The 144179-nt window shown below is 40.5% G+C and overlaps 1 protein-coding gene, 1 long non-coding RNA gene and 2 pseudogenes across 7 annotated transcripts; 3 read left to right on the forward strand and 1 right to left on the reverse strand.

The window, feature by feature from the left end:
* The first annotated feature begins 15908 nt into the window (after positions 1–15908).
* On the forward strand, positions 15909–18632 carry LOC311087029 (small ribosomal subunit protein bS1m-like; annotated as a pseudogene). Its single transcript has 2 exons — positions 15909–16041; positions 18471–18632. The product of its transcript is annotated as a small ribosomal subunit protein bS1m-like (transcript).
* A 7260-nt stretch (positions 18633–25892) lies between these two features.
* Positions 25893–75534, forward strand: LOC311087385. The gene is made up of 3 exons (XR_014607254.1): positions 25893–26127; positions 46959–47087; positions 75475–75534. It is a non-coding gene; the product is annotated as an uncharacterized lncRNA (long non-coding RNA).
* LOC311087326 (uncharacterized protein) lies at positions 33413–40252 on the reverse strand. Of its 4 annotated transcripts, XM_084120652.1 has the most exons (11): positions 39692–40252; positions 38716–38788; positions 37274–37389; positions 36958–37047; positions 36672–36814; positions 36474–36558; positions 36168–36339; positions 35708–35901; positions 35290–35437; positions 34603–34730; positions 33413–34518 (listed from the first exon to the last, which is right to left on the reverse strand). In XM_084120652.1, exons 2-11 carry the CDS (start codon positions 38780–38782, stop codon positions 34213–34215), a joined length of 1449 nt encoding a protein of 482 aa, XP_083976778.1. In that variant the 5' UTR covers positions 38783–38788; positions 39692–40252; the 3' UTR covers positions 33413–34212. The 4 variants fall into 4 exon arrangements, with proteins under 4 accessions (XP_083976778.1, XP_083976779.1, XP_083976777.1 ...); XM_084120653.1 differs by having other exon boundaries at positions 38716–40252; XM_084120651.1 differs by lacking the exons at positions 38716–38788; positions 39692–40252 and having other exon boundaries at positions 37274–37900.
* Positions 75535–79482: 3948 nt separating the features above from the next.
* Positions 79483–115043, forward strand: LOC311087554 (NACHT, LRR and PYD domains-containing protein 3-like; annotated as a pseudogene). The gene is made up of 12 exons (XR_014609613.1): positions 79483–79497; positions 80102–80297; positions 80392–82220; positions 83908–84081; positions 85177–85208; positions 85260–85353; positions 88322–88597; positions 88693–88861; positions 111000–111093; positions 111416–111468; positions 114394–114927; positions 115035–115043. The product of XR_014609613.1 is annotated as an NACHT, LRR and PYD domains-containing protein 3-like (transcript).
* The last annotated feature ends 29136 nt before the right edge of the window (positions 115044–144179 follow it).

Genomic DNA, 144179 nt, shown 5'->3' on the forward strand with positions numbered 1-144179 from the left:
CAGTAGTCAACACTGGACCCGAGTCTGCGCAGTAGTGAACGCAGGACCTGAGTCTGCGCAGTAGTGAACGTGGGACCTGAGTCTGCGCAGTAGTGAACGCGGGACCTCAGTCTGTGCAGTAGTGAACGCGGGACCTGACTCTACGCATTAGTGACCTCTGGACCCGAGTCTGCGCAGTAGTGAACGCTGGACCCGAGTCTGCACATTAGTGACCTCTGGACCCGATTCTGCGCATTAGTGACCTCTGGACCAGAGTCTGCGCAGTAGTGACCGCTGGACCCGAGTCTGCGCAGTAGTGACTTCTGGACCCGAGTCCGCGCAGTAGTGAACGCTGGACCCGAGTCCGCGCAGTAGTGAACGCTTGACCCGAGTCTGCGCAGTAGTGAATGCTGGATCCGAGTCTGTGCAGTAGTGAACGCTGGACCCGAGTCTGCGCAGTAGTGAACGCTGGACCCGAGTCTGCGCAGTAGTCAACACTGGACCAGAGTCTGCGCAGTAGTCAACACTGGACCCAAGTCTGCGCAGTAGTGAACGCTGGACCCGAGTCTGCACAGTAGTCAACACTGGACCCAAGTCTGCGCAGTAGTGAACGCAAGACCCAAGTCTGCGCAGTAGTGACCTCTGGACCCAACTCTGTGCAGTAGTGAACGTGGGACCCGAGTCTGCGCAGTAGTCAACACTGGACCCGAGTCTGCGCAGTAGTGAACGCAGGACCTGAGTCTGCGCAGTAGTGAACGTGGGACCTGAGTCTGCGCAGTAGTGAACGCGGGACCTCAGTCTGTGCAGTAGTGAACGCGGGACCTGACTCTACGCATTAGTGACCTCTGGACCCGAGTCTGCGCAGTAGTGAACGCTGGACCCGAGTCTGCACATTAGTGACCTCTGGACCCGATTCTGTGCATTAGTGACCTCTGGACCAGAGTCTGCGCAGTAGTGACCGCTGGACCCGAGTCTGCGCAGTAGTCAACACTGGACCCAAGTCTGCGCAGTAGTGAACGCAAGACCCAAGTCTGCGCAGTAGTGACCTCTGGACCCGACTCTGTGCAGTAGTGAACGTGGGACCCGAGTCTGCGCAGTAGTCAACACTGGACCCGAGTCTGCGCAGTAGTGAACGCAGGACCTGAGTCTGCGCAGTAGTGAACGTGGGACCTGAGTCTGCGCAGTAGTGAACGCGGGACCTCAGTCTGTGCAGTAGTGAACGCGGGACCTGACTCTACGCATTAGTGACCTCTGGACCCGAGTCTGCGCAGTAGTGAACGCTGGACCCGAGTCTGCACATTAGTGACCTCTGGACCCGATTCTGCGCATTAGTGACCTCTGGACCAGAGTCTGCGCAGTAGTGACCGCTGGACCCGAGTCCGCGCAGTAGTGACCTCTGGACCCGAGTCCGCGCAGTAGTGAACGCTGGACCCGAGTCCGCGCAGTAGTGAACGCTGGACCCGAGTCTGCGCAGTAGTGAATGCTGGATCCGAGTCTGCGCAGTAGTGAACGCTGGACCCGAGTCTGCGCAGTAGTGAACGCTGGACCCGAGTCTGCGCAGTAGTCAACACTGGACCAGAGTCTGCGCAGTAGTGACCTCTGGACCCGACTCTGCGCATTAGTGACCTCTGGACCCGAGTCTGCGCAGTAGTGAACGTAGGACCCAAGTCTGTGCAGTAGTGAACACTGGACCCGAGTCTGCGCAGTAGTGAATGTGGGACCCGAGTCTGCGCAGTAGTGAACGCGGGACCCGAGTCTGTGCAGTAGTCAACACTGGACCCAAGTCTGCGCAGTAGTGAACAGGGGACCCAAGTCTGTGCAGTATTGAATGCTGGACCTGAGTCTGCACAGTAGTCAACACTGGACCCAAGTCTGCGCAGTAGTGAACGCTGGACCCGAGTCTGCACAGTAGTCAACACTGGACCCAAGTCTGCGCAGTAGTGAACGCAAGACCCAAGTCTGCGCAGTAGTGACCTCTGGACCCGACTCTGTGCAGTAGTGAACGTGGGACCCGAGTCTGCGCAGTAGTCAACACTGGACCCGAGTCTGCGCAGTAGTGAACGCAGGACCTGAGTCTGCGCAGTAGTGAACGTGGGACCTGAGTCTGCGCAGTAGTGAACGCGGGACCTCAGTCTATGCAGTAGTAAACGCGGGACCTGACTCTACGCATTAGTGACCTCTGGACCCGAGTCTGCGCAGTAGTGAACGCTGGACCCGAGTCTGCACATTAGTGACCTCTGGACCCGATTCTGTGCATTAGTGACCTCTGGACCAGAGTCTGCGCAGTAGTGACCGCTGGACCCGAGTCTGCGCAGTAGTGACCTCTGGACCCGAGTCCGCGCAGTAGTGAACGCTGGACCCGAGTCCGCGCAGTAGTGAACGCTGGACCCGAGTCTGCGCAGTAGTGAATGCTGGATCCGAGTCTGTGCAGTAGTGAACACTGGACCCGAGTCTGCGCAGTAGTGAACGCTGGACCCGAGTCTGCGCAGTAGTCAACACTGGACCAGAGTCCGCGCAGTAGTGACCTCTGGACCCGACTCTGCGCATTAGTGACCTCTGGACCCGAGTCTGCGCAGTAGTGAATGCTGGATCTGAGTCTGTGCAGTAGTGAATGCTGGATCCGAGTCTGCGCAGTAGTGAACGCTGGACCTGAGTTTGCGCAGTAGTCAACACTGGACCAGAGTCTGCGCAGTAGTGACCTCTGGACCCGACTCTGCGCATTAGTGACCTCTGGACCCGAGTCTGCGCATTAGTGACCTCTGGACCCGAGTCTGCGCAGTAGTGAACGCTGGACCCGAGTCTGTGCATTAGTGACCTCTGGACCAATTCTGCGCATTAGTGAACTCTGGACCAGAGTCTGCGCAGTAGTGAACGCTGGACCCGAGTCTGCGCAGTAGTGAACGTAGGACCCAAGTCTGTGCATTAGTGAACACTGGACCCGAGTCTGCGCAGTATTGAATGCTGGACCTGAGTCTGCGCAGTAGTCAACACTGGACCCAAGTCTGCGCAGTAGTGAACGCTGGACCCGAGTCTGCACAGTAGTCAACACTGGACCCAAGTCTGCGCAGTAGTGAACGCAAGACCCAAGTCTGCGCAGTAGTGACCTCTGGACCCGACTCTGTGCAGTAGTGAACGTGGGACCCGAGTCTGCGCAGTAGTCAACACTGGACCCGAGTCTGCGCAGTAGTGAACGCAGGACCTGAGTCTGCGCAGTAGTGAACGTGGGACCTGAGTCTGCGCAGTAGTGAACGCGGGACCTCAGTCTGTGCAGTAGTGAACGCGGGACCTGACTCTACGCATTAGTGACCTCTGGACCCGAGTCTGCACAGTAGTGAACGCTGGACCCGAGTCTGCACATTAGTGACCTCTGGACCCGATTCTGCGCATTAGTGACCTCTGGACCAGAGTCTGCGCAGTAGTGACCGCTGGACCCGAGTCTGCGCAGTAGTGACCTCTGGACCCGAGTCCGCGCAGTAGTGAACGCTGGACCCGAGTCCGCGCAGTAGTGAACGCTGGACCCGAGTCTGCGCAGTAGTGAATGCTGGATCCGAGTCTGTGCAGTAGTGAACGCTGGACCCGAGTCTGCGCAGTAGTGAACGCTGGACCCGAGTCTGCGCAGTAGTCAACACTGGACCAGAGTCTACGCAGTACTGACCTCTGGACCCGACTCTGCGCATTAGTGACCTCTGGACCCGAGTCTGCGCAGTAGTGAACGTAGGACCCAAGTCTGTGCAGTAGTGAACACTGGACCCGAGTCTGCGCAGTAGTGAATGTGGGACCCGAGTCTGCGCAGTAGTGAACGCGGGACCCGAGTCTGTGCAGTAGTCAACACCGGACCCAAGTCTGCGCAGTAGTGAACAGGGGACCCAAGTCTGTGCAGTATTGAATGCTGGACCTGAGTCTGCGCAGTAGTCAACACTGGACCCAAGTCTGCGCAGTAGTGAACGCTGGACCCGAGTCTGCACAGTAGTCAACACTGGACCCAAGTCTGCGCAGTAGTGAACGCAAGACCCAAGTCTGCGCAGTAGTGACCTCTGGACCCGACTCTGTGCAGTAGTGAACGTGGGACCCGAGTCTGCGCAGTAGTCAACACTGGACCCGAGTCTGCGCAGTAGTGAACGCAGTACCTGAGTCTGCGCAGTAGTGAACGTGGGACCTGAGTCTGCGCAGTAGTGAACGCGGGACCTCAGTCTGTGCAGTAGTGAACGCGGGACCTGACTCTACGCATTAGTGACCTCTGGACCAGAGTCTGCGCAGTAGTGAACGCTGGACCCGAGTCTGCACATTAGTGACCTCTGGACCCGATTCTGTGCATTAGTGACCTCTGGACCAGAGTCTGCGCAGTAGTGACCGCTGGACCCGAGTCTGCGCAGTAGTGAACGCTGGACCCGAGTCCGCGCAGTAGTGAACGCTGGACCCGAGTCTGCGCAGTAGTGAATGCTGGATCCGAGTCTGTGCAGTAGTGAACGCTGGACCCGAGTCTGCGCAGTAGTGAACGCTGGACCCGAGTCTGCGCAGTAGTCAACACTGGACCAGAGTCTGCGCAGTAGTGACCTCTGGACCCGACTCTGCGCATTAGTAACCTCTGGACCCGAGTCTGCGCAGTAGTGAATGCTGGATCCGAGTCTGTGCAGTAGTGAATGCTGGATCCGAGTCTGCGCAGTAGTGAATGCTGGATCCGAGTCTGCGCAGTAGTGAACGCTGGACCCGAGTCTGCGCAGTAGTCAACACTGGACCAGAGTCTGCGCAGTAGTGACCTCTGGACCCGACTCTGCGCATTAGTGACCTCTGGACCCGAGTCTGCGCATTAGTGACCTCTGGACCCGAGTCTGCACATTAGTGACCTCTGGACCCGAGTCTGTGCATTAGTGACCTCTGGACCGATTCTGCGCAGTAGTGAACTCTGGACCAGAGTCTGCGCAGTATTGAACGTGGGACCCGAGTCTGCGCAGTAGTGACCTCTGGACCCGACTCTGCGCATTAGTGACCTCTGTACCCGAGTCTGCGCAGTAGTGAACGTGGGACCCGACTCTGCGCATTAGTGACCTCTGGACCCGACTCTGCGCATTAGTGACCTCTGGACCCGAGTCTGCTCAGTAGTGACCTCTGGACCCGAGTCTGCGCAGTAGTGAACATGGGACCCGAGTCTGCGCAGTAGTGAACGTGGGACCCGACTCTGCGCAGTAGTGACCTCTGGACCCGACTCTGCGCATTAGTGACCTCTGGACCCGAGTCTGCACAGTAGTCAACGCTGGACCCGAGTCTGTGCAGTAGTAAACGCGGGACCCAAGTCTGCGCAGTAGTGACCTCTGGACCCGAGTCTGTGCAGTAGTGACCGTTGGACCCGAGTCTGCGCAGTAGTGACCTCTGGACCAGAGTCTGTGCAGTAGTGAATGCTGGACCCGAGTCTGCGCAGTGGTGAACACTGGACCCGAGTCTGCGCAGTAGTGAACGCGGGACCCGAGTCTGCGCAGTAGTGATCTCTGGACCTGAGTCTGTGCAGTAGTGACCTCTGGACCCGTGTCTGTGCAGTAGTGAGCGATCAAGGTGATTTGGCTTCACTTTTCAGTAAGGACTTGTGCTGCACGCTTGATTTGCATATTCACATTCAATGGTTAATTTTTACTCGTACATTTTAAACATTCGAAGGATTTTATGCACAGTTGTATATTTTTGAATTGTGTTTTGCATTTGTGAAATGTATTTTATGAATATATAATTTTATTTTGCGCATCTGAATTGTTCTTTGTGAATATATAATTTTTAATTCCTGAATTGTTTTTTTATGACCGTGAATTTGGTTTCATGCATGTGAAATTGTCTACGCATGTGTGAATAAAGTTTTTTGCGTGAATTTTTGAGGCTGATCTGGCTTCATACTCCAGAGAGGAAACGGATCTGCTTGTGCGCGAGGTTAAAGCACGCAAGCAGAACATCTACGAGACAAGCCGGATCTTTATGTACACAATATTAATCTTTTACATTGTAATCCTTTTATTTTTAATATTTGGCTAGTTTGTGTGCTGCTGCGTGTAATAAGCAGAGTGTCTGCGCGTTGTGGACCCGATAGGCACACATTACTAACAAGCTCTTTAAATAACAAAAACAATATTGCTCCATTGACTTTAGTCCAGGTTTCAGTTGGTCAATGGCTCAGTCTATTTCAGTTCCTCAAAATAGCAACGGTCCAACAATGCACCTGAACACACCTTGTTCTCAGACCAGCAGCCCATGAACACAAAAATAGGCGCAAATGCATTTGCTATTTAAACAACGTGCCGCAGGACGTGAAAATGAAAACTGCATCCAGCTTAAACTAGCAACACTTGCGCCGCGCTGGCCTATAATATGATATATGATATAATATCAATGCTGTACTGCTCTCCTTGTGTGTTTCCATATGTGTGAACACAATTTAGCAGCAAGCCAAACTCCCTTCAAATAAAGACTGGAGCCAGGATGTAGTTTTCAAAACTCCTGATGTTTACTCCAATATGTGACAAAGGAGAGTGAAACTATCAAAAACAATACACAAATAAATTGCTTTTAGTAAAAATAATACAAAATATATACACAATATAAAGGCTAACAGAGCAGAGTTACCAGTTGAGCAATTGGTGTATAAAACAACACTTAATTATTACCAAAATAGCATAGGAAATAAAGGAAATATTCTCAATTTACACATTTTACAATAATTACTTACTGACAATGCTTTCGAAGGCATGAACATTAAAGAAAACTGGAGCGGCAGTCACATGGAACTTCATGCTAGAGAGAGCTGAGCAAACTGAAACTAAAATGGCTGCTCCCTTGCTTAGTCTGGTAATTTTCAAAATAAGAGTCCCAAATGTGAAACCTAAAACAATTAATCCAATGAACATAACACTCCCCGCCTGACATCTATAAAGATGTCATCTATACCAACTGTTTAAAGGAGTTTTCTTATTTTCTAAGCAGGAGAATGACTTCAGATATAGGCCTCAAGAAAGTTTTGCTGGACCCTTCTTTAGTTACTTTAAGTTCAACCTTTCGAACCTTTCCATCTTGACCAGGGAAAACACTTGTGACGAGTGCCATAGGCCATTCATTTCGGGCCACTTGATTGTCCCTTAGTAGTACTATGTCACCCTCCTGGATGTTTGGGTATGGCTCCTGCCATTTGTGACGAACCTGCAGTGTTTGCAGATATTCCCATTTCCAGCGACACCAAAATTGGTTGGCTAGGCTCTGTACTTGCCGCCATTGGCGTTTGTAGATGTCCTTTTCAGAGAAGTCTCCTGCTGCTTTTTGTGTCAAGAGCATTGCAGGGGTAAGAATCAAGGGTGAGTCTGCATCCATAGAAACAGGTACGAGAGGTCTACTGTTAATAATTGCTGTCACCTCCGCCATAAGTGTACAAAGCACTTCATCTGAGAGGTTAGAGTGTCCTTCCCGCATCAGCATTGAGTCAAGAATTCTATGAGCCAGACCAATCATTCGCTCCCATGCACCTCCCATATGGGAGGAGTGTGGTGGGTTGAAAACCCATGTGCATTCCTCGTTATTGATGTATCTTTGCACCTTTGTTTCTTTAATAACTTTGTGGAATTCAAGCTCGTTGCAAGCACCAACAAAGTTGGTTCCACAGTCTGAGTGCAGTTGTTTTGCAGGGCCAGGGATCGCGAAAAACCTGCGAAGTGCATTGATACAACTCGAAGAGTCCATAGACATAATGACTTCAATGTGAACTGCACGGGTGCTCATGCAGGTGAAAAGCACCGCCCAGCGTTTACTGAGAGCTTGACCTCCTCTTGTGCGGTGAGCTACCACTGTCCAAGGCCCAAAGACATCTAAGCCAATGTAAGTAAAGGGTGGTGACACGCTTAGTCGTTCTGGTGGCAAGTCTGACATTTTCTGCATTTCCAGTTTACAACGAAGTTTACGACAGGTTACACATCCATGAAGTATACTGCTTATGCATCTCTTGCCTCCAATAAGCCATAATCCAGCAGCACGAATGGCCCGTTCTGTGAATATGCGGCCTTGGTGCTCCACACGTTCATGGTAGTGCCTTATGAGTAACATAGAAACATGATGCTTGCCAGGTAAGATGACTGGGTTTTTCTCTGGGTAGCTTAAATCTGCCAGTTTTAATCTGCCTCCGACTCGGAGTAGGCCGTCCCCATCTAAGAAAGGATTGAGTTCTGAGAGTGGAACTTTGCTGCTCAAGTGTGCTCCCTTAGAGAGTGTTTCGATGTCCTTGCTGAATGATTCCTTTTGCACAGAGCGGATTATCACATTCTTGGCTTTTAACAGCTCACTTACAGTACGTGCTTGTGAACAAAGGTGCCAACCGCTGCATGTTTTGGATTCATTGATGGATCTAGAAGAGCAAGCTACATGGATGAGCGATGCAATGGCTCTTTGTAAGGATTTCCAAGAGGAGAACCTCTGAAACCTGTCAGAGGTGAGTTGTTTATCCTTCATTCCTGTGGTGCAAGTTGTCACGATTGGCCTGATTTCTGTATCTAAATCTGGGTCCACAAGCGCAAAGTTGTCTGTCATAATGAAGTCATCTTCATGTGGCTTATGCAGGAATGCCGGAACTGTAAACCAGTTAGATTTCACGAGTTGAGATGCATGGATGGACCTGGAAGCAATGTCAGCAGGATTGTGCTCTGTGGGTATGTATCGCCATTGCTTTGGTTCTGAAAATTGTCTGATTCTCTGCACCCTGTTGTGGACATAGACGTAGAAACGTTTAGTTTCGTTATAGATGTACCCAAGTACAACTTTGCTATCGCTGTAGAAGGTAATAGCATCCGGTTTGAAGTCAATCTCTTGAACAATGAGTTCTGCTACCTCCACTGCTAAGACTGCGGCACAAAGCTCTAATCGGGGTATGGTAGGCTGGTTTTTTGGCGTCAGTTTTGCTTTTCCTAAGATGAAGCCAATGCTGATCTGTCCATCTCCATCTACTGCCCTTAGATATGCTACAGCTCCTATGGCTTTTGTAGACGCATCAGAGAAAACACAAATTTCTTTGTGAATTGCCTTTGAATGAGAGATGGGTGTGTAAGGACGAGGAATGTGAAGGTGTTGCAAGTCTTTCAATGAATGTCTCCATGATTCCCACTCACCACATTTCTCCTGTGGCAGTGGTTCATCCCAGTCTGTTCCTTCAGTGGATAGCTCTCGAAGTAGAAACCTCCCCTGTATAGTGACAGGAGCCACAAGACCGAGAGGATCAAAGAGACTATTGATTATGGATAGGACACCACGGCGGGTGAATGGTTTGTCGTTGACTGATACTTTAAATGTAAATGTATCAGTCGCAGTTTCCCAATTTAGACCAAGGCTGCGTTGTGTAGGCATAGTTGTTCCACTGAGATCGAGGTCTTTGATGTCTTTTGCGTGATCTTCAGTTGGGAATGCTTTGAGTACTTGTAGACTGTTGGATACAATCTTGTGCAGCCGCAGGTTTGATTCAGAGAGGGATGCTTGTGTTCTCTTTAGTAGGTCTATTGCTTCCTCTTCAGTTGGCAAGGAAATTAGTGCATCATCCACATAGAATCCACGTTCCACAAAGTGCCTGGTGTCTGGACCGTGTTGCGGCGCACCCTTCTCTGCTGCTCGTCTTAAGCAGTAAATCGCTACTGCCGGGGAAGGGCTGTTGCCAAAGACATGGACTTTCATCTTGTATTCGACAATGTCCTTGTTAAGGTCGTTATCACGGTACCATAGGAAGCGTAGGTAATCTCTGTGATCTTCTCTCACCACAAAACAGTGAAACATTTGTTGTATGTCTGCCATCACTGCTACACACTCTTTCCTGAAGCGCATCAGGACACCAATGAGGCTGTTATTAAGGTCTGGTCCAGTGAGGAGCACATTATTGAGAGAGATACCTTCATGCTGTGCGCTGGAGTCAAATACTACCCTGATCTGATCTGTTTTTTTGGGATGATAGACTCCGAATAGTGGTAAGTACCAGCATCATTTCCCTTTGGTAGCGGAGCTGCAAGTTCTGCATGGTCACTGTCGAATAGTTTTTGCATGAAAGTTACAAACTGTTCTTTCATATCTGGCTTCCGTTCTAGGGTACGTCGTAAGGAAGAGAGGCGGCTCAAAGCTTGATCTCTGTTGTTTGAAAGAACTGGCCGTGGAGACCTAAAAGGAAGAGGTGCCACCCAACTGTTGGAATTATCTTGGAAAACGTCTTTCTCCATCATCTTTAGAAAGACTTCATCCTCGATGGAGAGTGCAGGCTTATTGTCATTCTCTGATCTCTTAAATAGAGTCTGGCCGAGATTGTCTTTGCTCATGTTCCAGTGGGTTTCGAAGTCATGAGCTGTATGCAGAGCTGTTAAGTTACTGGTGATCTTTTCTTTAATGTGTACGTGACTTGTACAAGGAATAAACAGTGAGGGTCTTCCATTCTCTAAGATATTTGTCTTGAAACTAGAAACACTGGGCTTGTGCACATCTCCTAGGCATACTTCACCAACCAGAACCCATCCTAGGTCAAGTTTTTGGCCAAAGGGTGTGTTATTTGGGCCATTAATTTGTTTCCTCACTTTATGAGCTCTGAGTATGTCGTGTCCAAGCAAAAGGAGGATGTGGGCTTCTGGATCCAGAGCTGGGATTTCAGCTGCAATATGCTTGAGGTGAAATTGATGGAAAGCAGCTTCAGGTGTTGGAATTTCATCACGGTTGTTGGGTATTTCATCACATTCAATTAATGTTGGAAGCGCAAGACTAATTCCACCATTTGCCGCTTCAATCTGATAGCCGTTTGCTTTTCTTCCTGAGCACTCAATCAACCCAGCACATGTCTTTAGGCTGTAAGGAGATGCTTTGCTATTGATGTTGAATATGTCGAAAAATCTTGACCTGGCCAGAGATCTGTTGCTCTGATCATCGAGCATAGCATACATCTTTACTGCATTCTCAGGATGTCCCACAGGATACACCTTGACAAGACATATTTTGAAGCAAGATTTTGTGGAAAGGCCATGACAAACTCCAGTGCAGAGGGAGCTCACCTCTTGTGTTGTTGGATTTTCTCCTGCATCCTCCCCGCCATGCTGTAATGGAGGACTTCGGATTTTGGGTGTCCATGAGGGTGGACCAGGATGTAGAGCTGAGTTGTGACTGTCACTGTTGCACTCATCACACTTTAGAGTGATTTTGCAATCGCAAGCAAGGTGTGACGATGATGAGCAGCACCTAAAGCAGATCCCATGCTCTTTTAGATATGCTTTTCGCTCATGGATAGTTTTCAACCTGAAGCCTCGACATTTCCTTAAAGGGTGGGGTTTGTTGTGTATGGGACAGTATTTGGCTAGATCATCTTTAGAAGGCGTTTTGTCTTGAAATGCACAATGAGAGATTTCAGTTTTGTGTACCAACACTGGCGTCTTGAAGTTAGAGCGGTTTACAGTGAGTCCTTCATACTGTGAGCGACAACTACTAGAAAAGGCGAAGCTGGGATCGTTACGTGTTTTAGCATGATTGCAAATGAACTGAGTAAAGAACGAGAAAGGAGGGTAAGTGACACCAAATTCTTCTTTGAACTTTGAGCCTTGAGAAATCCATTTCTCTTGTAAGGTATATGGCAGTTTTTCAACGATGGGCCTAATGCCGCGAGCAGTGTCTAAGTAGGCTAAACCTGGTAGATAGCCGTCTTCTTTGGCTGAGAGCAGCTCCATTAAAAGATCTCCAAGCTCTCTTAGTTTGAGGTTGTCTTTACCTGAAATCCTGGGAAAACTGTCTAACTTCTTAAACAACGCACTTTCGATTACTTCGGGTCAGCTGTAGCATTCATCAAGTCTGTTCCAGACCATTTTCAAGGCTGTGTCTGGGTTTCCTATGTGAACTGCCCTGAGACGTCTCACGTATTCTGAAGATTCTTTACCAAGCCACTTTGACAACAAGTCTAGCTCCTCACTGGCTGTAAGACCCAAGTCTTTGATTGTGTTGATAAAAGAGGACCTCCAGGCTCTGTAACTTTCAGGGCGATCATCAAAGCGTGTTAAACCACTGCTCACCAGCTCACGACATGCAAGATATTTCACTAGGTCCATCATGCCTGAAGTTTCTGAGTGTTGTGGCAAAGATCTGGATACACCACTACACTTAGCCTGTTGCTGCCATTTTTTGCTGACTGGTGTTTCTATCGACTCCTTTTTCATGTCATTTGGGAGTTTTACTTGTTGCAGTTTTGGTACTCTTAGAGATGAAGATGTAGAACATGCATCAAGTACGACATACTGGTTATCATTCACATGCACTATACTTGGTTCAGTTTGAAAGGTAAACTGGTTCTGATCCTTTACTTGGTCTGGTTCAGATTTGCAATCATGAGACTGATCAGCGGCTAAGTAGGCCTGCTCACTGAGATATGTAGCTTGGTCCCTGACATAATCACAAACACGTTTTTCTGTGCTTTGTGCTGATGAAGAGTGACATTTCCTTTCATATGGATCCTCATCCTCTAACTCTGCTGCTGCTTCTAATATATCTGCTTCTGCACTAGCAGCTGCAGCCTCTTTTTCCAGATGTAGGGCTTCCAAGTTAGCTTGTAGCCTGGCTGAGTCCACCTTAATTGCAATTTCTCTCTCTGAAAAGGTAACTCGTGCACGTGCTGCCTCTGCTTTAGCTCTAGCACGTGCTGCAGCAACACCAACTGAAGATCTTGAGGAACTTGAAGTTCTTATGGAACTTTTAGAGGATGTGTCAGATGTTCTGTTACCTTTACTTTGTATCTTTCCTAATGTGGTGTGTTCTGGATACCTTTCAGCCATGATGCTCACTACTTGCTGCTGTATGCTTCTGCCAAGATGTTCAGCCAGCTGAGTCTGTCATTTCACTGTACTGCTCTCCTTGTGTGTTTCCATATGTGTGAACACAATTTAGCAGCAAGCCAAACTCCCTTCAAATAAAGACTGGAGCCAGGATGTAGTTTTCAAAACTCCTGATGTTTACTCCAATATGTGACAAAGGAGAGTGAAACTATCAAAAACAATACACAAATAAATTGCTTTTAGTAAAAATAATACAAAATATATACACAATATAAAGGCTAACAGAGCAGAGTTACCAGTTGAGCAATTGGTGTATAAAACAACACTTAATTATTACCAAAATAGCATAGGAAATAAAGGAAATATTCTCAATTTACACATTTTACAATAATTACTTACTGACAATGCTTTCGAAGGCATGAACATTAAAGAAAACTGGAGCGGCAGTCACATGGAACTTCATGCTAGAGAGAGCTGAGCAAACTGAAACTAAAATGGCTGCTCCCTTGCTTAGTCTGGTAATTTTCAAAATAAGAGTCCCAAATGTGAAACCTAAAACAATTAATCCAATGAACATAACAAATGCGTTGCAAAAATACAATAATACCAGTGTATAAAAAGACTTCAATGCATGCACTATGATGCTGATATAATCATCATATTATCTTTATTGCAGACTCAAAGTCAAAACAGACAATAGATAAAAACAAACTTGTGTCTCCACAACTTGGACTGTGTTGAAAAGGCACAGTATTTTCGATAATATTTTCTGTTCTGATGACGACAGTCATTTGTATTTCTATACAGCTCTGTCAACTGCTCGCTATAGAGTTTCCTTTATTGTGTGTTCGTTCAAGAGAAGTAAGTGTGTTTGTTATATCTTATGCTTATATGATTCTAACATCTCGTTTCTTGTCTTTAGTGTGAGAATTTGAGTTTTAAGCTGTTACCGCTCCATTCTATTATAACTGCGTCATCTTCAGAAGCACACGTCCGAAACTAATCCAGCCAAGTTTGTGTATTGTATTATGTTTAGATTATATTAACTGTTTAATCAGCATATTGTTATTGCACGTATATAACCTTTTGAGGCAGTTTTCTTTGGTATGTTTATAACGGTCGTTTTTGCTTAAATAAGGTGTCTTTAGAAAGGGTCTAATTGTCTAATTGTAATATTTACTGCTGCTGATTGTATGTATAGTGCATGTATTTCAGTTGTAATTTATTATGTGTATGTCTTTATTTGTTTTAGACACCACACACGTGCCATACACTCTCAGAAAACAATTTTGTACCAAAGAAGGTACAAACCCTTGTCACTGGGGCGGTACCTTTTACTGGTACAAAATTGTACCTTAATATAGAGGAACAAATTTGTTCCATTCCAGTTTGTACCTTAAAGGACATGATTTGTACCATGGGCAAACCAAAATGTACCTTTTGTTTTTAAAAACTTGTTGGTACAATATTGTACCTTTTATCAAAGGTACAAATTTGATCTCTTAAGGTACCGCCCCAGTGACAAGCCCCTTTGTACCTTAACTGTGTCAAATTTGTTCCTACGAGAAAGGCTATTTTTCTATTGAATAACAAGCACATTCAACAACTGAATCAAAAAGGCATCAATTTAATAATTTCTGTAAATACATATCAAATTCATATGAACATTTGAATACTTTCATTCCAACTTACAGTAAAGTATATCTTTGTGTAAATACATCAAAGATTTCACAATACAATAAAGACTTAGCAAAATTAACAGAATATCACTTCTTTAAAAAGATTTGAAAGAATTTAAAATGCAAAAATGTTACAGTACATAAAATATATTTTCTTATCTACAACAAAGCTAGACTTGTTTTTTTTCCCCCACTTTTCACACAATACCCTTGCATTTATTTAACTTTTTAAAACACCATCATCCAACCGAACTGCTCGGCAATTTCAGATCCCTCCATTTTTACACTGCTGAAGATTCTCCTCTCACTGAAGACACGTCCAGTCAAGACATTCCCAAGATCTGCACAGTGAGTTGAGATAGCCGGTTCTTCCTGAACATAATGAAGAATCAATATTAGTAAAGACAGATGTAAATTTATTAAATTTATACTTCCAATGACAAGCTCAAATTTCACTTCTAGACTTAAAGGGATAGTTCACCTAGAACGGAAAATTCTGTCATTTACTCGCCCTCAAGTTTTTCCAAATCTGTTAACTTGAACAAAAAAGATATTTTGAGAATCGAAAATTAAACAGTTGATGGGGCCCCATTAACTTCCATAGAATATTTTTCATACTATGGAAGTCAATGGGGCCCCATTGACTGTTTCATTTTTTGGGTGAACTACACATCCTTCAACATCTCGTTTGGCATCCATGTAATGTGCTTCTATAACGGATTTCAGCTTAGCCAACCTCAAATTAACAACCTCAAAAACCTCAACCTGAAAATTATTTTGTTAATTACTCACCCTCATGTCATTTCACACCTGTAAGACCTTTGTTCATCTTCGGAACACAAATGAAGATATTTTTAATGAAATTCTGAGAGCTTTCTGTCCTTCCATTGGGAGCAATGCAACTAACACATTCAAGGCCCAGAACGATAGGAAAGACATCATTGAAGTAATCCTATGGGCTGAAATATGTGCCACCAGAAACTGAATTTGAATCATTTATATTTGAATTTGAATTGCTAAACTTGAATAATTGCATTGGAAAACTGAATTTGAATCACAAAATTTGAAATTGTATTGTTTATTTTGAATAATTGCATTGAAAAACTGAATCTGAATTGTATAATTTGAAATTGAATTTATTTGTTTGGAACTGAAGTCCAATACAATTTGGTCCTCACTGAAAATTCAACTCTATATATATCCTCACATTCAGTTCTCACAATTCAGATTCAGATCACCAAATTCAATTTCAAGTTTCTGTGACAGACATCTGGGTAGTTGGAGGATGAAGGAAGAGCAATCGAGCGCAGATCGATATCGATAGATAGAGTTCAGTGTCGCAGGATCATCACTCAGCACCAATATGCCAGACTTTTGTGCTGCTTATGGATGTTAGAACGAAAGAAATGGAAAAAAATAAAAATAAAAAATAACAGCAAGGGATAACATTTCACAGGTGAGAATGAAACCTGTGGCCTCTCTCTCTCTGTGGCCCGCGGCCTCTTCTCCCGGGCAGGAACACAGCTTCACCTCGCTGCTGCACCGGTCCCCACTGATCCAGATGGGACCGGCCAAAGACATAGTGGTGATCGGGAGTACGTATATTTCGGCGGGAAGTTCCACTGCCTTTGCCGGTAACAGGTGTTGTGCCGAATTTCGACTCCCTGCCAGAATCTGACTCCCCCTCTCGTGCACGCGCAATGACGTCACTACACTAGTCGCCGAATTTCGACTCCCTGCCAGAATCTGACTCCCCCTCTCGTGCACGCGCAATGACGTCACTACACTAGTCGCCGAATTTCGACTCCCTGACAGAATCTGACTCCCCCTCTCGTGCACGCGCAATGACGTCACTACACTAGTCGCCGAATTTCGACTCCCTGACAGAATCTGACTCTCCCTCGCGTGCACGCGCAATAACGTCGGTGCGACTGTTTTATTTTTCGTCTGTTTGTGTTACTTAAAAAAAGTTTGGTGCCTTTTTTTTTTCTTTTTTTTTTTTTACAGGTGTTTATTATCAGTGTTTTCCAGAAAGCGTTGCGAAAACTGATCACTGGCATACAGGACATTATGTTTAAGTGCACTAAACTTACCTAAGTCAAATATGAAATGTTAATATTTAACATTTATTCCCATTGTGCACTGTTTACTACTATAGACAGTCCAATAATACCATGTGCAATAAGTTCTACTTAATTCTGCACATAATATTATTCTTAGATATACTCTGCCAGTACATTTATTTAAATCAAACCCCAGAATTATTTTCCTGTCCAAAGCACAGGTGTAAGCAAATTATATAAATCATACTTCCCTCATTTTTCAGGTTTGCAAAATCAAAGACAAATGAAACTCATTCTGGTTACACCTCTTACTATGGATGCTAAAATAATTTCTCTGTTTTACACTTGATATTGTATTGTGATGGGCACTTTCAGTTCATTCTGGCTGATATTTGCCACTATAACTGGGTTTTTATAACTATAAATGTATTTTTTATGATGGTGCACACTTTCTGTTTGCAGGATGATTAACTGCATTTCGGTGATAAAAAAAAAACAGAAATACATGTAAAACGCCTATAACTGTGAAATCATTCAGGAATGTTTTTCTTATTATTGTTTGCTCAATGAAAATGTCATTTCATTGCATTCACCGTTGGTCCCCCTGTTATGTACATGTGTCACAGTAAAATAATAATTTTTATTGTATGTGCAAAGTTGGTGTCTTTTGAATTGTGGTCTCCAATGAGCTGGTCAAAAATGCATAAGTTGGAAAATAATAACTTAAATAGGATTACAAACTAAACAATAATAAAAAAAGAGAAACTACTGCTCAACACTTGAAAATAAATACATTTATTTTATACAAGCTGGACACAAGTAGTTGGTGACTTCCATCGATGTTTTTGCGCAGTCACAGTGGTACCACCGAGGGCACACATCACAGCCAATCTTAACATAGGGACAAAGTGAATATTAGTATGCACCACAATTATCTATAATTAGAGTAATAATAGAGTGAAAGATAAAGTTATAAAAAAATATATACAGTAAGTACAAATAATCATAAACAATTTAGAAAGAATAAAAATAGACACATTAATACATTAATTTAGGTGCAGAGGTAGTCCAGTGAAAATGCTCAGTTTCAATAAGGTGCAGTATAATTGTGTGTGTTAATGTAATACATTTGAGGGGGAGGATGGTTTTGACGGGTGCTGCTTAAATCTATACATAAAATACTTGTGCTTTTCTGCAGAGGATCCTCCATGGACAAAGGTGTCATCAGAATGAGTTTCATGTGTTTTCTCTTGCAAAGCTTACATTGGAGGGAGTATAAATTTGGCAGGTGCTGTGTTTAAAATTATAGTGATTTTATGTGTGTCACTGCATAAATACATATGGTTATAATTTATGCCCCCAACCCCCCAACCCCGACCCCAACCAAACATTTTCCTCGCAGCCATTAGATCTAATAAACAGGTTATGTTTTTAGCAGTTTCACTTCCTATTTATATTCATTTGTTATTTAATAATTTCACACACACACACACACACACACACACACACACACACAGTACACAAACACTAAATGCAGACAGGAATTACAGGTGTGGAAACTATAGATGAACAGTAAAGGATTTAGTTTTTTACTTTTTTTATTAAATGCCAATCAAATTACAAATAATAAACATGACAATAGTCTAAGACATATACAAATGTAGTCAACAACAAATAGTAAAAGAACATATACAGTATAAAATAATAATAGCCTACAAGTAGGCTAAAAGAAAGAGAGAAAAAAATGATATAAACAGAAAAAGGAACAGGTATGAGATCATCATATAAATAGCATAAAAGCTTCACATAGAGACCTAGTGTGTTTTGTTTTACTATTTATTGAATCCAAGTAGGCCTAACTCAATATAATTTGATGCGCGTACACGCGAGGGGAGTCAGATTCTGTCAGGGAGTCGAAATTCGGCGACTAGTGTGGTGACGTCATTGCGCGTGCACGCGAGGGGAGTCAGATTCTGGCAGGGAGTCGAAATTCGGCACAACACCGGCGGACGGAGAGAAACTACAGCGGGGTAGCAGAGTTCGTCTGCGGCTGCAGGATCTAGAGACTTACTGCCCGCTTCCTGGGAGCCAAAACGCTGCTGGAGGAAGTTTTCTTTTGCTGAAGAAAATAGTCTGTTCCGCATCCATAGCAACGCTCTGTTTTTCATGGCAACGGTGTGATATACTTATTACATGGCTTGGTTGAATTCCAATGTAGAATGCGGTCTGTTATTTCTTGATAACAGGCGCAGAGCGTTGCTATGGACGCAGAACGGACTATTTTCTTTAGCGGAAGCAATACAATCTTTTTAAATCAATAAACTTTTTAAATCAATCATTTGTGTCAAATAATTTATTTATTTTGTAGGTAGCCATGTAATAAGCGGGATAATGTATAGCGAGGCGGTTGTTATAGCGAATAACAACCCCTTCAGGCTAATTCAAGACCTGTCGGGGTTGTTATTCGCTATAACAACCGCCTCGCTATATACATTATCCCTTATATATATATACAGTATATATATATATATATATATATATATATATATATATATATATATATATATATGCCTGAATCAGCCTGAAGCCTATAACTATATACAGTATATAGTTATAGGCTTCAGGCTGATTCAGGCAGATATATATATAAGGGATAACTCTATCTATCGATCTGCGCTCGATTGCTCTTCCTTCATCCTCCAACTACCCGGATGTCTGTCACAGTAACTTGAAATTGAATTTGGTGATCTGAATCTGAATTGTGAGAACGGAATGTGAGGATATATAGAGAGTTGAATTTTCAGTGAGGATCAAATTGTATTGGACTTCAGTTCCAAACAAATAAATTCAATTTCAAATTATACAATTCAAATTCAGTTTTTCAATGCAATTATTCAAATTAAACAATACAATTTCAAATTATGTGATTCAAATTCAGTTTTTCAATGCAATTATTCAAGTTTAGCAATTCAAATTCAAATATAATTGATTCAAATTCAGTTTCTGGTGGCACATATTTCAGCCCATATAATCCATGTGACTCCAGTGGTTTAACCAATTTTATGAAGCGATGCAGGTGCTTTGTTTTAGCAAAAAAACACAATTTAACACTTTATTTATTAGGGGGAGCACTACGACGCATGTGAATTGTGTTAACTCAAGACCGGGTGTTGTTCCATGAATGTGCTTTAGATTATATTATTTTGTAAATATAGAGGTAAATTATGCTTCTTTTTTTTTTTTTGGCAAAACAAAGCTTACATCGCTTCATAAAATTGAGGTTAAACCACTGGAGTCACTTGGATTAGTTTAATGGTGTCTTTACTACCTTTCTGGGGCTTGAAGGTTTTAGTTGCGTAGGCTACCAATGGAGGAACAGAAAGCTCTTGGATTTCATCAAAAATATCTTCATTTGTGTTCCGAAGATAAACGATGGTCTTACAGGTTCGGAATGACATGAGGGTGTATAATTAATGACAGAATTAAAGAAAAATGCTGAACTATACCTTTAAGGAATCCTGGAAACACCTTAAATCAACCACAGCATGCATTCGGTCCATTTTCTGGAATAACTGAAATGCAGATAAGAAAACAATTTTCACACACAAAAAAACTTTCTGCATTTTTACATTTCCCACAAAGTTTTAAATGATTCACTTAAAGCTTCATATAAAATACCCAGAAAAGTAAAATGTTAAACTAATCCATTTGAATTGAGAAGTTTAGTAAAAAATGTCTGAAGAGACTACCGCTTAGTATAATAAACAGATTAAATTTAGGATTTTATTCACATTTAAACATTGAACAAACAGAAGCTCAACCGCACTTGCTTTGACAAGCGAGAACAAACCTCAATGGTTCTTGCAGAAGCTCAAGCGTGCTGCAAAACACACGAGAATGAACATCATCGGTTTTCGCACGTCTAGCAAACATGATTGAGCTTCTGTTTACTGCAACTGATGTGTGAATTGATGTATATTTTTATGTGAATAAAAGCCTAAATTAAATCTGTTCATCATATAAAATGATTGTATCTCTACAGAAAAACTTGGACTAAACTGCTCAATTCAAATTATTTTACGATCTCTTTATTATGGTAGCATTCATGTGTCAAAAGACATTTTGAAATTTAATATGCAAAATGGCAATGTAATATATAAAATGGCAATGTTCTTATTTAAATTTACATTTTCCATACCATATGTGCAATGTTTGGGGCAAAGTGACAATTCAAATTCAATAATATAATTAAATTAGCCATCTCCTACACTTGTTTTAACATATACCGGTAATTTAAACATATTACAAAATGATTAGAGATGTTTAAAGGCACAATTCACCAAAAATTAAAAAAACTCTGTCATTAATTATTCACTCTCATGTTGTTCCAAACCTGTAAGACTTTCGTTCATCTTTGGAACACAAATGAAGATCTTTTTAATGAAATCTGAGAGCTTTCTGTCCCCCCATTGACAGTCCATGCAACTAAAACTTTGATGCTGCGCAACACACGAGAATGAACCTCATTTGTTTTCGCATGTCAAGGGAACATGCTAGAGCTTCCTTTTACCGTATTATCTGATGTGAATTGATGAATAAAAGCCTAAATTCAACCTGTTCATCATAAAGCACAAATTTTAGACTAAAACACTCAATTCATATGGATTAGTTTTACAATCACTTTAGGAACTTTTTAAAGCATCAAAGTGGTAGTTGCTTAGCTGTCTATGGGGGGTCAGAAAGCTCGTAATTGATGAAAGAATTTTCATTTTTGGGTGAACTAATTAACCCTTTAACATGTTCAACGTAAAACTGTAGCAAAATGATAATTTAAATGCTATTTTCCTTAATTGCATTTACACTCACAGTTAAGACACTTATGATTGCATTTTTATTAAATACCCACGATGAACGTGGCAAAATTCAATCTGGATTTAAAAAAAGGATTCCAAGATGATCTTTGCATCAAGTGCCTTAACTTTTAGTGTAAAAGCAACTAGGAAAAATAACCTAAATTATAGTTTTGCTATAATATTTGCTTGAACATTTTAAACATCTAATTTCTGTAATACATTTCATTTTCTATTTTTGAACTTAAAAAAAATTCAATGTATGTTTTAATTTTATGTTAAAGCTAGTGTAGTAATGCAAATTATTATATTATTGATTCTGAATATTTTTTTGCTCCAGATGTTGCACATATCATATAGAAAATGTAAATATAAATACAGAAATACATTGCCATTTTACACATTACATTTCATATTGACATTTGGTACCGGTATGCTAACGTTACCATACTTTGTGAGTGTCAGAGTTTTAGGTGAATATACTTTCAGTTAAGTGACCGAAATCTTTCAGAGTTCATTTGAAGTGCAGTTACTGTGCTTTATCAAGATTGACATCACTCTGTCATTATGGCAAACATTTTGTCTTAGAAATATTCAACCTCATCAGAAAAAAGAATATCATAAGATTAAGAAACTCAAATAACACATTGTACTGATACTTGCCTCACAGCTGAGGACGCAGGAAGACTTTCAGATGAGCAGCACTGACAGTTTACCATGCAGTTTACCCCATCATGATCTAAAAATCAAAGACACATTAGCTGAGTATATGACATGTAACTTTATATTACTTAGGACAGAATCCGGTAACGTTAATCGCATTCAAAAACAGAACGAGTGATCAACTATTTTATCTGCGCACTGTTCGTTGGCGCTCAATCACGTTGTTCCAAAACCGCATTGTGGACTAATGTAAAGTAGGCTACACCAGCATGGCACCTCTGGTTGAGCATTCATTTACAACAATAATGTTTTAAATGTGAACTTACGACACAGAAACTCAATTGCTTTAAAAATTATGCAGACGGCTATCACTGACTGGATTCGTACAAATAAGCTATTTAACGTTACACTCGCTATTATCATGTTGAGTAGCTGTAACGTTTTATACATTTTATTTGGTTAAACATAAACATAAAACCCACCTTTGAATTTCCTCTTCTCTTCGTCTTATAATTCGAGTCCAGCCACTAAAGTACTTCTGACGAGGGCGGAGGCCATGGCTTGTGGTGGTGCTCCGTGCTCGTAATCTGCTTCGCGAAGTTCCCGCTCTCCGGTCTATTTGAAAATGCAGTAACGGCTGCAGCAACCTTGGGCAATCAGTTTCATGTCGCCTAATAGCAAAGTTAACATTTAACAGTTAACGTTATGGTCAGGGTTCGAATTATGATTTAATCTCTGTGGGGGTCTCTTTAAAAAAAAGAAAAAGAAAAAAGTAGCCTATGAGCAGGCGTGGTGTAGCTTACTAATGTAGGCCTAAATAAATAAAAATGTTTAATAAAAAAGCGTTGCTAACATAATTCAATTTAAATAGTACATTTGGTTTAATTTGTCGTTTAATGAGGTCTAATATATGTTGTTAGTGGTGAGATTTTTCACGTGTATTTAAGTGGTCCAGTGGTAGAACTTTTGCCAAGCGTGTCAGAGGTTCGTGTTTTTGGGTTCTAATCCGCACTTGTATAGTTTTTTTTTTTTTTTTCTCATCAAAACCGATTATGTTTATCAGTGGTTAGGACACGTTTGTGTGCATTTTGTTTTGTAATTTCACCGGAACGAATAGAGAGTCTCCATAACGGATTGAAGCGAGCGTCCGAGGACTGTGCGCAAGCCACAAGAGAACACAGTATCCGCGATACTGATCCGCAGCGGCAACGAGCACTTTGATCACTTTATTTAAAAAACAACACATTTCAGCACTAGATCGGCTCTTATTTAACAAACAAACTAAATTAATGCTCTGCTAGTTAACTGAAGATGTTTTATTTATTTGTATTGGTATTAGTGCCGCGAGATGTTTCAAAAGTGGTGGGGACAATATCGACCTTAACAAAAAGTGGTGGGGACATGTCCCACCCGCAAATTACGCCAATGTTAAAATAACACTTGCCTGATGGGTTATGCTACTGCTAGATCGGGCGTTGACGTCACTTCTGTGAGTTGAGAAAAGTCAGGAAAAGTCCTGGCAGAAAGCGAAGCATAAGGATGTAGTGTGATGACGATCCGAGATCCCGCGAGATCCATGTGTTTGGCATCTTGTCCTATCTTTTAAGTCACGCTACAGTAGTCTGAAGGGAAAAGTGCTTTATTTGTAATTTAAAATAATGGTGCTGATGATTTTTAGAGACCCCCACAGGTGTATGATTTTACTGCTTTCATGGGAGCTCATCCTCTCTCTATGGGAGCAGCTCCCACTGGCTCCCACGTAATTCGAACCCTGGTTATGGTGGATAATGGAGAACAAACGCCATATATTGTACACGTGATGACTTAATAATAGTCAATAATTGCATTAAAAAAATTAAAAAGTGTAACGTTATAACTTACAAGTCAAATGGCTAAAAAGCATTTGGAGCAAAGCAACTCGCTAAAATAACGTTAAGTGGCTGAAACATTTATATTTTAGACTTGTGAACTAAATATATACATAAATTATAAGAACTCACCTTTAAATTTAATCTTCTTCAAGTTTGATAAAATAATCTCGACCGCACTGCAGCCGTGTAGCTGCTTCCCGCTGTCAGTTCGGAAATTTCCGTGGCTGAAGCGATTTCGACCAATCAGTGTCTTGTTGCTATGCAAAATACTCAACACAGCAACCAATCATGAATGAAATAGTAATTTGGTCCATAACTGTACCCTTGATGTGAGAACAATTATGTACCTTCATTTCAATTGTACCTTAACAGGTACCAAACAGTATCATCAGTGGTCTTTCCTGTACCATTAAAGGTACTATTATTGAAAAGGTACAAAACTGTTCTTTGAGGAACATTATTTGTACCACCGTGTACCTTTTTTTCTGAGAGTGTATGAATGTGAGAGTGTGTATAATAAACACTGTAGATCAGCAGTTGAGCACCGAACTCAAGTAGTTGAGAGCGTTCTTACAGATTCTCTCTGGGTAGAGTTGCTTCAGCCGTTCGTTAGTTCTTTCTTAAAGTGGAACACAAAGTCCACACTAGATGTGACGATGCGGCTGAAGCAGATGCAGAAGCAGAATCCAAGTGCAGCAGAATTTATTAAAGTAACTAAAAAGATAAACAAACTCAGACAGAGACTCGGGAACAGGAACAGCCAACATACAACATACAACATACAACATACAACATACAACATACAACATACAACATACAACATACAACATACAACATACAACATACAACATACAACATACAACATCAAAGTGCTACAGCAAACTGTAAGACATACAAGAACTCACAAAGACAAGGCTGAAACACAGGGTTTAAATAATCAGGGACAAACGAGCTAGACAAGATAACAAGGGGGCGTGGTAAATCAGAGACACCTGGGGATACTAACTAGAAAAACTACAAAGGACTACAAAACATGACACAGAACAGGAAATAACTAAAGTTCACACAAGACACAACACCCACACCGTGACACTAGAGGCTTAGTAACTACTAGCTAGTTATTAATTAACTCTGTACTTTATTCCGTTGCACAACTTGTTCTTAATGCAGAACATGGCTAGTGAGTCGTAAGCCAAAGTGAGCAGATTTCTGAAAAGGAAACCGTGGACTATTTGAGTGGTCAAAATATCACTGAAATCTCATTTGTTAATATCTATTAATTAAAAAAATGGGGACAATACATTTTTGAATGTTTGTGGGTTCCCAATATTATTATTAACATCTATAATGATTTTTATTTAGCTTATTATTAGGAGTTTTGGTCTGGATTCTATACAATTTTTAAATAAAAGCACAAAATTGAAAGCACAAATTTGAATATATATGTGCAGGCGTGTAGACTAGTTGCTGAGAGTAGTTAGCCGTTACGCTTTCTCCAATGGTAAGAGATACAGACCCTCTCATCTATTTTTTAAAACCCAATAAATTTTAAAATGTATAGCTTTCAAATATAGCTACTGTAATGCTGCATGGCTATAATTAATGGCTAAAATTGAGAAAAAAATCTATTTCATAGACATCAGTAGCAGTTTGTACAGTCTGTATAGGTATTGGTGATACTGGCCTTCTTTCATAAAAAGATACCATTAAATAAATATTTAAAATATAGGCTACTGTCTTTACGTTGTTTCTACATTCTTTTGAAGATTAAATGTGAAATTGTTACAATTTAAAATATATAAAAAATGTTAGGTGCAATTAATCACAATTAATTGCAGAAAAATATGTGATTAATTTATTCATATTTTAAGCGATGGACAGCACTAATTTAGATATCCAGTATGTGGTATAATATCCCGTTCCAGTACAGTAGCTGTTCCAAACCCTCCTGTAAAACACACGAAGAAGAGGAAAACGAAAGTAACAACACCTGTAGACACCTAAACCTGTTTCTCAGTGGATTTGATTTGATCTATGATCCAGAAAACATTTCCACAGATATCAATTTAGCACAATGCCTACCAAATCTAATAACACTCGCGGCCATTTATGTGTTTAATCCACAATCCATCGAGACCAGCAAGAGTTTCCGAGAACGAGGCGCGCGGACTGACAACAAGCGTTACTGAGTTTAAAATACTTATAAATTCTCTTCTTAGTGGACAAGACTGCAAGTAAGTTTAATACATTCTCCATTAAAGTCATTTGTAATTATTAGGAACTTCATATTTTATATTAAGCGAGATTTAAATGTGAAGTTACAGAAGGCTGTTCTTCTGCTACTCCGAACTAGAGCTGGGCGATTTTTTCCCCTAAAAATATCTGCGATTTTTTTTATAAAAAACTCGATTTAGATTCGATTCGATTTTTTTTCCCCCCATTTAAAACAAAATAACTGCAAACTGTAAATATATTTAAAAAATATATATTTATTGTATTTAATTAAAGTGCATCAACATAAACAAAATTGTGTTTGTCTGTTACAGTAGTCACTGTCAGATTACACGATTTTGACTCCTAAAAATCTTGTCATGTTGTGGACTATGGCGAGTGGATAATGCCACGGATAACTTACCGAAGTCGACAGTCGTGTACTTTTACGTGACCGAAGGGGTACGCCGCATCACAGACGCGTGACACCAACGTCGCACCACAGCACGTCTCATCACAGACGCGTGACACCAACGTGTGACTCCAACGTCGCACCAAAGCACGTCTCATCACAGACGCGTGACACCAACGTGTGACTCCAACGTAGTATCACAATAAATGAATATCTATTTTCCCCCTAGCTTTTCTTATCTTTCCTTTGTTATCTTTCTAATCAATCATTCTTTTCTTGTGTTCTGATGACATTGAAAATATCTTTGATACAAATTTTGTATTGTATACAAAGTTGTGTATCTCATTAATGTCATCTCTGAATGGTTTACGGGCATAGTATTTTTTTTTTTTTTTAATAATTCACTCACTTTCTATTGGATATGAGGACTATGCAAATTATACACCATCAAAGTCACAACTTTTTGCACAATTATTAACAACAACTTTAAAGTTGAACAGATAAATTCATTATCTATAAACATAATATTCTGGAATGTGTCATTCTGAGTTTTTACTTTTGAAGGTGGTAATAATTTTAATTAACACAGTTGACCATAATGGGCGAATACACAATATGAAACTATTCACGATATTGTTTACAGGAGAAGGTGACAAGAAAGTATTTTAATAGCCTATTATTTTCAAGAAATCAACAATGAAAAAATATAAGACAGGGAAATAGTCTTTTAGTCACAAAATGTAAAACAATGTAGGTTCATGTCCAAATGTTCAAAACTAGGGCTGTCAGTGTCGACTATTTTATTTATATATTTTTTGGTCAGAAAGATAGATCTGAAGTGAACAATAGCCTTTAGTATGACTTAAATACATTACAAATGAGGCGATATAATTGGTTCAAATAAAGTATTAAAAGTAATTAATTTTATTGTTTTATTTAACAACACTATTAAAATACATGAAGAAATATATAAACAATGAACTTATGTATATTATTATAACAAATGCCAACAGAGGGCGCAAGAGGCCTGACGATAATTGTTACACTTGACATCAAGAGCAAACCATTGTTTATCTAGTGTTTGATTGCACTTAATCTGTATAATGTTTTGCTATAGCCAACAGTTTCATTTTGAAACCTCAAACATCTATTTGCATTCTTAGAAATATATTGGTTCATTTTTTTGGTGTTGTTAGCGTGTTTTTAAGTTGCTAAATAAGTTCAACAGCACAAGTTTCGTCCATATTCCGAAATGCACCGAAAAGTACCAAAACATAGAATAAAATAATACAAGGAATGTCCATTTTTGCCACAAAACAACTGTTGAACAGAATAGTACCAATGGGTTAAATGTATAAGGATCTATGTTGTCCCACAACCAGGGCCGCGGGAAGTGGCCATTGTACATGCAACGCATATGTTTGTTCATTAAAATGTATTAATTTTTAGCATTTAAGGCCATTGCACACTGAGTCCGAAATTCGCATCCGAAATTTTCGCACGTTAAGGGACCGTTCGGTATTTATGGAAGGGGCTACCGGAGGAAAATAGGGGAGGGTCATGTCTTTTTATTCTTTATTGAGGGGAGGGTCATCCAACTTTTTTTAGTCTAGGGGGGAGGGTCACCCAACTTTTATATTCATTAAAACAGCAACATTTCAAAGTGGCTTGTTTGGTGCTATTTTTTTCCATTTAGCTCCATGTTGATCTCGCGTTATCAGCCCCCCTTCGATATCAGATGGGTCTGACCCAACAAAAATCCAGTTTGGCGCTGTTTGACAGTGCGCGCGCACTTCAGTTCGCGCTTAGAAAAAGTGCATCATGTCAGAACAGAACGCCAAAGAAATGTTTACCCGGCAAAGCTTTAAAGCACGAGCAAATAATGAACTTTTGTTAAGTGCACAGTGTCCTGTGAGTGTAACTCTAGCGCTGCATTAACATGTGATGTGAACGTACGCCGAGTTTAACAGTATTGGGACTGAGGCGCCAGAACTGCTGATAGAATGTGCGCTGTAGGGCGATACTGCATATTTTAGTTTCCATTCTTATTTTGTTTCCACGATGTTTAAGATGTAGGATTACCACCAGCCGCGGCGCTACCATTGGGCCCGGGTGGGCATTTAGGTCCGGGCCCACCCATTTTCTATAGCCTATGGTTTTGTACGTTTCTTCATTCGGATCTATTATTTGCGATGATCGATCCAAATTCTAAACAAACAGTTTACATGCTTCGTCCTTGTTACATTATTCATTAAGATAATAATTAATAAATGCACGCATAATTATCAGTGAACTTGATAAATGTTGCAGATATGTTTTACATGCATGCACAAACAAATGCCTTTCAACTTGTGTGTGCAAAATTCAGAATAAAATGAATGTGCAGCAATTTGTACAAATACAGAGTCTGTAGGCCTACTGTGTTGTTACCATTAAATAAGCTCATTTATTTTCATTTTTGTTAAAATATAATAATGTTATTTTTTCATCTATGTTGATTATGAAAAGTGAACCGCACACACGAGTACGCAATATCGAGAGACATGGAGCGGGTCAGACATGATTTTGACCACTTAATTAAGTTTTGTTTTGCAGAAAACGATTTTTTAAGTGAATTTCGTTTTGTATAAATTGTATCTTAATTTTAATATTTTTGTTTTATCAACCAATTGCCAAATACCAAATATAGCAGACAACATAATCATAGAGGCGCCCGCGTGGTCTCTTGCACTGCTCGTAAACAGGAGCGCATCTCATCCTAACTTAACGAAACTCAGCATATGCCTCTCACATGAAATATATCTTAAGAAAGCTTGAAATGTCTTTTTAACAATTTAAAACGAAAAGAAATAGGCTACTCTCTGGTTATGTAATGATGTGCATTTCTCTCTATAGGCGCGTTCACTACTACGGAGATGGCGATCGTCAACTTCATCTTTACAGCTGTTGTTGCTGTTAATAAACTAAAAATAATAGGCTTTTAATTTTATTAAACAATAAATTAAATGAAATTTTTATTGTATTAAAAAAGCAACAAAAAAATCCTGTTTATCAATATTGTGTGTGTGTGTGTGTGTGTGTTTGTCGAAATAATTTGTCCGCAGCTGCTCAAAAAAAAAAAAAAAAAAAAAACAGTCAAAAACCCCACTGTCAGTGTTTTGTAAGGAACAGGCAAATATGTTCAATATAGCAGGAGACATTTTAATTGTTTACTAATAAAACAGTTATTTTTTATGTCAGTGTCGGCTAGACAGATGAAGTTGACGACTCGCGATCTTCGCAGCGCTACCACATCTTTAAATCACTATTAGTAGGCTATTATTTAAGTTAACATAAAATACATAGACCTACACCACAAAAACTAGTTGAGGATAAATTCGTTAAAATTGGGCGATTCCAGTGAATGGACGTGACATTTGCAGTCAAAACTTAAAATAAAAATTCTCAGAAAATGCATTTATTTGAAACGTCTGAAAGGAGTCAAGACATTAGAAAAATATCAGTCTACACATGCGTTTTATATTTAATATAAGGGAAATACACATGTGACGTGACACAAAAAAATCTTTAACTTTTAGGTGGCAAAATATTTTTTAGTAATTCTATAAATTACACTGTGCAAACCAAAATATATATACCCACCGGATGAATAAAGATCGGCCTCCACAGAAAATTTAATTTTATATTATTTTTATTTTATTTTTCGTGTTTGCATTTATGTGAAAAAAAAATAAAATGTTACTGACGTGACAGTTCTCCATTACGCACGGACATGACTGCTCTGAAGCGACTTTAAAAATTGCACAGAGACCTCAAACAGAAAGCACAAAGCCTTTCTTTAAAGTGAATTTCGTTTTTTTATTAATTTTATCTTAATTTTAATCAATGTTTCATCTGGATTTAATAAATAAGAAGTAGTCTAAATATAGTAGAAAATAGATAATCATGACACGGAGGCGCGGGCGAGTGAACTGGACTCTTGTCTCATAAATGAACCGAAACTCAGCGTAAGGTAGGGCCTATGCTACTTGCCTCATAGACCTGAGAAATATATAGAAAGCTTGAAATGTCTACTTTTAAACATGCAGAACAATTCAAAACGAAGGAAAACAGACTGCTTTCTCCTTATGAAATGTGCATTTCTCTCTGGCGCGTTCTGAGAAGATCGCGACGCATCGTCAACTTCATCTTTGCAGTAGACACAGAAAACACTTGTTTATTAAAAACAATTAAAATGTCTAGCTATATATGACATATTAATAATCATTACTTTTGCCGGTTCTTTGTGACAGCTTTTAGATGCTTTATTCGCAACGCCACACCCACATGTTGAACGAGTCACACCGCATCAGCACCGAAAACATGATTTTTTTTTTTTCAAATCTAAAATAAAAAATCGTGATACGAACCGAATCGTAGGTTTGGTCTATCGTTACAGCCAGATGAGAAAGCAAGAGTTTATGGTTTAAAAAACAAACAAACAATGGCTATCTGAACATCTTTGCCAAGCGCAAACCAGTACAGAATTAGGCTAATCAATAAATTATCGGGGAGGGTCATGCCTTTTTTCACAATCATTTTGGAGGGTCATAGAAAAAATTATTGCTGGCGAAGGGAGGGTCATGTCTTTTTTGACAACAGATCTCAAAACTCCTCCGGTGGCCCCTTAAATAAATAACGAACAGTCCCTAAAAAATAAATACGACCTCACGTTATGTCAATCACGCTTGCACACTGCCTCCGAAACTTTCGTCCGTCAAAAAAAAATTCGGATCAGGTTCGATTTTCTGCGTTTTTCGCATCCGTAGCAAGCATTTTGAATGGTGTTTTCACAATTCAGAGCCACCGTACAAGCGAACGACAAAACCCATGTATTATTTGGGTATAAAATATAACCTGTATACAGCTGTTCTGTCTGCCTAGTGCTTCCGCCGGCCGTGTGTGTGTGTGTTTGTGTGTGTGTGTGTGTGTGTGTGTGTGTGCGTGTGCCAGTCTCTGTTCAGGATCGATTGGTTCACGGAAATTGGTGGTCTTCTTTTTAGTATGTGGCTCCAGTATTCTATCGCTTGCAAAGCTTCAAACTGTTCCACTGACATTCTGAGGTAGCTAAATTTTAAATCGCTCGGGATAATTTCGCAAATCCTTGATAAGGAGGTGAAACTCCTTCCTCTCGGCGCAATCTCAGGATTGGATGGACCCAATATTTCCTCTTTCTTTTTCTCTTTTTAGAAGGAGGGCAACAAAATCATCCTCACTGCTTGACGAATCAATTTAGTATTTTTTGCGTTTTTTTTCCGCAAAGGTTTAATAAATACGCATCGGACTCAGTGTGCAAGGTTTCTGTGCGTGACGAATTTTAAGGCTGACGAACACGAAAAAACGCATGCGAAAATTTCGGACTCAGTGTGCAATGGCCTTTAGTCATTTATTTGTAATAAACACTTTAAGTGGGCTATTTAAAAATGGTTATTTATATGTTAAATTATCTTTTTAAAACATTAGCGCAGAGTGTTATGTAATATGTGTGTGTCGAAAAAATTTGTCCGCATGCTGCTCAAAAAAACAAACAAAAAAAAACCCAGTCAAAAACCCCACTGTCAGTGTTTTGTAAGGAACAGGCAAATATGTTAAATATATCAGGATACATTTTAATTGTTTACTAATAAAACAGTTCTTTTTTTTTTATGTCAGTGTCGGCTAGACAGATGAAGTTGACGACTCGCGATCTTCGCAGCGCCAGAGAGAAATGCACATTTCATACGAATTACATAAGCAGCGCCGTCTGTTTTCTCTAGACATTTCAAGCTATCTATATGTCTCAGGTCTGTGAGGCAATAGGCTACCTTATAGGCCTATGCTGAGTTTCGGTTCATTTATGAGACGAGCTCAGGTTCGCCAGCGCCTCCGTGTCCTGATTATCTATTTTCTAATAGCCTATATTTAGCTACTTCTTATTAAATCCAGAAAATTTGTTGATGAAACATTGATTAAAATTAAGATACAATTAATACAAAACGAAATTAAATTTAAAGACAGGCTTTGTGCTTTCAGTTTTAGGTCTCTGTGAAAGTTTTAAAACATTATTTTAGTGCCGCTTTAGAGCGCTCACGTCCATAGCGGAGAACTGTCTGTACCTTTTTTTTTTTTTTTTTTTTGTGAAAATTTTTTTTTTAAAAAATGCAACTTATTCCAGTGCGACTTAGGCTAAATATGTTTTTTTCTTCTTCGTGGCGCATTTTTTGACTGATATGCGTCTCCGGAGCGACTTATAAAATAGGCTACGGTAAGTTATTTATTCTTTTTGTGCAAATGTCCCATAAAGTCCCATCCTTTAAGGATTCATTTATGTCCCGTTGACCGGTCCATTGCATTACGAATAAAAGCAGAATCAATAAAGTCAAAAATGTGATGTGCAGTCAGGTGGTTTGAGTGTGTGCGCGTTTTTTGACGAGTTTTATAGTCTTGATATTGTTTCTTATTCAAAAGTGGTGATTCAAAATACAGAAAAACTGTGATATTGTGAAATATTTTTACAATTTAAACTGTTTCACAAATTATAATTAATACAATTTTATACAAACGCTGAGTTTTGGTTAAGTTATGAGATGCGCTCCAGTTCACGTGCAATGCAAGTGACCGCGCGGGCGCCTCCATGTCATGCTCACTTAAAAAAGTTGGGTTAAAAACGACCCAACAGCTAACACAATGGTGGGTTGATATAGCACCGACCTATTGTTGGGTTATTTTAACCCAATAAATTAGGTAACTAGTTTTACCCAATAAATTGGGTTACAAAGAACTAATCTGTTGGGTTATTTGACCAAAATGATGCTTTAACCAACCTAGTAATATTATTATTATTACTATTATTGCCATGTAAATAAATAACTCACAACTTAAGTATTAACAATGCTTTATTTACATTCAATTAGACATTACATTCAAAAGTTATTGTTGCAATTGTTTTAATGTATCTCCTAAAGGTAAGAAATTGTTTCAATAAAAAAGTAATGCAAAACTGTCTCATAAGGTGACAGTGTGTTGAGGGAACACCTCCAGGCACAGAATATTAATGTTAAAATTAATTAATTTACAATTATGTTTTAAGTTCTAAGAAGCATGGAACACAAAAAACAAACAGTTGTAAACATTACAAATTGTAAACATTTTCATTAAGTTATTGTTGCAATTGCTTTAGTTTACTTCCTTAAGGTAAGAAATTCTTTCAATAAATAAATAAATAAATAAATAAATAAATAAATAAAAGTAATGCAATTATAAACTGCCTCATAAGGCGACAGTGTGTTGAGGGAACACCCCCAGGAACAGAATATTAACATTCAAATTAATTAATTTAGAATTATGTTTTAAGTTCTAAGAAACATGGAACACAAAAAACAAACAAACAGTTGTAAACATTACAAATTGTAAACATTTTCATTAAGTTATTGTTGTAATTGCTTTAGTTTACTTCCTTAAGGTAAGAAATTCTTTCAATAAATAAATAAATAAATAAATAAATAAAAGTAATGCAATTATAAACTGCCTCATAAGGCGACAGTGTGTTGATGGAACACCTCCAGGAACAGAATATTAATGCTAAAATGAATTTATTTACAATTATGTTTTAAGTTCTAAGAAGCATGGAATACAAAAACACAAATAAACAAACAAAACAAACCAAAGCTTGTCCAGCTTATCCAATTATAAACTGCCTAAGTAGGCGACAGTGAGTTGATGGAACTCCCCCTGGCACAGAATATATTGTGTGTTGTAGAAACTGCCAAACAGCTGCAGCAGGATTTGGATACTCAATGTCTAAAACATAAAATAATTTAAAGCATGTATCCACAGCTTGTAAAAGGCTGTCTTGCTCTAGTGCCGCTCCTCCCACAACGACGAAGGCTTGTGAGCAGTTGAATTTATCCCCAAGCAGCAGGACATGAGGGAATTGCCTCCGTTGCTCCTCCTCCTCCAAATACTGAATGATGTTTGTTCCAACCTTTAAATAGAATTTTTAAATTGTAAATATGCACACATGGATCAAATATTACCCAAAATGTGTTGTCATAAATGATGTACCTACAGGCTGTAAATCAACAAATGCTTGTTTTGCCTCCTGGTAAGAGGGCCGAACCATCTTGCAGCCCGTTTTGTATGGCAATGGAGGAAGAATAGCTGGCAGGGTTTTTAAAGCAACATCTCCAAGAGTGTCTTTACATAAAACAGAAAGAACAATGGATTAATCTTTAAACAAGTGCATTATTGTAACGTCACCGGCTGGAGTGCCCTTGAGAGCCACCAGAGGGCACTCCACACCAGACTCTCATGTTCACTCACAGACTACATCTCCCATCATTCTCTGCCTGGACTCATCAGCACTCATTATCACTTTCACCTGTATCTCATCTTCTTGTTTAGTCCACCCTATATAAGCCTGGTTCACCCCATCACTCACTGCGAAGTTTTGTATGTTGTTGCACTGCACTCCTGAGCGTTTTCCCTGGTTTTCTTGTCTCTTGGTTTTTGGATTTCTTGCCTGTTCCGTGGATTACTCCCTTGCATCTGACCCCTGTCTGTTTTGGTTTGTTTGGACTGTCTACTTGTGTTTTGACCCATTGCCTGTTTATTGGATTTCGTCTTTGGATTACCCCTTAATAAAGCTGCATTTGGATCCTCAACCTTCGTGTCTCGGAGCAGTCGTAACCATTATATTATAGACAAAATATTATAACTTGACATGAAAGTACAATGTTGTGCAGGATTTTCTCACCAGAAGAAATGTTAGTCTGAACAGGAAGAAGATCCAAGGCTCTCTTCTCGGTCTTGCAATATGAAAGGATTCGTTGAGATGCATGTCCCCAAATTTCAAAAAGTTTATCTTTGGCATGTGGGTATAAAATACCAAAGTCCTGAGCAATCTAAAAATTAATAAAGAAAAAGATAAGTTAAAATCACACCAACATCTCATATGGTGCAGTAACAATGAAAGTATGGACATTTGTTTTTCAATATCAAAAAAATTAAGCTTAGTTAATCAAATCAAGTGGGATTAATTTTTTTTTAGGGCAGGACACAGTGCTTTTTTTACAATGTCCAAGCAAACAAATGAATTGTTTAGGTTAGTATTAATTGTTTATTAAAATTAATGCGAATCTCATTTTCTTATTATAGATTTAACATTTCTTTACCATTCCAGGGGTGTCCAGAAGTCTTGGATACTCTTGCGTGATCTCTATTAAAGATTTAGACCCGTTCTCTCTTATCCACTGTGCTCTGTAGATAGCTGTTCCTCTCATAAATTCCTCAACTTGACTCACTGGTTGTTTATTCTTTTTCAGCCACTCTGTCATTTTGTTATTGTCTACCTCACTGACTTGTGAATCTGCATGAATCAAACAGCATCAGAGTGATTAATATCTCAACAACCTAAAGCAATGTTTGAAGAATGTTAACAGGCCGATGTAACAGTTACTACTAAAATTTCCAAAATTAGGAGAACAAAATCTGTGGATTATTTAGATAGTTTCACATTAAACTGCTTTGATCATAGCACAATTTGGATTTAAGGAATAAAAAAGGAATAAGTAAGAAAGTAGAAAGAAGAACGTCAATAAGGTTTCAGCACCTTTGGTTACATTTTTCTTTTACCTGGCAATAAAGTAATCCTCTCAGTCACAGTAGCTCGGCGCTCATCTGTGGTTTGGGACCTCTGTCTTGATGTTGAACTGTGCCTGTTAAGGCGTTTCCTGATATTACGGAGTCGTTCCTCCAAAAAACCTGTGGCCGGATGGCGGTATCGCCCTGGTGTATACCATACCTCCTAAAACATCAACACAAATGTTAAATGAATAGTTTTTCCCAAAAATATCTTAAAAATGTCTTGAGTTTTTCAAATATTCTACTTCTGTGTGAAGGTGAGTGTAGTTCTGATAAACTTGGGATCAGCATACTCACATATCCACTGCCCTCTGAATCTCTAAGGTATGGAAATTGTGTGACCAGGGTCAGAGCTAACTCTTTCTTTCGGTCTGGTGATGGACTTAGTGGTAGAAGGATTGTACAGATATTAGGTTACTCATGAGTAAATTGAATTGACAGCTTATGATTGAATGACTTTATGTAAAGTAGAACAATGAATAAAACATTACTTACTATTCCCCAAACTTCTCCATTAAATGGGACACCAAAATGCGAACCATTTTCCTTCGGTCTTCAAGACATAAGTTGTGGTTTTGTTCCAAATTGGAGAGAATAGAAGACCCATGTGTGGTTCCCTCTAAAATCTGTCGTATATCCTTAATGGAGAATTTTGTTTTTAGAATTACACATCAGCATAGCTTCATAGTGCTAGTGAATTTCAGATGTCAGAGAATTTCAACATCACTGATGAAGTGTGTATTTCTAAGGTATTAAATATCAGGGAAAAGGAAATACGTACAAATGAGGTTGAATTTTCCAGAATAGTCAGTGTCACAGTAGGAACGATTTCACTAGCATTGTTCTCAGAGTGTTCTTCTGTCTCTTCTGTCTGTATGTGAATAAAATAATTTTTTTAATTGCAGGTACAATACACTTTAAATAACCAACTAAATAAAAAAAATATATATTAATAGACCCTTCACAAATTCTCCAAAAAATTTGACGAACTGTTAATGCCATGAATGGCATTAAGATGTAAGAAATATTCTTTGTGGTTCAGAGTGGATTTTTTACATTTGAAGCATGTAAAAGGCATTGTATGTTTAGTTACTCACAATGTGCAACTGTTTGAAATAATTGTTAAATTTTATTCTTTGGCCAATTCTTGGTATAAGTGCTGTTATGGTGGTGTCGTCAAGAAGTAGAAAGCTTTGCTGGTCAATTTCTTCCTCTGGAAAAGGGAAAATAAGAAGACAAATAGATGACCGACACTGCTTTATTTGACAATATTGGTTAGGACATATCATAGATCATTGTTTTCTTCTAATATTTTCCATCTCCCTTAACCATCATAATGTCCTCATCATTTACTTAAAGGGATAGTCCACCAAATAATGAAATGGTTTCAGGTCCCATTGATTAACCTCATATTCTCCTCATATACACTTTATATGTATATGTATATTTCATATACAATTGTATAAAAGAAAATATACTTTTAATATGATATATCATTTTTATTATTCACTTCTCAATACATTTATGCTGTGTTTTAGGTGATATGTTATAATTTTTGTTAACCCATTTACAGCAAAGTTACTCAACTATTAACAGATTGCATATTATGAAGTGTTACATTTTTATGAAAAAAATACTGTAATGGTGATCTTAATTAAATGTAGGTTGTGTCTGAATATTGATCTAGGTGTTAGAGGCTGAATTTTGTTGTCTGCTGGTTAGAAAAAACCAACAGTGTGTATATGTGTGTGTGTGTGTGTGTGTGTGTGTGTGTGTGTGTGTCAAATAACAAAATTATTATTTGAGGTGTTTTAAAATTGTCTGTTTTTGCAATAACACCACAAATTTTGCAAAAATATAACTTAAATGCCACTAAAAGAAAAGATGTAGAGTTTGATTGTTAAATTATATTTATTTTAATGAACCAAATGTAGAAATTTTTTTTTTAATTTTAAATAAAAAAAAATATATAAAAAATGTGTATATAAAACCAACACCAATAAGCAGAAATGAAGTTGTATATGCATGTGTGTGCACCTGCATTTGTGTGGGTGTTAGGTCTCACCCCTTTATATGCATTTGTGGCTGTTCTATACAAATGCACTCTTGCAGTCACACCTATGTGTTTGTGTGTATGAGCAAGCATGTTTGTTCCAAAACGCATTTGTGACTCAAGGCTTTCCTTTCTGTGTGAAAATGTTCTGATTTATTCTGGATTTATTGATTTAAAAAAAAAAAAAAAAAAAAAAAACCTCTTGGGAATTGTGTTCCAAATAAGAAAGAAATTCATACAGTTTAGTATAGGGACATGGTGAGAAAATTATGACAAATTAAAAAAAAAATTGGTGGACTATTCCTTTAAAGAGAGGTGTCATTTGAATAATTAATTATCCTTTATTACTAGTAAGTTCTGCTTTTCATGAAGTCAAATTAAAAAGGTTTCACTATATTAGTGATGACATTTTTTAATTGTCATTTTTTTAAAGGTAAGCAACTGAGACAGGGTTTCCTTTTTCAGACTTGCTACATTATCTCTCACCTGCAAATCTGTCGATTAATGTTCCAAGGTTCCACTTCTGAAGTGTTTCTCTTACATATGAATCCATAGCATCCTGTGTAAAAAAACGTTTAGTTAATATAAAGTGAATTAACAAAAATAAAGCCTATTGTCACTAACCTACTATAAATTCACTGTAAAATCACAGGAGCTGTAATTTTACAGTGTTAGCTCCTGCAATGGCCATGTTTTGTGGTAAATGACCTCCATTTAAAATGTCCTTTTACTGCTATGTGTCATTTAAAAAGTAATAAATGTTATCATAAAGGAATAAAGTCTCAACCAACCGTCATTTTATTTAATGGGCATGTGGCGATCTAAAAAGTGTTATGTAACTTAACTGGCTATTGTAATAACTTACTATCTTATCGAGTCATAGTTATCTTTTATAACTTTTAATCTTTATAGAGTTTTCTAGATAAAATGTTTAATTAGGGTGACCATATTTTGGGGGGCAGGGGGAATGCATTAAAACACTACTTGACAAATGTATTCGCAACCATGCAACTATGTTATTGAACTTTAATACATTAAGTACATTCTTTCCATTCAACTTTTGGGCCGCAACAATAGAACAATAACAAACAAATAATAAAATGGTTTAGCTTTTACACGGGAACACGGGAATTTTCTCTGTAAATCGTTTGTGAATTTACATTTGGGCTCTTTTTTAACGCTGTTCTGGAGCCATGTGCCACTGTTGACAAGCCGTGGTGCAGTTTGACCAATGTTTGCGTTACGGTTACATGACCCAAAATCTGCAAAAACGCATACAATGAATGGCGTCCCGGCCGGACGCATTTTTTTAGGTCCAAAAAGGACATGTCCCGGAAAAAGAGGACTCATGGTCATCCCTAGTTTAACAATTTGTAGTATTTTAAATTCACACTGTAGTTGGGATAGCCCAAGTAAACATTTGAGCTACACTGTAGGCCTTTATAACACAGCATAACGTTACCTTCTTCGAAGTTCTTCCTGTAAAGTGACTGCGACACTGGATGTACCAGGCTTCCGCTGGGTCTTGAAGCCGAGCGCGTCGGTTAATCTGAAAATATGAATAACTTCCCAAAAAGTGTTGGAAAGAACATAGAAAGTTAGGAAGAGTATCACAACCGAGTATTAAGAAATTGGCTGGCTATATTGACATATTGGTGTCGTTAGTCGCAGATAGCGGACAAAAAGCAGTCAACAGGGGAGATATAAACATGGAAATAATTGGCTGAACATTTAGAAAAAAGCGGCAATAATACTATATAAGAGCTTAAAGTCACTTTATAACGAAAAAAAATAACATGTATACAATATGAATACTGTGTATAGTGTAATATTAACTCACCCGTGTATCTTCTGTATCTTCCGTGTATCAGCTGCTGCGGCGGTCAACCGTTGAAATTTGAATTTTAACCCAACGGGCTGCGTTGTTATAGAAACAACCCAATAAATGTTCCGAATAACCCAAGAGAACGACCCAATATTTTTAACCCAGTTATTGGGTACACAAAATAACCCAACGTTTTTTAGAGTGTGATTATATTGTCTGCTATTTGCTTCTTATTTAGCCTATTAAATCCAGGCAACTGGTTAATGAAAAATTGCTTAAAATTAAGGTGCAATTTATACAAAACGAAATTCACTTTAAAGAAAGGTTTCCTAAAAACAAAACTTATGAAGTGGTCAAAATCATGTCTCCCGATATATTGCGCATCCAATCTTACTCATGCTGTTCACTTTTCATTATTAACATAGATTGGGGAAAAAATAACATTATAATATTGTAACAAATATGAAACCAAATGCGCTTATTTAATGGCTACAACATGTCTAAAGACTCTCTATTTGTACAAATTGCTGCATATTCAATTAATTCTGAATTTTGCACAGTTCAAACTAAGGCATTTATTTGCGCCTAAAACATCTGCAACATTCATCAAGCTCACGGATAATTGTGCCTGCATCTATAAATCATTATGATATAAAATCATAATAAAGTAGGCTATACTATATGTTCAAAAAATTAGATGTTTAATTACACGTTAAGAATTTTCCTCCCATAGAAAACCATTATAAGAATGCTTAATGTGGCTTAATGCAGAATGTACCATTATTATGTCTAAATAACAGATATTATATTGAAATAACAACGTATTATGTCGAAATAACGAGCTACTTATGTCGAAATGTTGAAATAAGGACTTAATGAAATTGAAACATGTTAAAAAATCTTTTACACACTAACGTAACAGCCAATATAGTTAGGCTACATCGGTTTTTGAACGGTAAGATTTTTTTAAGTCTCTTCTGCTCTCCAAGCCAAGGCTTCATTTATTTGATTCAAAATACAGCAAAAACAATAATATTGTGAAATATTTATTCAATTTAAACTGTTTCACATTTTAAAATTTATACAATTTAAACCTTTCCATTTTAATATATTTTAAAATGCAATTTATTTCTGTGCTGGCAAATTTCAGATAGTTGCTGTTGTTTTGAACTTTCTATTAATCAAATAATCGTAAAAACAAAATTGTACACAATTGTTTTTAACATTGATAATAATGATAAATGTTTCTTGAGCATAAAATCATCATATTACAATGATTCATGAAGGATCATGTGACATTAAAGACTGGAGTAATGATGCTGAAAATTCAGCTTTGATTGCAGGAATAAATGCCATTTTAAAATATATTCAAATAGAAAACAGTTATTTTAAGTTGTATAAATAGCCTATTTCAATATTTAATATTACTGTCTAAAATATCTTACCGTTCAAAAACTTTTGACTGTATAGCTTATCAAACATTGAATAGGCTAAACTTAGTTATTAAGCACCAGTGGCCCTTTTTGAGAAATTAGTTTACTGTAGGCTAAAAGCAGTAGCCTATAACAAGTACATCTACTAAGGAAAACTCTGAAATGTTTAAAGGCGAAATACATTGGGGAAGCCGTGTTTACAGAGGGACGACGTGTTTATCAGGCGTCTTATTAGGCGACGTACTGAGAGACGACGTGTGTATCAGGCGTCTTATTAGGCGACGTACTGAGGGACGACGTGTGTATCAGGCGTCTCATTAGGCGACGTGCCTGGTTCAGACGTTATGATTTTTTATACATTTCTCACGTACGCCGTCGCCACGTCGCCGTAAGTATACGTTACTACTGTGACGTCGCCATGACGTCGTCGCCGGTCTGTCGTTTGACGTCTCTATCAATCCCATTCAAAAATAGACATGGACTGACGGCGACGGAAGGGTAGACCGCTCCTTCGCCTTCTTCAGGGTAGACTTAGAAAAGGCATTATCCACTCGTCATAGTGAACAAGAAACGTCAGACTACACGTTGTTTTACGACCAGTCATCGCGAGCCGTCTCACACACTCATTCACTCGCACATATAGGCTACACAAGCTCACTCACATAGCCTACACTCACACACACTCACTCGCACACACACACTCACTCACATACACGCACACTCTCTCTCTCTCTCTCTCTCTCTCTCTCACACACACACACACACACACACACACACACACTCTCTCTCTCTCTCTCACACACACACTCACACTCAGAGCCGCCTTAACCTAATGTTAGGCCCCGGGGCTGAGAGGTTTTGTAGGCCCCCCATCCCCTCGATTTAGTCTCATTTTAAAAAAGTGTAATATCTAGGAAATCTACATCACAGAATGCATTCATTTCTTTCGAGACCTACAACAGTGAGTTTTTTAATATTGTTTTCAATTTTAATATTGTTATTAACATATCACTGAGCACATAAACACAAGACACTTTATTTAACAACCACACACAGCAACTAAATTTCAACTTTTTTTCGCGAGCGACAACCAATAGGAAAGAAGCCTTTCAGTGGAGCTCAGCTCCCGTCACCGTCTCGAGTGCAGGAAGACAGAAGAGTTCGAGGGCGATTTCACTGTTTTATATGATTTGACTGTAACTAACCACAAACATGGATATAATAAAATGATGCATGGAAAAGAAACTGTCGACAGTCTCAGTGAGTTTATGCTGGATTTAGTGCGTAAATCATTTTGTTTACAAATTAGACGCTTTGCAGTTGTTACGATTTTATTTTGGATGTGTTCATTGTGATTATATTGGCTGGGTTTATAAAAGTTTATAAAATTGAAAGGATCATTGCTTGGTACATTTGGAAACAAAGCTTGTCTATTTCTAAATGTAATCGCGTGCATCGCTGCTGATTATACTGTCTGTGTGTTGAAAAAAACTTAGATTAAACACACTCGCAACAGACACACCCCAAAGCGGAGACGGAGGCGTTACAGCGTTGCCAGCGGCACTGAGCGGACTTTTGCCGCTGTAGTGGACACGCACCGTCCGCCTCATTCGCGCCGCGGGACCTCTAGACGCGCGTAAACGCGTCTTTGCATTAACATTGAAATCACTCGTGCCAGACGCTCTATTCGCGTTTGGTGTGAACGCACCATAACAATAACATTATAGCGAGAGCACTACCAACGTCCACAAGCGACTAGCGACATACAGCGACAAAATCTGACAAGTTAAAACAATATGACCTTTTCAGCTCATCATGAACCTGAACATGGGAGGCCCCTGAACTTGGGAGGCCCCTGGGCTTCAGCCCAGGTAAGCCCGTGCATTAATGCGGCCTTGCTCACACTCACACACACACACACTCACTCTCGCGCACACACACAGTCACACTCACTCGCTCACTCGCGAACACACACTCTCACTCACTCACTCGCGCGCCGTCTAGTGATGGCCGGTTCGTGAACGAATCGTTCTTTTGAACCGGTTCTTTTTAGTGAACTGGTCGAACCAGTACACTAAATCGGACTGAATCGTTCGAAACAGTTCGCGTCTTGCGTCAGCGCTGATCCACAAGTTAAGTTACTCACTTTCGGACATGCCTGAGTCCTGACAGTCCCTTCGACTCAAAATAAACCAATATCCCGGAGTAGGCATATATGTTACTCCAGTAAATCCAACAGTTCACTGAACTGAGACATGTTGTGCTGAGAGAAGTGATGAGCACGAGCAGTTGATACTGAGCATGCGCGCACTGCCGAACGTACAGGTACAGCGGTTCTCGGATCACCAGTACAGAACTGTGAACTGTTTCTTTCGGACGCGTTCGATACGGAGAACCGATGAGCTGATGAGCTGAGCATGCGTGCAATTTTTTCAGAGGGACGAAATGCATGTTTCTTAAGTATTTTATTGAACATCAATAAGTGTAACAAAATAAAACATGTTAGAAACATGTTTATCACATAGGCTATTGCCTTTTCACTGTATTATTTTAAAGATTGGAAACAATGAATGGATTATAAAACTAAACATTTATTATTATACTAAAACATTATTTTCAGGAACAGATCATTTAATTTCTAAGTAAGGTGATATACGTTTTTGACGTAGCCTAAACTCTTTCCAAGGTTTTAAAGGGTGCAAATGTTTATAATGTGTTAATCAAAACATAACGTATTAAACATACTGGAGACATGCATCGAGTTTTTAGTTTTGTCGACTGATTTAGCCTAGTAAGGTTTCAGGTCAGCTCACACACAGGCATGCTACGGTTCTCGAGTCAAGAACTGGTTGTTGCAGCAGTTCTCGGATCACCAGCACAGAACCGAGAACTGTTTCTTTCGGACACGTTCGATACAGAGAACCGACGAGCTGGAGAGACTGCGCATGCGTGATCGCACCGTCTCTGAACCGAACTTTCTTTTGGCCAACTGATGTTGTGTTTATACTACTGTCTATGTGCTGTGCTGTTACATGAGCACGGGTGAACTAATGACTTGAATGAGGGGCCGAATTCGGCGAAATGTAAGTTTATTTAATTGCAAATAAAATAAAAATGATGAAGACCAGTTTATTCACTTTAAGACATGTAAAACATCCGCGTTTGCGCATTGCCTTAGGCCTACTACAGGGTTCATTTTCAAAACGTAAATGTAAGAAACCTATCCAAGATGATTATGACGATGAGTACTATTATTTAACTGAAGTTATGATTACAAATGCCTTTATTTGAATGTATATTTACCCGCCGGGATGATAGAATTGACGTCATTACGTGATGACGTAAAAGAACTGGTGAACCGGTTTTTTGAATCGGTTCATTGAAACGAACTGTCCGAAAGAACCGGTTCGCGGAAAAGAACCGGACTTCCCATCACTAGCGCCGTCGTCGTCGTGGAGGACCGTTAAAAAATTAAACATGTAGTCTTTTTGTCGTGATGTCGTGAAGCATCGAGGGCTGCGCCGCAGGGAGCGTTCTAAGGAAACCCTGAAGGAAGATTTGGCGAATGCAAAATGTATGTATTGTACGCTATATAGAAGAGGGGGAGAAAAAAATCTAAAAAATCGATTTTTTGAAAATATGAATCGATTTGACCTACCAACTCGATTTTTAAATCAAATCGATTTTTTTCCCAGCCCTACTCCAAACAGACAAAAATTACAATCTATTGAAGTTAAAACACAAAAAGTTTGAGTGAGAAAGGGTTATTGAAAACAAATACACTCACCTAAAGGATTATTAGGAACACCTGTTCAATTTCTCATTAATGCAATTATCTAATCAACCAATCACATGGCAGTTGCTTCAATGCATTTATGGGTGTGGTCCTGGTCAAGACAATCTCCTGAACTCCAAACTGAATGTCAGAATGGGAAAGAAAGGTGATTTAAGCAATTTTGAGTGTGGCATGGTTGTTGGTGCCAGACGGGCCGGTCTGAGTATTTCACAATCTGCTCAGTTACTGGGATTTTCATGCACAACCATTTCTGGGGTTTACAAAGAATGGTGTGAAAAGGGAAAAACATCCAGTATGCGGCAGTCCTGTGGGCGAAAATGCCTTGTTGATGCTAGAGGTCAGAGGAGAATGGGCCGACTGATTCAAGCTGATAGAATAGCAACTTTGACTAAAATAACCACTCGTTACAACCGAGGTATGCAACAAAGCATTTGTGAAGCCACAACACGCACAACCTTGAGGCGGATGGGCTACAACAGCAGAAGACCCCACCGGGTACCACTCATCTCCACTACAAATAGGAAAAAGAGGCTACAATTTGCATGAGCTCACCAAAATTGGACAGTTGAAGACTGGAAAAATGTTGCCTGGTCCGATGAGTCTCGATTTCTGTTGAGACATTCAGATGGTAGAGTCAGAATTTGGTGTAAACAGAATGAGAACATGGATCCATCATGCCTTGTTACCACTGTGCAGGCTGGTGGTGGTGGTGTAATGGTGTGGGGGATGTTTTCTTGGCACACTTTAGGCCCCTTAGTGCCAATTGGGCATCGTTTAAATGCCACGGCCTACCTGAGCATTGTTTCTGACCATGTCCATCCCTTTATGATCACCATGTACCCATCCTCTGATGGCTACTTCCAGCAGGATAATGCACCATGTCACAAAGCTCGAATCATTTCAAATTGGTTTCTTGAACATGACAGTGAGTTCACTGTACTAAAATGGCCCCCACAGTCACCAGATCTCAACCCAATAGAGCATCTTTGGGATGTGGTGGAACGGGAGCTTCGTGCCCTGGATGTGCATCCCACAAATCTCCATCAACTGCAAGATGCCATCCTATCAATATGGGCCAACATTTCTAAAGAATGCTTTCAGCACCTTGTTGAATCAATGCCACGTAGAATTAAGGCAGTTTTGAAGGCGAAAGGGGGTCAAACAAAGTATTAGTATGGTGTTCCTAATAATCTTTTAGGTGAGTGTATGTTTCTGAAAGTTTTCTCCCATTTCCTCTTCAGTTTTAGGCTCTTGTTTTTGTGATGTGAAATCAAAAGTATTTTTTATCATTTAAAAGTAATGAAATCAACCATCACTGTGAACTTGAAGGAATGATTCAATGACAAACGAGTCAACAATTAATAAAGATTGGGTAAATATGATAGTAAAATGATATTAAACTGTAATAGAGAATATAACATATTGGGTTCAGTTTTCCCAGCACAGTATAAATTGCTTTTCCCCAATGAATTAATATTTAGAGTCAGTTAAACTCATTAAACAATCTGAAATGATTAAGACCATTTGGTTATTTTACATGGCAATATATTTGTCTGTAACTCACTTTATTTTATAGATTGTTTTTGCCGTTGCTGTTGTTGATGATAACTCAGCATTCTTCATTATTGTCTTAAATAAGATGTTCTTCATCTGTGTAAAATGGTGTCATCTCCAGGTGATGCTGAAGGATTGAGTGTTTCCAGAAAGCAGTGCTGATCAGTTTTCAGTGTCAGTTTAGCTGCAGTATGTCAGAGGAAAGAGGAAAGGACTCTCTCTCTCAGATGAGTCTCTCAGAGAAACACAGGTAAGACTGCGTCTGTTTTCATCAGTTTAAACTCTACTGGACTTTGTGTTTCCCTGTCAATAACAAAACTTTAAGCATTGTTCTATGTTTGGAAATGCTTTACTCATCTTTAATTTTTAACTTCTTAAATGAAATCTGACATTATCTATAAAGCCCAGTTTGCTCTATAGAAAAGATCACAATTTCTTAATAACCTTCAGAGCCGGACAGTAATGGAGTACATTTACTTGAGTACAGTACTTAAGTACAATTTTGAGGGATCTGTACTTTACTCGAGTATCATTTTTGGGGAGTACTCATGACTTTACTCAAGTACATTTGAGAGTCAAATATTGTACTCTTTACTCCACTACATTTCTATCCATAACTGTGAGTACCCATTACTACTTCTTCTTCTTCTTCTTCTAAAAAAAAAAAAAAAAAGGAAAAAAGAAACATCTCGGAAACCCTCAATTTGTTAGCCTAGAAATCTAGACGCACCCTAGCGCCAGCAAAATGTATTTTGCTTCCAGGGCAGTCTAGCAACTCTCCATTGACTTTCGAGCTGCAAAAACCTTAATTGGGTCAGGCCAATCACGTCGTGTATAGAGTAGGTGGGGCGGGCTTAACATAATGACGACAGAGTTGCGACGGCTGCCACTTGAAAACAAAGAATGACGGCTGCTGTTGGCGAACATCTTCTGAATCGGCTTTGTCCGCGACTCTGGAGGACTTGGAGTTAAGTTTTTCTTTAAGAAAAGAACAAAGAATGGCACTTACAGATGTGGCCCTTAGAAACGCGCGTTTTCTCCCGCGGCATTTGGCAATTCGTCTCGCACAGTCTCGCAGAATTCTGCAAGTGCTTTCGGGGGGGCCTACTTAAAAAAATCCCTCAATGTGTTTCGCTTCACAGAATATCCACCAGGTGGCGCATAAAAAAACAACTTTACATTAGATTTTTTATTTTACTTCAAATTACGTCATGATTGTGAGAAAACATCCACAATAAAATATAAATTATAAATAGTAATAGACACAAATATTTACAGTAGGCTACTGTATTATACAGACATTTGAAAATATTTGTAAATGCAAAAGGTTCATCAAAGTTGTCTTAAGACGAATTTTACGAATTTGTATATGCTTTGTCATTGCTGTGGTTTCCAGGAGATGAGTGCATGCAGAATATTTAACATTGCTTTTATTAAAACAGCAAAGTGACGTTCTTGCCAGCGCATAACTTTTTTTGTACAACTATTAAGATGATTGTGCATGCAATGCGTATTTATATAAGTGCAACAGAGAATTTAGTGTGAGCATAATACACGTGACTCTGCCTGTAAAAACCCAGCAGTATTTTTATATATATACACACAAAATCATCCTAACATAATGAAAGGCTTAAATAATGCGACTTACCCAGATTCTTAATTCGTGCAGATATTTCTTGTGTGATTGTTCTTGGGCAGATATTTCTTGTGAGGTAATGTTGCAGCACAACGCGTAGCATTTATATTTTGGGCGCATCTGATTTGCCATTATTATTAATAAATATTTTAATTGAACTGTCTTAATGCATTAAGCATAAAGATTTTTCCACGTTAGTCTCAGAATGTCCGGGGTTGGTTTGAGGTCTTGCCGACAGTTTGTAAATCTTCTAAATATTCATATTCACAAATTCCATATAAAGGGTGATCAACAGTTATAACTTCTAAAATGAAATAAAAATGACCAGATAAGAGGTATCTGATTGACAGTTTGACAGATGTTGTTTTAGAAAAATAATTACAACATTATGGGGAAGTGGTATTAAATATTTGGTAACACATAATACAATTATTTTAATTACGCATTTTGTTCAGTTTTGCTTTTACAAAATGTCCCCTGTTTTCTATATAATTAATTTAACCTGAGATGTGCGTTATATCGCTTTTTGATCATTCTTTGTGTTGTCGAATTTTGACAGAGTTTCATTATTTGTTTATAATAATTTGATTCATAATTATGTCATTTTTTTCTAAAAGCAATATAATAAAGAGATACAAAGACAGTGTACGTGTACACTGTTAAAAATTGCTGTAAAAATACAGTGAATTTCCAACAGTAAAATACTGTTATTTCAATAAACAGTTTAATCCTGTAAATTTACAGTCTATGTTCCATAAATTAATTACTTGTCGTAAATTTACAGCATTTATGTGTAAACCCATTTGTTTCTGGAAAAAACAGTCTTGGACTGTAAAAAATAGTACGTGGGGGCGGGGCATCTTCAACGCAGTCTATTTTCGAACAGAAAGCAGTCAAATAACAGAATTGTTTCGCAACACTCATCTAGACGGTCTTAAAGAAGGACATTGTTCAAGGTAAGTTTATTTCTTTACTGTTATTCTGTTATGTTGCTCCCAACTGGTACAATCGCCTTTTTCACAAGGTATTTTTGATTGTGCTGTTACTGATTGTCCTTGGGCCAAGACCCAAAATTTCACGTATTGGTACCATCTGGGTGGGCAATTTCTAGTTGCGATTTTTTACATCATATGCATCCCTAGATAATGTTTTGACATGATAACCCTTGCCAACTGGCAGCTTATTAGTGGTTATGACCGCTTGAAGTGACTGACCCCTGTAAGCGGAAAAAATGGCAAAAGTACCTTCCATGGAAATAATCTGGTTCATCCAGTTGATAATTCATCAAGTGGTTCATTCATCACAAATAAAGTAGGTTTCAAATTAGTGAAATAATGAGATAAAGGCAATAATTCCAAAATAAATTGCTAAAAATTGGTAAATTTGGGAGTTTTAGCATGTCAAACCATAATACCCCAATGTCATGAAATAGTCTAGTAGCCAACTAGGTGAACCCGGAAATGTTGAGTACACCAAAGTTTTATTGCAGAAATGTGAAGTATGGGTCCCCAGCATACAGAAACTGCCGGATGCTAATTTGCATAATTATGTTGAGCAATTTGCATGATTAGCATAATTAGCATTATTAGCTTAATCGTTCATTTTCACCAGATATTTTGCACTGTATGGTCAATTTCTACAATATGTGAGTGGTTTTAGAGGATGCTGATTTCATTTCTGGCATTTTCAGATTTCAAAGAGCTAATTTTATGACATATTTTGATTTATTTAGGTAAATTATGATTCAGGCATAATTTTAGGTTATTTTTATGGTAAACAAAATAATTTTACATTTCACAATCATGAGTGCTCTTGTGAATGTTTATGCATTGTTTTCAGGGTGTAGTGAGGCTGAATCATATCCTGACACTTTTAAAAATTCTAAATTGCTTTTTGGATAAACGATGAATCTTTGTTAGGCTGAATGTTATGCATTTCTGGAGGAAAAATCAATGCGGGTATTTAACATAACTTGGATCCTGCCACTGTACGATACATATTAATGGGGTAGGTCTTTAAGACACCCATTGAGATAACATCACCTAAACCCATCACCATGTGTGATCAACGAACTATGTACAAATATACACTATGCCATACAAGACAGGCCCCCGCAAGTCGCTAGGGCAACGCCCGAATGGCAAAAGGGCTGCCCAGGTTGGTCCGCAAGTCGCAAGATCCAACGAGGACCCAGTTAAAACTCTGTAGGACACAAGAGTTAAAACTGAGTCTGGGCAACCCGGGTCAGCCCGCCAGACGCAAGGCTAACCAAGAGGGCCTCACCTCCACACCACACAAAGCACACACTGGCTACCACCTTCAGGCAAACTGCTATGCCTCACAATAAAATGAACAAACGGCAGCCTCATCATATTCACTGTTCGTCTGTTCTGTCATCATCTTCTCCAGACCCTTCATCCCTCTCTTTGTGTTCTTGGTGTTGTGTAAGTATGTTGCAGCATATACCATCATTGCCTTTGCAGGAACAGGTCTATAATAGTTATTATGTTGATGTTGTTTTTTTTGGTTCAAATGTTTGAGGTCAGGGTAGATTTTTACTAAGCAAGGCTGCATTTTATCAAAATTTTAATTTTAAATAAATAAATAATTTGATAAAAGGTTTTGAATTTAGATTTTTTTTATATATATTATTAATTAAAGTGAGTTAAAAGTTTCTGTCGCAATATCAAGTTCTTCTAAGCTATCTGGGATGCTGAGATGATGAAACTGATCAGGAAGATTATTAATAAAGCAATCTTTAGTGGCAGAAGTGATAGGTCTAACATATTTGTAACACGGAGTCGACTTTGCAGCCTTGGCTAAATGAAGTTTACACGAGACTAAATAATGATCTGAGATGTCATCACTCTGCTGCAGAATTTCAACGGCATCAACATTGATTCCATGTGATAGTATTAGATGTATTATTATTAGTAGTAGTATTAGTATGATTACGACAATGAGTAGGTCCTGACACGTGTTGTCTAACTCCAATAGAGTTAAGAATATCTTTAAATGCCAATCCCAATGCATCTTTTTCGTTATCTACATGTATATTAAAATCACCAACAATTAAGATTTTATCTGCAGCCAGTACTAACTCTGATAGAAAGTCCGCAAATTCTTTGATAAAGTCTGTATGGTGCCCTGGTGGCCTGTATACAGTAGCCAGCACAAATTCAAATGTGATTTATCATTTACACTCGATCTTGTTACATTAAGCACCAACACTTCAAAAGAATTATATTTGAAACTAGACTTCTTAGTAATTTTGAAAGTATTACTATAAATTACCTCCCTCTTTGCCTTTCAGATGAGGCTCATGTTTATAACAGTAATCTTGGGGGGTGGACTCATTTAAAGCAATGTAATTGTTTGGTTTTAGCCAGGTTTCTGTCAAACACAGCACATCTAGGTTATAGTCTGTAATCATATCATTAACAATAAGTGCTTTTGAAGTAAGGGATCGAATATTCAGCAATATTCGAATATTCAGCAAACCGAGCTTTATCATTTGCTCAATTGTATTATATCTGTGTTTTTTTTATTTGTTGAACATCAATAAAAATTTTACTCTTAGATGGGTTTGGGAGTTGTTTGTATTTCCTAATTCGGGGAACAGACACAGTCTCTATATGATGATTTCTAGGTGAAATAGTCTCTATGTGATGGGATTTATCTGACCTTGGTGACGTGAGACAGCTAGCAGACGGTCAGTTTAGCCAGTCTGTCTGCTTCCTGATTTGACCCCCAGATTGTCATGTTTGAGCTATGAGCCATATTACTAGAGAGAAGAGCAGCACCATCCCAGGAGGGATGAATACCATCTCTTTTCAACAAGTCAGACTTGCCCCAAAAACTTTTCCAATTGTCTATGAACTCTATATTATTTTGCGGACACCATTTAGACAGCCAGCCATTGAGTGATGACAATCTGCTAACTATCTCATCACTCCTGCGAACAGGAAGGGGGCCAGAGCAAATTACAGTACCTGACATCGTACTTGCGAGTTCACACACCTCTTTAACGTTAATTTTGGTGATCTCCGACTGGCGGAGTCGAACATCATTAGTGCTGACGTGAATAATAATTTTAGAAAATTTACGATTAGCATAAGCAGCACTTTTAAATTTGCATTGATGTCAGGCGCTCTGGCTCCAGGCAAACATGTGACTATGGTGGCTGGTGTCTCTATTTTCACGTTCCGTGTAATAGATGTCCTTGTACACATCAAAGACAACATCTATTCGCTGGCTCTTCCCCCCTTCGTGCAGCTCTTTGTCCAGAGCTGAGACAGCCAACTGCGCAAAGGAATTGTCTTGGTCCTTCAGTTTCTGTAACAGGCTCATTCCATCAATGGCGGTTGTTGATGGCTCTGGGATTTCCTCAGCTGGGGACACGCTCTTCTCCAACTCTCTGGCCAAAGCTGCCTTGTTGGTCTTGCGTAGAGACCCATCCTTGTTAGCTAGGGCCCAAGGCAGAGGTCCCAGAGGATGAGCCAAGACGTCACTCATGTGTAGTTGTCGGCTCTGTGCCACCAAGATCATGTGACCAAAGAGGTTTCTTTCGGCCTACAATACTACCTGCTTGGCTTGCTCCTGGCTGTGTTGCTTCTTCTTGATCTCTGAGAATGTTTTTAATTTTTTTCTTGTTGTAGAAAAGTATCACTCTTGTTTCCAGATATTCTGTCTTGAAATTTTGGTAAACCTCTTCTCCAATCTTCTTGGCCTCAAGTAGTTCATTTGCCACATCAGGTGGGGCTACAGTTACAATTGACAGACTGACAAACTCTTCTTGTTCTGGACTGAACGGATTCTCCCCGCAATTTTCCCGGAGATCAAAGATGGACTGGACAATCTGCCTTATCTCTTCTGAACGTGGGCGGCTGTAGTTCTGGATGATTCAGCTGAGAATCACCCCAACCGACCATCTCTCTCAGCTTTCTTAGGTATGCGCTGCGGTAGTCTGCTGTCAGGTAGTACTTCGGGAAGCCCTTTGTTCCTCCTGCTGTCTGTGTGTCCTTGTTGATGGTCTCCTCAATGGTCTGGTTGACTGCATCCACTGGAAGAAACAACTTAACGTAGCATCACAAAATATGCAAGTGTAGGTGAAGGCCTGTCGGTGTGCAAGTTTGTGCACAAAGCTGAAATATCACAATGGATCCAATGTCCGCGACTGTTTGCCGAATGACCGCGAGCTGTCCGGTAGTTAATCTTTTAGATTGACATCGGAGCTGTTTATTTTGTGGTTAGAAAACAGCATAATATAATAGCAATGAAGGTTGTGACCAAGATAAACACCGATTTTGGAATAGGTTTCTGGGCATACAGTGGGTATGGAAAGTATTCATACCCCCAGTGATCAAAAATGGCTGTAAAAAATAAATCTTTCATTCAAAAATTTTGATCTTTCATTCAAAAAATTGGCAAAAATCTAAAAAACCTTTCATTGAAGTAAAAGAATTCAAATAGGGGGGAAATCACATTATGAAATAAATGTTTTTCTTCAAAACACGTTGGCCACAATTATTCATACCCCTAGAATGTTTTATGAATTAAATATCTCTGAAGTATATTCCCATTAATATTTACCTTTTTTAGCACACCAGGGGGACTAGGAACTGAAATTGTCCAGCTATGACTTCTTGTTTCACAGGATTTTAAATATGAGGAAACACAAAGGCCAAATTCCCTTGCTCATCCATCATAATGAGTAAAACCAAATAATATAGTTCTGATTTGCAGCAAAAGATTGTTGAGCGTCACAAAATAGAAAGTGGCTGTAAGAAAATAGCTAAATAATTGAAAATCCCCATTTTGACCATCAGGGCAATAATTAAGAAGTTATAATCAAGTAAAAATGTTACAAATCTGCCAGGAAGAGGACGTGTGTTTATATTATCTTAATGCACAGTGAGGAGGATGGTTTGAGTGGCCAAAGACTCTTCAAGGATCAAAGATGGAGAATTGCAGAGATTAGTTGAGTCTTGGGGTCAGAAAGAATCTGAAGAAAAAAAAATCAACCCCTACATCCCCACATGTTGTTTGGGAGGGTTTCAAGAAAAATGCTCCTCGCTCATCTAAAAACAAACTCCAGCATATTCAGTGGTCAGACACGACTGGAACTTCAAACGGCACAGGGTTCTGTGGTCAGATGAAACTAAAAAAATAGCTTTTTGGCAGCAAACACACTAGATGGGTTTGGTGCACACAAGGATAAAAAGTACTCCATGTGTACAATTTAATATACCATTGGATCTTTAATGTTGTGGGCATATTTTTCTGCTGGAGGTCCTGGAAATCTTATTCAGATACATGGCATCGTGGATTCTATGAAATATCAACAGATAAAAAATCCAAACCTGTCTGCCTCTGCTAGAAATCTTATAATGGGCCATGGTTGGATCTTCCATCAGGACAACGATCCAAAAACAAACATCAAAATCAACACAAAAATGTGTTTCGGAGCACAAAAAGCATCTGCCATGAGCGTCCCAGTTCCCTGACCTGATGAGTGGACTGAACTGAAGAGAAGAAGCACCAACATGGATCTGGGAATCTGAAGGATCTGGAGAGATTCTGTATGAAGGAATGATCGCTGATCTCTGGTCAGGTGTTCTCCAAACTCATCAGGCATTATAGGAGAAGACTCAGAGCTGTTATCTTGGCAAAAAGAGGTTGCAAAAAGGTATTTGTTTTGGAGAAAAACATTTATTTCATAATGTGATTTCCCCCCCAATTTGAATTCTTTTACTTTAATGAAAGGTTAGAATTTTGCCAATTTTTTGAATGAAAGATCAATTTTTTTGAATGAAAGATTTATTTTTTACAGCCATTTTTGATCATATTTACCGGGGGTATGAATACTTTCCGTACCCACTGTATGTGTTAATATCTACCTGAAATTCAACGTTTCTTATTTTCTTGTGTTACAAAGCTGTTACCTAATACATTCCACATGAACCTGAAAACAAAATTGAAATATATTATACAAAAATTAAGAACAAATCGTATGTACATTTTATGACTTTCCAATGGTAGTGTAACACGGAGTCAGAGACATTCGAATCCATCTGCAAGGCTTTATTAAGAATCGTCAACAGGCAGGAATAATCACCAGAAAACAGGAACAACGTAGGTAATCCGGGACACAGTTCAATAGACAGGCAATGGTCGCAATGGCAGGTAGCAGGAATCGTCAACGGGGTACACAGTCCAGAATCATACACAGAAAATCCAACACAGAGATAAACGCTCAGAATTACGACCATAGGGAACGATAAGACTTCGCAATGAACAAGAGAAAGTCCGCGCCTTATAAAGGCGATAACTAATGGGATGATGAGCCACAGCTGAGACGGAAAAGTACTGGGAACTAATGGGATGATGAGCCACAGCTGCGACGGAAAAGTACTGGGTCCGTGTGAGAAAAGAGTCCGGGCGGAACTAATATTCGGGTGATGGTTCCCGCTGTGTTCGGTCGGAAAGGGCCACAGAGGCGCTATTAGTGACAGAGCCCCTCCCCTGCGAACGGCTCCCGACGTGAGCTCCTCCTCGGCGCCGAGGTCTACCACGAGGACGAGGAGCGGGTTTCTCCGAGTGTTCCCGGTGGAATGTAGCAGTAAGTTGGGGGTCGAGCATGTCCTTAGAATTGACCCAAGACCGCTCCTCGGGGCCGTATCCCTCCCAGTCCACGAGATACTGGAGGACCCCGCCTCGGCGCCGAGAGTCCAAGATCTGGTTGATCTGATAAATGCTCTCTTCTGCGTCCATTAGGGGAGGAGTCTCTGCCGGAGCGGCCTCGTCCTGGTCCCCCTCTCCTCCCGGTTCCACAGCGGGCTTGAGCAGGGATACATGAAAAGTGGGTGAGATGCGGTAATGAGATGGGAGATCTAAACGGAAAGACACAGGAGTGATTTGTCTGAGGATTTTGAACGGACCCACGTACCTTGGGCTAAGCTTTCTGCAGGGGAGTCGGAGTCTCAGGTCCCGGGTGGAGAGCCAGACCCACTGTCCGACCTGGTATGGGGGAGCGGCTCTCCGGAGGCGATTGGCTTGGCGGGTAACTCGTTGGATTGCCTGTCGTAGGTTGGTGTGTGCTAGATCCCAGGTAGCTTCGCTCCTCCGTAGCCAGGTGTCCACTGCGGGGAGGTTAGTAGGTTCCCCGGACCACGGGAATAGTGGAGGTTGGAAGCCTAACACACATTGGAATGGGGTAAGTTGGGTGGAGGGCTTCCTTAGGGAATTCTGGGCGTATTCAGCCCACATGAGGTATTCGCTCCAGTCCTCCTGATGGAGGTGACAGTAAGCTCGTAGGAAGCGGGAGAGTTCCTGATTCAGCCTCTCCACTTGTCCATTGGATTGCGGGTGGTACCCTGACGTGAGGCTGACGTTGACATTTAACTGAGACCAGAGGGACCTCCACACACGGGACGTGAATTGGGGTCCTCGATCCGAGACTATGTCCTCGGGCAAACCATAAAATCTAAAGACCTGGTTGAGCAAGGCTTGAGCAGTCTCCCATGCAGTGGGAAGTTTGGGAAGCGGAATAAGGCGGCATGACTTGGAGAACCGGTCAATGATGGTGAGGATCACGGTGTGGTGGTGAGAAGGTGGCAAGTCGGTCATGAAGTCGACGGCCAGGTGGGACCATGGTCTCTCTGGGATGGGGAGAGGCTGGAGCAGACCGGCAGGGCGCTGGCGTAGGGATTTGGTTTGGTTGCATGTGACACACTCCTTGACGAAGGTTAGAATCTGTTGAGTCATGGAAGGCCACCAGAACTTATTGAGAACGAGTTCTCTGGTCGCCTGGACGCCGGGGTGGCCGGCGCTGGGATTTTCGTGGATCAGTGTCAGTACGCGATGCCGTAGGGGAGCGGGGACGTAGGTCAGTCCAGGAGGGCATTCCGGAGGAACAGGATCTGTTTCTAGGGCCTCAGTGATCTCGGCCATGATGTCCCATTGCACGGGGGAGACGATCTGGGAGATGGGAATGATGGTGGCCGGAGAGGTGTCTGATTGGGACAAGTCGTATTGGCGGGAGAGTGCGTCCGCCTTACCGTTCTTGGACCCGGGCCGATAGGTTATGGTGAAGAGAAACCTGGAGAAGAATAACGACCATCTGGCCTGGCGGGCATTGAGACGTCTGGCGGTTCTCAAGTACTCCAAGTTCTTGTGGTCGGTTAGAATGAGAAAGGGTATGGTCGAGCCCTCCAACGAAGGTGTCTCCATTCCTCCAGGGCCGCTTTCATGGCCAACAGTTCTCTGTCCCCGACGTCATAATTACGTTCCGCGGGATTGAGTTTGCGAGAGTAGTAGGCACACGGGTACAATTTCTCTGGGGTTCCCTGGCGTTGTGACAGTATTGCTCCGATACCTGTGCTGGAGGCGTCCACCTCCACAGTGAACTGACGTTGGGGGTCTGGGTGTTTCAAGATGGGAGCCGAGGTGAAACGAGTCTTCAGATCTTGGAACGCTTTCTCGCAGAGCGTAGACCATGCCAGCTTGTTGGATCCACCTCCACTGCGAGTGAGGGAAGTTAGAGGAGCTGCCACTTGACTGAAACCCCGGATGAATCTTCGATAGAAGTTGGCAAACCCCAGGAAACGTTGGAGGTCTTTGATGGTTTGGGGACGGGGCCAGTGTAGCACGGCGGAAACCTTGCTGTCATCCATCGTGACTCCCTCAGCAGAGATGATGTATCCTAGGAAGGAGACGGTGGAGAGGTGGAAGGCACACTTAGAGAGTTTGGCGTACAGCTGGTTCTGGATTAGTCTTTGGAGCACAGCCCGTACGTGTTGGACGTGTTCGGACAGGGTGTCGGAGTAGATCAGTATGTCATCAATGTAAACTATGACGCACTTGTTGAGCATATCTCGGAAAATATCGTTGATAAGGGCCTGAAAGACAGAGGGACTGTTGGACAGACCGAAGGGCATGACCAGATATTCATAGTGGCCAGTCGTCGTGGAGAAGGCCGTCTTCCACTCGTCACCTGCCCGGATGCGAATGAGATTGTAGGCGCATCTCAGGTCGAGCTTGGTAAAGATACGGGCAGTGCGGAGTTGTTCCAGGGCTGAAGGTACCAAGGGTAGGGGATAACGGTACTTGGTTGTTACTTCGTTGAGGGCTCGGTAGTCGATGCAGGGACGCAAGGATCCGTCCTTCTTTTTTACGAAGAAGAAGCCCGCCGAGGTAGGTGAGGTGGAGGGTCGGATGAACCCCTTGGCGAGTTCCTCGTCGATGTATTGCTGCATGCTCAGAGTCTCGGGTTGGGACAGGGGGTATACACGACCCTTGGGGAGCGTGGCTCCAGGTAAGAGCTCGATGGCACAATCCGTGTCCCGATGAGGTGGAAGCTGGGTGGCCCGGGACTTGCTGAATGCAGAGTGGAAATCCCAGTAAACCTCGGGAAGGTCCTGCGGGGGTTGACTTTCAGGTTGGGGAACTGGAACCACGTGATGGTTCCTCTGTGGGGATTTGAGACACCTCTGGAGACAAGATTGGGACCACTGGGTGATGTCCTGATCCTTCCAGGAAATTTGTGGATCGTGGAGGGTGAGCCAGGGGTGGCCAAGAATAATGGCGTGGTGAGGTGATTGGGTGACATGGAGCTGGATGGTCTCGGTGTGCAGGGAGCTGGTGATCAGTGTGATGGCCTCAGTGATGTGGTAGATCTTTCCAGCACCTAGTGGTCTTCCATCCAGGGCTGCCACCGCCATAGGGGGGTCACATGGAACAAGAGATATGCGATGGCGATTAGCAAAGTCTTGGTCAATAAAGTTACCGGCTTGGACGATCAAGCACACATCCAACAAGAGAGAGGGTGACAAGGAATTGTGGCTTACCCGAGTGCTGGTGGTTCTAGGAGGACGAGCGGAACATTGAGCTCGGAAGTGACCAGACTGACCACAGTAGAGGCATAGACGATTTCTCATCCTTCTCTCGCGCTCCTCATCAGAGAGGCGGGAAAATCCCACTTGCATGGGCTCCTCCAGGGCGTGAGCCGAAGACTGGGGTGAGGCGAGAGGTAATCGTGGTTGGCGACTCCTGCGAGAGCGGAGCAGATGGTCCAGTTTGATCGCCATCTCCATATACTCCTCCAAAGTCTTGCTCTCATCCCGACAAGCGAGCTCAGCCTGCAGGTCCGTGCGAAGCCCTCGACGGAACATGGCCTTAAGGGGTTTTCCCTCCCAGCCCGCCTGGGCTGCTAGCGTGCGAAACGTGAGGGCGTAATCCGCAGCGGTGGAAGATCCCTGGCGAAGGTTTAATAGTTCCTCCTCCGCCTCCTTGCCATCCTCAGCGTGATCAAACACCTCCCGGAATTTGGTGAGAAAGTGCTGATACGACGGGAAAACCATCTGTTGGCCCTCCCACAAAGCCGTTGCCCAGCTCAAGGCCTTACCGGTGAGAAGGGTGCAGACGAGGGAAACCTTGCCATCCTCCGTCACAGAGCCCGGCGGCAGCGAGTTCACATAGATGGCACACTGCATAAGAAAGCCCCTGCACTTGCCTGGAGAGCCGTCATACTTCTCTGGAAGTGCCAAGCGGGGTGCGTGTATTCCCGTGGGGAAGACCGCGGAAGACGGCGCGGTGGGGGCTGCAGTGGGAGGATTCGATGCAGTGGGGTCTTGTTGCACAGCTTGTGTGAGCGACCGCATAGACCGCACCAACTCCTCGGTCATGGTGGTCAGCCGATCCAACTGTTGGTGATGCACAGTCATCAGAGAGGCTTGCCGTGTCACTTCAGTAACCACTTGATCTAAAGCCGCTGGATCCTGAGGTGGCGAAGTCTTCTGTAACACGGAGTCAGAGACATTCGAATCCATCTGCAAGGCTTTATTAAGAATCGTCAACAGGCAGGAATAATCACTAGAAAACAGGAACAACGTAGGTAATCCGGGACACAGTTCAATAGACAGGCAATGGTCGCAATGGCAGGTAGCAGGTAGCAGGAATCGTCAACGGGGTACACAGTCCAGAGTCATACACAGAAAATCCAACACAGAGATAAACGCTCAGAATTACGACCATAGGGAACGATAAGACTTCGCAATGAACAAGAGAAAGTCCGCGCCTTATAAAGGCGATAACTAATGGGATGATGAGCCACAGCTGAGACGGAAAAGTACTGGGAACTAATGGGATGATGAGCCACAGCTGAGACGGAAAAGTACTGGGTCCGTGTGAGAAAAGAGTCCGGGCGGAACTAATATTCGGGTGATGGTTCCCGCTGTGTTCGGTCGGAAAGGGCCACAGAGGCGCTATTAGTGACAGGTAGACAGTAGAGTCGACAATACATGTGTTATTTTTCTTTTTTTTAATATTTTTTACAACTCAAAACAACAAAATATCAGTGTGAATTCAAAGATATCGACTTTATTATGCCTGTTAATATTTACAAATACTTTAGTTTGCTTGGTATTAATATTAGATCACTGTTATTGTGGTTTTGGACGTTTGTGTATTTTTCAAAAATAATTCTAATACATAAAAGTAGGAAAATTACCAATTCTAAAAAAAGGTATAAAAAGCTGGGACTGTGGAAAGGTTATCACATTAAAATGAACTTATATTGACCCCATAAACAATTTAGTACAGGTAAGGTTTTGCCCACCCAGATGGTACCAATATCTGGTCTGGCCCATGGACTATGAGCGCGAATCGCGTTTTGTAGACAGAGCTCTCAACGGTTGAGGCATTTCGCCTGCTAATGAATGTTCTCTGAGCTCCGATTATCACGGCGAACTATTTGCTTGATTAAAGTTAAGTTACCATTTAGAAATTAGTTTGGCTTTCATTTGTAGTAACCCTTAACTCGATTTACATGAATTTCTGATTCAGTAATGTTACACGATGCGAATTTGACCAGATGCATGATATTCGCATAATATCATGCACATAAGATGGAGAATAATTACAAAACTACACGAAATATCCAGATCCATTATAATAATTAAAAGTTAGTGGTCAATTTGTTTAGTTTCCATGCAAATAATGTAAAGTTGTTCAAATTCCCAAAGCAAAATATATATATATATATATATATATATATATATATATATATATATATGTTTCGATTTAGTGGTGCGAGTAACTGTTACCTGTGTTTTTGTGAGATTCACATGTAACTTACATAGCCTACTTTTAAAAAGTCAAAGAGGTTATTTTTGAAAGACGAGGCGGATATTCTCGACTTTTCGGCGCGAAACACGTTTTGAAGACAGACAGTTCTCAACAGCTAAGAGGCATTTCACTATTCAATGTTCTCCGTGCTCGACGTCGAATTTCTTTGCTTGGTTTAAGATGACAAAATAATAATTATTTCTTATTTTTTTCTAGGAATAATTCACTTTATGTAAATGTTTTACTGAGACAGTACACAGCCCTAATCTTTGGTGAGTTTCACGCCATGTATACTTGCAAACTTTGTGCACAAGCATGCAGCACCATGCGAATTCAGACATGTTTCCAATATAACTTTTAGTTGTGCGTCTCTTTTCAAGTTAAGAGACAAATTAGTTGCATTACAGCTTATTTATATTTAATCCAATATTAAAATTGATTAAAGGTAGATTTAGTAAGTTTTCTTTTTTAATGTGTGTGGGGGGGTGTGTTTTTTTTTATTACCCTTAGACGATTCATTGGGATAAACCCTGAAAGAGGTTCGAAGACCTGCAGAGGCAAGGTGGTTTCAAAGAAGACTGGAAAACTTGTCAGCAAGAAGTCTGCCACTGTCAATCCCAAAGTTGCTTCTCTCCCGAAGAACCTCTTCGATTTCGAACGGAACTTCGTCTAGGTAACTAAACTTAAATGCCCACTGACACTCACATTTGTGCAGCTTCCTAAAAGAATCAACACCTCTTAACTGCATTCATATTCAGTGGTAAGAAAATATCTGAACCCTTTGGAATTGGATGATTTTCTGCATTAATTTGTCATAAAATGTCTACATCAGTCACATGTATAGACAAACAAAGTGTTTAAGATAGCTACACAAACAATTATAATCTTTCATGACTTTACTAAACATCCCATTAGCCACTCTCAGTGCAGTGTAATAAAAATGTACATTTTGTAAGTGACTACATTGTTACCTATATGAGCCACAAATGTTGTTTTTGTTTCGTGATGGTTGTTCATGAGTACCTTGTTTGATCTGAGCAGTTAAACTGCCCAATGTTCTTCAGAAAAATCCACCATGTCTTGCACAGTCTTTGGTTTTCCAGCACATTCTGAACAATTAAACTCTTTACAATAGTGACTGCATGGTTTTAACACCCATCTTTTCACAATGAGAACTACTCATTAGTTAGAGGACTCCACTATTATATAGGGTGCCAGGGGGATGATTTTATTCCGGACATCAGTGGACAGTTTAACTGCTCACAAACAAGCGAATCATGAACAACTATTACAAACCCCCCCCAAAAAAACCAAACATTTGTGGGTCATTAAGTAACAAGAAGTTCACTTACTGCAGCACTGTGAATGTTTAATGAGATGTGTTTAGTAAAGTATAGATAATCTCTAAGATTAGTTATGTACAATAACATTATCATTTTATGTCTCTTTTAAAAGTGTTTGTAGAATATGTCATCACTAGTTTTTGTCATGTGATTTATTTTACCACTAAGATTTTCTTGATTTTCTTTCCTCTCAGATCTGGATTTCCTCTCAGACCAGATGTGTCAAAAGCTGATGTGGGACGTTTTGGAAGTTTTTTTTTTTTGCCTCTTCTTACGTTTTTTCACCAATTGGTTCTCTTATCCTCTCAAATCGGGATTTCCTCTCAGACCAGATGGGTCAAAAGCTGATGTGGGACGTGTTGGCTGTTTTTTTGCCTCTTCCTACGTTTTTTCACCCATTGGATCTCTTGTCCTCTCAGATCCGGACTTCCTCTCAGACCAGATCTTTCAAAAGCAGGTTTGAGATGTTTTGGCAGTTTTTTGCCTCTATCAAGGATTTTTCATCCATTGGTTCTCAATATTTTCCTCTCAGACTCAGAATTCCTCTCTTGCCTGGATGCTGATGTGACATGTTGAATGTAAGGTTTCTTTGTTTGCCTACTGGTTCCTCACATTGAATTTTACAATGTATTTTCTGTGACTTTTTAATGTATTGTTAAAACTTGTTAGCTGTTTTAAATAAATGGCAAACAATACTGTACCATAATCTATATTTTCTTCATTTTTTCCATTGAGTAAATATAGGGATGTTAATAGATATCGGACAATAGAGTAAATAGAAAACAGTATTTATATTCTAACTTTTTATACTATAGAATTATAGCTGGAACCATTACTGCCAGTACTTTGTGAAGCACAGCCATAAAATTAAAAACTGTAGAATTACGGTGTCATGATAGAAGGACGGAAGCAATCGCAAGTAGCTCAAAACACTCTTTATTTGATAATCAGTGAGAACACAGTAATCCAGGGTGGAACAGGATAGCGGCGCAGGGACTTTGATGGTCAGATGAGTGCTGTGGTGAAGAGTGGTGATGACGGTGACAAGTCCAGAGTGAAACATCCACAGGAACAAGAACAGGCAACGACGAGACACTGGAACTGGAACAAGACGAACCACACACTGGGAACCACATAGAACGATCTGACAGAGGAAATGAGAATTGAGTGAGTATTTATATATGTGCTGAGATGAGCTGCAGCTGGTGACGGGAGTGATGAACTTGATTGCCGATGAGTGAATAATCAGCTGACACACCCACACAATCAGCACACAACAACAGAAACACGAGACAAGGAAGAGACATAGGATTTATGAACCGTGACAGTACCCCCTCCCCTAGGAACGCCTCCTGGCGTTCCCAGGCTCCCTTACCTGCCGATTGTAATCATCGATAAGAGAGTGATCCAGGATGTCTCTGGCCGGTACCCAACTCCTCTCCTCCGGACCGTAACCTTCCCAGTCCACCAAGTACTGAAATCCGCGTCCCCTCCGCCTTGAGTCCAGAACACGACTGACCGAATAAGTTGGTTCCCCATCTACGAGTCGCGGCGGGGGGGGAACCGGGACTGGCGGATTAATGCGAGCAAAAAACACGGGCTTGATTTTGGATACGTGAAAGACGGGATGAATCCTCCTGTACACTGGAGGAAGATTGAGACGGACTGTCACCGGACTAATGATCTTAGTGACAGAGAATGGGCCAATAAATTTAGGAGCAAGCTTATTAGAAACAGAGCGGAGAGGAATGTCCTTGGTAGAAAGCCACACTTTAGAACCGACGACGTACACGGGAGGCTTCCGCCGGTGGCGATCGGCTTTGGCCTTAGTGCGCGCCCCCACTTGGAGTAGAGTCTCACGGGCTCTAGTCCAAGTGCGGCGACACCTCTGGACGAAGGCGTGGGCGGAGGGAACCGCGACTTCGGATTCCAGACTAGGAAAAATAGGTGGCTGGTACCCTAAACTACACTCGAACGGTGATAGGCCCGTGGATGACACTGGCAACGTGTTGTGGGCGTACTCCACCATAGACAATTGTTGGCTCCAAGAGGAAGGATTCTTGGACACTAAACATCGCAACGTTCTCTCCAAATCCTGGTTGGCTCGCTCAGTTTGACCATTGCTCTGGGGATGAAACCCAGAGGACAGACTGACAGTCGCACCCAGGCATTTACAAAACTCTCGCCAAAATTTGGACACAAATTGGGGTCCCCTGTCAGAAACCACGTCTATCGGGAGGCCATGTAACCGAAAGACGTGATTAACGACAATCAACGCTGTCTCCTTGGCTGAGGGTAATTTGGGCAAGGGTATGAAATGGGCCGCCTTCGAGAACCGGTCCACCACGGTCAAAACTACCGTGTGACCCTGGGAGGGTGGGAGGGCGGTGACAAAATCTAGAGCGATATGGGACCAGGGTCTCGAAGGCACCGGCAGCGGTTGGAGTAACCCATCTGGGGAACGATTGGAAGTCTTACCCGTGGCACAAACTGAGCAAGCCAGAACAAAATTGTGAACGTCACGAGCCATGAGAGGCCACCAGAATCGTTGCTTGACCAAAAATTTAGTACGATTTACTCCTGGATGGCAAGCCACATTGGAACAATGTCCCCACTGAATAACGCTGGACCGTAAACTCTCAGGCACAAACAAACGATTCGATGGACAACGAGTCGGAGGCGTTACCCCTTCTAAGGCCTTCTTGACCTTCGATTCGACCTCCCATATGAGTGTAGAGACGAATAGAGACTCTGGTAAAATGCACTCGGGAGTAGACGGGCGTTCGGAACGGTCAAAAATACGTGATAAAGAATCGGGTTTGATGTTCTTGGAACCCGGGCGGTACGAGAGAGTAAAATCAAAACGACCGAAAAAAAGAGCCCACCGAGCCTGCCTGGAGTTTAATCTTTTAGCCGTCCGAATATATTCCAAGTTCTTGTGATCGGTCCAGACGATAAAAGGTACCCCCGACCCTTCTAACCAGTGGCGCCATTCCTCCAATGCTAATTTGACTGCCAACAACTCTCTGTTGCCAATGTCATAATTACGCTCCGCAGGGGACAAACGATGAGACAAAAACGCGCAAGGATGCATCTTATCGTCTGAAGGAGAACGCTGGGATAACACTGCACCTACCCCCACCTCTGACGCATCGACCTCCACCATGAACTGACGTGAAGGATCAGGGGTTATCAGGATGGGGGCTGAAACGAAGCAACCCTTAAGTTTGGCAAACGCAGCCTCGGCTGCGTCTGACCACCTGAACGTCGTTCTGGGGGAGGTCAAGGCGGTCAGAGGTGCGGCTAGTTGGCTGAAGTTGCGAATGAAACGCCGGTAGAAATTGGCGAATCCCAGAAACCTCTGTAGGGCCTTACGGGAATCTGGACTTGGCCATTCTACCACAGCCTTGATCTTCTCAGGATCCATGCGCATTCCCTCAACCGACACGATGTAACCTAAAAAAGGAACAGACTGTGCATGAAAATCGCATTTCTCCGCCTTGACAAAAAGCCCATTCTCTAGCAATCTCTGGAGCACTTGTCGGACGTGTTGCACATGTTCCTGGAGAGACGAAGAAAAAATCAATATGTCATCCAGGTAGACATATATGAACTGATCGACCATGTCTCGCAACACGTCGTTGACAAGTGCTTGGAAAACCGCTGGGGAGTTGGACAGCCCGAAGGGCATGACCAAGTATTCAAAGTGCCCCCTGGGGGTGTTAAAAGCAGTTTTCCATTCATCCCCCTCCCTGATGCGGACCAAATGATAAGCATTCCGTAAATCCAATTTTGTGAAAATGGACGCTCCCTGCAACCTCTCGAAGGCTGAAGACATCAACGGCAAAGGATAAGTATTCTTTACCGTGATGCTGTTCAGCCCCCGGTAGTCAATACAAGGTCGCAGGGACCCGTCCTTCTTCCCCACAAAAAAGAACCCCGCCCCCGCTGGAGAAGAGGAAGGACGGATGAACCCAGTTGCTAAAGAATCAGAAATATATTTCTCCATGGCCTGCCTCTCTGGGACAGAGAGTGAATACAACTTGCCCTTAGGCGGAGACGTACCTGGCAGTAACTCTATAGCACAGTCATAGGGACGATGCGGGGGAAGAGAAGCAGCCCGAGACTTACTGAACACTTCCTTCAGGTCCAGGTACTCCGTGGGCACGTTAGATAAATCCACTGCCTCCTCCTGAAACACAGGGACAGAAACAGACGGACAAGCAGACACAAGACAAGACTCATGACAAAAACTGCTCCACGCAGACACAGAATTGGATAGCCAGTCCACTTTGGGGTTGTGACGGGTGAGCCAGGGGTGACCAAGGACGATGGGTGCGAGGGGAGTGTCCAGAATGTAAAATGAGGTAGTTTCTGTGTGGTTTCCTGATGTGATGAGAGTGATGTCTTCGGTGATGAATGAGATGGTGGGGAGTTCCTGGCCGTTGAGAGCGTGTACAGAAATCTTGTGAGTGAGGGGTCTGAGGGGAACTTGGAGCTTGTGTGCAAATGAACGGTCCATGAAATTACCCTCTGCCCCAGAATCCAACAGTGCTTGACAATCGTGAAGGTGATTTGACCATCTCAGTCTTACCGGAAGGAGAGTCGATGTGGATGAGGACTTCTTGGCGGAGATCCCACCCGATAGTAGCCTCATACTTACTATCGGGCTGGGCCTTTTTAACGGGCAGTTATAGGCGAAATGGCCCGCGCCTCCACAGTACATGCAGAGGCCCTGGGATCTCCGCCTTTCCTTCTCCTCCCGGGAAAGCCGGGCTCGACCCACCTGCATGGGCTCGTGATCGCAGACAGGGCTGACCGCGTCCCCGCCTCCAAAACGTTTGCCCTCGAACCCTCCTGTGGGACGACTGGGCATAGTGCGACGAGTCATTCGTGATAACCGTGCGTCTACTCTTAACGCCAACGCGATCAGGCCGTTGAGTGAGGTGGGAAGGTCCATGGCGTAAATCTCCTTCTGGACGCGGTCAGCCAACCCATGCAGGAACATATCCCACTGCGCCTCCTCGTTCCATTGGCTCTCCGCCGCTAGAGTACGAAACTCGATGGAGTAGTCCGAAACAGATCTCTCTCCCTGTTGCAAATCGGCCAGCATCCTTGCTGCCTCTCGTCCCGCGACGGACCGGTTGAAGACCCGTTTCATTTCGGCGGAGAGCTCCAGGAACGAGGCACAGCATGGGTCTTGATTCTCCCACACCGCTGTCCCCCAGAGTGCCGCCTTCCCAGTCAGCAGCGTCAAGACAAAAGCGACCTTGGTTTGCTCATTGTTGAATGTCCTGGGCTGAAGAGAAAAGTGCATGGAGCATCGTGTTAAGAAAGCTCGACAGAAGTTTGGTTCACCTGCATATGACTCAGGAACTGGTAGGCGGGGCTCCGACTGGGAAGGGTTCTCTGGTGGTGGTGGGGGAACCGGCGGTGTGGGGGGCGCAGCGGGACCTCGCAGATGTTGAAGCTGTTGGGTGAGCCCGGACACCTGCGCCACTAGAGCCTGGACAGCGCGAGCTGTATCGCTGAGGTTCTTCTCCTGGGAATCCATTCGAAGTATGCTGCTGTTGACGAATTCCTCCAGCGATCTGGTGGAGCTACTCGCTGCTTCCATTGAACGGTCAGATCGTTCTGTCATGATAGAAGGACGGAAGCAATCGCAAGTAGCTCAAAACACTCTTTATTTGATAATCAGTGAGAACACAGTAATCCAGGGTGGAACAGGATAGCGGCGCAGGGACTTTGATGGTCAGATGAGTGCTGTGGTGAAGAGTGGTGATGACGGTGACAAGTCCAGAGTGAAACATCCACAGGAACAAGAACAGGCAACGACGAGACACTGGAACTGGAACAAGACGAACCACACACTGGGAACCACATAGAACGATCTGACAGAGGAAATGAGAATTGAGTGAGTATTTATATATGTGCTGAGATGAGCTGCAGCTGGTGACGGGAGTGATGAACTTGATTGCCGATGAGTGAATAATCAGCTGACACACCCACACAATCAGCACACAACAACAGAAACACGAGACAAGGAAGAGACATAGGATTTATGAACCGTGACATACGGTAAATGGCTGGAACCACAGCTGCCAGTACTTTACTGTGAAATTACAGCATTGTTGAAACCGTAAAATTACGGTAAAGGGCTGGAACCACAGCTGCCAGTATTTTACTGTAAAATTACAGCATTGTTGAAACCGTAAAATTACGGTAAAGGGCTGGAACCACAGCTGCCAGTATTTTACTGTAAAATTACAGCATTGTTGAAACCGTAAAATTACGGTAAAGGGCTGGAACCACAGCTGCCAGTATTTTACTGTAAATTTACGGGTGAATTTTTTACAGTGTACCCACCAGATTTCGTCATGAGTCATTTTGTACCCACCACTTTTAACTTCCTTTGACCGTTTTCAGTGGTTATGAGGAGCAATATGAGAGAAAAATTTGGTGTCTGACACAACAAAAAAAACATTATAATATTCATTTATTTTAATTTTCGTGTTCGCATTTTATGAGGGAAAAAACAACGTGTCAGTTTACGGTTATGGACGCGAGCGCTCTGAAAGACTGTAAAACTTTCACAGAGACCTCAAACAGAACAGCTGCCTTTCTTTAAATTGAATTTCGTTTTGTATTAATTATTTCTTAATTTTAATCAATGTTTCGTGAACCAATTGTCTGGATTTAAGAAGTAAATATAGCAGACAATCACGACATTGGAGGCGCCGGCGAGTGAACTGGAGTTCGTCTCATAAATGAACCGAAACTCGGCGTATAATGCACATTCACATTCACAGCGTATTTAGACGCATTTAGACGCGTTCATAATCATTACTTTTATTGGTTCTTTGTGGCAAGCTTTATGCGTTTACGCGATATCAACAAATTAAGTTAGAAACATTAATTTGAATAACTTAAAGCATATGGGGAGCGCGGGGCACAACCTAACGCAGGGTTAGTTGTAACACGCTTGTTTTAAATACTTCTGCACATGCTTGGATGACGGAACTTTGTGTATTTAGTATTTACTAGTTGCCATATCAACACTATATAGAAAAAAAATTCCGCCAATTTTTTTTTTTTTTTGGAAGATATCCATAGACATTTATTAAACCATAGCAAAAGTAAATTTCTTACTTAAGTTAATTTTCCATCTCTATTTTTTCTGTTTATTTAAAATAAGACAAATCTGATATTATTTTAATCTCCAAGATGTTATTTAACAGTTGAGATAGTTATTTAATGCTTCGCTAACTAGCAGAAGACACTAGCAGGGTTTAAATCCCAGTTGTGCAGGCGGGGGCATGTTGTAACACTGCGTTACAATGTGCCCCTATTAGAAATATGCTATTATATTCTATACTTGTATTAATTAAAAACGTGAGAAAAATGTGAATAAAGACTGAGAGTCAATGTTCAGAAATTACAAATTATTTATTTGTTTTGAACTATGTTGTATAGCTGTGTGTTCGTAGTCAAAACTCAAAAATTATATTTAATTATTAAAAATTGCCATTATTTTATATGAAAACGTTTTTTAATTGTATTTTATTTAGAAAATATTTTCGTTTGTTTTGTATATTTTTTTTATTAGATCAGATAACATTTTAAGCTGTCATATGGTCATGTTAAAATGTGCCCCTGCACATAGTGGGCATGTTGTCACATTTCAGTTCCATTCTTTCGGGTTATAACAAGAAAAAAGCATATACTGTATTGATAAAACAAAAACACATAATTATACTAGACATGTGGGAAATGAATGTGGGAAAAAATAAATACTCTGAACCATAAGTAGATTTACACAAACTGAGTAAACTAAGTCAAAAAGCGTTACTTTGTGCCCCGCTCCCCCCTATAGTAGATTTGCTTAAATAGCATTTAAACAAAGGAACTGCAAGGGATTAAAACCCTGTCCACGCGCTGGTGAAAACAGGAAAAAATGGTTTTCTTTTGATTCCCTGAAAGGAGATCGATTAGCATTGGGGGTTGAATCGGCAGACCTGGGGGGTGGGTGTAATTTCTTGACTCTGTGTCAATCGGTAGCAGCTAAAACAAGCAGCTAAAACAAAGACTGTGCAATTAATTACATTTTGGAAATAACTTCCTTCATGTCGTTTTATTTATACACTGTAAAAAAAAAATATATTTTTTAATTTGTAAGTAAAGTATTAAATATGTTTTACAAACAATTGGTTTGCAAACTCTTGGAGGTTTGGTTACCATCATTCAGAAGAGTGGTGCTTGTGTTTAGACTTGTGTTTTACGTGATTAAATCAGGAAGATTACATTGGTTTCTGTCCACACGGAGACGCATTTAAGACGATTTAATCAGGAAATGGAGGCACCGGCGCGATATAACTTGCATTGCTCGTGAACTGAGCTCGTCTCATAAATGAACCGAAACTCAGAAATGTAGAAAGCTTGAAATGTCCACTTTTAAACAAAACAATTAAAAACGAAAAGAAACAGACAACTCTCTTATGTAATCCATATGAAGTGTGCATTTCTCTCTGGCACCAGTGATGCGCGGGTTGATCCGAAATGAGCGGGATATTCGGGTTGCGGTCGGTCGGGTCGTTTGAAATAAAGATGCCAATTAAACCTTTGTAATTTATATAGTACAAGAGAGCATATGAGCAGAGTGGAGCGGTGAGAATCTCCGCTCATCACTCACGGAACTGTTCACCCCTCCGCTCCCCCGCTCAAAGCTACATCAGGCCGACGCAGTTTGCTCCGCGCTCCACTCAAATCGCCCCCCGCTCGCTCCAAAAAAGGGAAAAAATCTACATGTATATCACTTTAAGCTTAGACCACAGCCTTACCTCCTAAAGAACTGAGCAACAACAACATTTTTCAAATAGAAATGATTTATTTCAAATTACAAATTAGGCCTATGTAAGAAGGAATAGCCTACAAAGTCCTGTAAAATTAAACGAATGAATGGGCCTAATAATATAAATAACAATTATATAAACAAAAACATAGCCTTCATAAAAATTTTAAAAGTAAATTAAAAAGTTTTAAAAAACGATTCAAATTTAAATGGGCTTATCCATTGTAGGCATACACACAAACTGCTGTAAAATAAAACGAATAAATGGGCCTAATAATATAAATAAAATTTATATAAACAAAAAATATTCAAAAAATACGTAAACGTTTTAAAAATTAACTATTATGCCAACATTCTTATAACAGAACCTTTGCGCATCGCGCAGGATTAAAATTTAAAAATGGGCTTGTATCAATTGTTTGAATATTATGCTATATTCAATTTACACTTTGTTACAAGTTACCATATTCAATATGCTAACCTTTTGCTTTCTTCCCAGCGTGTTCACATGGCACACTGCATGTTTTCGAGAGATGTGTCTTTTTAGATTCAAAAAATGAATCTTTACTGACTGAAACGATGTCTCCACATTCGTTTTCTTCTACCACATTATAGTTAGTTTTATATTATAGTACACCTGTATGACTTCTTATTTTCCTTTTTGAAGTAGGCTACTTTTTGAACTCCATTATTGAGCCGAGTTTTGACTGAAAATAGAATCCATCTTGCCTCATAAATTCGAACACGAAAAATAAAATAAAATGAATATTATGTTGTTTTTTTTTGTTGGGTCAGACAATAGCCGCGTTTCCATTACCCTTCAAATTGCGCAAATTGAAATTGCGAATTGAAAATATGCACAATGGAAACACGTCAATTTCGCAAAAAAATCCCGTTTATCGCAAAAAAGTTTTTACGCTCTCATGAGGTGGTTTTTCAGGCAATTCGAAAAAGGAATATTTCGCAAAACTGCAATGGAAACAGTTTTTGCGCATTTACAGTCACCTGACTTAGAAGACACAGTGTGTTTGAGGTCCATGTAGCTACACAAATAATAATAATTTTATATTATTTTATTATAACATTTAATAGGCTATATTTAGAAGACGCTTTTATGCAAAAAAGGAAGCTGAGTGTGGAGCGCGCACTGCACGGAGGCGCGAGCGAGAACACTTGCATTTTCCTATCAACAGTGCAAACAACTTAAAATACTCTATAATTTCTGTTCATGCAGAAAATAATAATACATCATTCTCAACTACTTTTATTTGTGTAAACTCACAATAACAAGAAAACGATGTGCTTTTGTAAAATAAAAGAAAACAATCAGACGCACTTTCATGATCTTCGTAAAGCGCGAGAACTGAAACAAAAGCTTGAAATGTCCACTTTAAAACGAACAAATTCGAATCGAAGGCTAATACCTTCTGATTATGTAATCCGTCTGTTTAACAGCGGAGATGGAGATGTGATTTTAGCCAAAACAATAGTTTATTAATAATATTAATGGCTCTTCTCATTCAGCACTGCGGGAAAAACATCAATTCCAGGTTCTAATTTGGCCTTAGAAAACCAGTAAAATCGACATGTTTTCCATATTAATTTGTGAATATTTTAAATGTTTAATAAAGGGGCAAAAAGTCATAAACTGAAAACAAATCTGAAAATTCGTCGATATTTACTTTTCTGCGCAGCAATTGGTCTAGCCAGTTCAAATTAAAATTTTGGTGTTCAACTTTGCGTTTTAAAAAGACAACAACCGTTCATTTTTCGTTTTTCAATTAGCCTACGGGTTAAAAAAGGAAGAACGAATGGACACAAAAGTAGCCTACATGGATCGTTTGGACAGAATACGAGATAGAGTTCTTTATTAAATTAATAAAAGAAACAATATTTAGCCTATATAAAAAGTACTGTACAGTAATGCAGAAAAGCGCATTACAACCATGTTAAAGCTATTTAAAACGTTAAGATGCAAAAAGGAACTAAATGTAAAATTAGATAATGATATTGGGCAAATGCTCTCGGTCTCTTCAAAGGTCTTCGCAAATTATTGTGTTATAAGACTCAGTTATCATACATCATGTATCTTCTACTGTAAGTACACAGAAAAAATAAATAAGACAAATGATGCGCGTTTGAGTCGGATTTTTATGAAGAATATGTGACTGTTTATGTAACTGGCAAAAGAAAACATTGTCTTCGTCATACTCGTCAACTCAGTATGGCCACATGAAACACGACTGCCATCTACAGGTTTTAGTATTTCCTGCGTCCAACACCTAATCCCCCTTCTGCACGATCCCGCAGAATTTCGGAAGTGCTTGCAGCATTCTTCTCTCTGAGACGCGCATTTTTAGAGGCCACATCTGTAAGTCATTCTTTAAAAAAAGGAAGATGTGTTCGTAGTTTTGCCAGCCAGATATGGCAAAAGTTGAATCCATCAACTAGCTCCGCTGTTGTGAAAACACTCTGGTTGGTTGAAGCGCTGTCCTATTGCGTGCAGAGGGAATTTGAAAGACAGCCGTTTATCCCGCCCCTCGGATTGAGCCATGTCTATGGTGAGTTGCCAGACCTAACATCTTGATGTAGGTCTGGCTTGCCAGCCTATCAATTTGTTGTTTCCCTCTCAAATGTGATTGGATTGTGATTGGGACAGCCTATCAGCAATCACCGCCAAAGTCAACTCCATGGTCAGATTTAGATAAGAGACGAAACCATGGACGAAACAAAGGATGAAGACGCAGCAGGTCCATCGCAGGAGCAATATTTTTTTTCCCAGGATGGTAGGGGAAGACTCATGAATATTCATTAGGGAAGTCATCCCTGATTGGTTTAGGGGCGGGGTTAGGGAGGTCATAAGACCCCCAGTGATGGGTAGGTTTAGGGGTAGGTCATCAGACCAATCAGGGATGACTTCCCTAATGAATATTCATGAGTCTTCCCCTACCATCCTGGGAAAAAAATATCGCATCCCGGGAATGTGCCAAGCAGTGGCCCCACCTCGCCAGACTATTTCAATTTTCTGAACAAGTTAATGATAGTTTTCGCTTCAAGTGTTTGCTGTGTTTACCAATGTAAGCACTGTGGCAGTAGTAATGCAATATTTAGAAAATGTACTCTTGTACTCTTGATACTCAAGTACTTTTAAAAACAAGTACTTTAGTACTTTTACTTAACATCTGACTGTAGTACTTTTACTTGTACTTGAGTAAAATTTGGCAAGGGATATCTGTACTTTTACTCAAGTAATGTAGCTGTGTACTCTGTCCGCCTCTGATAACCTTCTAGACGCTGAATTCATCCAAATAAATGACTAGTTTTTAGATCATAAAATTATTGACAGACATTAGTAAACAACTATACACTTACTTTAATTCAAGTATGCTAACAAAACTGTCATACAGACATTTCTGCTCTCTATTTCTGTCAATAAACAAAAACTTGACATGTTCTCATCAATTAGAGTGAAGTATTTTTTAACATATTTAATCGCACTCATGTATAGTAAAGAAATCATTTAACTAATGTGAGCCAGTGAAATAAAATAGTAGTTAACTATAAAACAGTAAATTGTGTGAGTGTGTGTATTTCTGTGGAGGATTAGATAAAGACACAGATGTGTTTCACACACAGTTGATCCTCATTTACTAAAGTGTTTTCTCTCTGTTCTTTGTGTCATCAGTGTAAGATCAGGCTCACATGTGTCCAGCTCTGTGTCTCTGAAGAGTGATCGGTCTAAAGGCCCTTTCACACCGGACGCGTAACGAAAAAGCGATACGAAAAAACGAATAGTTCGCGTGCGAATAGTTCGCGTCAAAACCATTCACATCAAACGCGATGCGAAATTGCGAAGTTCGGAGCTTCAACATTCCAAAACATTCGCGCCAACAGTTGAGAAAGATGGACACATCATCATCCAGTGAAGACGAGCTTTTAATTTCATTTCACTTGAAAAGACAGAAAAGACGGTTTTGGGTGCACCCAATCTTGAGGAATAGAGAGTCTGAAGGGGAGTATACTAATCTCGTACAGGAGCTAAAACTGTATCATGACCGGTTCCACACTTATTTTCGGATGTCCGTGGGACAATTTGAGGAGCTCCTTCAGACAGTGGCACCGCATCTGACTAGACAAAATACTAACTTCAGGGAACCAATCGATCCGGAGCAGCGTCTGGCAGTCTGCTTAAGGTGATTTGTCCTCCTAAAATCATCAGGGGCTGCGTTTACATGCAATCAAATAAACAATCATTACTTATCGGACTCATTTGGTCTAAAAAGCCTTCATGTAAACACTCGGTTGGACTCGATACGAAAGAAATGGATTGAATGGGGTGGGTTTATTCCCCGATTGAGAGAACATGTAAACACTTGAACCGATTGAAAACCTAAACATAAAGGACTGCGCATGTGCAATGACGTTGAAATAGCGTAATGACGTACCTATGCCACGCTGAACAGCTGTCATGTATATTAGTGACATAGCCCATCAACACACACATCAACCCGATCACATGTTTAGCATTCATGTAAACACTACGTTCAGTTTCGTTGAAACAAAAGTTGTGCATGTAAACGTGGCCTGATTGTCATGTTCAATATTATAATGCTTTCAGTTGATTCACAATGAAACATATTTAGCTACCAGTCCTACAGTTTTAATAAACATTAAAATGTACATCAGTATTCAATTGTTTAAGCAGAGCTAAACAAGGTAACACATGTAATATAAGAATGCCAGGATATATCTGAATAAAAGCATCACAGAAAACCCAGGAACAGTTTTACCTTTTATTGTTAATAATAACATGTCTGAACAACAATATTTTTACTATTGATAACATATGGTTTATTTATACTCTCAAATCTACATTATTCAAATAATTAAATATTCCTCAGATTCCTTAGCACTGGGGATTCTTTCACCACCATAGCCGCTAGTTTCCGCCTTGGAATTTCCACTGTGTCCAACATCGTTAGGCAAACATGTGATGTCCTCTGGGAGACCTTAAAAGACACCTACATGCCATTCCCCAATGAGGAACTCTGGAAGACAACTGCCCTGAATTTCTCTGAAAAATGGAACTTCCCCAATTGTATCGGTGCTTTGGATGGGAAGCACATTGTGATTCAGGCACCAGCTAATTCTGGCTCCCAATTTTTCAACTATAAGGGCACCTTTTCTGTAGTTTTGCTTGCCTTGGTTGATGCCGACTACCGCTTCCTAGTGGTGGATGTAGGGGCATCAGGCAGCAACAGCGATGGTGGAATATTTTCCAATTCTTTATTGGGACAGGCCCTAAATACTGGAAATTTAAACATTCCAGAGCCTTCTCCTCTGCCATCTGCACCAGAGCTGGGGGCGTTACCATATGTAATTGTTGCAGATGAGGCATTTCCTTTAAAAACGTTCCTTCTCCGTCCCTACCCTGGAAGACGCCTGCCAGATGACCAGCGCGTGTTTAACTACCGGCTCTCCAGGGCTCGACGTATAGTCGAGAATGCTTTTGGCATTCTCAGCCAGTGCTGGAGAGTCTACCAGCGCCGTCTGCAAGTGGCTCCAGAGACAGCCGACAGCATTGTAAAGGCAACTTGCATCTTACACAACTTCCTCCGAAGGGCCAATGGGAATCACGGTGCAGAGCCTGACAGTTCTGATGGTGCAGAGGGCAGTGAGCTGGGTGACATCAGAGGCCTTCGAGGGAACAGGGCATCAGCTGAGGCTCTGAGGGTGCGGGACACATTCAGACATTATTTTAGCTCACCTGCCGGCCAAGTTCCATGGCAGGTTGCTCATGTGAACCGAGGTCAACCTCAATAATATTATTGACTTGATTGATTTCTGAAAATTGTTGCATTAAATTAATTCATAATGATAAGCACAATGTAGCATGCTTTGTTAAATGCAGATTAAAGGCCCTTTTGCCTCCAAAACTGCATTAAACAAAGCATGCTACAGTGTGCTCATCATTATGAATCCATTTAATGCAACAGTTTTAATGTAACATAAAAAAGTATATGATATCATTTAAAGGTTATTATTATTAATTAGTCCAATTTACGTTCCAAAATCCCTTGATTTTAATTTCTTCCCGGTTGTGCAGGTGGCCCTGAAAAAGCGAACGCAACATGGTTAATTTGTATATTGTTCAAAAAGTAAATCATTTGAGTTTGCCTGTTAAATCTAAATGTATTTCATGAAAGTAATAATCTTGTATTTGTATATATTTTTTATAGGCTAGTTTGTAGTTGTACTTTAATAATTTAAGACCTTTAAAGCCAGTGAAAAAACACCAATGTCTTGATTATTATTTATTTAAGATGTATACAGACAGAATTTAACGGACAGAAAATAATAACTGATAACACAATATTAAAAAATAAACTCATAGAACGGTGTATGCTGATGTAGATGGAAGGCTAAACTCCACCCCATAAATCATCTCCTGCATTTTAATTTTTAGCCAGGACTGCCTTTCTGAAGGCATCCTTCTCATGGCTGGGGCCAGGCTCATTAAAAAATGATAAATATCATCTTTCTCTTCTTGCTGCCTGACTTTCTGGTCCTCCCTGGCCTCTTTCCTTGACAGATAATTCTCAAAGAAGTCCTTAGACTTCCTTTTCTGAGGAGGTGGACAGAAAGGCTCTCCCTCACTCTCGGATGTGCCCTGACCTGCATCATCTACCACCTGCTGCTCCTCCTCAAGATTGCTGCAGACACTGTTCAAAAGCATTCTGTAAACTTTCCTGTGCGACCTCATTATTCAAACACTGCATTATTTTTCAACTTCATAGATGTATTTTAGAGAATTTAAAAATAAAAAAAATACTTATAAATCTGAATAACTGAACTAGCTACAGCTACCTTCTGAAAGAAGTAGAAGCCTCAAGGAAGCTCATGCACTCCATATACTTCCACCTCTTCCTAGATTTTCCAGCCTGTCCACTTTTGGTTGACTTTTCCTCTCTCCTTTTCCTAACGTAAGTGTCCCTGAGGTTTTTCCAAAGTTTTTTTGCGTCTTCAACTAAACACAAAGCGTTTTGTAATGTCCATATACATTACATGTAACACACGAAGTAACCAGCTAAAAGCATTCGACAAAACACTGTAAATATCACACACTAATATATATATAGCATACTAAAAACAGCCCTAAATAGTCTCAATACATTTAGTTAAATTTTCAAAGTAAACACGGTATCTATCTTTGACATTATAGCTGCTAAGTATTATCTTCTATCCAAATGTAGCTTAGCCTGCTAGCTTACACAGCAGAGTTCTATACAACGGCTTTTAGACTATCGCACAACATACTCACAGTCGTGATAACCGAGTTGGTTGGCAATGCCACTCCACACGTTGTCTTTCAAGTCATTGTCCTTGTAGCTTTTGTGACTTTTATCAAACAAAACAGGGTTTGTTGACACACAAGCGATCAGCAAATCCGCCATTGTTGTTGTGACGTTGCCTTTGTTTCCTTGAATGTGATTGGCTGAAGCATTTTCTGTCGCCGCAAAGGTAAAAAAAATCGACATCGAAGCGAATAAAATAAATGTCGTTTTTTCGCCGCAGCAGATTCGCGTTCGGTGTGCAAGCACTCATTACACAAACAGCAGATCAAAAAATAAAACCATCGCGCGAATTATTCGTGCGTCAAAATCGCGTCTGGTGTGAAAGGGCCTTAAAGGTCATGTACCAGACTTCAGTGAGAAAGCACCATCATCTAATAAATGGTATTTCATGAGTTTCAAATGTTTTGTCACACGATGACTGTGTTTAAAAGTTGTATCAGCGAATACCAATCATGAAACATTTTTAGATCCAATATTTATCATTAATCCGATCAAATATTTATCAGAGTATTCACAGCTAATGCTTTTTTTTCTTTCTGTGAAATTTTGCCTGGAAAATCAGTATTCATTTGATTTATTTGATTACAGGCTTCAATATGAGACATTAGACTCAGACGTTCAGACTCACAGGAACCATGAGAATTTCAGAGACAATCTTCTAGGGATCTTCCAGGTAGGAAAACACATTTTTATAAATGTTTCATATTTACAACAAACAAATACATTATTGAAAAAAAAAAATAATTTAATGTAATTCCTCCAGATTACTATTTTTCCTTTGAAGCACTTATATATTTTTTATTTTTCTATTTGTTACAAATAATAGCTGGTTAACATGTTAGTCTTTTAACTGCATTTTTTTATAGATATTATAGTTATTGAAAAAAAAAAGTGTTGACCAAATGTAGATGTGCAATTTGGTTTAAATTGTGTCTTTTTTCTTACTTTTGTTTGTAGGATATTGAGAGCAAAATAATCACGTTTCTAAAAAATGAGCTGGAGAAGTTTAAGAAAATATTACAAAAAGAGAACACACAAGACTTTGTGAATGACTTTATTGAGAATAGATCCAGTATCAAAGAATCAGCTCTTGATCTCACACTACATTACCTGAGAGAGATGAAGCGAGATGAAGCTGCTGATGCTCTAGAAGGTAAGAGACTCATGATCATCTGTCTGATCGTCTCTTATAAATGTAGGAGAGAAAATGAAGACTAAAACTATCTATTTTCTGTTCCTGTGTTTAGATGAGCTGTTCTTCATTCATCAGCTGAAATGTGGCCTAAAGAAGAAGTATCAATGTGTATTTGAAGGAATTGCGAAGCAAGGTGACTCCACACTTCTGAATAACATCTACACAGATCTCTATATCACTCAGGGTGGCAGTGAACAGGTCAATACTGAACATGAGGTGAGACAGATTAAAGTTGCTTCCAGGCGTCATGAAGCACAAGAGATACAGGTTGAATGCACAAATTTGTTTGAAGCTCCTGAACAAAACAAGGAGATCCGAACTGTATTGACAAAAGGAGTCGCTGGCATCGGGAAATCAGTCTCTGTGCAAAAGTTTGTTCTGGACTGGGCTGAAGGAAAAGAAAATCAAGATATCAGCTTCATATTTCCTCTTCCATTCAGAGAGATGAACTTAAAGGAGAAAGAAAAACTAAGTTTGATGGACCTTATAACAATTTTTCCCAGAGACAAAAGGACTGAACCTTACAAGAAGGAATCAGTTCAAAGTGCTGTTCATCCTTGATGGACTGGACGAATGTCGCCTTCCTCTGAAGTTTGATTGTAATGAGACGTGGTGTGATGTATCGTCACCAGCCTCTCTGGATGTTCTCCTAACGAACCTCATGAAGGGAAATCTGCTTCCTTCTGCTCTCATCTGGATCACCACCAGACCAGCAGCTGCCAGTAAGATTCCTCCTGACTGTATCGACCGACTGACAGAGATACGAGGATTCAGTGATGCACAGAAGCAAGAGTACTTCAAAAAAAGATTCACTGATCAGAATCAGGCCAACACAATCCTAGATCACATTAAAAAATCAAAGAGTCTCTTTATCATGTGCCACATCCCAGTCTTCTGCTGGATTTCAGCCACGGTTCTCCAGAACATTCTGGAGGAGAAAAGAAATAATGATGTGAAAAACACTCAGGCTGATGAGATCTCTAAAACACTGCAGGAATCAAACACGGAAGACACTCCCAAGACTCTGACACAAATGTACACACACTTTCTCCACTTTCAGATCCAGCAGAGCCGCCGAAAGTATGATGGAGAATACACACCAGATGTTTCCTGGGATAAAGACGCCATCCTTTCACTGGGGAAACTGGCGTTTCATCAGCTGGAAAGAAACAACCTGATCTTCTATGACACAGACCTGGAAGCCTGTGGTATTGACGTCTATAAGGCATCAGTGTACTCAGGCATGTGTACCCAGATCTTTAAGGAGGAAACAGGGATCGTTCTTGGTACCATGTACTGCTTTGTTCACTTGAGCATTCAAGAGTTTACTGCAGCCCTTTATGCACATCTGTTTCTAGACATCAACAAGACAAGTGTGTTTGATCATGAGTCTACAGAACCGGAAAACAGAGATGAAACCATGATTGATTTTCTCAAGACTGCAGTGGACAAGGCGCTCGAGAGTGACAATGGACACCTGGACCTTTTCCTTCGCTTCCTCCTCGGTCTGTCACTCCAGTCCAATCGACGACTCTTACGAGGTCTGTTGACACAGCAAGACGGCAATGACCAGAGCAACAAGGAAATAGTTCAGTACATCAAGCAGAAATTAGAAGATGATCTTCCTGCAGAGAGATCCATCAATCTGTTCTACTGTCTGAATGAACTGAACGACCAAACTCTGGTGAAAGAGATTCAGACCCACCTTAGCAAAGGAAGTCTCTCATCTGGTGACCTTTCACCTGCCCAGTGGTCTGCTTTAGCCTTTGTGTTGTTGACATCAGAGGAAGAGCTGGAGGAGTTTGAGCTTCAGAAATTCAAGAAATCAGACGAGTGTCTCATTAGATTATCGGCAGTCATCAAAACCTCCAGAAGAGCTCTGCAAGTCTTTTAATATATTTTGTCATGTTTTTCTCTAATCTGAAAAATGTCTTTATCTACATTACTCTATAGTGATTCCTCATCATGAACATGAACTTATCCCTGTAAAGCCTGACATATGAAATAATGTTTTTTTTTGTTTTTTTTTTGGAGACAGTTTATCAAACCTTTAGATAAAATATGTATAAATATAAATGTTTGTTTTGTATCATGTGATACACCAGACTTTTATGACTTAAATAGAATTATATATTAGCTCATGTTCATACTTGAGGAAAAAAACATATTTTATTCATATACCCAAACTGGGGGGAAATAATGTAATTTGGTACAGATGTTATTTATAATGCCAACAAGTAAGATGAAATTCTGGTAGGTTTTAATATAAAACAGATTTTTATAAAACAGGCTTCTTAAATAAAGTACATATATTTTACCACATCATATATTAGTTGTCCCTGTCACATGTCTGCATTTGTTTGGACTTTCAGTCTGAGTTTTGGGCCTAGTCCACACGGACACGGGTATTTTTATAACCAGAGTTTTACAAATAAAATCCTGTCCACACATGCTCGGTTTAAAAGAAATCTCCGCCTACATGAAAACGCAAAAACACGCTATCACGCGCTGTCAAGAGCATGTCACACCAGCAGGCGGCGATATATACCCTAATCATAAAGCCACGTTGGCCAATCAGAAGCCTGAATCAGAAGCAAAAACCCCGGTTTTACTGTCTACACGACAACACTGCAACCGGCGTTTCTGAAAATCCTCACCCTGGCAGGGGTTTTCAAAAATGTTCGGTTTCAGTGACCTGATACTGCGTTTCCGTGTGGACAACGGCCGAACCGCGTAAAAAAAGTCATGGTTATAAAAATACCCGTGTCCGTGTGGACAAGGCCTTGCTTGGTTCCTGTTTGCCTATGTTCTCTTCCCGCCACTCCTTTGTTTCTATGGTTAGCATCATTATCAGTTCAGTTGTATCACCTGTATCTTTTGTATCTTTTTTTTCTAATTTAGTAAATATTAAGTAAAATAACTATAAACTTAATTTCAGTAATTGCTTTTTTGCTATCTTTAAATTAATGATATATCACCTATTGATCACCCTGCTCTCTAAGATATCGCCATCAGCCATCGGTTAAATTTAATCTTGAAATATTAAAAACAAATACAAATTCTTAGGCTCTTAGGTTTAAGTAATCTTAGCTTTACTTAAATCATTAAAGATTTTATATCAAAAAGACATGTTCATGTGAATGAAGGCATTTTTAGAATTATAGTGAAAGGCCTTTAACTTGCCATAAAAGTGTGAACTCTCTCTTCTAATAGTGTAGGTGCAGTCAAGTCAGTAATATTGTTGAATATTAAGTGTCCCCAACTAAGGAAGCCAGAGGCAACAGTGGCCAAAACCCAAACTCCATCAGGTGACATAAATAGAGAAGAAATCCTATAGCTATAAATCTTGACACAAATATTTTTTCAAACATGCTTCATTTTATCTTAAATTTGTCACTAAATAAAAAATACTAATGTACTGGAAATAGTAGTTTTTGAAGATGAATGCTGTTTGAATGCATTGTATGCTGTTTATGTAAAAAATAATAATGGAAAATGTATTAAATATTTGTATATAGAAAATGTATTGTATGTGTTCTATCTAATTCTGTGTTGTGATTTATTGTAGGTTAAATGATTGTAACTTAACAGACAAAAGCTGTTCAGCTCTGGCTGCAGTTCTTGGATCAGATACCAATCTGAAAGAGCTGAACATGAACAATAATAATCTGCAGAATTCAGGAGTGAAGCTGCTCTGCATTGGACTGAAGAATATAAAGTGTAAATTGGATATACACTGGAGGTAAGTTAAGCCACAGGAGTCACGTGACTAAAGTAAGGTGCAATGACTCTGGATGATCCTGGAGGCTAAAAGTTATGAATAAAAGTTGTATTTTTTTTTCAATATAAGTAAGTTTTTCTTTGTTCTATTGTTGTTGTTTTTCATAAAAGTTTGATGTTCAATATAAGCAAGGTTGTAATTGTGACATTTTATTGTTGTTGTGTTTTTTTTGTTTTTTTTTCACTGAGTAATACTGAAGTGACATTAAGCATTCATTTTGTGTTGCATTAATTTGGTGCTGCACTTAAATGTAAATGAGGGGATTATAATATTTAGTGGATAAAGTATTTTCTATATATGTATATTCTACTTCTTATAAGGGTTAGGATTAGTTAGCCCTAACACCTAAGTTAACACTTAAATTGTGCTGTTTTTGTTTATAATTTAGTGATTTTAATTGTTATTTGCATACCTAGTGTTGAGTCAGAATTCAGATGATTCTGTTACTTATACCTTAGAACTTATACCAGTTACACACTTATCTTAAGATTGTATTTAACAGGATTAATGTATTTTAGTGCTTTTGAGGGAGCTGTGTATCTTTGATTCTGCTTTCAGCTTTGCAGCTAGTCTCGACTAAACACTTCCTGTAGTTTATGAGTGTTTTACACCACTGTGAAGGTATTTTGGTCCGTTTGTCTCACTCATCCTTGCAAAGCTGCTTCAGCTCAGTGACATTTGCAGGCTTTCCAACATGAGCTGTGTTTCAAGTCCATCCACAGCATTTTAATGGAATTGAAGTCTGGACTTTATTGGGCCATTCCCAAACTTTAATTTTCAAATTTTCAGACCATTTTCAGGTTGCTTGTTGTGGATCATTCAGATCATAGACTTTCAGAGATGTACAGTTTTAGATAATTGCAATTTTGAAAGGGATGTTGACGTCTAACATATTAAAGTTCTCAGAGCCTTTTGTTTGCCTCCATATTAAATTGTTAGTTTTTGCAACTGACTTTCAATACATTTGTACATAGAATAAATTAAAATTAAGTTAAAGGATTTATATTGTTCAGGTTTAACTGATTAATCAGCTGAATGTTTTCCTCTCTGTTCTAGACTGTTCTCTAACTGCAGTGTGACAGAAGAAGGTTATAAAGCTCTGGCTTTAGCTCTGAGATCAAACCCTTCACGCCTGATAGAGCTGGATCTCACAGGAAACGACCCTGGACAATCAGGAGTGAAGCAGCTCAATGATTTACTACAGGATACAGACTGTCAACTGAAGACACTGAGGTGAGACGGGATGAAATAATTAACTAAATTAGCTATATGCAGGCTAAATATTCATAACAAATATGTTATTTTAGTTATATAATAAGCTGGACAATTTGTTGCATCAAAATGATCAAGATCAGATCAGATCAGATGCTGCAGGTTCTGTCATGATGATGATAATTGTCAACACAGTTTAGTTGTGATTAGATTATTATGCACCGATTACAATTTTCTAGGCCGATTCCGATTTCCGATTTTTCATTGAATTTGACCTGCCGATACCGATTTTCGCCGATTCCAATTTAATTTTTTCTAACCACTTTACAGCACACACAAATATTTATTTTCTATCTTTTCTTTAATAGAACATTTTGCATAGAACATATAATTTTTTTTAACAGATAATGTTAATAACTAATATAGAACTACACTGCTCAAAAAAATAAAGGGAACACTTTTTAATCATAGAATAGCATCAAGTCAGTTAAACTCCTGGGATATTGATCTGGTCAGTTAAGTAACAGAGGGGGTTGGTAATCAGTTTCTGCTGCTTTAGTGTTAATGAAATTAACAGCAGGTGCACTAGATGGGCAACAGTGAGACAACCCCCAAAACAGGAATGGTTTTACAGGTGGAGGCCACTGACATTTTTTCCCTACTCATCTTTTCAGACTGTTTTTCACCAGTTTTGCATTTGGCTAGGGTCAGTGTCACTACTGGTAGCATGAGGCGATACCTGGACCCTACAGAGGTTGCGCAGGCAGTCCAGCTCCTTCAGGATGGCTCATCAATACGTGCCATTGCCAGAAGGTTTGCTGTGTCTCCCAGCACAGTCTCAAGAGCATGGAGGAGATTCCAGGAAGACAGACAGCTACTCTAGGAGAGCTGGACAGGGCCGTAGAAGGTCCTTAACCCATCAGCAGGACCGGTATCTGCTCCTTTGTGCGAGGAGGAACATGATGAACACTGCCAGAACCCTACAAAATGACCTCCAGCAGGCCACTGGTGTGAATGTCTCTGACCAAACAATCAGAAACAGACTTCATGAGGGTGGCCTGATGGCCCGACGTCCTCGAGTGGGCCCTGTGCTCACTGCCCAGCACCAGGGAGCTCGATTGGCATTTCCCATTGAACACCAGAATTGGCAGGTCTGCCACTGGTGCCCTGTGGTTTTCACAAATGAGAGCAGGTTCACCCTGAGCACGTGACAGACAGGAAAGGGTCTGGAGAAGCCATGGAGAATGTTATGCTGCCTGTAACATCGTTCAGCATGACCGGTTTGGTGGTGGGTCAGTGAGGGTCTGGGGAGGCATATCCATGGAGGGACGCACAGACCTCTGCAGGCTAGACAATGGCACCCTGACTGCCATTAGGTATTGGGATGAAATCCTTGGATCCATTGTCAGACCCTATGCTGGTGCAGTGGGTCCTGGGTTCCTCCTGGTGCACAACAATGCCCGGCCTCATGTGGCGAGAGCATGCAGGCAGTTCCTTGAGGATGAAGGAATGATACCATTGAAGGGCCACCACGTTCACCTGACCTACATCCAATAGAACACCTCTGGGACATTGTGTTTCGGTCCATCTGACATCACCTGGTTGCACCTCAGACTGTCCAGGAGCTCAGTGATGCGCTGGTCCAGATCTGGGAGGAAACACCCCAGGACACCATCCGTCGTCTCAGTAGGAACATGTCCCGACGTTGTCAGGCATGCATACAAGCACGTGGGGGCCATACAAACTACTGAGAACCATTTTGAGTTTCTGCAATGAAATTTCAGCAAAATTGACAAGCCTGCTGCATCATTTTTTCACTTAGATTTCCGGGGTGTCTTTGAATTCAATCCTCTGTAGGTTGATTATTTTCATTTCCATCAAACGATGTGGCATCCTTTCGTTCATAACACATTACCCAGTCCATATTAGTATAGATATCCAGCATGATATTTTTCCCCATTGAGATCTGATGTGTTTTCAAAGTGTTCCTTTAATTTTTTTGAGCAGTGTATATACATTACTTCTGGTGTGGGAAATTCACAGTGCAGTGTTATGGAAGAACCATTTCCTTCTTTTCACATTCAATATCAATTTCTTCTGTCCATCCAGGCTAAACAAGCACTCACTGTCAACGCTTGTACATGGTGCAGAGAGGTAAGCTCGGGCAAGTGGAGCAAGTGCAGGGAAACAATTGGGAAAGTGAATAATAAAAACAAGTTTAAATGGGTACATTTTCTATAAATATTTTTGAGTCTTCATTTTCTTTTCTGACATAGCCTACTCCAGTTATTGTTAAAACACACTAGACACAAATATGAAATCATATTTATTTTGTCCATCAAAAGTGTGCTTTCACTTTAATTGTGCATGAGCAGCGCAGCAAAAATAGTCTTGGCGCCGAAACCCCCGCTCCTGCTTGATGCTCACGCGTTGCTCCCGGTGTGAATGCACTCACTGATTAACTTGCACGCCGAAAAAAATACGCGCCGCTCACGCTTGCGGTGTGAAACGGCTGTAATTCACAAGGTTTCCTACATGTGCGTTCTGTGTGCACGTGTGATGCTGATGTTGCGCAATGTTAATCATGCGGCGCCCAAGTGTATTTGACCGGCATAAAATCGGCATATGTCAGACTGACCGGCCGGTCGCCGGTCATGGCCAATCACGTGAAAATCGGCCAATTCCGGTCACCAGCCGATCAATCAGTGCATCTCTAGTTGTGATACGAGCTAAAGGTCAAATAGACATTATGGGTCAGTATATGTGCTGCTATTCTGAAGTATACCTTGATAATTAACATGCATAATTTTGTTTTTGTGCACACTTTTTATTAATAATTCTAGATAACCTTTTAGTGAAATAGTTTTCTGAACACAATAGTTCCCTTTCGAGGGAACTCAAACTGCGTCGATAAGACACTTTGGGGAATGCCCTTAGTGTAGCTGCTCTGAAGCATGCATGAAACTAAGCCAATCTCTCACCCATCCAGGCCCACTGGGTTTGGATGCCATAGTACAGATGTGGCCAAGGCTACACCTGTACGCTGTTCTGGAGAGGGTCCGTCGAGACGGGATCAGCCTACTTCTAGTTGCCCCGTACTGGCCGGCCCGGTTATGGTTTTCATCATAGCACTCCTGGCAGGCCATAGCACTCCTGACAGGGACCTCAGGTTCCACAGACCGGGGGCTCAATATTCACCCTCGACCAGACCTGTGGAAACTTTGGGCCTGGCCCCTGAGGGGGCTCAGTACCTAGAGTTTGGCCTGTTGGCTGTAGTGGTTGACACCATACTCAGTTCCAGATCTCCTTCCACGAGGAGATTATACGGCCTAAAGTGGAATGTGTTTCCACTTGGTCTAGAGAGCGTGAGGTGGACCCAGTTAACTTCCCGGTTGGTTTCAGTGCTGGAGCTCCTCCAAGATCGCCTCTCAGCTGTTCTTACCCCATCCACACTCCCATGTACGTGGCTGCCATTGCTGCTTTCCACGCTCCTCTTGGTGATCGGCCTCTGGGGAGACATCAGCTGGTCGTATGTTTCCTACGTGGGGCTCGGAGGATGAGACCTTTGGCCGTGAGGGCTCATCCAACCAGAGGTATGGCGTCCTATAGAGCCCTCCTTTCAGGGGCCCCGATCCAAGAAGTGTGTGATGCAGTAGGATGGGCCACCCCTCATACTTTCATCAGATTCTATAACCTGGACATTCCTTCTACGCCAGGCACTCTAGTGCTCTCGTCCTAAGTGTGCTTGTGTGCAGCTTCACACTGGGACAGGCAGGGCTCGTTGTGGCATAGTGGGTACTCATTCCCCAAAGTGTCGTATCGACGCAGTTCGAGTTCCCTCGAAAGGGAATGTCTCGGGTTACGACTGTAACCCTTGTTCCCTGAGAAAGGGAACAAGAAATGTGTCCCTCCACCACGCCTTCCCCTGCCTGGGAGCGACTTGCTTCATAGCAGAAGTTAACTCTGTTGTGTGCCGGCGTCCCTTTGTAGCTTCCGCACATGCCGTCACACATTACATCATGACGCAACACCAATCAAGATTGGCTGTTTCATTCATGCGTCAGAGCTGCTACGCTAAGGGCGTTTCCCAAAGTGTCTTATCGACGCAGTTCGAGTTCCTTTTCTCAGGGAACAAGGGTTACAGTCGTAACCCGAGATGTTTTCCATCAAGCCCAGATTCACTGCATAGCTCTACAGCAGGTCTATGAGTCTCCAGATGTTCACAAACATGCAGTTTCACAAGCCAGTTTTCTCTGTACTGATGTTTCTCACTCCTGTTTTAAAGCCAAAAAGATCTTAATTTCACACTCTATTCATACTGAAAACCATGATCTAGTGAACTTTTGTGCTTCTGGTCTGTGAGACATTTCTGTTCTCATGAGTTTGCTTTTCGACTGAGTGTCGCTCTAGTTTCTTTTAAATAACTCTGACTATTAGACTATAAGTAATTCACTGAACACTAGTAATGGGTGCGAAACAGTGAATCATTTTGTGAATAAATTGGTTAAATTGATTCAAAGCTTTGAAAAGATTTGTTTCTCCCATCACTACTGAACGCAAGTGTAGCTTTATTCAAATGAACGTGAAAAAAAGACTTGACTAAGAAATATGAACAACAGCAGTTACAGGGAACAAAGCTAGAAAGAAGACAAAGGTAACATGAGGGCTATATATACTGTTAGGGGTAACAGTTTAGGACCCAAGGACCAGATGTTTGAAAGAAGACCCGGAGTCAGAATTATAATAAATTGAAGAAAAGTTTTAAATGAAGATAGTTTGCAGTTTCATCAACAGAAACGTCAAGACTCACACAGGAGTTCGTAGGCCGCCTCATTTACAGTTACAGAGATCACAGCAGTTATACACTGCACCAAGGTCTAAGCTACGTCCTTGCTTCAGGTGGCAGTTTCTGATTGGCTAAGAAATAGATAAACATAGTAATTTTCCACACATATACAGATAGACTGAAGCATATCTCCATCGATTATGCAGCTGAAACTCGGACTCTGAAGTTAGGCACGTCGTGACCTTCCAGGTTGCAGATTTGGGTTGCTGGGTGCCAGCGTGTCCAGAACAACAACTCAGTCAATCTCCAATAATGCCAGTGGTTCCTTAACCTGTAACTAAGAAGACTAACACACAGTCTAACAAACTGCTTTTCCAAGGTTGGATTTGGCCAGGCTCTAACTATAAACAGATAAACTATAAACTCAAAACATCAAGATAATGTGTTCTTTCTCTCAAGGAGAGCTACACTTCAGTCTAACTGGAAAGTAAGGATTTAACAAAGAAATGGTCCCTTAAACTATTGGCTTCAATGACCCCTATATATTTGAACTAGGGCTGTCAAAGTTAGCGCGTTAATAACGCGTTAACGCAAAATCATATTAACGGCACTAATTTTTTTAACGGTTGATTAACGCAGCGCGTATTTTCTGTTTGACCCATGGCCCAACCACTAGTTGGAGAAACGGAGATACACAGTGTTGCCAACTTAGCGACAATGCAGACCCCTTTAGCGATTTTTTCCCTTTAACAAAGCGCCGCAAACCTTATTTAGTTTCTGAGAACCGGTACCCGCGTCCGCCGGTACTGCTCTCTCAGCACGCGCGTGCTCCTCCCTCTCTCTCTTTCTCTCTCGCTCTCTCTCTCTGCGTCTCGCGTGGAGGAGCAGCGCTTTAATTCAGTTAAACACAGATGTTGCTTCACTAATTTGACAAGTATAGCCGAAATCAGAGCACGGATATTGTCTTTATCTTATGTGTATTTGATTTCACCAGACGACGGCTCGATTATCAGAATCTTTGTGCAGATTAACTTAACATCTTGGAAAGGAGAGCTGTTTATGTTTATTGGGTCGTGTTTCAGTCACCATTTCAAATTCATTCCGTTGTTTGACAACAGAAACAGTAAAATATACCAATGAAAACAGTTTTATTCAGAATTTAGCTTCATCAAAATGGGCGCAGAGAGAGACAAACTACAATGTAGCCTAATAATAATCCTAAATGTACATTTAGCATTTTCAGAAGAGCTGCCCTGCATGCAAAAATCTAAACATGTTTGTGTTAGTAAATTGCTCAGTGCAAAGAAAGAGAAGTAATGGAAACCTGGCATTTCTTTGTTCTTTCTACATGCATCTAATAGACATGAACAAGTTCTTTGAAAAACATCTATGACCTTTGAAACATGTCTCGTCTTCATGCTCTATATTGACTATGTCTATGGTTTCAATAATAAACATACATTTGCATAAAGCATCTACAGTATATTTATCCATGCCCATGTTGATTTAGAGTATTACAAACTTGAAAAGTATTCATTTAAAGTACATTTAGAACAAATTAAAAAAAGTGCGATTAAATGCGATTAATCGCGAGTTAACTCATGCAATCATGCGATTAATCGCGATTAAAAAAAATTAATCGATTGACAGCCCTAATATATATATATATATATATATATATATATATATATATATATATATATATATATATATATATATATATATATAATGTCTCTCTGTATATATATTTAGAGAGAGCAAGAGAGAGTGAGTGAGTTTACATTTATATTACCAAGCTTACACTACAAATATCATGGTCAAAACATTAAGAACAATAGAAAATATATACTGTACTATTTTTCTGTGGTAAAAATGGATAACTAGAACGAAAACATTCTCTTAGGGCAAGCAAACGTTTTCATTTAATTTAGTTTTTGAACTATTTAATATGTGCAATCTCATAAGCATTACAAAAGTTGAAAATAATGGTCATGCCCATTCATAATTTAGCTCGTAATCAAGGGGACATGTTAAAAATGACAAATAGTTTGGCAAGCTCTCTTATTGGAAGGAGCATGATGTATGTTATAACGGGGAAAAACTAATCTGATTAAGTAATAGTGTACAGTGATAATAACACTTAATTCACGTAAATTATCTAAGAATAAATAAAAATAAAAACACCCACAACCGGAAAACATAGCGAGTAGCCCAAGTTAAAGCTGGTAAGATAACGTTACGCAGCAACCACGGAAAAATAAAACACAATATATATATATATATATAAAACACAACACGAAAACGAGATAAAAAACGAGATGAAAGGCCTATGTTCATTTATAATTTAGCGTCCAAATCATACTAAGATGAACTGGAAAAAAGGAAAGCAGGCAAGGTAAAGTTTGGTTCAGAATCAGTTCGCATAAGGTTTCAGTAAGAGATTAATAGTAAGAGATAAATAAAGTAACTTACCTTTGTTAGATAAGTTTAAAATGTGTAGAATGAAACGAATGCTGTTGTGTTTTCACTCTTCGAGTCAGGAAGAAAATGGCAACTTTCAAATTTCCCGGGGGTGCGAAAACCAAGGGGGCAGGGATTTGTATTATTTTGAAGGTACCCCCGGACGCCGCCATTGGCTAACGGAACCCCACCTGCAGTTAGCATCCCATTGACTCCCATTCATTTTGGCGTCACTTTGACAGCGAATAACTTCACATCTGAGGCGTTTAAAGACTCCATTTGTCCATTATTTATTTCTAAAGAAACACGACAATGTATAAAATGCTCCATTACCTTGTAGCTTATGTTATGGCCCTGTAGAAGCAGTTTTTGTAAAAGTAGGCTAACGATTGCGTCACAGCCACGCGACTCTCTGTCGCACAGTAAGAAATTACCGTATGGAACGGAGGAGAAGCTCGCGCGCAATCGGGAGGACCTGGTGGCAAAATGACAAAGTAATTAATCAGAACACCTACTAAAAGTTTTTCCTGCTCCTCGCTCATGGACAGCTCCTACTCACGCTCTCCGTCTCTGCAAGTTTCGGAAGGGAATGATTCAGATTTCTCTTGGCACAGCTACTAGAAGACAGACGGTTTGCTCACGTCACATCTACGTCGTCAAGCTCAGTTTGAGTCTGCGCAGTACGCTGGACCCCCAGGAAGTAAGAGTTTCTAATGGGCTTCACTTTGTCTCCGTTGAATCCAATGGGGTCGCTGTGTCTATTTCTTTTACTGTCTATGGCGAAAACACGGAAGAGCGCCACCATACCTTTGGTGGCCAAAATAATATTACATCCGTAGTGGTTTAGCACTACCATTGAAAATTAATGGGAATCGGTTTAGGGCCGTTTAGCAAAAGAATTCTCAGCCCCCGCGCGGGCGACCCGGGTTCGATTCCCAGGTCTGACGGCAAAAAGTTTTTATGCCGCCAAATACAAGTCGCTCTGCCAGTGCCCTGAGAGGCGACTGCAGATATGTATTTTGCAGCCGACGACCACGTGGTACAACCCGTGCCTGTTTGCCTGCACACAAAAGCCGTTTTACGGCTACCCAGAAATATCCCATAGGGATGTATCTTCTGGTGTCCTGGCCACGGCCGATGGTGCTATAAATGTAGTGCTGATGCCCAGTGCCCATCGCTACACACAAGCACAGCCCCTCACACGGGGCTCGAGCCCATAAAATTGACTCAGGTCGATCGCGCACCCAGCATAGTAAATGTGCACATTCCCCAGTGCCACAAACACTATGTCACACGTGTCACGTGGTTTCTGTAAAACGAAACCTGTGCACGCTCGCTCTGCTCAGGCAGACAGCGCGTCAAAAGCAGTAAATGTGCCCGCTTACACCCACACTTACTCACAGACAACATGAGTCCCACAAGACTCGCTCAGCCCTCCCTCTCTCGGTTAAGCACCGTAGTGGGGTCGAGGACGAGCGCTCTGCCCACTGTGATCAGCGCGCTCCCCGCCTCGAATGTCACATGCATAACACCTACGTTACAGCACACCGAAGCACCTCTGTCGCCCAGAGGTTTCGGAATGGGTGCTAGACATTATAAAGAGGCTACTCGCTACAGTTTTGTCGACGCCCTCCCCGCTTCACAGCGCGCGTCGAAACTACGGTGAATTCAGAAGTAGCACACCTACTTCGTGCCGAAATATCAAAACTGATGAGCAAAGGGGCTATAGAGCCTGTATCTCAAGCTCAAAGCGGAGGGGGGCTATACAGCAGATACTGTCTGGCCAGAAAGACGGGGGTTTCAGACCCATACTGGATCTAAGACAGCTGAACGAAGCATTAGCAAAATGCAGTTTCAGAATGCTTACAACCAGGAAAATCCTCGCGCATATTCGCAGAGGAGGCTGGTTCATGTCAATAGATCTGAAGGACGCGTATTTTCAAATACAGATAGCGTCATGTCACAGGCAATACTTGAGATTCGCCTTCGAGGGCCAGACATACCAGTATAACAGTCCTGCCGTTCGGTCCTACATTTACGAGGTGCATGGACGCAGCGCTCGCTCCTCTCAGACTCAGAGGCATGCGAGTGCTGAACTATTTGGACGACTGGCTGATTCTGGCTCGTGGAGCACAGGGCCATTTTACTCGATCACCTCGAGAAACTTGGTCTCAGAGTCAACTAGACGAAGAGTTCACTGAACCCCAGTCAAACGATCCCGTTTTTGGGTATAGTTCTGGACTCACAGTCTATGACGGCGCGGCTGTCGCCACAGCGCGCGCTGGACATTCAGCGCGCAGCAAGCTCTCTCCGCTGCGGCGCGACCTTACCGCTCAGGGAATTTGGAAAAGGAAAATTCTCCTAGGAAAATGCTAGGTCTCATGGCCTCAGCATCACCAGTTCTTCAGTTGGGCCTGCTCCGCATGTGCCCCTTGCAGTTCTGCCTGAAAGCGTGGGTACCGCGCAGAGCGTGGATATCTGGTCGGCTGCGTCTCAAGGTCAATCAGAGCTGTGTTACAGCTCTAAAACCTTGGACATTGAATGACTGGTACCAATCAGGTGTAAGCCTGGGGACTTCCTCGAGAGTGAAAGTGGTGTCGACGGACGCCTCCACCTCGGATGGGGAGCGCTGCTCGAGGGCAGACCGTTCTTTGGCCTGTGGTCAGAACGAGCGCGCTTTCGTCCCCGAATCAAGGACCATCACGTCTTAGCCCGTTCGGACAACATGTCTGTGGTGTCCTACATAAATCACCAGGGCGGTCTCAGATCCCGAGACCTGTACAGGTTGGCGGAACGCCTCCTGGTTTGGGCTCAGCACAACTTGCGCTCGCTGAGAGCAGTTCATGTGCCTGGGCTACAGAATCTGGGTCCAGACAGACTGTCCAGAAACAACATTCCCACGAGCGAATGGTCTCTACACCCACAAACAGTCCAGCTGCTGTAGGAGAGATTTGGCAGAGCGGAAGTGGACCTCTTCGCTTCCCACGGAAACGCTCACTACCCCGCGTTCTTTTCCAAGAACGAAAGCGCGCTGTCCCTAAGGTGGCCGCGCTGTCTGCTCTATGCTTTTCCCCCCGTCTCCCTCCTTCCTCAGGTGATAGAACGGGTGAGGGAAACGAAATGCTCAGTGCTGCTTGTAGCACCACTTTGGAAGAACCAACCATGGTTTCCAGATTTGATGCAGTTAGCAGACACTGCCCCGTGGCCGGTGCCGGTTACCCGCTGATCTCTCAGTGGGAGTGCTAAATACTATCACTCAGGCTAGAGCTCCGTCGACTCGACGGCTCTATGCTTCAAAGTGGTCGGTATTCTCCAGCTGGTGCACAGCTCGGGGATGTTCACCCCTCGATTGTGAGGTGACGGAGGTTCTCTCCTTCCTACAGGAGCTGTTGGATAAGGGCAGAGCCCCCTCCACGCTCAAAGTTTATGTGGTGGCTATCGCAGCGTTCTCTGAAACAACGCTCGGTCAGTCAATAGGAAGGAACGATTTGGTCATCCGCTTCTTCAGGGGAGCTAGGAGGCTGAATCCTCCCAGACCTCCCTCAGTCCCTGTATGGGACCTCTCTACGGTTTTGGAGGCCATGAATGGTTCCCCTTTCGAGCCCATCCAGACGATTAGCCTCAAGCATCTGTCATTTAAGACAGTGTTCTTGCTGGCTCTCGCTTCAGTGAAGCGCATAGGTGACCTGCACGCGCTCTCGGTGAGCCCGACGTGCTTGGAGTTTGGGCCTAATGACTCAGGAGTCAGTACTCAAACCTAGGCACGGTTATGTGCCAAAATCCCTCAACACACCGTTTCGGGCTCAGGTTATTTCCCTGTCTGCCCTGCCGGTGTCGGAAGAGGAAGGAGACTTAAGTTCTCTTTGCCCTGTTAGGGTTTTAAGAGCTTATATGTCTCGCTCTGCTGTCTTCAGACAGACTGAGCAGCTGTTTGTCTCGTTCAGTGGACGTTCCAAGGGAATGGCTGTTTCGAAACAAAGCCTATCCAGATGGATAGTTGACGCCATAGCGTTAGCTTACACTTCCAGGGGTCTTCAGTGCCCACTGGGTGTCAGAGCGCACTCCACGAGAGGTGTCGCCTCGTCGTGGGCCTGGTCTAGTGGGATATCCTTACAGGATATATGTATGGAGGCAGGTTGGGCCTCGCCGTCTACATTTATCAGGTTTTATAACCTAGAGGTTCCCGCCTTACAGGCTAAGCTGTTGTCGGTGTAGCTGAATCAGTAGTCTGATTGGAACACTGAGATCGCAAGCGCAGCGCGCTGCCGACTGTCATATGGGCAGTATTGCGTAAGACCCACATTCCCACATTAGTCAGGCTCTTGCCTTGACTATGTGATGTCATATTATTGCGTCTGCGGACGCTGCTATATATGGGGACGGAGGATTCCCCCTCCTGTTCTAGGACTCTCTGTGAGTCCCTCTAGTGATTGTGCACTGTAAATCCTGGGCTTCGCTTCCAGGTTTATTGGTGTTTGATCCCTGCACGCACGGCGTTTTACATTGGGTTCCCGCAGTGTCTTAGCTAAGACGCAGTACAAAAGAACTCTCGTAAGAGAACGTACTCGGTTACTAACGTAACCTCGGTTCTCTCTAGAAGAGGGAACGAGTACTGCGTTCTCTGCCGTGCGTGCGATTCACTCTGGTTCGCTTCGGCGATGAAATAAATCAAGTGAGTCAGCCTTTTCGAGCTACCTTTATTGGGCTAGGCCACGCCCGTTTCGGCGGGAAGTGGCAAGGAGGGCGCGAAGCGCCCTCATTGGTCTGATGTTGCATCAGCCCTCGCTCGATAAGCTTATGCAGTTGCCGCAGAGCAGCCAATGAGCGAGCGAGCCGTCTCGCCTATGGCTGTATGCTGCTGCAAATGCGCTTTACAATATTACAAAATTAAGGATAATTTTTTGCTTCAGTATTTCGTGAAAAGAGACTTTTCCCGCAGCGTCTTAGCTAAGACGCAGTACTCGTTCCCTCTTCTAGAGAGAACCAAGGTTATGTTAGTACGGTGGCCGAGAGGTGCAAAACAAATCACAATTACAAAAACAAAATAACAATTCAGAAAACACAACGACAATTTAGAAAACAAAATAACAATTCAGAAAACACAGCGACAATTCAGAAAACACAACGACATTTCAGAAAACACAATGACAATTCAGAAAACACAAAGACAATCCAGAAAAAAACGGAAAAGGTAGGTATATTTTGAGAATGACGTACTTATTGCTGAATGGACGAGATACCTGTCAATCAAGCCAGAATCGGAATCAAGCGATACTGTCTGGAAGTACCGGTAGAAACAAATCGTACCCATCAGCGTGCCATGGAGCAAAGTTCGGTCCCGTGGAGTGATAGGTACGCCTAACGAATCTACGACGTGTCCTTGTTCTATCCCTGGTGGGTTGAGTTCTTGCAGCAGCCGCATATGTCATCACGTTTAACACGCAACTTCTGCAGAAGTACTAACCACATTGTCCGGTAGTCGAACAACTGTCCTGGTCGACGCAGCTTTTAATGTCGTGGTATGTCGAAAAATGAAATAAAAGAGAGCATTGCAGTGATGGCTTCTTTGTTGGTGTATTTACTCAGAATGAAGCATAAGAGAATATGCATAACAAAAGCTCAAAACACATTCTCAACATGTATATCACCTTTTTTCCAGTAATGACCGTTGTACACATACAGTGCCCTCCACAATTATTGAACCCCCTGGTAAATATGATCAAAATTGGCTGTAAAAAATAAATATGCATCGATTATCCTTGTGATCTTTCATTCAAAAAATGTGCAAAATTCTAACCTTTCATTGAAGTAAAAGAATTGAAAGTGGGGGGAAATCACATTATGAAATAAATGTTTTTCTCCAAAACACGTTGGCCACAATTATTGAAACCCTTTTATTAAATACTTTTTGCAATCTCCTTTTGCCAAGATAACAGCTCTGAGTCTTCTTCTATAATGCCTGATGAGTTTGGAGAATAACTGACAAGAGATCAGAGACCATTCCTCCATACAGAATCTCTCCAGATCCTTCAGATTCCCAGATCCATGTTGGTGCTTCTCCTCTTCAGTTCAGCCCACTCATCAGGTCAGGGGACTGAGACGGTCATGGCAGAAGCTTCATTTTGTGCTCCACAACAAATTTTTGTTTTGATTTTGATGTTTGTTTTGGATCGTTGTCCTGATGGAAGATCCAACCACGGCATATTATAAGATTTCTAGCAGAAGGCGTCAGGTTTTGATTTTTTATCTGTTGATATTTGATAGAATCCACAATGCCATGTATCTGAACAAGAAGTCCAGGACCTCCAGCAGAAAAATATGCCCACAACATTAAAGATCCAATGGTATATTAAATTGTACACATGGGGTACTTTTTATCCTTGTGTTCACCAAACCCATCTAGTGTGTTTGCTGCCAAAAAGCTCTGTTTTAGTCTCATCTGACCACAGAACCCTGTGTTGTTTGAAGATCCAGTCGTGTCTGACAATTAAATTTGCTGGAATTTGTTTTTGGATGAGCGAGGAGGGTTTTTTTTAAACCCTCCCAAACAACATGTGGGGATGTAGGGGTTGTTTGATCATTTTTTTTTTAGGCTTTCTGACCCTAAGACTCAACTAATCTCTGCAATTCTCCATCTGTGATCCTTGGAGAGTCTTTGGCCACTCAAACTTTCATACTCGCCGTGCATTAAGACAGTATAGACACACGTCCTTTTCCTGGCAGATTCATAACATCTTTAGTTGGTTATAACTTCTTAATTATTGCTCTGATGGTCAAAATGGGGATTTTCAATTCTTTAGCTATTGTCTTACAGCCACTTTCTAGTTTGTGATGCTCAACAATCTTTTGCTACGCATCAGAACTGTATTCTGTGGTTTTACTCATTGTGATGGATGATTAAGGGGATTTGGCCTTTGTGTTTCCTCATATTTAAACTTCTGTGAAACACGAAGTCATAGCTGGACAGTTTCATGTTCCTAGTCACCCTGGTGTACTAAAAAAGGTAAATATTAATGGGAATATACTTCAGAGATATTTTACTCGTAAAAAATTCTAGGGGTTTCAATAATTGTGGCCAACATGTTTTGGAGAAAAACATTTATTTCATAATGTGATTTCCCCCCACTTTCAATTCTTTTACTTCAATGAAAGGTTAGAATTTTGCACATTTTTTGAATGAAAGATCACAAGGATAATCGATGCAGATTTATTTTTTACAGCCAATTTTGATCATATTTACCAGGGGGTTCAATAATTGTGGAGGGCACTGTAAGTGACTTTAAACATTCCATCACACTAGAAGGCAAAATATGATCAACAAGCTATTTAACACTCTCTCTCTCTCTGTGCAGTTCTCATGCTCTAGCTAGCCCCAGAATGACGTGTGGCAGCTGGTAGTAACACTCTAATCTCATGCTTTTTACAAACAAAATAAGACTGAAACAACATCATGTACTCTCATACACTCAAATAACATCGACATAATGACCAGTTATAATGAATAGTGGGCTATCGCGCTAATTGCAAAACACTCATGCTAACCATGTGCTCAGGCATACTAAACTCATGACACACTATTAATATAGTAAATATGTGGTATGTCCCCAGCATGTCCACAATCATGGCACATGAATGTCCTTCTTCAAAGTAAAGTTTAATGTGTTCTATTTTCACATAGCAAAACAAAGTTGATCACAAATTTCTTGATTGACAGGTATCTCGTCCAATCAGTGATAAGTACGTCATTCTCAAAATATACCTACCTTTTCCGTTTTTTCTGAATTGTTGTTGTGTTTTCTGAAATGTCGTTGTGTTTTCTGAATTGTCGTTGTGTTTTCTGAAATGTCGTTGTGTTTTCTGAATTGTTATTTTGTTTTCTAAATTGTCGTTGTGTTTTCTGAATTGTTATTTTGTTTTCTAAATTGTCGTTGTGTTTTCTGAATTGTTATTTTGTTTTCTGAATTGTTATTTTGTTTTTGTAATTGTGATTTGTTTTGCACCTCTCGGCCACCGTACGTTAGTAACCGAGTATGTTAAGTTTTGTGAATAAAGGGGTAACAACCAGGAAAATAACAAATTATTTAGGCAAATTATTTAGACTAAGTATCTTAGAATCTTACTTTTGGGAGCAATTTAGCGAGTACATACACTGCACCTTTTTGTAATAATAGTGTATAAAAATACATAAAGGCTTTTTTAAATTACGGGGTACATATCAGTGCATTTATAAAGTTATTATTTTTGCATTGTTATTATTGCAAAGGTGCACTGATTAAGTTTCAAGGCAAGTAAAACTATTGCAACTTTTTTTTTTTTTAAATGCTGGGAAAATACTCTTGTTCCATGTAGTTACAGGGTAAGTATGACATTGCGGGCTGTAAATTAAAGTGGTGCTTCAAACCCTCTTGTTTCATGTAGTTACAGGGTAAGTATGACATTGCGGGCTGTAAATTAAAGTGGTGCTTCAAACCCTCTTGTTTCATGTAGTTACAGGGTAAGTATGACATTGCGGGCTGTAAATTAAAGTGGTGCTTCAAACCCTCTTGTTTCATGTAGTTACGGGATAAGTATGACATTGCGGGCGGTAAATTAAAGTGGTGCTTCTTACCCTCTTGTTTCATGTAGTTACAGGGTAAGTACAATAAAAACACATGCACACACACAATCTGACATCACTTGGAAAACCTTTATTTGAAAAACAACTTATTTCAAAACAGATTTACAACATATTACACTTCTTATTCTTTATTATTTTTTTTAAATCAACTTTTCATTTCAAATACTAAAGTCCTGACAGAAAGTAGCATGTTTTGTCCTTTTTTGTCCCTCTTGGTCCTCCTCTTCTTTTTCTATCGTTCCACTGATTAGCCTAATCTTAAGAAGGAGTCTTTTTCTATGATGTATTATGTATTAAAAGAAAATACAGTACACCCAGAAATATTCTCATAATTTACTCATCTTTTCGCTACCGACCAACTATCACCAGCGAGTGCATGAGAGTCGGCTTCATAGGGTTGGCTTGAATGGCCGGCTTGAATTTAAGCGTTCATTGCATTCTCGCGGGAGGTTGATGTGAAACTCGCGCGAGAACTGGTGTCTGTTCTTCTGCATGGTTTGTTTTTCATTATTATTATCTGTTATTGTTTGTATTTTGTTGTGAGCAATAATGAAAACATTAAAAAAAATAATAATTCGACATTCGGTTTTTCGGTGCGCTTACGTCACGCTTTAACCCTCTGGGCTTCTTCGTATAATAGTCACACTTAGCTTCCTCCCGCCCGAAAACGGGCGAAGCCTTAAAATTTTACTTTACTTTTTCCCAGGATAACCAATCAAATATATTTTTGTTCTATAATGTTTTCTGAATATTATTTAGAATTTTTAGAATTTTTTATGATACTTTGCATTAATTATAAAATTTTTATGAGCTATTTTTTCCATTAGAATTAATATATATATTTTTATTTATTTTATTTTATTTTATTTTTCAATAAATGCAACATTTCACATCAAAATAGAGTGCAGGCCTAAAAAAAGAAAAATTCAACTGAGAAGAGCGCCATCTAGTGGCTTCAAAATGTATTAATTTGTGTCATGTCCTATAACTGCCTATAGGTGGCCTATAGCTTTTTTATTTATTTATCTGATTTATTCCCATCCGGAAATAATTTTTTTTATTACTAAGCAACCACTGAATGGAACAACACAAATTATATATCATTTTAAAGCTTAGGATCTCAGCTTTTTAATGCATATAATTTATTTACATTTATTAACTCCTAACGAGTGCTAATTAATACCTCTAAAACCAAGTGTACCGCCAGCAAGCGCCACCTAGCTGCAAAAATATTCTTTACCATATTTTTTAAAAATCTTGCCTTGATTAACACAAAGTTGATGTAATTTGAAAGCTTAGAGTCTGAACTTTACAGTGAATGTATCCACTTTGAAAAACTCTTACGTATTGCTGAGTTATTTGCTGATAAATAGAATTTCCTTTTTTTCATAATCTATAAAATAATGTACTGCAATGTGTCAAAAACATCATACAGCTCATGAAACATTCTCAGATAATTGAAAATGCCACTTCGTTTTTTACAGCATATTATTACAATTAAAATGAGCCCAAAATTAACATAATCTATTGCTTTTATGACAAGATATTCATCATGGAGAAAATATTGCCCATGAGGGGGTGTCAAAGACTGTACAAAAAGGCTATCTCTTTTCCAAATGCTGTAACTTTTGATTCCTTTATCCAAAAATTATTATTATTTTATCCAGATACAGCTAACATGTAGGGGGGCTTCACTAAAAAAGAATTTTCCTCCTACCTTATTTCCTTCCTGAGTTATTCCATGACAAATAAGAAAGATATGCAAAATCATAATAAAAATTATATATTGTCTTTTATCCACTGTTTCTTGGCAGGACAATGTCCAAATGTAATGTCATTTATATTTTCAAAAAAATTAAAAAGAGTTCTTTCAAACGATACCTACCTTTTGACTCTCCTTGCTATAGTTTTGGAGTTATTATGATTATATAATTTTTATATAGTTTGGGGCAAAATTGGCTGTTTCAGTCTTACCAGTTCATTTCTCTGTGTGTGTGTGTGTGTGTGTGTGTTTGTGTGTGTGGATGTGTGTGTGTGTGGGGGGGGGTGTCTTATTTGCACTCTTGATGTTCTAGAGTGTCACCCCTTCATTGCTGTACACTTTTTCTTTTTCAAAGTTTTCCGAGTCATATTAGATTGTGTGTGTGTACATGTGTTTTTATTGTACTTACCCTGTAACTACATGAAACAAGAGGGTAAGAAGCACCACTTTAATTTACAGCCCGCAATGTCATACTTACCCCGTAACTACATGAAACAAGAGGGTAAGAAGCACCACTTTAATTTACAGCCCGCAATGTCATACTTACCCCGTAACTACATTAAACAAGAGGGTAAGAAGCACCACTTTAATTTACAGCCCGCAATGTCATACTTACCCTGTAACTACATGGAATACTTACAGTCTAAATAATTTGCCTAAATAATTTGTTATTTTCCTGGTTGTTACCCCTTTATTCCCAAAACTTTACATATTATTCCCCTATACTTACACGTACGTACTTTATAGGTACACTGTAATTACCGAAAGTTACACTGTACTTTCATTTTAATTACGCAGTACTTTCCGGGCTGTAATCTAAAGCGTTACCGAATGAACAAACGACAGAATGAAAATTCTAAGTTTGTAAACAATTGGAGAGCATGTGATTTGATAAATGAAAAGGCAAGTTGGTGCATGTGTTTATGAAAAGCAAGGTTGGGAAAAACAGGATGATATGATACACAGGTTAAAAATGACAAGGAAACCATTGCAGATCTTAACCCCCTGAGGTCAGCTATCGCACCGGCGCGATAGTCTAGCTTTTTTTCTTATCAATGCAAAAGAGACTCAAATAACTTAGTCGATTTTTGTCATACAGGCAAGTGTTATACATCATTCAAAACTGTTAAATGTCTTATTTTATATGTGTACACTAATAATAAAAACAAAATGTTTTTTTTTTTTTTCGTAAAATAAAGAAAATAAACATGATGCGCGTTCTTCCGTCTCTCTCAATGTGAAGTTCATTCTGAAACGTGACAGAAAATGATTTGTAACTCAGCAAATGCTTGTCACTGTGACATGAAACATATGTCTTTACAAAGCTTGAAGTCTCCATTTTTAAATGATGTAAATCATATCAAAAACAAATGTTCTCTGTTTAAGTAATCCGGATGAAAGCAACGACATGTACAGTTTCTCCAGTCCGAGCTCATTAACTCTAATGTGACCACGCCCATGCGCACACGAGCGATTGACATGCAAATAGTCCACGCGGGCCTATAAACGCCCTCATTACCTCAAAACAAAGAATCAGAGACTACAGTAACGTACTTCTCTGCTTTTCGTCGAGACTGTGTTTGTGCTGTTTACCTTGGATTTACCTCAGAAGAATTAGAAGAACGTGATTTGAAGATGAGAAGATTTTTAAGGTAAGACATTTCCACTCCTAATAGTAAGCATGTCATTGTTGTATACACTTTACATTGTAGCTACTAGTTAAACTGGTGCCAGACTAAAATGTACGTTATGAAATGAGATTGGAGTAAAAACATGAAGCCTATGTCGTACATGTTTATCTATGTATAGACAGAAACATGTTGGAATGTGAACTAGAGGCAACCTCTCAATGCTAAATGTATATACATATATGACACAAGGATGTTTTTCGATAATCAAATCAAATCAAATCAAGTATATTTGTATAGCGCTTTTTACAATACAGATTGTATCAAAGCAGCTTCACAGTATTAAAAAAAAAAAATAATAATACAACAAAGTTTGTTTCTAGTGGAATTTATTGATTGATAGAATAAAATTAAATATCCCCAAATATCCCCAACTGAGCAAGCCAAAGGCAACAGTGGCAAGGAACCGAAAAACTCCATCAAGTGACCTAATGGTGTCCTAAAACTCCATCAGGTGACCTAATGGAGAAAAAAAAAACCTTGGGAGAACCCAGGCTCAGTCGGGGGCCAGTTCTCCTCTGGCATTTATGAACTAGAGGCCGGATTGTAGTTTGAAACTGTGAGATTAACAATATTATATGAATGCCTGGCTGAAAAGATGCGTCTTTAATCTAGTTTTAAACTGGGAGAGTGAGTCCGAGTAACGAACAGTATCAGGAAGGCTATTCCAGAGTTTTGGAGCCAAATGTGAAAATGCTCTCCCTCCTTTGGTTGATCTGGATATCCTAGGTATGACCAAAAGCCTCGAATTTATTGATCTTAAAGAGCGCGATGGATTATAGGGTGATAGAAGATCCGTTAAATAGACTGGAGCTAAGCCGTTTAGGGCTTTATAAGTCAGTAGCAATACCTTATAATTAATACGGAACTTTATAGGTAGCCAATGTAGTGATGATAAAATCGGTGTTATATGATCATATTTTCTTGATCTAGTAAGAACTCTAGCGGCTGCATTTTGGACTAACTGTAGCTTGTTTATTGAGGATGCAGGACAACCGGCTAATAAAGCATTACAGTAATCTAGTCTCGAGGTCATGAATGCATGAACTAACTTTTCTGCATCAGAAACTGATAGCATATTACGTAGCTTAGCAATGTTTCTAAGGTGGAAAAAGGCAGTTTTTGTAACATTACTGTAGAGGATAAAGTAACAGGACATCCTACAATGTCAAAGTTGTATTGTGAGAGGTTCTGTGGGCGGTTTTTTGAACCGATAAGTATTACCTCTGTCTTGTCTGGATTTAATAAAAGAAAATTACGCGTCATCCAATCTTTTATATCTTTAACACACTCTGTCAATTTGGATAAATTAGCGTTTTCATCCGGCCGTGATGAAATATATATTTGAGTGTCATCAGCATAACAATGGAAACTAATTCCATGTTTCCTTATAATATTTCCAAGTGGCATCATATATATTGAGAATAACAGAGGGCCTAACACAGATCCCTGCGGCACTCCATAGTTTACTGGAGTTATGATCGATTTTTCTCCATTTAAATAGACAAAATGGTAGCGGTCAGATAAGTATGATCTAAACCAGCTTAATGCTTGTCCTTGAACACCAGTATAATTTTGAAGTCGATCTAAGAGTATTGTATGATCTATAGTATCGAACGCAGCACTTAGATCAAGTAAAACTAGTATTGAGATACAGCCTTGGTCAGAAGCTAAGAGTAAATCATTTGTGATTTTAACGAGCGCAGTTTCAGTGCTATGATGCGGCCTGAATCCAGACTGAAACTTTTCATAGATATCATTTTCTTGCAAGAAAGAGCCCAGTTGAGCGGACACAACTTTTTCTAGTATTTTAGACATAAAAGGTAGATTTGAAATGGGTCTATAATTTGCTAGATTATTATGATCTAATTGTGGTTTCTTAATGAGAGGTTTTATAACTGCCAGTTTAAATGTTCTTGGAACATGACCTAAAGATAAAGACGAGTTAATAATATTGAGGAGACCACCTTCCACTACAGGTAACACTTCCTTCAGTAGTTTAGTTGGTATAGGATCTAATAAACATGTTGTTGTTTTAGATGAAGTGATAAGTTTATTTAACTCTTTTTGTTCTATAGTTGTAAAGCACTGTAATTGTTCTTGCGGGGGGGAAATTGAGGCTGAATTATAAGGCGCGATTGAGGATTGAACATTTACAATTGTGGTTCTGATGTTTTCTATTTTCTCAGTGAAGAAGTTCATGAAATCATTACTACTAAACTGTAACGGGATATTTTGTTCGGGTGACGTCTGTTTATTTGTTAGTCTAGCCACGGTGTTAAATAAAAACCTAGGATTGTTTTGGTTGTTTTCTATTAGTTTGCGGAGATGCTCAGCCCTGGCCGCTTTTAGGGCCTTTTTATAACGTGACATACTGTCTTTCCACGCGATTCTAAAGACCTCTAAATTAGTTTGTTTCCATTTACGCTCTAAATTACGGGTTTCTCTCTTTAGAACATGCGTAGTATTATTGTACCATGGTGCTTTAATTTTCTCTGTAACCTTTTTTAATCTAACGGGTGCAACAACATCCAATGTTCTAGAGAGAATGGTGCTCATAGTGCTAGTTAGTTCTTCTAGTTCATCTGTTTGTTTGGGTTCAGGCAGCAGCTGAGACAGATCAGACAAGCAACTCGAGAAATTATCTATGGTGGATGGAAGGATTGTTCTGCCTGGTCGAAAACGCGGCGCCGCATGACATATTACAGCAGTACGTAATATGCAAGTTACCAAGTAATGGTCAGTGACATCATCACTTTGTGGAATGATATCTATATCGGTTGGATCGGTTCCATATGATATAATTAAATCGAGTGTGTGATTAAGACGATGAGTTGGTCCGGTGACGTTTTGCTTGACCCCAAAGGAATTTAATAAATCTATAAACGCAGCCCCTAACGCATCATTTGGATTATCTACGTGTATGTTAAAATCTCCAACAATTAATGCTTTATCTACATTGACCAATAGATCTGAGAGAAAATCTGCAAACTCTTTTAGGAAATTAGCGTAAGGCCCAGGCGGTCTATATACAGTAGCCAAGGCTAGAGATAATATGGATTTTTTTCTAACATCTAAGAGCGTAACATTTAGTACAAGTATTTCAAACGAAATAAACTTATAACCCGTTTTCTGAGTAACATTGAGAATATCTCTATAGACCGCTGCAACACCGCCGCCACGACCAATCAGACGGGGTTCGTGCTTATAGGAGTATCCTAATGGAGTAGACTCATTTAGACCGAAATAATCATTAGGTTTAAGCCAAGTTTCAGTAAGGCAAAGTACATCGAAGCTATTATCCGTGACTATTTCATTTACAATAACTGCCTTAGGTGTGAGTGATCTAATGTTTAGAAGACCTAGCTTTAGAAATTGTTTTTGGTTACTAATAGCAACATTTTCTGGTTTAATAACAATTAGATTTTTTCTAGATCCTGCAGTAGATTTATTATTTGATCTCACTAAACGAGGAATAGACACAGTTTCTATGCAATATTCTACACTATTTATATCAGTTAATTTGGTGCAGCAGAGACTATGATTTGAACTTTTGGTTACTAGTCAAAAGTTATTTAACATTTTAGAGATGTTATCTGACAGAAGATCCGATCCGAATCTGCTTGGGTGTAAGCCATCAGCACGGTAAAGCCTAGGACGCTCCCAAAACAGATTCCAATTATTTACAAAGAGCAGTTTCTGCTCATTGCACCATGATATTAACCATTCATTTAGCGCGAATAATCTACTAAACTTTTCATGACCTAGTCGGTACGTGGGAAGCGGTCCTGACACAATGATCGTTATATCAGGCGATGTGCTGCGTACCGTATCGATCAGATTCCTGAAGTCTTTCTTCAGAACCTCTGTCTGTCGCAGCCTGATGTCGGCCCCTCCCGCGTGCAGGACCACAGTTCCGACGCGCTCGTTCAGAATCTCGGGAACGTGAGCAGCGATTTCAGAAACACGAGCACCAGGAAAGCAGTGACTATGCACCTTACTTTTATTTAACGTAGCTTGTACGTGTCGAACGATGGAATCACCGATGATCACAGCATCGCGTTCTGTTTCGCGAAGAGGGGAGAAGCGGTTTTGTGTGGATATCTCGAAAACCGGGAGGGTCGGAGAGAGTTTTCTTGGTCTAGACCTGACTCGCGTCTTCCGCTGCGGAAATATCCAGGCTTCGTGGTGGCATGTTGGAGCCGGCGTAAACGAGACCATAGCTGATCGCGGCCTCGACGCTCGTGACCGATGCTGAGTAACGCACGGAGTAGACGAGGTCGGAGTTTGTGTTGATTTGTGTTCATCGGCTCGTGATGTTTCAAGAGCTAACCGCCGGTCTATCAGCTCGGCTTTTCTCACTAAAAGGTCGTGGATCTGTTTTTCAACAGCTTCCAGCTCAGACTGCAACGCGTGTAGCTCAAATGTATCCTCACCTGCACCAAAAGGTAGACTACTTACATCTGATATATTCGCCATTTTAACAGATGGACAGTAAGTTAAGTTAGCAACGACGCTACCAGTGATGCTATCAATATTAATACTAATTTATGGCTTAAGTCTTGGATATAATCCGTCTTTTTAGTGGTACGGGTGTGGAGTAGACGCACGATAGGCGAAAAAAAAATGTTTGTTTATAAATGAGTGCGGAGAAGACGCGTTCAGCCGTGATCCACGGACGTAACCTATAAGAGTATCCAGCGTTGGATCACTAGGCTTGAGACACGTCTGCTCAACAGTCCGCGTTGTAACTATGAGGTGAGGAAAAATAGAAAATGTTCGTTGTAAGTGAGTTTAAAGAGAAATCAAGAATTATAAATCAATCGATGGAGCTCCAAAGACAACAACGCGTTCAGACGCGACGCATGCGCATTCGAAACAGGAAGTCAAACACCTGTAAACACTTCTACAATAGTCAATAGTGACTATGATAATAAAACGCAGCATGATAAAAGTAGGCTAGTATGAGTGTTTACTCTAATATGGTGATTATTATAATGTTTAGACCCGTGTTTACTGTTAAATATTTTGTATGTGGATATCTGCTCAAACGTAGATGGTAACAATAATGTTTCATAGTTTGGAGTGGCTCGATCGCTTCAGTAAATGTTCTCCGCACACGCTGTGAGTTTGAGTCAGTCGCGCTGTGCATTAGGCTTCATGTTTTTACTCCAATCTCATTTCATAACGTCATAACGAATGGAAACATTTGAAGTAACATATGATAATCAATATATTTTTCTCTAGTGTAGTGTTACTGATATGTTCCTTTTTAACGATTTATAGGCCGCCTGCTATAGGCTATTGTTTTATGCAGCACTGCACGTATATGCCTACAAGGCACAACAAACCTGGTGTTCACACTGCAAAAAATGCTGTTCTTACTTAGTATTTTTGTGTTGTTTCCAGTCCAAAAATCTAAAAATTCTTAAATCAAGAAGCATTTACTAGAGAAGTAAAACTACATAAGAAATTCTTTTTTGTTTTCAGATAAACAGTAAGTAACTTAAGTAATTTTTGCTTAAAACAAGCTATATTATCTGCCAGTGCAGTAAGAAAAAAAAACTTAATTCAAAAAAACTTAATAAAAACAATCTTAAAACAAGATTATTTTCCTTACTGCACTGGCAGATAATTTAGCTTGTTTTAAGCAAAAATCACTTAAGATACTTTCTGTTTATCTGAAAACAAAATATAATTTCTTATGTAGTTTTACTTCTCTAGTAAATGCTTCTTGATTTAAGAATTTTTAGATTTTTGGACTGGAAACAACACAAAAATACTAAGTAAGAAAAGCATTTTTTGCAGTGCATTATTTATATATATATATATATATATATATATATATATATATATATATATATATATATATATACACACATACACATATATATGTGTGTGTGTGTGTGTGTGTGTATTTTGTTCATTTTAACCCTCTGTGGTCTGAGGTGTTTTCTGGGCCCTGGAGGTGTTCTGACATGTTCTGACATTTGTGATTATTTCTGTTACTTGTGACATTTTCATGGATAAAGTCTGATTACACTGTATTCAACACAAACTCTGCTACAATAATATGTCAGCAGCATGTATGTAAAAGTTTGTAGTTTTGAGACATTGACGTTTATGCGTGGTTTGTGAAAAAACAAAAAAAAATTGTCACTGAAATAATATTATAAATAAATGGGCAATACTCACATCAGTGTGTTGATGTCAGGATGTACACTCGGATAAGAAGGTTTAGAAGGATTCAGAATAACTTTTTATTTAAGCTCTCGTTGGACAGCAGGTAAATTTAGGTGCACAAACAGGTACGGTGAGAATAACATTGATGACTGATCGTCTTTTCTCTTGCAGATAGCGGCAGGCTTGAATGTGGAACGAAACACAATCCGAGGAACACAGAGCATGGACACCAAGGAGAACGCGGGATCTCAGGACGAGGAAACAGGTAAGTAACACGAGGATGTACTGTGGAAACAGACTGGAACAGTTCGGGAACAATAGTCTGAAATGCACAGAGAGCAGGTTAGTGGGTCTTTCCTAGTTCAAGGTTCGACAGGGACTGGAGGTGAGGTGTGTTCCTTTGTAGTGCTCAGTGATTGCTGGGATTGATGACAGTTGCAGGTGATTAGTATTCGGGTGAGTGTGATCTTTGTGTTGTGGATGTGAATGAGCCTGATTGATTCCTGACAGTTGAGTTGACAGTGTTTATCCTGCAGTAGAGCAGCGATCTGATTCACTCGTGTGTCTCCTAGTTCATGTTCACTCAGATTCAGCTCTCTCTGGAAGCCAGAGCTTTATAACCTTCTTCTGTCACACTGCAGTTAGAAAGTCTAGAACAGAGAGGAAAACATTCAGCTGATTAATCAGTTAAACCTGAACAATATAAATCTGAATAATCGCTCTTCCAGTCGCCTCTACAATAAGGAAGCCCCTCTTTCTGGTGGTCTACGGCACATTCAGTGGTGTTTCACTGGCATATTGCATGGATAAGTGCAGTGATCCCCTGCACTTATTATAAATGATTATAAATGTATATAAAACGTATAAAACATACATAATACTACTGATTATGAATATTAATAAAAAGTAATAATAATACTAAAAACAATATTAAATAAAAATGTTAGTCTTCAGTACATTGTATCAAATGCTGGAAATTAAACAATTACTATCTAGATAAAAACACATAAAAATGTGAGCAATAGGGAAAACCCAGAAAGTGCACTGCTATAAACAATGAAACATAAGCCCTGCTGTCTTCAAATAAATAAACTTAAGTCACACTGTTATTGCTGTACAGTATAATGATACTAACTGTAGTTTCTCCAGCTTTAATTGTGGGTTCATCAGTAGATCACTGAGGTTTTTCACTCCAGAGTCTCCTAGTTCATTCCAGCTCAGGTCCAGCTCTCTCAGGTGTGACGGGTTTGATTTCAGAGCTGAAGTCAGGATGAGACTCTGTTTCTCTGTAATACTGCATCTATTAAGACTTAAGACAGAAAGAGAAAAGAAAATGACTCAGATCTATGATGATCAACTAATGTGTGAAGTCAACTAAGACTTTTGCTGACAAATAAACAGGGATATCCAGGTAAAGGTAACATGGAGAAAGACTACACATTGCTCATTTAAATATACTCTCAACATTGTAACAATAAAAATGTTGAAAGCGTTGATCTATTTATGTTAGTATACACATTCATTTCATTTAATCTTTAAGGTTGTTTCATGTCAATGTTACCCTTGGTTTGCTCACTGGGTCAAATGTGTTTATGTCGGTTGTTTTCAGACACATTGTCTACTTGTTAAAACTTTACAGTAAGGTTTCATTTGTTAACATTAACTACATTAGTTAACATGAACCAGTGATGGACAATACTATACAGAATTTAATAACCTTAATGTAAGTTTAAACATTTACTAATACATTTTTAAATACAAAAGTTTTATGCTAACATTAGTAAATCCCCTGTGAACTAACATGAACAAAGATTAATTGTATAAACTAACATGATCAGATTACGGAATAAAAGTATTTCCTTAAGCAGAAGACAATCAAACAAGTTTTGTAAAAGGTTGTTCATTTGCTTTAGTGCTGCACCGTGAGGCAGTGTCACGTCTGTTCTAGGTTTAGTTTAGTTTCATGTCTTTTATTTTGTATAATTCTCACAGTCTTGCTCCTCATGTGATCTCCCCTGTTCATGTGTCATGTTCTGATTGGTTCCTTGTTTCATGTGTCATGTTTTCATTGGTTCATTGTGTTGAGGTGTTGTTGTTTATTAGAGTCTGTGTGTATTGAAGGGGGGATTCTGGAATGCACTGCTGATTCAATGTATATGTAATGAGTGAGATTAGGTATTAATCAATATGTTTCCTTCTAAATATCAAACGAATTGAATGACTTCTCTGGAGATTTTACTTTGTTATAGAAGTTACCAGTGTAATTACTGAAATGTTCTTTTCATGTATTCTCTAATGTCTGTATTTGATATCTGAATGCAGTAACAGTGCTTGCTTATTTGGCCCGGCTTCCAGAAATTAAATAGGGACTTGTTTTGTGTTTCAGAAAGGTCTTCAAGGTGTTCAAATTAGGGCTGTCAATCGATTAAATTTTTTAATCGCGATTAATCGCATGATTGCATGAGTTAACTCGCGATTAATCGCATTTAATCACACTTTTTTTAATTTGTTCTAAATGTACTTTAAATGAATACTTTTCAAGTTTGTAATACTCTAAATCAACATGGGCATGGATAAATATACTGTAGATGCTTTATGCAAATGTATGTTTATTATTGAAACCATAGACATAGTCAATATAGAGCATGAAGACGAGACATGTTTCAAAGGTCATAGATGTTTTTCAAAGAACTTGTTCATGTCTATTAGATGCATGTAGAAAGAACAAAGAAATGCCAGGTTTCCATTACTTCTCTTTCTTTGCACTGAGCAATTTACTAACACAAACATGTTTAGATTTTTGCATGCAGGGCAGCTCTTCTGAAAATGCTAAATGTACATTTAGGATTTATTATTAGGCTACATTGTAGTTTGTCTCTCTCTGCGCCCATTTTGATGAAGCTAAATTCTGAATAAAACTGTTTTCATTGGTATATTTTACTGTTTCTGTTGTCAAACAACGGAATGAATTTGAAATGGTGACTGAAACGCGACCCAATAAACATAAACAGCTCTCCCTTCCAAGATGTTAAGTTAATCTGCACAAAGATTCTGATAATCGAGCCGTCGTCTGGTGAAATCAAATACACATAAGATAAAGACAATATCTGTGCTCTGATTTCGGCTATACTTGTCAAATTAGTGAAGCAACATCTGTGTTTAACTGAATTAAAGCGCTGCTCCTCCACGCGAGACGCAGAGAGAGAGAGCGAGAGAGAAAGAGAGAGAGGGAGGAGCGCGCGCATGCTGAGAGAGCAGTACCGGCGGACGCGGTACCGGTTCTCAGAAACTAAATAAGGTTTGCGCACTTTGTTAAAGGGAAAAAATCGCTAAAGGGGTCTGCATTGTCGCTAAGTTGGCAACACTGTGTATCTCCGTTTCTCCAACTAGTGGTTGGGCCATGGGTCAAACAGAAAATACGCGCTGCGTTAATCGACCGTTAAAAAAATTAGTGCCGTTAATATGATTTTGCGTTAACGCGTTATTAACGCGCTAACTTTGACAGCCCTAATATATATATAAGCATAATATATAACATTAAAATATTGCTTTTTCTGTCTCTCAGCTCAACATGCACAAGAAAGACATGTTTTTCCCTGGAAGGGTTCAAGTTGTGTTCCGTAAGGGACCTCTTGGTTATCTCCTTCAAGAGCCGACTGATGAGGCCAGGCTGATCAAAGACAACCCATCTCTACAGGACAAGTCGGCACCTAAGAAGCAGGAGTTGGTCCATCAGAATGCTCTGACTGTGGTCCGTCAGAGAGGAGGTGATGCCTCAGACAGGCGAGAGGTATTAGGCGAGTACATCTTGCAGTTTGGGAAGTACGAGGGGAAATCTTTCCGCTGGCTACTAGAAAATGATATGGGGTACACCATATATCTGATGAAGACCCTGCATAAGGAAGAGGCAGCTGGAGATTTTATAGCAAAGGGACACAGCAAAAACAGCCTGATGTCATTTGTTAGTTATACTCACAGCTTTGAAGAAATTGAGTCTCTTCTTAGCTATGTGACCAGAACTGGAGCTGCGCCAGCAGCCTCGTCAGAGGATGACCAGCTAGTCGGTTTCGGGGCTCGTGCCAAGAGCACATGGCAGGAGGTTTGGAAAAGCAGGTCTGATGGATATGCATCCTTTGTCTGTATCTATCTATCTATCTATAAAGGTGTACCAGAAGAGGACAGATTATGTGTTTTGTGTGATTTAAGGGTCGTTGAGGATGAATGGCATTTTTTGTTTTTTTTGTCCTGTATATCATGATTTAAGAATGGGTATGTTTGAGAGAATTCAATATAAAAAGCCTGATTTGTTTTGGATGACGGATGGGGATATGTTGAGTTGGCTCTTTAAAAATGAAATTTATAGTTTGGCTAGATATGTGGAAAAGGCGTGGAAACTTAGGCAAAGGAATTTATATCCTGGCCTAAATTGACAGTGTTTTTTTTTGTTTGTTTGTTTATATTGTGAAAATGATGGTAATGTACTCTGTATGATGGTCATCTTCCTATGTACTTTGTATGATGGTCATCTTTCTATGTTATGTTTGTTTTATGTCAATAGTGTCTTTTAAGCCTAATTGGGCTGGGCACGTAAGTGCAAGACACTTTAATAAAAATCAATTCAATTCATGTATTGGGGGCAACCTGTGTCACACAAGGTGAGAGAACGGTTTCAACTACAGGTGTGTTTTATGTTAAAGGACAAGTTCGGTATTTTACACTTAAAGCCCTGTTTACAGATCGTTTCTGATGAAATAGAACGGTTAAGATTAAAATTTGGACACATGCTGCTGTCCCGAGAATTATAGGTTTCTTTCGCTTTCCCCAAAACCTCTAGAATGGGTGTATAGGTGCACTGGAACAATCCTTCATAAAACGCATTAAACTTTCGTTTACAAAGACGTGAAACTCACCGAGTGGTCAGGGGTGTTCACTGATGTGCTCACACAAAAATCGCTGCAAAAGATGCTTTCCAACAGGTTTTATCGTAGTTTTTGTCCAACTCCATTAACTTGTATTGAATGTGCTGTGTGAGGTACGGTATTACTCCGCCGCTTCTTCTTCTGCTTCTTCTGTGTATTCAATGAAATGCCAGCGGTTTGCTTGCAATTGGCAAAGGTGCATTATCGCCACCAACTGGGCTGGAGTGTCTATTATTCAAGCTCTCAACGGAAGAATCTACGGGTGTGAGACGTTTGGAAAAATAGATCCACAGTTTTACAACGAATGGTAAAACACCTGTTGGAAAGCATCTTTTGCAGCGATTTTTGTGTGAGCATATCAGTGAACACCCCTGACCACTCGGTGAGTTTCACGTCTTTGTAAACGAAAGTTTCATGCGTATTAGGAAGGATTGTTCGAGTGCACCTATACACCCATTCTGGAGGTTTTGGGGAAAGCGAAAGAAACCTAAAATTCTCGGGAAAGCAGCATGTGTCCAAATTTTAATCTTAACCGTTCTATTTCATCAGAAACGATCTGTAAACAGGGCTTTAAGTGTAAAATACCGAACTTACCCTTTAGGCTTTGTGGTAATTTTTTATTCTAAAGTCACATTGTAACTGTTTAGCATTTAAAATCCTGTTTGATATTTATAATACCTCACCACTTGTATAAATAATTGTTAATAGATAAATGTTACTCCGTTTCAGGAGACAGCAGCACCATAGACAGCTCTCGAGTGTGCAGGACACTAACATTTGAGGAATGTGTTAAAGATGGTAAGGGTGTACTGCACATAGACTTGACAAATGTTGAATTTTCAATGAAGCTGAGTTAATACTAATACTGGGTTAATATCTTTTCTCTTCAGAGACCACTTCCCACATAGCTGAAGCATCACACGGTAAGATAATTGCTTTACTCTGCTGCTGTAAAATACTAACATTTTCAGAGCATTTTTCTTGTTCAATTGCTTGCTCTTCATTTAATGAACGAGTTTTTAATGTAGCTTAACAAATGTCTGCATTCTGAATGTGGTTGTTCTGAGTTTTTGATTGCTTTTTTTATTATCTTAATTTAAAAGAAAGACCTTTATTATATTATTTTTCTATGTATTTATTTGTAGAGCCATGGTCCTCTGCTCCTGATGATTTGTCAAAGCCAAATCCAGCTCCTTCACAAATGACAACAAAAAGTAAGCATCTAGATGATTCTTCAAACATCTGCCTGATTGATAGAAGAAAGTCTGTAGCTATTCTTATGTCTTCATTTTAATCATAACCAGGTACACCAGCCCATCCCAAAAATCCTCCACCACAACTTAGCTATGACCATGATGTCCGCCAGTGGAAGTGTTCCCAGCAGCAGAGGATCTGGATGAAGACAGAGCTGGAATCCATGGGTCTATGGCCTGGCTCGGTTCCTGTGAGCAACCCCATGAAGACTGTGTCATTGTGGCGTTTACCTCCTCAGCTGATGGACACTATCACTGATCTGCCATCTCCAAAATATTTTCAGCTTCATCCTTTTTTCATTTGGAAGCCTGAAAATGATACCCTGATGGCTCGGCTGAGGAACAACTATGCTCTGCCATGCAATGATGAGTGTAAACAGCCACAGGTGACATCTGCAGGAGTTGGTAGACCTCGTGTGATTACAGGCATCATGGGTCAATACTACCTATTCTCGTCACGTCTGTGCTGCAAAGTCTGCAAAAAGAGATGGTTTGCAGACAACCCACAGTTGCTGGAAAAGCTCCCCAAAAGATTTACAAACTTGTTGCCAGCAGTTCTTACTTATAAGAAGGCTATTTGTAAATCTTTATTGGATGAACTGCGGCGTACAGGTAAATCGCCCACAGACATGGGCAATCAGGTAATGGAAATGATGCACCTAAAATATGAACATGCACACTTGGCCTACCTCCTCAGTTGCCAGAATATCCTCGATGCTGAGGCTGGAAGGTATGGACAAAAAAGCATTACAGGATTCCTGAGAAAGGAGACCCAGCCTGTTCCCTTTGGGGAGTATGATGATCCCAGTGGATGGAATGGAATTGCTGTGTCTGCACACTACCTCACTGACTGCCTCCTGTACGAGTACCAGCGCCAAGAGGGAGCTATTAATAAGCTCCTACAGGGAACCTTTGGGAAGGTTTTCCGTTCCGACCACACCCGGAAGGTGGCCAGGAAGGTTACATTTACATCTGGCACGATGTCATCCTATGCCATCATGAATGAAACCTGGATGATCTTATCATGGGTGATGGTACAGTCAGAAACGGACAAATCACTGGAGCCCATGTACAGGGGGCTGGCAAACCGCTACAGGATGGCAGAAGTGGAGAAAGCACAGTACCATTGGGTAGACAGGTAGGCCATGGGGCATTGTGAAAATGATTATAAGAATATTACAGGATTGATAATTCCATACCTTGCCTAAGACATATAACATGGAAAAATGTGCACATTAGATAATAACATTATCCTGACTGATGAACAGATCCATTGACTGATTGCTACAGCAGCATTAACATTATACTTTTCTGTTCTTTTTTTCAGAGATTGTTGTGCACCATTCAGAGTGCCAGACCCTGACAAAACAGAGCACCTGAACTGGGAAGCATGGCAGACTACGGATGCCATTATTGCTGAAGCCACTTCCGGAAACTTACAGAACACCTGTGCCTCCAGATCTCACTTTAATCAGCACATAACAGTCAAGCTGGACTTGTTCCACTGTATGAGGCGCCTCCTCCGTGAGTGTGTTTCAGAGCATCACACCCTTTACAGCTCCTTCTCCCAGTTCTTGTCTGCTGCTTTCAGTCTGGTGGATCAGGAAGACCTGCAGAAGCTCAAGGACGCATACATATTTTGTGGGATTCAGCCTGCCAACCCCACAAAGCAGCACATTCGAGAACACTGCAGAACAAAGATCCCAATGCCTGGAGAACTCCTGAGGAGGGTTGAGGATGTTATACACCATTTTCATTTGGCAGCAGATCCTAATGGTGTTCCCCTGTACAAACCCTCTATGCTTAAGACATGGTGCATTCAGCACGTTCACATTCTGAGGGGCTGTTTAAGTGATCCAGAGGTTGCAGGTCAAATCCTATACAGGCATGGTGGAACACTGCAACTTAACCATGTCCAGGGTGAGGGGGCCAAAGTTCCTATATGGATCCCCATAAGAGGAACATCTCAGCAGGAGGGGTACCACTTCCACCAGGCTCAGTGGGTCACTGGCACACGTGTCTCCTCAGAGCTGTTTCAAGCCCAGGGGATGACAGGAGTGGCACGATGGAACTTTCAGCGTCTGGTGGATCTGAAACAATCAAGTATTCAGCTTCCAGGAGCCTTTGATCCCTCTCTGATTGCTGAGCTGAATACCGTCTCAGAAAGGCTGTTAGGTATGCCGAAGTATCCTGCCCTTCGGGTATCTAATGTAGATACTGGAGAAAGATTCGGGCTGGAGTATGTTGAACCTGGATGCCGTCCTGTTGTTCTGGACTGGGAAAAGCACAAGACCAAGACCACTCAACCTGTAAATCTAGATGAGCAGATTGATCCACCCACTGTCCAGTCTCAATACCCTTCTGCTGCTCTTGATGTGACTCCTAGTCCTCATCTAGAGTCAGGTAAACTTTACAGATGCAGGAACTCAAACGAAACTGTTAGCAGACTTTTTACCCATAAATTAACAAAATGTTTTACTTTCTGTTGTTGTTTTTACAGTAACCACCAGCGCCCAGCCTGTGCCCACGCTGTCCTCATCTTTTGCTGGCCGCGCTGAGCCTCGTTCAGAGACAGGTGAGCAATTTGATAAACACAGTCATTCCATAAACACATTTTATTTTTCCTTTATTCAAAAAGTAATTACAAATGTTTACTTCCTGTTACAGTAACCACCAGCGCCCAGCCTGTGCCCACACTGTCCTCATCTTTTGCTGGCCGCGCTGAACCTCGTTTAGAGACAGGTGAGCAATTTGATAAACACACAGTCATTCCATAAACACCTTTTATTTTTCCTTTATTCAAAAAGTAATTAGAAATGTTTACTTCCTGTTACAGTAACCACCAGCGCCCAGCCTGTGCCCACGCTGTCCTCACCTTTTATTGGCCGCCCTGAGCCTCGTTCAGAGACAGGTGAACATTCATAGATAATCATGCCAAAAATACTGCTAGTATTTATTATCTAGGTCAAGGACTGATTATATATTATTGTGATTGATGTAGGAACCACATTCACACCACCTCTGCCCATGATGGCCTCACCAACTAGCACCCGCACTGGACCTGTGAAGACTGGTGGTAGAGTGTTTGTGTTGGATCACAAAAGGTGGACAGCCACAATGAAGAAGGCCATTGACACCTTACTGGAGAAACACCATGGCAAGAAGGACATGATTAAGCTTGTGGATCAGGAGTATGCAGCAATGGTTCATAACTCCTGTACTGATCCCAACAGCATGCTCCATTCAACCACAAAACTGCACATTACACAGTATGTCAAGCACTTGGCTAAACTCTTAAACACCAGTTCTTCCTTAAACACAGTATTCCTTAAACTTCCCAGTATTCACTGACAGAGGGTAGTGACACTACCAGTGTCCCGGTTATGACAGTGACCCCAGCAGTAGTTGTACATCCACCTGCACCTTCTCTGACCACACCAGTGACTCACGAGGCCATTGAGAAAATTGTGGAGGAAATAATGGTAAGACAGCAGCAACAACAACAGCAGCAGCAGCACCATAAAGAAAAGAAGAAGCAAACAAAGACTTGTCTTGCCTGTGGACAGCCCAAATCTCGGTACGAGAACGATGGCTCCTCCATCCACTTCTTCTATCAGCAAGGTTCTGTTAGGTACTTCTATTGTTCCACAAAAGTTTTTACAACCTACAGTGGAGAAGGACTAACAAACCCAAGAATGCCATTCCAAGATTTTATGGAGACTGAGTTCTTTCAAAGGGAACTGGAAGCCACAAAAAAACGGGTTGAGGAGAAAGGGCAGCCGAAACGGAAGAGGTCTGGTCGCCTGTGCAGATTCTGCAAAATGGAACTAAAGCAGGGCCCAAATAGTCCACATATACACACAGGCTTTCCTGGGGTACCAGGGAAATATATTTACTGTCCTTCCAAAGTACTTTCTATTTACAAAGGTCAGGGCATGGACAAAGAGATGACCTGGAAAGAATTTCAAGACTCTGCTTTTTATGAGGTGGAAAAGCAAAGATGGGTGGCAGAGAAGGGAAAATAAGAGGGGAAAAAAATATCTTGTTTCTGTAAATGTCTGTGTTCATATTCTATGGATATCTTTGGCTTACTTTTATAGTTTGTTTTTATAGTTTTATAACAGTATAATTTTGTAATTAACTTTCTTTTGTAAATTCGGAGATTGTAGAATAACATAATAATAAATACATTTTTAATAACATTTATATCTGCTTCATTATATCTGCTAATCTTATTCTTACTTTCCATGGGCCTGATTTAATGCTGTAGCTACTTTGGCCAATAAGCAATGAAAAAACATGAAATCAATTGACTAATGATTGAATGATTTTGTATGATAGATATAAACTATGGGGTGTGTTTTTGTGTTTATGTTGACTCAGAGTTGCATAAAAACAAATCTCAGGATTGCAATGAGTGGGATTCGAACCCAGGTCTAGACGAGCATACCAATAATAATGAGAAAAAATCTGATTGGCTGTAGTTGTAATTCAGTACCTAGGACAGCGCCAACAAAGCTTCAATTTTATTGGCTGTTGCTGAGTTCCAACTATACACGACCTGCCCCCGCGTGAAAGCCATATAATCTACCACTGGACCACAGTGGAAGACACATTGACTTTCAGTTAACGCGTTAATATTGTTTGCAAGCATGCGGGTAGCATAACAAGCAATATCGACATTTTCAGACGCACTCGACCTCGCCGCGGTGTTTAACCGAGTGAGGGAGGGCTGGGCGAGTCCCGTAGGACATGTAATGTCTGTGAGTGAGTGTGGGCTCGGAAGAGCGGACACATTTACTGCATTGAGCGCACTGTCTGCCTGAGCAGAGCGAATGCGGACAGGCTTCTTTTATAGAAAAACCATGAGGCATGCAGAACATAGTGTTTGTGGGTACCAGCAGCGGGCACGTTACTATGTTGTGAGCGCGATCGACCTGAGTCGATTCTATGAGCGCCGGCCCTGTATGAAGGGCTATGCTTGTGTGTAGGTATGGGGGCATCTTCTCTACACATATAGCACCATCGGCAGTGGCCGGAACACCAGAAATACATCCCAATGGGATTTTTCTAGGTAGCAGTAGAACGGCTTTCGTGTGCAGACAAGCGGGCACGGGTTGTACCACGTGTTCGTCGGCTGCAAAAATTCACATCTGCAGTCGCCTTTCAGGGGACTGATAGTAGAGTTCTCAACGGGTCGGGTCGGCCCGACAAACCCGACGGGACCCGCGGGTTCGGGCCGGGTTCGGGTCGAAAATATAATCAAATGACTCGGGTCGGGTCGGAACTCGGGCTTAATCTTTTCCGCTCAGTGAAAAAAAAAACATTTATTAATCATCGCTGCTGTTCACCGTAAAGAAAGTCTGGCTGCTGCGTGCAACGTGCATTATGGAGAGGGGCGGGGGCAGACCTGACGCCGCTGCGTGCAGGCCTTTAGCCTGGAGAGAAGAAGATGAAGTTGGTGAAAAGTAAACTTGCCGCAGGTGAATTCACCGTCGCTACTACAGCATATTTAGATATTTTAAAGTTTATTGTTTCAGTTGTTTGTATTGTTTGTATTATTAAAAGGCGTGGACATTAAAGGTTGGTTTGAATTCCCGTCTGCTGGTCATGATAATACGTGTATGAGAAAAAAAAAAATTCAACGCGCGTCGGGCCGCGGGCCGCATTCGGGCAGATAATTATGTTGATGTGTCGGGTTAGATCGGGTCCGGGCTTTAAAAGCCACGGGCCGGGTCGGGTCGTAATTTTCAGGCCCGTTGAGAACTCTAACTGATAGAGCGAATTGTATGTGACGGCATACATTTTTCTGCCGTCGGACCTGGGAATCGAACTCGGGTCAACTGCGTGAAAGGCTATGAATCTACCACTGGACCACAGAGGAAGACACATAGACTTTAAGTTACCGCGAGTATTAACCACACTAGCGTTTGTTGCAGTGTAGCACAACATACAATACTGACATTTTCAGACGCCTGGGAAGTTTTAGAATGTGAGAAGAGTGGATATCGCCCGGTTTCAGCGGTGCTAAAACACTCCATTCTCTTTTCGCCAGTGACGCACGGGAACCGTAGAAACGGTGTTCGGTTGCAGGCAAGCGGGTACTACGCGCTTGCTGACTGCAAAAATGCACCTCTGCAGTCGCCCCCGGGGGACTGACAGAGCGGAGCATTGGCGGCATAAATATATGCCGCAAGACCGGGAAACGAACTCCGGTGTCCCATGTGAAAAACCTATTATTCCACCACTGAGCCACAGGAGGATACAGGCTTTTGGTATGCGTTGAGCGTCAACATGTATTCTTCGGCGTTTGCTGGCAGGCGTGCGCTTGCTGCAAATGACATTTCCAGTCGCCGACAGGGAACTGGGAAATGTAAGAGAAAAGAGGCCAGTAACTACGAACACACTTTTCTCCTTTCGCCGGGAAATGACGCGCAGAGGCAGGGTAGTTTTTCTTGTAACGTAAAGAAAAACTAACCCCGACCGTCCGCTTCCAGGAGGAGCAGCTTCGGAGAAGGATGCCAGGTGAGTCCTCAGAGTCACCATAGGCAATCGGCTCAGAGTGAGGGCGGTCGCCATCAGCGAGCGCGAGAGCTGCGAGATCTTCTAGGAAAGGGGGGCGTCTTGAAAAAGACGCCCGGCTCTTTTAGTGTAAAAGGTACATACAATACACATTATACACAAAATATATTAGAATATAGGCGCCGGAATGCGCAGCAGGTACGGCAGTGGAAGGCGGTGCTGGCCAGTGGCTTCAAGTGGCTCGTCCCGCTGAAGTGCTTCTCAGACGACGCGTTGCTTCTCTCGTGATCCAACGATGCGTGAGCTTCGCTGAAGAGATGAAAAATCAAGTGAGTCAGCCTTTTCGAGCTACCTTTATAGGGCTAGGCCACGCCCGTTTCATTGGTCTGATGTTGCATCAGCCCTCGCTCGATAGGCTTATGCAGTTGCCGCAGAGCAGCCAATGAGCGAGCGAGCCGTCTCGCCTATGGCTGTATGCTGCTGCAAATGCCATCCATCCATCCATCCATCTTCTACCGCTTATCCGGGGCCGGGTCGCGGGGGCAGCAGTCTAAGCAGGGATGCCCAGACTTCCCTCTCCCTCGACACTTCCTCCAGCTCTTCCGGGGGGACACCGAGGCGTTCCCAGGCCAGCCGGGAGACATAGTCTCTCCAGCGTGTCCTGGGTCTTCCCCGGGGTCTCGTCCCGGTGGGACAAGCCCGGAACACCTTCCCAGGAAGGCGTCCAGGAGGCATCCGGAAAAGATGCCCGAGCCACCTCAACTGACCCCTCTCAATGTGGAGGAGCAGCGGCTCTACTCTGAGCTCCTCCCGAGTGACCGAGCTTCTCACCCTATCTCTAAGGGAGCGCCCAGCCACCCTGCGGAGAAAGCTCATTTTGGCCGCTTGTATCCGGGATCTTGTCCTTTCGGTCATGACCCAAAGCTCATGACCATAGGTGAGAGTAGGAACGTAGAATGACCGGTAAATCGAGAGCTTCGCCTTGCGGCTCAGCTCCTTCTTCACCACGACAGACCGGTAAAGCGACCGCATTACTGCAGAAGCTGCACCGATCCGTCTATCAATCTCCCGTTCCATCCTTCCCTCACTCGTGAACATGACCCCGAGATACTTGAACTCCTCCACTTGAGGCAGGAACTCTCCACCAACCTGAAGCGGGCAAGCCACCTTTTTCCGACTGAGGACCATGGCCTCGGATTTGGAGGTGCTGATTCTCATCCCAGCCGCTTCACACTCGGCTGCAAACCGTCCCAGTGCATGCTGGAGGTCCTGGTTTGATGAGGCCAACACGACCACATCATCCGCAAAGAGCAGAGATGAAATTGTGTGGTCCCCAAACCTGACACCCTCCGGCCCCTGGCTGCGCCTAGAAATTCTGTCCAAAAAAATTATGAACAGAACCGGCGACAAAGGGCAGCCCTGCCGGAGTCCAACACGCACCGGGAACAAGTCTGACTTACTGCTGGCAATACGAACCAAGCTCCTACTCCGGTCGTACAGGGACCGGATAGCCCTTAGCAAAGGGCCCCGGACCCCATACTCCCAGAGCACCCTCCACAAGATGCCACGAGGGACACAGTCGAATGCCTTCTCCAAATCCACAAAACACATGTGGATTGGTTGGGCAAACTCCCATGAGCCCTCCAGCACCCTGTAGAGGGTATAGAGCTGGTCCAGTGTTCCACAACCGGGACGAAAACCACACTGTTCCTCCTGAATCCGAGGTTCTACTATCGGCCGGATTCTCCTCTCCAGTACCCTGGCATAGACTTTCCCAGGGAGGCTGAGAAGTGTGATCCCCCTATAGTTGGAGCACACCCTCCGGTCCCCCTTCTTGAAAAGAGGGACCACCACCCCGGTTTGCCAATCCAAGGGCACTGTCCCCGACCGCCACGCGATGCTGCAGAGGCGTGTCAGCCAAGACAGCCCCACAACATCCAGAGACTTGAGGTACTCAGGGCGGATCTCATCCACCCCCGGTGCTTTGCCACCGAGGAGTTTCTTGACTACCTCGGTGACTTCAGCTTGGGTGATGGACGGGTCCGCCTAAAAAGCCCTCAGCCTCTGCTTCCTCAATGGAAGACTTGACGGCGGGATTGAGGAGATCCTCGAAGTATTCCTTCCACCGTCCGGTGATATCCCCAGTCGAGGTCAACAGCTGCCCTCCTCCACTGTAAACAGCGTTGGTAGGGCACTGCTTCCCTTTCCTGAGGCGCCGGACGGTTTGCCAGAATCTCTTCGAGGCCAGCCGATAGTCCTTCTCCATTGCCTCACCGAACTCCTCCCAGGCCCGAGTTTTTGCCTCCACAACCACCCGGGCTGCAGTCCGCTTGGCCCGTCGGTACCCATCAGCTGCCTCAGGAGTCCCACAAGCCAGCCAGGCCCGATAGGACTCCTTCTTCAGCTTGACGGCATCCCTTACTTCCGGTGTCCACCACCGGGTTCGGGGATTGCCGCCTCGACAGGCACCGGAGACCTTACGGCCACAGCTCCGAGTGGCCGCGTTGACAATGGAGGTGGAGAACATGGCCCACTCGGACTCAATATCTCCAGACTCCCTCGGGATCTGGTCGAAGCTCTGCCGGAGGTGGGAGTTGAAGATCTCTCTGACAGGAGATTCGGCCAAACGTTCCCAACAGACCCTCACAGTACGTTTGGGTCTGCCGAGTCTGTCCAGCTTCCTCCCCCGCCATTGGATCCAACTCACCACCAGGTGGTGATCAGTTGACAGCTCCGCCCCTCTCTTCACCCGAGTGTCCAAGACATACGGCCGGAGGTCAGATGAGACGACCACAAAGTCGATCATCGACCTCCGGCCTAGGGTGTCCTGGTGCCATGTGCACTGATGGACACCCTTATGCTTGAACATGGTGTTCGTTATGGACAAACTGTAACTAGCACAGAAGTCCAATAACAGAACACCACTCGGGTTCAGATCAGGGGGGCCGTTCCTCCCAATCACCCCCTCCAGGTGTCACTGTCGCTGCCCACGTGGGCGTTGAAGTCCCCCAGTAGAACGACGGAGTCCCCAGTCGGAGCACTTTCCAGCACCCCTCCCAGAGACTCCAAAAAGGCCGGGTACTCTGCACTGCCGTTCGGCCCGTAGGCACAAACAACAGTGAGAGACCTATCCCCGACCTGAAGGCGCAGGGAAGCGACCCTCTCGTTCACCGGGGCTCAATTTTTTCAATTTTTGAACAATTTTTTGCTTCAGTATTTCGTGAAAAGAGACTTTTCCCACAGCGTCTTAGCTAAGACGCAGTACGAGAGAACTCTCGTAAGAGAACATATTATTCCCCTATACTTACACTTACATACTTTATAGGTACACTGTAATTACCGAAAGTTACACTGTAATTTCGTTTTAATTACGCAGTATTTTCCTGGTTGTTACACCTTTATTCCCAAGACTTTACATATTGTTCCCCTATACTTACACGCAAGTACTTTATAGGTACACTGTAATTACCGAAAGTTATACTGTACTTTCATTTTAATTACGCAGTACTTTCCGGGTTGTAATCTAAAGCGTTACCATTCATTCTCATCACGTGTTGCTAGTTTGTTGCAACAAAGTCAGTACAACAATGGAGAAAACATGCTATTTTTAAAACTTTAGGCTCTAATTTACAACTCTTCATTGAGTACCAAAATATAATTTGGAAGATGTTATTCCAATTTTAGGTTTCATTTCTTGTTGCGTAGGCAAACAAGGAGATCTTAAAAAATAACAAGGGTTTTTCATTCCTCACCTGCCCCTGCCGTGTGTTTGTGTCTAATTTTCAAGCTTTATCAGACTTTTTTGGTGTCCGTCTGACTGGGTATTCCGAACCATTCTATAAATGTGTTTATATAGGATGTGTCTGTTTATCCCTCAACACTTCTAAAAAGGCAAAAAGAATTGACTTACCACAACGACGGAAGAAAGAGAAGATGTTCAAACCTCTTGTTGATTTTAAAATCTCAATACTTTGCTCGAAAGACGTTGGGGTCACCACCTGTAAGCCCGCACTCGATCGGCCCAAAGTAGGCATCCGACCAGCACGGAAGGTCTCTGCGTGTTACTGTCTTTCCGCGTGGCAAAGTAATTTTGATTAAATTAAATACATTTTCTCATATGTATTTTTTCGTTATTTCATCTGACTCCATAAATGAAAAGTTTTTAATGATATCTGTGCATCATTAAATGTGAGCGAATGTTTGACTATTCTTTTTAACTCTTTACTGAAATTAAGTAAATGAGTCCATTAGGATAAAATCAAATGTTTACGATTTATTATGTCAGGTAAATATATCATGCCAATTACATAATCAGTTCAAAGATAATGGATACAAAACATTAGAGAAGAGATGTCCTCCAACATCATGGGCTTATCTGAGGTACAGAATCATGCTGATCCTCTAGTTGCATTTCATTATAGACAGAAACTTCTTTCACATGGAAACATCTGCTAACAATGGAAATTTACATTCAGAGTTGACACCTTTTAGGAGTAGGAGACCATTTGCCTAGAGACCACCTTCCTTTGTGTGACAGTTATTTCTAAACTCTTAAAAACCTTATTACCTTTTGTTTTACTTATTTGGGAATGAGACCTTTGTACCAGTCGCACTGATACATGTCAAATGATACCAAACATGTATAATACTCAATGATATTTATTCACATTAAACCAATAGATTTTTGGGTGAATTTCATGTGATCTCAGCATGAGGGAGGGGGAGTGGGGGAAGAGGGGAAGAAATGTATTCTGAGGTAAGACTTTGCATCTCAAATGGCGATGTTAACTTCACAAGAGTGAGTTCAAATTAAGTTAATTTCCAGAAAGATCCTTTGTCTTCTCGGGGAGTGGTCGTTCCTCAACAAGTTCTTCCAGTTTCTCCAGCTTACAACAATATCGATGTTGTTTTTATTTGGCTTTCAGGTTTTACCCATTATAAAAAGACTTGAATGACTATGACTCATGATGCTGATATAATGCATTTTAATGATCATCCTATCTTTATTGCAGACTCAAGGTCCAAATGTCTAAAACACAGACAGACAACTGAACGTGCTCCTCCCGAAATTTGTTAATAAAACATAATTTAGTTTTGGTCCGCCCAGAAGAAGGACGATATTCTTGTTCTATACTTTGTCTCGCTAACTGCTCGCTATAGAGTTTCCTTTATTGTCTTTGCATTCAAGAGAAGTAAGTGTGTTATATTGTTATATCTATGACTGTAACATCTTGTTTCTTGTCTTTAGTGTGAGAATTTGAGTTTTAAGCTGTTACCGGTTCATTCTATTATAACTGCGTCATCTTCAGAAGTGTGAATCCAGCCAAGTTTGTGTATTGTATTATGTTTAGGTTATATTGACTGTTTAATCAGTATATAGTATTTTTTCACATGAATAACCTGTTCAGACAGTATTCTTTGGTATGTTTATGACGGTCGTTTTTGCTTAAATGCACTGTAAGGCGTCTTTAGATATGGTGCTCAGTCTAATTATCTTATTGTAATATTTACTGCTGCTGATCTTATGTATAGTGCATGTATTTCAGTTGTAATTTATTATGTATGTCTTTATTTGTTTTAGACACCACACACGTACCATATGAATGTGAGAGCATGCATAACAAGTTCTTGTGGAACACAAAGTCCACACTAGAGGCTTAGTACCTACTAGCTAGTTATTAACTAGCTCTGTACTTTGTTCCGTTGCACCATTTGTTCTTAAGGCAGAATGTGGCTAGTAGATCGTAAGCTATTTCCTATCTGAGTGGTCAAAATATCGCTGAAATCTAATTTGTTATTATCTTTTTAATCAAGAAACAGGGACAATACATTTTTTAATGTTTTTGTTTTGTTAATTGTTGCGGGCTCCCAATATTATTATTAACATCTATAATTATTATGATTTAGATTTATTATTAGGATTTTTGGTATGGTTTTAATACAATTCACTCCACCCACAAAAAAATAAAAATAAATAAAAATAAAAATCACACAATGAAACAGTTAATTACCATTGTAAATAGCAAGCAGTTCAAAACAAAATGACTTTACAAAAACACATCACAAAAATAAAACAACATAAATATGATATGATAAATAAAACTATTAAACAAATATTTTATACTTTTATTTACTGGTAATATTTTCATTTTCACAAGCTGTTTATACAGAAATTACAACTTTTTAAACTTTAAATGTTCAAATGTTATGTTTGTGCATGAAAAGGACTCTTAACCCTCTGGGGTCTGGGGTGTTTTTGGGGTCCTTGAGATGTTCTGACATGCCCTGACATTTGTGCTTTTTTCAGTTGCTTATAAACATATTAACGGCAAAGGTGTAAATTCACTCTATATAGCACAAACAGGGCTACCATAATATGTGAGCCACATGTATGTACATGTTTTCATTTTTGAGAGAATAATGTTTATGCATGGTTATTGAAAAAACTAAAAATGAAAGTTTCTGAAATAAGGCCACAAAACACATACTAAATATGTGTCAATAAGACTTTTGACTAATGGATGTCATCGCCTAGAGTTTTTTCTTCAAAATGAAGAAAATCATTCTACTCCTGCCTAATCATTCACATAAAACGATACATTGATTTAAGTTTTGTGAAACACTTTTAGTTTGGAAAGCCAATATGCGGATGGGGCGTAAACGCTCCAACAGCATCATACATATTTAGTAGTTCACACCTGATGAGACAATGCCCCTGCATACTTAATGAGCCATTCATTCAGGTGTGTCACCTATAGCTAACTTAAATATACAAGCTTCTTAAAAACGATCATTCTAGAAGAAAATTTCAGATGGCATTTAGAGGCTTTTTATATACACACACATATATATATGCATACACTACCAAATTGGTTCACAGTTGGAAGCATCGCAATTTTTTTTATTTTTCCACAAATTGTGCTTGCAAATTGTATAATATCCAAGGTAAACATGTCTAGTAATTGTGCAGTTAATTCTCTATTGTACAGTAAAACTTTATAATCTATTCAAAACTAGTCAACGTCAAAACTAAAGTATACATTTTATCATACGTATTTCAAAGTAAAGGATTTATTAGTTAGTTGATGACTTTATTTTTGACAAAACACATAGGCTACAGTATATATTCCTCATCTCAGTATAGCAATAGAGTTTGCTAAAAGCTGTTCATTCAATACAGCAGTATTTGAAAATCGATAATATTTTGTAAAATTACATTTATATTTGCATTTATGTCAAAACCTAGATACTTTTAAACATCAAAATGACATTTATTAATATGTATTCGTGTCAAAATGACATATAAACCGATTTTCCTATTCAATTTTGCATGGAAACGCTTCCAAGACGCTTGCGTGTCGCGTGAAAAATAGGCGTCGGTTCTATTTCTAGGATGCACGCGTAAAAACGGACACACCACGCAGCTGAGACGCTTTACACTGCACACGTGTGCGGTGCATTACGTCTGCGACAAGGTTTTATTCCATCCTCCATGCGGTGCCAACTCACACCAGGAGCATTTCAGAAGCGGAGTGACTGGATGCGCGAGACCACGTGATTTGCCTGTCCGACGTAGTTTTTCTTGATTTTTGGGTTTCTATCATACAGTCTATGGTTTCTACCAAGGATATTGGTGTGTAATACGTTAGGGAGTTTGCACAGGGTGTTTATTTTGAATTTGACAATGTTTTTTTTACTTTTATTTTGTATTTCCGGTGCGACTTGGACGCGCATCCATCAAAAATAGACTAGGCGCCTATATTTAGCAAAGCGGCGTGGAGAGCCGCTTCTGGGAAGCTTCTGAAACGCGCCGCATCACGGCCGGTGTAAACACAAGCATTGAGAATGGGCGCGATCAGCTCCGGTAGCCGTGTCGCAGCCGTAATGCGCCGCAGACGTGTGCGGTGTAAATGAGGGGTTAGCCTACGCCACGCATCCAGTGTGTCACCGGCCTTATCCAGCTGATGTGGGCGTTTCACAGGTTTGTATGGATCGCCTCACATTTGCGTTTGAATAGCGCGCGGTCTCTGTGGGCGGAGTCACATTAAAACTTAATTAGCTGAGATGAGAACGACTGACATCTCTCTCTTTACATACATATTACATAAACTGTGAATATTTGTTTTTTATAAAAAATACTTCATTAAAAAGAAGAGAATTCAAGCTTCATGCCTGTGTGTCTGTATGTCTGTTTGACTGAGTATTCGCTGAGTTACAGTTCATTTTCGGACGCGTTTCAGAATTGACTTCACTGACGGAGAGTAGGCAGAATTCGCATCATGTTTATTTTTCTTTATTTGGCGAAAAGCACAACACTTTGTTTTTATTGTGAGCATACACAAAAAAAAATACACACTAAACAGGATCGATTGATGTACAACACAAGCATATAAGATAAAAAAGAATTATTTTTTTCTTTTGCACTGATAAGGAAAAAAACGAGTGCCGGCGCGATAGCTGACCTCAGGGGGTTAATATCCCTAATTGGGCTTGTTATTTTGCATTATAAGCTTTTTTAAGGAGAAAGTGTGTATTCTGCATATTTTTTTTATATTTATTTAAGATGTGTGGAAATGATTGCATTGTGCGGAACTTTTGTGGACGTTTGAAATGTGAAGCCCTGTTATAAAGCACATACAAACAGTGTTACTTAAATTTAACTAGAATAGTTAGTATGTTACTACCTTGACAGATTTTCGAGCTTCTAATAAATAAATGAATTATTTCATTATAAATATTGTATTATAATGTTGTTTAATGAAAAAAATAATAAAATAATGATGTGTTCTCTCTATGACTTCCAGGTTTCAACAAATTAATTAGACTTGAATTGTAATGATTTATGACTGCTGTGTAATGATAAAGATTTTAATGAATGAAGGTAAACAAAAATATAAAGATTTAATAAATAAATGTATTCTTTCTATGGCTTCCATATTTTAACAATTAAATTAAAAATAAATTTTTTAAGACTAGAATCACCGCTATGTGTTTTTAATAAAGATCAGTAATCTGCAGCTAATAGAGATATTTTCCGCTCTTTTTCCACTCAGTAAAGCACATTACACAAACATGGCAGTCCTACTGTACGTTTACTAGAAATATAACATCAAATATAGAACATTATTCACCAGACCAACAGGATAATCCACAAGAAACATAAACTGTAACTGTCATAAACCTCTGAACGCTGCCATTGACGTCACTGCTGTTATATGACACTCTGAGGTGCCTCACACAACTTTCATTTTACTCAGCTATATTAAAACTTTTTGCATTAACTTTTTGCAACTTTTTGACAGATCTTCATCTGTCTGTCTACTGTAAATGTCTGGTTCAAAAATACTTTAGATTTCACATCACAAAAACAATTTTTGAACTAACATTAATGAACAACAATCTGATATTATTAAAATGAATTTACCATTACCAATACCATTATAATTCTGGTTACTTTTACTCAATCAGTTATTTTAGGACCATTTGAAAGTAATGAAATCAACCACCATTGTAAACTTGAAGTAATGATTAAATGACAAACGATTCAACAATTAATAAAGATTGGGTAAATTTGATTGTAAAATGATAATAAACTGCAATAGAGAATATAACAAATTGGGTTCAGTTTTCCTACTCAAAGTTTTAAACACAATTTAAGATTTAGAGTCAGTTAAACTCATTAAACAATCAGAAATGATTAAGACCCTTCAGTTATTTTACATGGCAAGATATTTGTTTGTAACTCACTTTATTTTATGAATTGTTTTTGCTGTTGCTGTTGTTGATGATAACTCAGCATTCTTCATTATTGTCTTAAATGAGATGTTCTTCATCTGTGTAAAATGGTGTCATTTCCAGGTGATGCTGAAGGATTGAGTGTCTTCAGAAAGCAGTGCTGATCAGTTTTCAGTGTCAGTTTAGCTGCAGTATGTCAGAGGAAAGAGGAAAGGACTCTCTCTCTCAGATGAGTCTCTCAGAGAAACACAGGTAAGACTGCGTCTGTTTTCATCAGTTTAAACTCGACTGGACTTTATGTTTCCCTGTCAATAACAAAACTTTAAGCATTGTTTTATATTTGCAAATGCTTTGCACAACTTCAATTCTGAACTTCTTAAATTAACTCTGACATTGTCTATAAAGCCCTGTTTGTTCTATAGACAATATCACAGTTAATAATTTGTTAATAACCTTCTAGACACTGAATTATCCAAATAAATGACTTTAGTTTTTAGATCATAAAATTATTAATAAACATTAGAAAACAACTATACACTTAATTTAATTCAAGTATGCTAACAAAACTGTCTCGCACAGACATTTCTGCTCTCTATTTCTATGAATAAATAAAAACTTGACATGTTCTCTTAAAGGGTTAGTTCACCCAAAAATGAAAATTATGTCATTAATGACTCACCCTCATGTCGTTTCAAGCCCGTAAGACCTCCGTTCATCTTCGGAACACAGATGATATTTTAGATTTAGTCCGAGAGCTTTCTGTCCCTCCATTGAAAATGTATGCACGGTATACTGTCCATGTCCAGAAAGGTAATAAAGAAATCATCAAAGTAGTCCATGTGACATCAGTGGGTTAGTTAGAATTTTTTGAAGCATCGAAAATACATTTTGGTCCAAAAATAACAAAAACTACGACTTTATTCAGCATTGTATTCTCTTCTGGGTCTGTTGTCAATCCGCGTTCACGACTCCGCAGTGACGTGTCACCAGCGTCTTACGTCAGCAGCGTCTTACGTCAGCAGCGTCACTGACAACAGACCCAGAAGAGAATACAATGCTGAATAAAGTCGTAGTTTTTGTTATTTTTAGACCAAAATGTATTTTCGATGCTTCAAAACATTCTAACTAACCCACTACTTTGATGATTTCTTTATTACCTTTCTGGACATGGACATTACCATAATAGGCTACTTTTATCAGCTTGACGTATAACTAATGCTCCATGCTCGTACCATGATAACGTTACATTGACTGTATTTTGCCGACATGTGGTGTTATCTAGCATAAGGCATTTCACTAACTATTCGTGTATCTTTCACAATTAGCAATGTCAACATAGGTCAATGAATGATAACGAAAACGGTTAGTCAACTAGACTGAACAATTTCAGTGTAACAATAAGACAGTAGGAAGTAATATTACTGTAGGCCTACTGAACGTGTCTGGAAATGTGTATTATAAACAATATGATCGTAGTGGGATGAGTGACGTTAGACAGTAGATCTAACGTTAGTACATAAAATAAAAGTTACATCCTAAAGCACCTACTTTTTGTTATCATGGAACAGTCTTTTGTATTCATTTCATGTCTCATGTATGTTGTATTTTACCTTGCTATTTCATTACAGTTTACTATTATTTATTTCAGCATATCTGAAAACTTGTAATTTATCAGAAAAAAAAGCCAACTCAGGGTCTGTTTTTATACCTAAAACAAAGCGGAGGTCTCTCCATAATTCAAACGCTCTGCCAATGTTGATCCGTGTTTTCGTCCTGAGTCGATCCGATTGACGTTTGGCCTGACGAGCTTCAGCAGATACATTTTTTTATTTTTTTATTTCACGAGTGCACACTTACAAATAAGTCAGATAGAATAAATGCATATTTGGCGTGCTGTCCGAGGAGAGGGCTCCGGGCTCGATATTTGGCCCGAACCCAGAGTACTCCCCCCGTATTCCTGGCTATGAAAGAACAAGCCAAGAGTGAGGAGTCGGGGTGGTGGAGGGATGCTGAAAACTGTCAAGGAAGTTAGGCGAGTAGACAGAGTGAATATATATATGCTTCCTCTCATGCTGATAGGGTAGACATGGTAATTGTTGATGAGTTGATTGATTGATTGATTGCTTGATTATTTGAACGTGCTCCTCCCGAACTTTGTTAATAAAACATCATATATTTTTTTGGAGTTTGTGTTGGAGTCTGTGTTGTGCTGGAGGCAGGTCGCTTTTTGGTGTTATCAGACTCCATGTCGTTAGCTGCAGTGCCGTCGCATAGACTGTTTATAAAAAGGAGAGAGGCTCGGGAGCGCGCATGCACGTCACATCCGGTGGATTTCGCAGAAAATCCGACCCGGAGACTTCACATAAAAATAGGAATACTGGCCTTCAGAGGTAATAGCAAAACACGAAAAGTGGATCATTGTAATGTGTGATTACAACCCCTTCACAGACAGGCAATAAAAAAGGATTCATTTTATAAATAAAAAAATTACATACAGCACCTTTAAACTGTGTTCCAAAAATGAACGGAGGTCTTACGGGCTTGGAACGACATGAGGGTGAGTCATTAATAACATAATTTTCATTTTTGGGTGAACTAACCCTTTAAATTATGGTCAGGTATCTTTTACATCCTCAACATATTTAATCTTACTCATGTATATTAAAGAAATTGACACCGATTTAGATAAAGACAAGGATATGTTTCAGACACAGTAGATCCTCCTTTACTAAAGTGTTTTCTCTCTCTCTCTGTTCTTTGTGTCATCAGGGTAAGATCAGGCTCACATGTGTCCAGCTTTGTGTCTCTGAAGAGTGATCGGTCTAAAGATTATCCACCAAACTTCAGAGAGAAAACACCATCATCTAATAAAAGGTATTTTGTGTTATGATTGTTTTGTAACACATTGACTGTGTTTAAAAGTTGTATCAGGGAGTACCAATCATTAAACATGTTTTGATCAAATATTTATTCACAGTGTTTTGTAATTGCAATCAGAAGTATTTCTCTTTCTGTGATATTATGCCAGGAAGATCAGTAATTTATTTTATTTATTTGATTACAGGCTTCAATGTGAGACATTAGACGTTCAGACTCACAGGAACCACGAGAATTTCAAAGACAATCTTCTAGGAATCTTCCAGGTAGGAAAACACATTTTTTATAAATGTTTAATGTTTATAACAAACAAATGCTATTGATCAAAACAAATTGTATTACATTTCTTTGTTCACTTATTTTCCCTTTAAAACTCATTTAGCACAACATGGTTATGTTAGTATTTAACTGGATTTTTTTTTTATGTACATGTATTATATAATTATTGAATAAATAGTGTTGACCAAATGTAGATGTCAATTTGGCTTAAATTGTGTTATTCTGTCTTTTCTCTTACTTTTGTTTGTAGGATCTTGAGAGCAAAATAATCACATTTCTGAAGAATGAACTGGAGAAGTTAAAGAAAATATTACAAAAAAAAAACACACAATACTTTGTGAAGGACTTTATTGAGAACAGATCCAGTATCAAAGAATCAGCTCTTGATCTCACACTACATTACCTGAGAGAGATGAAGCAAGATGAAGCTGCTGATGCTCTAGAAGGTTAGAGACTCATGATCATCTGTCTGATTGTCTCTTATAAATGTAGGAGAGAAAATGAAGACTAAAACGATCTATTTTCTGTTCCTGTGTTTAGATGAGCTGTTCCTCATTCATCAGCTGAAATGTGGCCTAAAGAAGAAGTATCAATGTGTGTTTGAAGGAATTGCGAAGCAAGGTGACTCCACACTTCTGAATAACATCTACACAGATCTCTATATCACTCAGGGTGGCAGTGAACAGGTCAATACTGAACATGAGGTGAGACAGATTGAAGTTGCTTCCAGGCGTCATGAAGCACAAGAGATACAGATTGAATGCACAAATTTGTTTGAAACTCCTGAACAAGACAAGGAGATCCGAACTGTACTGACAAAAGGAGTCGCTGGCATCGGGAAATCAGTCTCTGTGCAAAAGTTTGTTCTGGACTGGGCTGAAGGAAAACAAAATCAAGATATCAGCTTCATATTTCCTCTTCCATTCAGAGAGATGAACTTAATGGAGAAAGAAAAACTAAGTTTGATGAAACTTTTAACTAAATTTTTCCCAGAGACAAAAGGACTGAACCTTACAAGAAGGAATCAGTTCAAAGTGCTGTTCATCCTTGATGGACTGGACGAATGTCGCCTTCCTTTGAAGTTTGATTGTAATGAGACGTGGCGTGATGTATCGTCACCAGCCTCTCTGGATGTTCTCCTAACGAACCTCATGAAGGGAAATCTGCTTCCTTCTGCTCTCATCTGGATCACCACCAGACCAGCAGCTGCCAGTAAGATTCCTCCTGACTGTATCGACCGGCTGACAGAGATACGAGGATTCAGTGACGCACAGAAGCAAGAGTACTTCAAAAAAAGATTCACTGATCAGAATCAGGCCAACACAATCCTAGATCACATTAAACAATCAAAGAGTCTCTTTATCATGTGCCACATCCCAGTCTTCTGCTGGATTTCAGCCACGGTTCTCCAGAACATTCTGGAGGAGAAAAGAAATAATGATGTGAAAAACACTCAGGCTGATGAGATCTCTAAAACACTGCAGGAATCAAACACTGGAGACACTCCCAAGACTCTGACACAAATGTACACACACTTTCTCCGCTTCCAGATCCAGCAGAGCCACCGAAAGTATGATGGAGAATACACACCAGATGTTCCCTGGGATAAAGACACCATCCTTTCACTGGGGAAACTGGCATTTCATCAGCTGGAAAGAAACAACCTGATCTTCTACGGCACAGACCTGGAAGCCTGTGGTATTGACGTCTATAAGGCATCAGTGTACTCAGGCATGTGTACCCAGATCTTTAAGGAGGAAACAGGGATCGTTCTTGGTACCATGTACTGCTTTGTTCACTTGAGCATTCAAGAGTTTATTGCAGCCCTTTATGCACATCTGTTTCTAGACATCAACAAGACAAGTGTGTTTGATCATGAGTCTACAAAACAGGAAAACACAAATGAAACCATGATTGATTTACTCAAGACTGCAGTGGACAAGGCGCTCGAGAGTGACAATGGACACCTGGACCTTTTCCTTCGCTTCCTCCTCGGTCTGTCACTCCAGTCCAATCGACGACTCTTACGAGGTCTGTTGACACAGCAAGACGGCAATGACCAGAGCAACAAGGAAATCGTTCAGTACATCAAGCAGAAATTAGAAGATGATCTTCCTGCAGAGAGATCCATCAATCTGTTCTACTGTCTGAATGAACTGAACGACCAAACTCTGGTGAAAGAGATTCAGACCCACCTTAGCAAAGGAAGTCTCTCATCTGGTGACCTTTCACCTGCCCAGTGGTCTGCTTTAGCCTTTGTGTTGTTGACATCAGAGGAAGAGCTGGAGGAGTTTGAGCTTCAGAAATTCAAGAAATCAGACGAGTGTCTCATTAGATTATCGGCAGTCATCAAAACCTCCAGAAGAGCTCTGTAAGTCTTTTAATATATTTTGTCATGTTTTGCTCTCATCTGAAAAATGTCTTTATCTACATTACTCTATAGTGATTCCTCATCATGAACATGAACTTATCCCTGAAAAGCCTGACATATGAAATAACAGTCTGAAAATGAATTAGTCTAATTAAATTAATTAATTAATTACTAATAGAATTATATATTAGCTCATACTCATACTTGAGGAAGAGGAAGAAAAAAAAAAGCATATTATATTCATATACCAAAACTGGGGGGAAAGAATGTAATTTGGTACAGATGTTATTTATATTGCCAAAAAGTATTAACTTATTATTATATTAAAATAAAAATATTATCATTACTATAGTGGAACAACAAAACACAAATGATGGTTTAGAACTTTTAATATTTATTGCACAGACCACAACTGGCCAACAAATAAGTCTAAAAAATTATGCTTCTCAAGAAATGTACCAAAAATAAATAAATAGTAATATAAAATATACATACACATACACTAGTGCATATAATTAAAATGATAAAACTCACACACCTTTACAACTGGTAGACATACTGTATAGCCTACTTGAAGTATTTTCTTCCTCACAATAGTAAGTTTAACAAAAAGTGCTCTCAATATAATACTGAACAATGTACCAACATAAATAATAATAATAAATGAAAGCTGCAAGCAGCGATGAAAGGGCCCTCGCACCCGTGCCATCAACACTCGGTGGCTTTAGGAAGACAGAGCATGGTTGGGAAATGTACATTTAAGGAGGTATATATAGTAAGAGTATGTCAAAGTCAGTTACAAAATGTTTTGTATAATGGTGATAATAGCATGCTTCATGACTCAGCTAAGTGTTGCTAGCATGTTTAGTCTGTTTCTAGCATGCTTAGTACACAATAATTATGTGGTTAGTACTGCATTACTGTGTTAACCATGTCAGTTTCTGTTGCCAGTAGGTTGCGTTATGACTATAACTGAATATGAGCATGGATGTGTGTTCAGGACAGAACTCTTATCAAACGTGTGAAGTTTGGTGCAAATTGGACATTGCCTTCTTGAGTAACAACAAAGTCATGTTTCATTGAATTAGTATTCTTTAGCACGTAGCTAAGCATTGTTAGCATGTTTTAACATGTTTCTAGCATGTTTAGAACTCAATGGCATTTTTAACATGTTGCTAGAACGGCATCAACGTGTTAAACATGTCACTTCCTGTTGCCAGTAGGTGGCGCTATTATTATAACTGAACATTCTCATGTAGATGTGTTCAGGCCATGACTCTTATCAAAAGTGTGAAGTTTGGGGCAGATTGGACATTCCATGCCTGAGTTACAGCAAATTCCTATTTAATTGCAATAATAGCATGCGTTAGCACTTAGCTAAGAGTTTGCTAGCATGTTTTAGCATGTTTCTAGTATGTTGTTAGCATGTTTAACACTTGCTGGCACTTTTTTATATGTTATTAGGAGTCCATAACAGTGTTAAACATGTCACTTCCTGTTGCCAGCAGATGGCGCTATGACTGTAACTGAATATAAGCATGGTCATGTGTTCAGGACAGAACGCTTATCAAAAGTGTGAAGTTTGGGGCAGATTGGACATTCCATGCCTGAGTTACAGCAAATTCATATTTAATTGCAGTAATATCATTCTTTATCACTTAGCTAAGTGTTTGCTAGTATGTTTCAGCATGTCTCTAGTATGTTGGTAGGATGTTTAGCACCTACTGGCATTGTTTTATATGTTATTAGGAGTCAAGAACAGTGTTAAACGTCACTTCCTGTTGCCAGCAGGTGGCGCTATGACTATAACTAAATATGAGCATGGACATGTGTTCAAGAGATAACTCTTATCAAACGTGTGAAGTTTGGGGTAGATTGTACATTGCCTTCTTGAGTAACAACAAAGTCCTGTTTCATTGAATTAGCATGCTTTAGCATTTAGCTAAGTATTGTTAGCATGTTTTAACATGTTTCTAGCATGTTTAGAACTCAATGGCATTTTTAACATGTTGCTAGAACGGCATCAACGTGTTAAACATGTCACTTCCTGGTGCCAGTAGGTGGCGCTATTACTATAACTGAATTTGAGCATAGACATGTGTTCAGGCCATGATTCTTATCAAACATGTGAAGTTTGGGGCAGATTGGACATTCCATGCCTGAGTTACAGCAAATTCCTATTTAATTGCAGTAATAGTATGCTTTAACACTTAGCTAAGTGTTTGCTAGCATGTTTCTAGTATGTTGCTAACCTGTTTAGCACTTGCTGGCTCTTTTTTATATGTTATTAGGAGACCACAACACTGTTAAACATGTCACTTCCTGCTGACAGCAGGTGGCGCTATTACTATAACTGAACATTCTCATGTAGATGTGTTCAGGCCATGACTCTTATCAAAAGTGTGAAGTTTGGGGCAGATTGGACATTCCATGCCTGAGTTACAGCAAATTCCTATTTAATTGCAGCAATAGCATGCTTTAGCACTTAGCTAAGAGTTTTCTAGCATGTTTTAGCATGTTTCTAGTATGTTGTTAGCATGTTTAGCACTTGCTGGCACTTTTTTATGTTTTTATATGTCCACAACAGTGTTTAACATGTCACTTCCTGTTGCCAGCAGGTGGCATTATGACTGTAACTGAATATGAGCATGGTCATGTGTTCAGGACAGAACGTTTATTAAAAGTGTGAAGTTTGGCGCAGATTGGACATTGCCTTCTTGAGTAACAACAACATCCTATTTCATTGCATTAGCATGCTTTAGCACTTAGCTAAGTATTGTTAGCATGTTTTAACATGTTTCTAGCATGTTTAGAAGTCAATGACATTTTTAACATGTTGCTAGAATGGCATCAACGTGTTAAACATGACACTTCCTGTTACCAGTAGGTGGCGCTATTACTATAACTGAATATTCTCATGTAGATGTGTTCAGGACAGAACGCTTATCAAAAGTGTGAAGTTTGGGGCAGATTGGACATTCCATGCCTGAGTTACAGCAAATTCCTATTTAATTGCAATAATAGCATGCTTTAGCACTTAGCTAAGAGTTTACTAGCATGTTTTAGCATGCTTCTAGTATGTTGTTAGCATGTTTAGCACTTGCTGGCACTTTTTTATATGTTATTAGGAGTCCATAACAGTGTTAAACATGTCACTTCCTGTTGCCAGCAGGTGGCGCTATGACTATAACTGAATATGAGCATGGTCAGGACAGAACGCTTATCAAAAGTGTGAAGTTTGGGGCAGATTGGACATTCCAAGCCTGAGTTACAGCAACTTCCTGTTTCATGGCGAAACATCGAAATTTGTCTGGCCGTCGAGGACCCGCCCGTCGACGAAAACTCAAGATCTTCGCAATTTAACGTCGCAAAGGCCTTAAGATTACACTCACCAAATGAAGATGATCAGATTAAAACTGTAGGAGGAGTTCTTTAAAGTACGAGGCCTGAAAATGGCAAAAACTGCACAAAAATCTGAGAGGAAGTTCAAAATGGCTGACTTCCTGTTGTGTTTAGGGCTATGCTCCAAGAGACTTTTTTGTAGGTATTAGGTCATTACATGTATGTACCGAATTTCGTGCACTTACGTGGAACGTTGCGGGAGGCGCACTCCGTTGAACTTTTATAGCTGGCGCTATTGAGCCATTTTGCCCCGTCCAATTCTGAAACCTATATCAGATGTAAATTTTCGCCAGTTCTGACGCGTGTGCAAAGTTTTGTGAGTTTTCGAGCATGTTTAGGCCCTCAAAAATGCAATTAAATGTGGAGAATAATAATAATAATAATAATAAACAGAGCAATTCCAAGAGGGTCCTCACACCATCGGTGCTCGGGCCCTAAATATAATCTTTTGGGGGTTTATTTTTATAACCTACAGAGAACGTCATCATCAGAGGTTATTTCAGCCAAATTCTAGTCGTGTTTGTCGCACGTGTTTGCCACACGTGTTCACAACCGGTCAAACAAAGATGTTTTCTTTGAACGTTCCCTGCAGGATATTTTAGAGTTTTAAACTAATTAAAACATTGCATATGATACCAATATGCTACAGAGATTATTCTAAAGCTGAAACGTGTAATTTATTTATAAATAAAGTATTTATGCTCTGACACATTCGGTCTCTCTCGCGCACTGTTGAGCTCACTGAAGCGGTTTTCATCCAAGTAGGCTCTCTCAGCCATAGGACTGGAAAAAGCGAGGCGGCGAACGCCGCAAGCGCGCTCAACAGTGAGACGAGTATGTCCGAGAACGCGCTCGCAGCGTTCGCCGCCTCGCTTTTGTCCAGTCCGGCGCCTCATAAACACACACACCAGAGAAAAAACGTTGCAGCTCCTATGGCTGAGAGAGAGCCTACTCGGATGAAAACCGCTTCAGTGAGCTCAATTATAGTAATGCCACATTTTATGGACAGTAACGGTAACGGTGTTGTAACGGAGGAAACAGTAATTAGTTTGATTACTCGTTACTGAAAAAAATAACGCCGTTTATTTATAACGCCGTTATTCCCATCACTGCTCGCATGCATCACTCCGGGGCCCAGGATAATAGGCTTTAAAAATAAAATATTCTATATTCTAAAACCTTGTTGAATTAAAGTAGAGTAGTAGGCCTACTCCTCCTAGGCCATCCAAAGTTCATTCTTGTTCATTTTCTCTGAACATCACTGTTCACGTTTTTTTTTTACGTTTCTTCATTCGGATCCATTTGCGATCCATTCCATTCTGAATTAAACAACACAGTTTACATGCTTGTCCTTGTTATATTATTCATTAAGACAATAATTAATAAATGCACGCAACATTATCCGTGAACTTTATAAATGTTGCAGATATGTTTTACAATGCACAAACAAATGCCTTTCAACTTATGTATGCAAAATTCAGAATTAAATGAATGTGCAGCAATTTGTACAAATAGAGAGTCTGTAGGCCTACTATACTGTAGCCATTAAATAAGCGCATTTAGTTTCATATCTGTTAAAATATTATAATGTTATTTTTTTCATCTATGTTGATTATGAAATGTGAAGAGCACGAGTAAGATAGGATGTGCAATATATCGAGAGACATGGAGTGGGTCAGACATGATTTTGACCACTTTTTCTGTTTTGTAGAAAGCCTTTCTTCAAAGTGAATCTGAAACTCGGCGTATGCCTCACAGACATGAGAAATATATATACAGAAAGCTTGAAATGTCTTTAAACGAAATAATCAAAAACCAAAAGAAATGGGCTACTCTCTGATTATGTTATCCATGATGTGCATTTCTCTCTATAGGCGCGTTCACTACGGATATGGCGATCGTCAACTTCATCTTTGCAGCCAACACTGACAGAAAACACTAGTTTAACGATAAAAATCAATGCACGCGTCACCAGATTTACAAATGCACATCT

This window comes from Abramis brama (genome assembly GCF_963993115.1).
Source record: "Abramis brama genome assembly, chromosome: 7".
Taxonomy (NCBI): Eukaryota; Metazoa; Chordata; class Actinopteri; order Cypriniformes; family Leuciscidae; genus Abramis; species Abramis brama.

Excerpts from the sequence above, each read along its gene's own strand:
- LOC311087326 (XM_084120651.1), bottom strand. The coding sequence starts at position 37,465 with ATGATATGTCCTAACCAATATTGTCAAATAAAGCAGTGTCGGTCATCT. Across the intron at positions 36,815-36,957 it reads TGGAAAATTCAACCTCATTT|GATATACGACAGATTTTAGA; the intron begins GTACGTATTTCC and ends TTCTCCATTAAG. Across the intron at positions 35,438-35,707 it reads TTCTGGACACCCCTGGAATG|ATTGCTCAGGACTTTGGTAT; the intron begins GTAAAGAAATGT and ends ATTAATTTTTAG.